The sequence below is a fragment of the Fundulus heteroclitus genome, chromosome 19, assembly GCF_011125445.2.
Source record: "Fundulus heteroclitus isolate FHET01 chromosome 19, MU-UCD_Fhet_4.1, whole genome shotgun sequence".
Lineage (NCBI taxonomy): Eukaryota > Metazoa > Chordata > Actinopteri > Cyprinodontiformes > Fundulidae > Fundulus > Fundulus heteroclitus.
Window position 1 is genome coordinate 25,371,384 of NC_046379.1, and position 142,641 is coordinate 25,514,024.

At 42.1% G+C, this 142,641-nt stretch overlaps 7 protein-coding genes and 1 long non-coding RNA gene across 10 annotated transcripts in view; 5 read left to right on the forward strand and 3 right to left on the reverse strand.

Annotated features, from left to right (window-relative positions):
• Nucleotides 1-5,577: 5,577 nt before the first annotated feature.
• trip11 (thyroid hormone receptor interactor 11) lies at nt 5,578-32,079 on the forward strand. The gene is made up of 21 exons (XM_012872221.3): nt 5,578-6,189; nt 11,604-11,680; nt 13,349-13,459; nt 13,536-13,850; nt 14,938-15,006; nt 15,159-15,324; nt 15,464-15,790; nt 17,197-17,237; nt 17,349-17,447; nt 18,279-18,485; nt 19,789-22,785; nt 22,896-23,036; nt 23,443-23,636; nt 24,242-24,405; nt 24,491-24,594; nt 24,703-24,802; nt 25,716-25,797; nt 27,631-27,745; nt 30,717-30,839; nt 31,502-31,643; nt 31,751-32,079. Exons 1-21 carry the CDS (start codon nt 6,051-6,053, stop codon nt 31,963-31,965), a joined length of 5,928 nt encoding a protein of 1,975 aa, XP_012727675.2. The 5' UTR covers nt 5,578-6,050; the 3' UTR covers nt 31,966-32,079.
• A 2,279-nt stretch (nt 32,080-34,358) lies between these two features.
• fbln5 (fibulin 5) lies at nt 34,359-58,925 on the forward strand. Its single transcript, XM_012872253.3, has 11 exons — nt 34,359-34,744; nt 34,834-34,969; nt 35,046-35,094; nt 38,118-38,396; nt 49,946-50,068; nt 50,974-51,090; nt 52,459-52,575; nt 54,130-54,252; nt 54,498-54,624; nt 54,745-54,940; nt 58,212-58,925. The coding sequence occupies exons 1-11, from the start codon at nt 34,701-34,703 to the stop codon at nt 58,371-58,373; spliced, it is 1,473 nt and encodes a 490-aa protein (XP_012727707.2). The 5' UTR covers nt 34,359-34,700; the 3' UTR covers nt 58,374-58,925.
• Nucleotides 58,926-62,471: 3,546 nt separating this feature from the next.
• On the forward strand, nt 62,472-73,453 carry LOC105932900 (tandem C2 domains nuclear protein). The gene is given in 12 exon segments (XM_021321332.2): nt 62,472-62,985; nt 63,077-63,170; nt 63,173-63,256; nt 64,374-64,522; nt 65,080-65,159; nt 66,165-66,234; nt 67,029-67,129; nt 67,588-67,698; nt 68,933-69,124; nt 70,916-71,030; nt 71,133-71,332; nt 71,763-73,453. Coding segments are annotated over 12 exon segments (1,374 nt in total). The 5' UTR covers nt 62,472-62,918; the 3' UTR covers nt 71,874-73,453.
• A 3,155-nt stretch (nt 73,454-76,608) lies between these two features.
• On the forward strand, nt 76,609-85,021 carry plek2 (pleckstrin 2). The gene is made up of 9 exons (XM_012872211.3): nt 76,609-76,788; nt 76,949-77,113; nt 78,680-78,861; nt 78,972-79,063; nt 80,139-80,326; nt 80,459-80,560; nt 81,762-81,845; nt 82,088-82,166; nt 84,472-85,021. Exons 1-9 carry the CDS (start codon nt 76,735-76,737, stop codon nt 84,597-84,599), a joined length of 1,074 nt encoding a protein of 357 aa, XP_012727665.2. The 5' UTR covers nt 76,609-76,734; the 3' UTR covers nt 84,600-85,021.
• A 2,753-nt stretch (nt 85,022-87,774) lies between these two features.
• On the reverse strand, nt 87,775-91,172 carry si:ch211-10a23.2 (GLECT and Gal-bind_lectin domain-containing protein). The gene is given in 5 exon segments (XM_021321342.2): nt 87,775-88,313; nt 89,462-89,642; nt 90,628-90,713; nt 91,033-91,133; nt 91,136-91,172. Coding segments are annotated over 5 exon segments (534 nt in total). The 5' UTR covers nt 91,158-91,172; the 3' UTR covers nt 87,775-88,169.
• Nucleotides 91,173-91,734: 562 nt separating this feature from the next.
• On the forward strand, nt 91,735-132,503 carry zfyve26 (zinc finger, FYVE domain containing 26). The gene is made up of 43 exons (XM_012872288.3): nt 91,735-91,819; nt 93,860-94,132; nt 94,608-94,683; nt 94,838-94,924; nt 95,024-95,155; nt 96,471-96,810; nt 102,747-102,871; nt 103,051-103,215; nt 103,370-103,458; nt 103,563-103,714; nt 103,841-104,038; nt 104,181-104,783; nt 104,922-105,083; nt 105,866-106,017; nt 106,189-106,432; nt 106,528-106,791; nt 106,903-107,022; nt 107,812-107,988; nt 108,129-108,362; nt 108,445-108,550; nt 110,810-111,666; nt 112,551-112,750; nt 112,993-113,097; nt 113,271-113,393; nt 114,163-114,339; nt 121,438-121,687; nt 121,774-121,872; nt 121,959-122,146; nt 122,487-122,623; nt 122,928-122,956; nt 123,151-123,287; nt 124,207-124,427; nt 125,370-125,517; nt 125,627-125,836; nt 127,573-127,788; nt 127,903-128,100; nt 129,543-129,623; nt 129,724-129,851; nt 129,979-130,153; nt 131,504-131,563; nt 131,691-131,873; nt 131,964-132,014; nt 132,113-132,503. The coding sequence occupies exons 2-43, from the start codon at nt 93,942-93,944 to the stop codon at nt 132,320-132,322; spliced, it is 7,800 nt and encodes a 2,599-aa protein (XP_012727742.2). The 5' UTR covers nt 91,735-91,819; nt 93,860-93,941; the 3' UTR covers nt 132,323-132,503.
• On the reverse strand, nt 122,076-125,702 carry LOC110369126. 2 transcript variants are annotated; one of them, XR_004933369.1, is made up of 3 exons: nt 125,589-125,702; nt 125,309-125,505; nt 122,076-122,161 (listed from the first exon to the last, which is right to left on the reverse strand). It is a non-coding gene; the product is annotated as an uncharacterized LOC110369126 (long non-coding RNA). The 2 variants fall into 2 exon arrangements; XR_002428731.2 differs by lacking the exon at nt 122,076-122,161 and adding an exon at nt 125,125-125,226.
• A 3,711-nt stretch (nt 132,504-136,214) lies between the features above and the next one.
• The window catches only part of rdh12 (retinol dehydrogenase 12), a 9,217-nt gene continuing 2,790 nt past the window's right edge, over nt 136,215-142,641 (reverse strand). For both annotated transcript variants that reach the window (XM_036150617.1, XM_036150619.1), the window contains exons 3-7: nt 142,430-142,585; nt 142,251-142,355; nt 141,429-141,638; nt 138,806-138,995; nt 136,215-137,127 (exon numbers count right to left, since the gene is read on the reverse strand). In XM_036150617.1, coding sequence (XP_036006510.1) covers nt 137,025-137,127; nt 138,806-138,995; nt 141,429-141,638; nt 142,251-142,355; nt 142,430-142,585 — 764 coding nt within the window. In that variant the 3' untranslated portion in view covers nt 136,215-137,024. The remainder of the gene's footprint in view (nt 137,128-138,805; nt 138,996-141,428; nt 141,639-142,250; nt 142,356-142,429; nt 142,586-142,641) is intronic.

Genomic DNA, 142,641 nt, shown 5'->3' on the forward strand with positions numbered 1-142,641 from the left:
TCACGTCCCAACAAGATGTGATAATCTTTCATAAAAACTTTTTATGCAACCAGAGTGAACCACTGACATATAAATAAAAAGTCAAATACCGTGGCTATGCACCTTTTAACCCTAATTCATCGTTCTAGTTCCAGTGCTTTGCAAAAACTTTCAATTTTATTTTATTATTTTATTAGAATTTTGCACGATTGATGCAAAGTACATAATGTATTGCAAAAGTCTGAAGTGGAAGTAAAATGACACGTGGAACCATTTTTGACAAAAAAAACTGAAAAGTGTGGCCTGCATTTGTATTCAGCCCTGCCGAGTTTATTTTTATTTTGTTTGTTTTTTTAGAGCCACCATCTGCTACAATTATATCTACAGGTCTTTTTGAGTGTGCTTTTCCCAGCTTAGAAAATCTAGAGGCTGACATTTTTGCCAGGTTTTTTTTTTTTTGGAAAAAAGCTCAAGCTCTGTAAGTTAATGTTGAACTCTTGCCAAAGGTTCTTTATTGGATGTTAGCCCTTTTTGACTAGGCCATCCCAACAAACTGAATATGCTTCGATCCACATTGTGTGTTTGTAGCCATGGCTCTGTGTTTAGGGTTGTGGTGGTGCAGGTAAGTTAACCTCCGCCCCAGTCTTTTTCTCCATCCATCTTTCCATGGACTCCACCCACTTTCCCTGTCCCTGCTTGAGAAATACATCCTCACAGCCTTACACAGCCTCCACCATGATTTACAGTGGTGATGGTGTGTTCAACTTATGTGTGGGGTTCTCACCAGACAGACTCAGTTCTGCACATTATCAATCTGGGACTGTTCCTATCAAATCCGTTTGGGGAAAGGAGGAGTATGCAGCAGAACTCTCCGAGCTGATTGGACAAAGCGACACTTGGGGCCCGCCTACAAAAGGTTGGTTTTAGCCAATCACGGTATCAATGAGAAACCACAACAACTTACCCTGGTCCCAGCACTTCTTGCTGTTCTTCACCTTGCGCTTGAATTCAGGTGCACTTACTCAGTTTAGTCACACCGTAATGTCAGTGCTTACTTTTAAGGGCCATCTTTAGGGTCTTTTAAGATTGGGAGCTTCAGCCCATTCCTCTTCAAAAAGAGTGCTTTACAGTCTCTGTAAAGACAATTTTTTTTTGGATTAATCGACCACATTATCTGAAGGATATTGAAGAAAAATGGTAACTTTTGACAATAAAAATACCTTTTAAAAATGCATTTAAATAAGATAAAAGGGAGTGTGCCTCGTTTGTCCAGTCTAGTTGGCTGATTTAAGACAATTTTGGTGTCAATCGGCCACATTATTTGAAGGATATTGAAGAAAAATGGTACATTAAAAAAAAAAAAAATGTATAGACAATTATTAGAATTTTATAAAAGTGGGTGGGCCTGTCTAATATAAGGAACGTCCAACAAGACGACTAGTTCACCAGTTTTTTTGTTTCTCAAGAGCGTTGGGTGTCAGAACTTTATCAAGGTCCCTATAAGCGAACCACGTGTGTAGGAGGAGCGAGCAAACAGACCGGTGCACCCCGAAAGTAGCCTGCCTGTAAGCTCTAAGAGGGGGTTACGCCGCCGACCTAAGCCGCGGATAACCAAACTAGCTTCACCGCGGATGCGCGAATAGAGCAAAGTGAACCTACCTGCACCAGCCCAAGACCAGGACACAGTAAAGACAGCAAAGAGAGAAGGTACATTACTAAACCACATTTAAATAAAACAAATATGACAAAAGACTACTGTTAATATTGCACAATCATGTCATGTATGTTACGACAGAAGAACATAACGTTGAAGGTGAGAGCAAGGCCAGGTCCCCTCTTCCTGAAGCACCTGATACCTCGTCTGTCTCCCAGTCTCAGGTCCCTGGTCCATCATCCTCTGCTGCTGCATCCACACCCAGAGGTGTGTACATGTCCTAGTACACAAGAGCAGACCCACACACAGGGTGACCACATGTCCCGTTTTGTGCGGGACAGTGCCGCATTCACTCTTGTCCCAGCGTCCCGCAAACCGAAATATTGTCCCGCCTTTGACGGGATCAGATTTCTGGAATAAGGAACGCAGAGCTGCGCCGGCCGTCAATCAAAATATGCAGCAGCGTCCCACCTCACGAGCAGCTGCGCGCCATGGTGCTCGTAAAATAAAACGAAAAGGATTTGGATGCATACAGAATACTAGGGAAGCTACGTTAAAGTAAAGAAAACGCTGCTACTAAGATTGGGGTAAAGTTATTTTTGGCAACAACAAAAAAAGCCTCCTGTTGGACAAATTTTTACTCCAACCCAAAAAATACCAGCGAGACAGACAAGGTACAACAATCAAGATGAACCTAAATAATATTTAACTTTACCCAAAAGTTTAATCATATTTTTCTAAAAAGCTTTAAAAAGTGTTAACCTTCAAAAGCTAGTAATGTACTCTCTGGTAAACTTAGAATTTTACGACACTTTTTGGAGTTTAATGTCTCATCTATCCATTTTCTATAGCTGCTGTTCTGTGCAACATTGCGAAAGGGGGAGGGGTGGGGGGTGTCGCTGGTGACTGTCTCCAGAGGTCAATGGGGACGCGAGGTACATCCTGGACAGGTTGCTAGTCTATCACGGGACGAACTTTTAACAACTTTATTAAACTTCAAAAAAGTTAATTGATGCTTTTTAGAAACTCGTGAGTCGTGATAATTCATTGTTGTGCAATAAAAGGCAAAGCAGAGATTGATTGATATAATGTCCGATCTGCGTTCGGCTAAAACGTATGACGTCGTCATAATGTTAGGGAACATGTCCCTGTTGTCCTGCATTTGGTTATTTGAGATCTGGTCACCCTTCCCACCTATCGACAGAATTAATTATAGTACATATATGGACATTGAAGTCAAAGTATACACTAATATTGTTGAATATAACTGCAAACTGTTTCAACTTGCAGGAAAAAGGAGGAGAGTGCGTCCCCGGGGGTGGGACTGCCGTCGAGCATTACCTGCTCCATCCCATGGAGAAGAATGCCATCATTACGACCTAGAGGTTGCAAAATATAAAATGAATCAAATTATTTTTGACTATAGCACAGTTGTGCTCAATTTGGAAAACCAGGCCCCCAAATAAATGTATTTGTTTTGTAGCAGTTTGTCCTGGGATGGACCTAAATATCTCTCCTTCCTTTTCTCCAAGACGTTCCCACTCTCTTCCTGTTTTCTCTCTGGTCCTCATTATGCTTGTATCCCAAAGTTTGTTGAGTCGTATAAAGGGTGGAAGGTCACAAGTTACACATACAAGTTTGCTGATTTTGATCCACATGAATCTTGCTGTATTATGAATAGTAGGTGTAACAGACTGAATAAACATCCCCTACATTTGCTGATAATCCCTTGTAATGTGTAAAGAAACAAAATAAACTAATATTCCTTTGCAGTTGCAATTTCTTAGAAAATCTGTCCTTTTAGTTTTATTACATTTATTCAGTGGGGGGAACTTTTTCTTTGTATATTTGTCGGAATAAAATATAGTTCCAGCCAAAAATTGTAAGTCTTTGAATTTTTTTTAATGCGTTCAGAAATACATGTTCAAATATGATCTTTTGGAGATTATCTCTTTCAGTGAAACAAATGAATAATGCGTATAAATATCCCTGTATTAGTCATGGTTCTGCCAAAAGGGGCATTTAAATGAAACCAACCATAATGTGAAATGTGCTGTCGATATGCTAATCTTTAAAGGGATTTTGATGTGGTAGTCCTCGGTGTCCGGGGCTGGGTGCTCGGCCTGGCCCCCGGTCAGGGCCCCGGGCACCCCTGGGCCTCGGGTCTCTGGGGCCCATGGCTGGATGAGCTCGGGCGTTGCTGGCTGCCGGTGGAGCCCACAGGCTCGTCCCCGCGGCTCCCGGGGGCCTTCGGCATTGTGGCTGTTGGGGGTTTCCTGGGGGCCGTCTCTCCTCTTCCCGCAGGTTGGAGGAGGCAGTTCTCCCTGTGTTGGCCCCTCTTGGGCACATTTGCTCTGGGGGTCCCTTTGGGCATCTGGGGTTTTGGTTTCCATGGCGCCTGCCTCTGTGCTCTGGGTGGCTCCTCACAACCAGTGTTGAGCATTTTTCTCATGGATAAACCTTACATACACAAGTGCACTCTCACAGACACCTACATGTGCTTGGATCCAGGTACTTACAGATTCACTTCTATACAGAAAACCCCTATCATTATCTTCAGCTGTGACTTTATACATTTCGTATTAAAAAATACTGTGTATTCTTCAGAGATGATATCACAACATTGCTTGTTTGTACCTGTAATACTTTAGTTTTGCTGTTCTTTTTATATCTCTCTTTGTAGCTGAAGAAGCAGACTCAGAGGATGTTATATTGCTCTTTCCTTTTTCTCTCCTCTTTCTCTTTCACCTTATCTCCCTTTTGGCATTTTGTCTCATCTGTTTCTCTCCTCCCCCCCCCCCTCTTCTACCTTCCTGTTTTAGTGTCCGTTTAACATGAAATAGTCCCAGCATGAATTCTAATAAAGCTTCTTGCTTATATAAATCAAGCGGAGCACTATGGCGAAAACAGTAAAGCGCTGCATGCGAAAGTAACATGGCCAGACAGGACACGCAGAAAAAAGCAAGACGGTGCCAGACCTCATGTGACTGGAGTGTGTCAACAGTTCCTGCAAGACGAAGGCGTTGGTGCCATGGACCGGCCCGCCTTCTCCCCAGGCCTGAATCCGATTGAGCACATGTGGGACATCATGTACAGGAGTTGGTGGATGCGTTAGTTCAGGTCTGGGAGGAGATCCCTCAGGAGACTATCCCCCACCTCATCAGGAACATGCCCAGGCGTTGTAGGGAGGTCATACACGCTAATGAGCCTTTCTTTAAGGACATTACAGCAAAGTTGGATCCACCTGTAGTGTGTTTTTCCACTTTAATGTTGAGTGTGTCTCTGGATCCAGATCTCCATTGGTTAATAAATTTGATTAAAATCGATAATTGTTGTGTGATGTTGTAAGCACATTCAAGTTCATAAAGAACAAAGTATTCTAATAAGCATATTTCATTTATTCAGATCTAGGGTGTTCTATCTATCTATCTATCTATCTATCTATCTATCTATCTATATATATATATATATATATATATATATATATATATATATATATATATATATATATATATGTATGTATATATATTTTTTTATTTATTTAATCATTCATATATATATATATATTTATTTATTTATATACATATATATATATATATATATATATATATATATATATATATATATATAATTTATTTATTTTATTAATATATATTTATTTTACTAGAAATTTCTTGGCAATTAGTTTTTATTCATACATCCTGTTCACGCCTGCTTTATATATATATATATATATATATATATATATATATATATATATATATATATATATATATATATATATATATATATATACATATATATATATTTTTTTTTTATTAATATATATTTATTTTACTAGAAATTTCTTGGCAAATATTTTTTATTCATACATCCTGTTCACGCCTGCTTTACCTACCGTGCGTCCCTTTGTTGGTCCTCCAGTATCCCACAATGCCCCGCTGCTGAGCTCCGTGTCCACGTCAAACCTGTCAGCGGAGCAGAGCTGATAATGGCTGCAGTTGAGCTGGCACTTTTCGGTCTCTAGACTGCCGGGGAGTAGGGGCAGAAAACTCTTAAACCTGTGACCGAAACTGACCGAGGACCACGGCGACTCCAGCAGAGACCGACGTACAAAGGCAGCAGCTGTCTTATTGCGCTAAAATGTCTCGCTCGTCCTCGCCAATTCCTCCAGGCGACCGAGCAGCTGTTGTTAGCCGGGTTTAGCGCTTGCTAAACGGGACGTCTGTCAGGAGAACAGCCGCCGAGTTCCAGACCCCAAACCAGCGGATTTATAACATCGTCAGCGCTAGTTTAGAGTTGGTGGTTTAGCTGAATGTCCGCGCTGACCGGGTGGTGTCTCGGCTCAAACCGTGGCTAGCTCTCCGGCGTCCCTCGGACGGGTTTTGTTGTTGTTTGGCTCGCAGCCCCCCTGAGGATGTCCTCCTGGCTGGGCGGACTGGGCTCTGGCCTCGGCCAGTCTCTGGGACAGGTCGGCGGGAGCCTGTCGACCTTCACCGGCCAGATATCAAACTTCACCAAAGACATGCTGCTGGAAGGCGTGGAGGAGGTCGGAGGTGAGCTTCTCTCCGTGTTTTGGTCTTGGGAGCAGCTGCCTGACGCACCGCAGAGGGTGAAAGATCACAGGCTCTGTGCGTGATAAACAGACGTCTGCTGGGGGTCCAACACTTACAAGTTTGCTGATTTTGATAAAAAAAATCCACATGAATGTTGCTGTATTATGAATAGCAGAACAGACTTCTCAATAAGCATTCCCTAAATTGTTGACAGCCTTTGTAATGTGTAAGAAAAAGAAACAACCCTTAAAATAAACTAATATTCTTTTGCAGTTGCAATTTCCTAGAAAATCTGTCCGTTACGTTTGATTACAAACTAGTATGGGTAAAATCTGATGATGAGATCACCTGCTGTGACTTGCTTTGTAAAAGTCGTTTTGTAATAATATAATATGTTAATATAATAGTAATGATAATGATAATAATTTTAATTTGTAATGCACTTGACATAAAAAACTGCTCAGCAATTAAAAAACATGAAATGTGATACATTCTGGATTCATTACAAATCAACTGAAATATCACAAGCCTTTTATTGTTTTAATATCGCTGATTATTGCTTACAGCTGAAGAAAACTCAAATATCCTATCTCAAAATATTAGAATATCGTGAAAAAGTATACTAGTAGGCTATTCAACTAATCACTTGAATCGTCTAATTAACTGGAAACACTGCAGGGTTTCCTGAGCCTTGAAAAACACTCAGCTTGGTTCAGTAAACTAAATCACAAGTATGGTAGTGGTAAAGAGACGACATAAGATTCTCACAGTAACTGGTGTACTGACCATGGCATTACTGTCCTTGATTGGCCTGCCAATTCCCCTGACCTGAACCCCATAGACAATTTGTGGGGTATTGTGAAGAAGAAGCTGAAAGACACCAGAGCCAACAATGCAAATGAGCTAAAGGCCGCTATTGAAGCATCCTGGGCATCCATAACACCTCAGCAATGCCACAGGCTGATTGCCTCCATGCCATGCCGCATTGATGCAGTAATCTGTGCAAAAGGATTCCCAACCAAGTACTGAGTGCATTAATGGACATTTTCAAATGTTTGAGTTTGTTTTGCTGTTATAATTTTTTTTTTACTTGGTCTAAGGAAATATTCTAATAGTTTGAGATAGGATTCAGCTGTACGCCATAATCAGCGATATTAAAACAATAAAAGGCTTGCGATATTTCAGTTGATTTGTAATGAATCCAGAATGTATGACATTTCATGTTTTTTAATTGCATTACACAAAATAAAGAACTTTATCACAATATTCTAATTTTCTGAGACAGTCCTATAGTATAAATAGTGCAACAACATTTAAACTCATAGGTTCTGCTAAAAAAAATAATGTTTTTAGTGCTTTTTTTAAAAGTCTAAATTGTCTGTGGTTCTCTCCGATGGTCAGGGAGGACATTCCAAGTCCAGGGAGCGGCCGATCACCCATGGTGCTCAGCCTAGTTCTGGGGAGTCAGAGGCGATTTGTTTTTTTTTTTGAAGTGGAGGGGTCGTGTTGTATTGAGAGGTTCTTTTAGGTGTGGAGCATTTCCATAGATGCATTAGTGTGTGAGAACGGAGACCTTGTATTCAATCCTAGCGGAAACAGGAAGCCAGTTTTGTAAGCAGGACGGGGACGTAGTCTTCACCCGCATCGCTTCACGAGGTTGGAGGATAGAGGGGGGGGGGGGGGGGGGGGGGGGGATCTTTTACCGTTCCTGGTTGCACGATCTCCAGATCATCCAGAGTCTCCTCTTACTGTATGTCCTCGTCTGTTTAACTCATCGTTAGATCTGAAGATCTGAGGAATGACATGGTTATGGAAGAAGGTTGGTTTGGTGCCTGGTGAATCCATTTCTGGTTGGTTAGGCCGTATATTTTGGATCATTGTTCTGCGGAAAGACCCAAACTTTGAACCACTTTTAGTTTCTTAATAAAGCTGGCTAGAAACTCATGATGCTACATCCCCTCTAACGACGTTTCCATTCCCACGGTTTCACAGATCCTCCTCGATACTTAACAATAAGCGTGAGGCGCTTCTCCACATATTCAGATTTCATCTGACCTTTTTTTTTAATCTTGTTATGTAAAACCCCTGTTTAGATTTGCGATGGTAGGTCAGAAGAGGCGTAGGTTAGTGTGGTCTAAAGGTTGTCATGGAGACTAAGATGCCGCTGTAGGTTTTCAGTCCCTTTTTAGTTTTATACTTGATCCTTGATGCCGATATTGCGTTTTCTTCCTCTATTTACATTTTTAAAAAGGACCCAATGATAACAGACAGAGACAGACTTTCAAAGGCCAGGTACATCTAGTTAAAACTACATTAAAAGTTGAAAACTTACCCTTGTTGTCGGCACTAAGTCTTAGAACATTACCAGCCGCTCTCTGCCAGAGATGGAGCGGCAATGCATGCGCTTCATGCGATCTAAACGCATGACTCTCTACCCAGAACCTGCTGATGGACTATATATCCCTACTGGCCTTAAGGATGCCTTGGGATTCACCAGAATACAGAGAAAAATGATGCTGTCCGCCCTGACCTGTAACTCCTGCAGCCTAATATGGGAGAACAGACAGAACAAGATGAATGGATGAATTTTTCCCTACTAAATAATTTGTTGCAGCTGCAATAAAATATTTGTTCATTTTAAGAGTTTCTACACATTTTCACCAGGGGGTATCAATAGATGTTAGTTCCAGCCTTCTTGATAAACTTGATTAGTGCTGGTTTATAAATAAGTGCCAGAAAAGGGGGCTCCCTCTTTTAATACCCTGTGTCTGAATCACTAATGCTGAGCTGGCAGGGAAGCTCTGCGTCTGCCTGCTCCAGTTGTGGTTGGTCGGCACAAAAAAGCCTGGCGTCTGTAAGCGTGTGAGGGGAACCGACCCGACTCTGGTCGCAGACAAACAAACGTGTGAAGTAATTGAGGCGGATCTGGACGCAGTCGGGACATGTGAACGGATCTGTGATGCGCTTCGCTGGCAGCCAATGACAAACAGAGGCTGGGACAGGGCAACGGCTGCAAGCCCACATTTTAAAAACTTTATTTGTAACAATACATTATTGAACATAAACACAACAGCGCTGGTGCAATTCAAACTATCATAATAGCATTGGGATAAAAAAAAAAAACAAAACGGAAAAACGATGGAGATTCTCGCATATTTAATACAAAAACACAGGAAATGAAAGTTATTGTAAATCATTTGTTCTTAATGACTTACCTTGGTGTACACACACACACACACACACACACACACACACACACACACACACACACACACACACACACACACACACACACACACAGAAAATCAAAGGTAAATGGTCTAAACTCCCTCCCTGGCTGATTGATTGATTGTTTTTTCTCTACTTAGAGATTAGATGGCAGTAAAACAGGGTTCTAGACATTTTGGTACTTCGTTCTTTTGCTTCTGTTGTTTTGGTTGTTTTATACCAAATTAATTATCCTGCCTATAAAATGGAGCAGTCCTCCACGAGACGATTTATACAGACTGAGACTTTTCAAACCCGCCAGGGGAGCTTAAAGCGATCATTAAAAGTGATGTTCTATAATTGCCTGATACGTTATTATCAGGAAATGCGGTTTGATGCCTCCAGTAAAATATATGCAGCAGCAGGAGGTCAGTCAGTTGATTCGGTTGGATCTGTTGTTAATAAAGTTAATCTGATTCTAACTGGAGTTAGAATGACAGTCAATGGAAACATGTTGAAATTTTAAGTCTTCAGAAAATTATATACAACTAAATAGTAACATTTTCTGATTATTTTTACAAACAATCCACAACTTAGCAAGTGATATTTGGCACCAGTAAAGCCAGTAAAACAAGATCAACCAAATGTTTGGGATACCAGCGAGTCCTGCTAGCTAACCTGCTTCCTCATGTGTCCTGACGCGACTCTGAGCAGGATGGGAAATAATCAAAAACGGTGAAGGAAACGTCAAGCTGGTGTTGCCTCCTGGAGTTTAGATGACGTTGTCTATTCAAGTTGCATCATTCATGTTATGTTTGGCAAATCTGTGTTTGGAAAATAATTTTAGATTAGATCTGCTAATTTTCTTTTAGTGAGGACTTTGCGGCCTTTTTAATTTCTTTCTTGTTGACATCAGAAGGAGAAATTATTGGAAATGAGCAGAAAGGCGAGACAAAGCAGATGATGTCGGTCAGAAGATGTCGTTTGTGCTGCCTGATTGAAGCGTTTCCGCTCAGTCACCCTTCTCTGACATAAACATTAAAATCCATTTTTCAGCTTTATGTCGCCAAGTGGGCGAGTTTTAACCGTTCAGTCTAAAGGCTTCGTGATGCTGTGGGCCACCGTACGACAAAGCTCCACCAATCCCAGCAGCTGATTGGTTGGATGTCAGCCTATTTGATATTTAAAAGCGGACGTGTTGTCAGTCTAAAGCAAACTGATAAAACAGAGGGAGAACTTTGGCCACAGATCTCCAACTCACCACTGCGGTCCAAAACAAAAAGACTCAGCTCTTATCACTGTCGGACACAGATTAACGTTAGCTTTAAAAGAATTAATATTATTTGTAACATCGGCTTGCGTCCTTAAGTGCCTCGCAGAGGCAACTCTACCCAAATGTTTCACATTTTGGGTCGTTATGAGCTCAAACATGTTGCATGTTGATGTTTTATGTGACAGAACAACAAAAAGTAGCACATATTTCTAAAGCGGAATGAAAATTCTTACGCAAATCTCAATAGTTCACCCCCATGGTGACACACGGTAGTCGGAGCATCCTGCCTAAAGACCTGCAGCTGCTCTACAGGCTGTTTACTCAGGAGGGCTGAGAACGAAAATAGCTGCCACACGTTTCAGGTTTTTATTTAGAAATGAAAATGAAAACCACGCACCGCTTTCTTCAACTTAATGATTATGCACCACATCATGCCGGTCTATTAAAACCCCAATAAAATATCCCAGTTTGTTCTTTGGACGTGACAAAATGGGGAAACTGTTCAAAGGCCTGACTATTTTTGCACAGTTTGTGTTGAAATGCTACGTTTGGGGCTGGCGGAGTTTAGTTGCAGCTCTCGGCTCACATTACCACTTTGGCACGTCTGTGATGTCGGCCTGCGCACCAGCAGCGTTTGTCTTCCACGTGGCTCTGATCAAGCAGATTAGGGAGACAAAGCAAAAATGTTTTTTTTGTGTTTTTAAGGTTGAGAATTAGAAATGCAGTCTTTAGTTGAGACGTTCTCTTGGAGAAATAATGTGGATAAATGTGTATAGTAAGAGAATTCCCATTTTTAAATGCCATTCCCTGTGTGTACCTTTCAGTTTGTGCAGCACTGCGCTGACTCAGTCGTCATTTTCCGCTAAAAATGCATATTCTCTTGTTGTGCCTGTGCTAACGGTCTCCTTGGCGCCGTTTTTCCATGTCACCACAGATGCTGCAACAGAATTACACGTGTCCAACTCCAAGCTGGCGGAGGTGGAGGCTGCGTTTGCCGCTCAAAGATCCGAGGTCAGCTCTTTCTTTCTTTTCTTTTTCTTTTTTTTTATCCTCGTCACCTTCTGTGAAAACAGCTTTTCTTGTTACTGTAGGAGGAGCTTTAGCCTAGCTTAGAAGAAAGATGACAATGATTTAATGAGCAGGGTTCTCAGTAAGACATACTGATAAAGTCAGGACTCGCACTGCTTTAGCGCAGATAAAGTAGTTCCTGTGCAAATCAAAGGGACCAGACGTGCTTGCCTCTATGTTAACATAAAGGCAACATGGTGATAATTGTCCTGAATGTGTGGGCACTGAGGCTTTAAGGAGATAAATCCATTTAACGCACTGATAACAGATAAAACCAACATTTTCAGTCAAGCGTTGCTGCTCTCTCTGTCCCACATTCACTGTCCTGTTGTTGTAAACGCTGAGGCGAAATCATTAGCTGCCAACTAATGTAACTCCACATGAGCTGCTTTTTTTAACAGCGGCTGCCGGATTACCTGGTAACCAGCTGCTTTGGGAGGTTTAATTGGGATTTGAAACGGAGAAACTTTTTGCCTGGTAGTTTGTCTGAATCAAAGCTCAGAAGCTTGAGTCTCTAAAGGGAGCAAACGAAAATAAAGTACCGCTGATGGCACAGGGACGGACTCTGAGGTGATAATGACGACATTATCACCTGCAGAACAAGAGAAAAGTTGTTCTGCACCCAGATATGGTGAGTGGTTGAAGTTGATTTAAGGGTTTCTGTGGTTCACTTGAACACAAAAGAGGAATTGGGTACACCACTTTTAATCCATTGTGAATTTTCTTAGTGTCAAAATGTTACATCCAGGCTCATATTTATACGCCCCTATTAGTGCTTGGATAAATATCACTTGCTGAGTTGTAGAATAATCACAGGCTGCCAGCGACTAGGTCCTGGATAGCTCAATGCTCCTCTAATCAGGAACGCTGGAGCGCTTTTGATTTGGTGGATTTCTGCCGCAGACTTCGCTTTCAAGTCTAATTCATACATTTGCCGGGCTCTTGATGTTAGGCTTGTGGGTATTCAGGAAGCCTTTCCACATTGTTTTCATCTGTTTGGGATCTGTGTCTCAGGTTTATGTGATCCGAACTGTCACCTCAGATAACCAAGGAAATCGGGTATAATGTTGATGAGCTAGAAGCTGCTGGAACATCAGCGTCACGGTCCAGAGTGATCGTAATGTGACATTAAGATGAAGCGAAAGCCAGAATTCAGAAGAACTAAAAATAAGTAAAATTTTCTTAAAATTAGTGCATTTGCCCCTGATTTGAGCAGGTAAATAAGATTATCTGCCAATGGAAGGAGTATTTTTACCCCTAAAATAAGATAATTAGATATAATGCACTTGAAATAAGTTGATGGAGATGAGTTGTTCCTATTTTAAGTGCAAAAATCTTATTCCATTGGCAAATTATCTTATTTACCTGCTCAAATAAAGTACATATAGACTAATTTCAAGAAAAAAATACTTATTTTTGTTCTGTTTTTGCATTATGTAAACCTTTGACTAGAACTGAATAAGTGACCAGTTGCCTCTTGGATGTTTTCAGAACAAGTTGTATTGCCCTGTTCCGCGTTGCGTTCTCATATTTACGTCCTTGTACAAATAAACTTCTTGGATATCCTTTAAGCATTTAAGTGAGCCGGTGTGTCTTCCCTGTCTGTTGCAGTGTGACCGGTTGAAAAAGCTTCACGCGGAGCTGGAGGAGAAGCTGGAGGCGTCAGAGATCCAGATTAAACGACAGTCTGAAGAATACAGAACCCTCCTGCAGCAGAGAGATGTGTGTGCATTAAAACGTCGACACGTATCTGCCGCTGTGCCCCGTGGATGCTCATGTCTACATGTGGTTCCCCCAGGTGGAGATCAGCCACCTAAAAGCCCGACAGAGCGGCCTCCAAGAGGAAGTCCAGAAGCTGCAGCTGTCAGCGCAGTCAGCCGCCGCCTCCTCCTCCTCCTCGCCCGCCGTGCTGCCGGTGACCACCGCTTCCCTGACCAGCGCCTCCTCGTCTCCTTCCGCCTTCCTGACCCGTCCCACTGGCTCTCACCACGGCTTTCACAGCGACGACATGGACATCAGCGAGGTTCTTTGGTCACAGCAAGAAATCAACCGGCTGTCCACGGAAGTCACGCGTCTGGAGGCGGAGGTGGTGCACTGGAGGAGGATATCACAGGTGAAGATGAAATAAAACAAAAACGCGCTAAAAACATGGAGCAAAGGGTCAATATCTTAGTGAGTAAAACATGGTCCATCAGAATCATAGTGCTGAGATATTTGGCCAGGTCTCTTTTCCATCCAGATAAGACTTTGGGAGTTTAGGGTTCATTGCTATAGTAATAAAAAGTAATTACCGTTTTCAAATAAATATTAATTACAATGCTGTTATGTGAGATTTTCTTTTCAGTATACATTAGAATGGTCTTAAATCTATTATCAGATCTTGTTTCATTAAAAGACAAGAAGACAAAACCGTTTCTAGTTTTAGTTAGGGCAAAATTATTACAGAAAAGTTAAAATCCTACAATTGAAAATGTTAAGTACAACACAAAGTATTCCTCTTTTAAAAACATACTTTTGACAGTGTCTTTAATTTCATAGTAACAACTATTCAATGATATTTAATTATTCATTACTTTGGTGCTTTAAAATCTGCTTTGAATTAAATTATTAAAATTGGCAGGATGTCATTTCACAGACTAATTGACCTAAATACCATTCTTATATTGCTAAACCAAAAAGAGTAAAGTTTAGTATTGTCAAATTAAATTATTCAAAACAATTTGTAAACTGGATGATCATAATTTAATATGACAAATGAGCAAAACCCGTTTTTTTTTTTTAAGTTTTGGCTCTACAATGATTTACACGTTAATTTGCTACAAAAAAAAATCTCACTATTTTATTAATTTAAAATGATCATATTTTGTAGAGCAGGTACAAAAATAAAAAATATTTTTAGTTTAAAAAAAATTGTGTTAATATTTTGGCCCTCGCGTTGATTTGACTTGACAATTTTGACCCATGTACTGAAAAGTTTGGACACCCCTGTCTTAGGCTGTTCTGCCGTAGTTGTACTGTAGCTCAGAAGGGTCAATCCAGATAAAGCTTCTCAGCCTGTGTGTGTTCTTGGTAGCTAGCATAATTTTTCCTACAGAAAAGACGAAAACGAGGAGGTGGCTCTTGTGTTCTGCAGAATTGAAACCAGTAAACGCCACATTTCTGTTTTTATTAAACCACGTTTCTATCATTCTCTGTTTTAGGCATCAACAACTGCAGGAAATGGTAATGGAGACCAGGGGGAGATTCTCAAACTACAAAGGACTATCAAGGTAGCTGTTGTAGCTTGTTGAATTGCCTGTTTAGATACAGTTTTACAAAGACGATCTACATTTTAAACTCTTAGAACGTGCTAGGCTATGTATTGACACCGCTAAGCATTATTAATGTTAACACTGCACGTTTTTAAACGTCGTTTGTGCAGGAGTTACGGGACGAAATGAGTCGAGAGGTGGATGAGCATCAGCATGAGCTGGCAGCTGTGCAGGACGCCCAGCGACAGAAGCTGGCTGAAATTACACGACGCCACAGGGAGGAGCTTGCAGAGTACGAGGAGAGGATAGAAGAACTGGAGGAGCAGATTCACAGTGGTTAGATTAAAAAAAATAAAAAATTTTATGATGTTTTTTTTTTTCTTTAATTATTATTATCCTTTTGTCAAAAGAACAGTATTGAGTTATTATGACAGCAGAAACAAACGGGACATTTTCTGTAAATGTTTCTCTGCAGGGGGCAGTCAGGTCAGCTCCCCATCAGAGTCCCCCGAACTGCTGGAGCTCCAGAAAAACATCCAGTCCCTGCAGGACGCAGCAGAAGAGCGCGAGAAGCAGCTGGCCGAGCTGTCCGCCAGTCTGGAGGAGGCGCGGAGGAAACAGGCCTCTCTGCAGCTGGAAAGGGACGATGCCCAGGAGGAGAACGCGGGGCTGCTGCAGAACTACTCGCGGCTGCAGGCGTCTGTGGCAGAACTGCAGACACGCGTCCAGGAGCAGGAGGGGAAGGCTCTGCAGAAAACCCAGTTCGAGCAGGAAATTCAAACATTAAGACACAACTTGGCAGGTGGGCTTTATATGTGCTGGCTAATGTGCCATGAAAAGATCCGTTGTGCCGACTTTGGTTTGTTTGAATGCCAGGGCAGTCAAAAGTAGCCGGTCAACGGCGGCAAATCGCCGTCTATAGCAGCTCCTGCCGCCGCCTACTTTTCCCCGATTATACATCCCAAAAGTCAGCTTAGCATCTGTCTCCTCTGAGAGCAACATTAACGAGTGATTGGGTTCCTGGTTCCAACCGAGATGCTACTTTTCTGATCAAAAACAGACCGGTGTTATGCTGAAAAGTGCAATAAAACCGTGAGAGCCGACGTGAGTTTTGAAACTGCAAAGCTTTTTAAGCGGAAGATCAAACGTGCACAGCACCGCGTTCATAGACCAGTGTGATGCATTCACGAGCGTCAGAGAGCTATGGTGCATTCAGGAGCATGGGACATTTCAAACTTACAAGGAAAGAGGCATAAAACAGAATAGAACTTAACTCATACAGTAATGTATTTACCCAGAAACAATGTGGGCTTTCTTACAATACTGAATGCTCTATAATTGTATTTCTGATATTTTTTGATTATGCACATCTGTTAGCTTTTTATTCTGAAAAATCTATAATATTACATATAATAAAATATAATATTACAGCAGCAAATTATCAAAGTTTTTCAGGGGATGCATTTTGTGTTCGTCTCTAGAATCCTCGTCGATGATACGATATCATGTGTGATGAGTGCAAGTGAAATTAAACTGAGATAAGAGATTTCGAAAGAGCAATATGACTGAAATAAATTCAACATGTAAATTCAATTTCAAATTCCAACCCTGTATTTTTATCATAAAAATTCGACTTGGTTTGTGAAGAAATGTTACGATCGTTTTTAGAACAGAACTGTGAATAATAATAATAATAATAAGATGAATAGACCTCACCTAATCTGATTTGTTTTATGTGGTGCTAGTAATTCAAATTAAACTAATTTTATGCAAATGGCGATTACCTTACCTTGTTAAAACATGATGATAACATCATTTGAAAAAATAATGTTATAATAATAATAATAATAAAAAAAAAACAAAGGTTGTTTTTGAAGAATTGATCATTCACTACTTTTTTTTGCCTTTTATTCAATTTAAAACATGCACTCTGACTCTGTTCTTTAAATAATCACCTGTCTTGAAAGCTTCCAAAATACATCAGGGAGACTATTTTTCAAAATTCTCCCCTCCAGGGCTCAGGCACCGGCATAAGTGCACCCTCCTACCTGATAGTGTGTGGCCTGCTACTGTTAAAAAGTTTGACTGCCCTGGAATGCGGTTTTGATTAATGTATTGTAATAAATTACAGTAGTACAAATGAGCAAGTATCTTTCAGTAGCGCCTTCATCTGCACTTTTCAACGTACAAAAATTTCCGTTTTTACAGCTGCTGAAAAAGAAGTGCAGAGACTCAAGAACCTTTCAGAGGCAAGTATGAACACAATCAATAAGTTTGTAAATGCTTTCTAATCCTTTTTAGTGTTACATTTACTAAATACTTACTGCTTGTTCACTTTCTGTCATCTTTTTAACTTTTAGGCAGAGCCGAAAGAAGAGGTCGAGCACGCAGACATCTTAGAACTGAACACCATTATTGGGACATTAAGGCAAGAAAAGGACGTCCTAGAACAAGAAAAGGTTGGTTCTTCCTCATCTTCTGTCTGTCAGAGTCTGTGTAAACGCTTAATTGTTATTATGGACTGTTAGGAGTTTTTAAAAGAACAGCGAGCTTAAAAACTGTCCAGTTTGAAAGATTATGAATACTGTATTAAGTTACCAATAAGAATAACATCCCAGCTGTAAAGTACGAGGGTGGCAGCATCATGTTGTGCTTCAGAAGGATGACTGGTGGGTTTTCAAAATAGGTGGCAAGAACATTTTGTGGAAAGATTGAAGCAGCGTCTCAAGCCATCAACCAGGAAGTTGAAGCTCGGGCCGACATGGGTCTTCCCAAAATCAACGAAGAACATAATCAATCAGGTTATTTATAAAATGGCTCAAAGATAACAAGGTCAATGTGTTGGAATGGACATCACAAAGCACTGATTTCAGGGTCAAAGGTTTTTCAAACGGACCAAAATTCCAGCAAAGTATTGTTGAAGGTTTGTGAAAGGATACCCAGAATGCTACAGGTAAAATGCAACAAATACTAAACCTCTGAATTTGACAAAAGTCATTAAACAAATGCTCTCGCTCCTTATTCTGGCATTAAGCTAAAAAAATAAGTTCTATAATCCGACTGACCTAAAACCAAATTATATAGTCTGAGTTTGTGTCGACTGTGAGAAAAATGTTTGTCCTTTTAGGGTGTATGTAAAAATCAGATTTCAGCTGTTTAGCTGTTTTGGACTTACTCACTCCAAGTGTCTTCATATTAATTATTGGATGTTAAACTCAGTCTAAGCAGCTGTGGACTATTGGAGCATTTAATACTTTTTGTTTTTTCATGAATGTTTTTTCTCTTCAAAGCTTGAGCTGCAACAGAGACTGAGCCAAGCAGAGGAGGAAGTGTCTAGCAGTAAGGCATCATTAATGGAGTCTGAAGCTGAGATCCTGGACGATCTGAAGGCAGAGCTGGAGAGGAGAGAGAAGGCACTGAGAACCACTGAGGAGGAGCGGGACACCCTCATGGCTGAGCTGGAGGAGCTGGACCGACAGAACCAGGAAGCAACGCAGGTCTGCTGGGCTCTGCTTTTATCCTCATTATCCAGCTGTTTGACTTTTTATTCTGCCTTCATTTCAGCCAAATGCATTTGGGATGCTATAGTTGATGCATCCTAAATAGTCAGATTTTTAGTCATTCAAAGCTTTATTGGTCTTTTTCAGTGCACATTTTTTTTTTCGGTGTAAAAAAAACCCATCATTTCACATTGGATATGATTATCCAATGTGAAATGATATGATATATACATGCTAATATATTTAAAATGTGCACTAAATAAACCAGTGTAACTTTACCAACAAATCTTGCCAAACAAATCAAATGTATTAAAAAAAATGGTCAATCAGTACACAGACTTGGGCAAATGTATTTGCTCCCCTGGGAAGGATGTGTTTAATATATTTAAATAAATGTAGCTTTTCTAGCCGCAGCTTAATCTGATACTGAAAATAAAAAAATAAATATAAATCTAAACTCTGTTTATTTATTCAAGCCGGAGAATTAAAAGATTTTATGGAAGAATTGTCCGATCATTGCGACTCCTGACAGCTCGTTTAGAATAAATGCGATATACATGTTTTAAAATTTAGACTTTTTAATTGTGATCGACGTGACTAGGAACCTGTGATTAGTAATCCAAGACTTGAGACATCGCTTTTTAAGGAGCACACGACCATGAAAATACAAAGAAAAATCTGGTATACCCCGGTAGTAATTTTAGAAAGGGTGGCCAATCATTATTCATAGAATAACGATCCAAAACATGTGAAACTTCAAACACAATGCCCCCCGTCTTCCACGTGCGTCTCCGTCCCCCTGACGAGAGCGTAGGACCCAGAACTCTGGACGACCTGGAGGGATGGTCAAAGATCTGAATTTTCAATAAGGTCCAACTTTGTGAAATCTTCTTGAATTTTCGCTTTGAGATTAGCTTCTGCATTAAGAGAAGAATTTCTAAAATGCTTCTTTTTTTTTTTTACACATCTCTACAAGGAGGAGCCATGTATTCGTCCCAGTCTCTATACTAAGCAGCATTAAAGTCTTGGTATAAAATATATTTTTTAAAACTAATGTAGCAAAAGTAACAACTCGTCTCCATCATCTTATTTCAAGTTCAGTATATCTAATTATCTTATTTTAGGGGTAAAAATACTCATTCCATTGGCAGATAATCTTATTTACCTGCTCAAATCAAGCGCAAATACATTCATTTCAAGAAAATTTCACTTACTTTTAGTTCCCTTTTTGCAGTGTGGATAAATCGTTTTAGTTCATGCATGAAGTTTTAAACAAAAATCTTTTCTACAATCATTTCAGCATTTAATCACCGCCAAGGAGCAGCTCTCCGTACAGCTGAAAGAAGCCGAGGCCGAGCTGAGCAGAACGACTGCGGAGCTCAACTCCGCCGAGGAGCAGAGGAGGGGGCTGGAGCGAGAGCTGGAGGCCCAAAAGGAGAAGATGAGCCAAAGCGCGTTCACCCTCAACGACCTGCACATGGGCAACCAGCAGCTGGAGCAGACGGCCAAGGAGCTGCGGGACTCGCTGGCACGGGCACACGAGCAGAGCCGGGGGCAACGGTGGGAGGCGGCCGAGCTGAAGAAGACCCTGCAGGAGCGAGAGGAGCAGTTAGCCGCTGCTAAAACGGAGGTGGAGCGAGGAGGAGAGAGACGGGCCGAGGAGGAGCTGGCGGGGAAGGAGCGGGAGCTGGCGCAGCTCAGGAGAGAAATGGATGAAACGAGGAGCTCCTTTGAAAAGACGGCGTCTGAGGATTACGAGAGGAAGATGGAGAACAGGAAGCTGAAGGAGGAGCACCAGGAGGCGTTGAGGAAGGTGGAGGAGCTCGGCCAGCAGCTGAGGGAAAACCAGGCTGCTCTCAACAGGGCGGCAAGGGAGAAGGAGACTCGCATGGAGGCCCTGAAGCTGGAGAAGAATCAGCTGGAAGCGGAGCTGTCTCAGGCAGAGAGGACGCTCTCGGAGCAGGCCAAGCAGTACCAGCAGACCGTAGAGGAGCTGACCCGAGCCAGGTCGCTGGACGCCTCCGCTTTACAGACCGAGCACGAGTCTGCCATCAAGCTGAACCAGGAGAAAGATCTGGAGATCGGGAAACTGAGGCGAGACATGGAGCAGCTGGCTGCGGACCACAGGGACACCAACGAGATGCTCTCCATCACGGTCGCCGGGCAGAAGCAGCTGACGGACCTGCTGCAGGAGAAGGACGTCTTCGTGGAAACCCTGAAGGAGAACGCTGCCGATTTACAGAGGGAGCTGGACAGCCGCGTGTCGGCCGTGACCAAAGAGGCGGAAACCCTCCGCCAGGCGCTGGAGGAAAAGGACAGGCAGCTGGGCGGGATGAAGGAGGAGAACAGCCACCTGAAGGAGGAGATCGATCGGCTGAAGGATCAGCAGAGCAGACCCCCGCCTCTGGCCGAGCCCAAGACTCTGGACATCATCACGGAGCTGGAGACCGAGATCACCCAGCTCAAGTCCTCCAAGAACGCTTTGGAAGAAGACGTGCGCTCCCTGGCGAGAAGCTCCGAGGAGCTGCAGGCTTCTCTGCAGGCCCAGCAGAGCGAGCTGGACCGGGCCCGCATGCTCCACCAGCAGGCCGCGCTCAATCACGACCGCCTCGTTAACGCCAAAGACGAGGAAATAGCCCGCCTCCAGCAACACGTGGATCTGCTCAGCGAGGGCCAGGGCCTCCCTCCAGCGTTACAGGGAGACGTCATCCTGCAGGAGGACAAGACGCGCTCTCTCAACCAGGAGAGCGGCAACGAGAAGCACGACCTGTCCAAGGTGGAGCTGGAGGAGCTGGTCCGCGGCATCCAGGAGAAGGAGACCGAGATCAGCCAGCTGAACGAGAAGAACCTCTCCCTCACCAGGCAGCTGGACCAGCTGGCGGCGTCTCGCGACGAGGTGGGCAAACTCTCCCAGGTGATCCGGCAGAAGGACCTGGAAATCCAGGCGCTGCACGCCCGGGCGGCGACGGGCCACAGCCAGGACGTCCTGTACCTGCAGCAGCAGCTGCAGGCGCTCGCCGCCGAGAGGGAGCAGATGTTGGCCGTCCTCAACGAGAAGACGAGGGAGAACAGCCAGCTGCGCTCTGACCACCACCGCCTGGTGGACATGGTGGCCGCCAAGGAAGCCGCCTTGGCGAAGCTCCAGCAGGAGAACCAGCGGCTCTCCAGCCTGAGCGACCCCTCGGGGAGCCAGGAGATGTTCAAGGAGACCATCCAGAACCTGTCCCGCATCATCAGGGAGAAGGACATAGAGATCGACGCCCTGACCCAGAAGTGCCAGACCCTGGTGACCGTCCTGCAGTCCACGGGAGGCGAGCCCGGCGCGCCCTGCGGGGGGGGCGTCAGCAGCAACCAGTTCGAGGAGCTGCTCCAGGAGCGGGACACGCTGAAGCAGCAGGTGAAGAAGATGGAGGAGTGGAAGCAGCAGGTGATCACCACGGTGAAGAACATGCAGCACGAGTCGGCGCAGCTGCACGAGGAGCTGATGGAGCTGCAGAGCCAGGTCTCTGCCGACAGCGACTGCAGCTCCAAGCTGTCGGTGGACTACGCCCGGCTCATCCACAGCTACGAGCAGAAGGAGAAGAGGCTGGGGGGTCTGAGCCTGGAGCTGGCGCAGGTCCAGCAGACCATCAGTCAGCTCAGCAGCACCAAGGATGTGCTGCTGGGTAAGCTGGACAGCGTGGCGCAGACCCCAGAGGCGGCGGCCGGCGCCCAGTTTGCCGGCCCCCCTCCAACGGCCGAGCCCCAAAGCCAGCGGAGCGCCTCCCCCGCGCACGACGGCGACCTGCAGGGAGGAGCCGAGGCGCTGCGAGCTCAGCTGGCGGAGAAGGAGAACCTGATCAGGACCCTCCAGGAAAACAACCACCGGCTGGCCAACGCGGCGTCCGCCTCGGAGAGCGAGCAGCGGAGCCAGGCCGAGGAGGCGCGTCAGGTCCGAGAGAGGCTGGAGGCGCTGCAGCGGTCGCTGAGGGAGAAGGACCTGCTCATAAAGACCAAGGGCGACCAGCTGGGCCAGGTGAGCGAGGCGCTGCGCAACCGCGAAAACGACAACGAGGTGCTGAAGCAGGCCGTGACCAACCTGAAGGAGCGCGCGCTCATCCTGGAGATGGACGCGAAGAAGCTGAAGGAGGAGAACGAGCTGGTGGCCGCGCGCTCTCGCGAGAAGGAGTCCGAGTTCAGGGCTCTGCAGGAGACGAACATGCAAGTGTCACTGCTGCTCAGAGAAAAGGAGTTTGAGCTGAGCTCCGTGAGCGAGAAGGCGGCCACCCTGGAGCGGATGCTGAAGGACAAAGAGCTGGTGAGTCCGTTACGCAGCGGCGTCGTCTATTTCACTTAACGTGAACAATTCATGAAGACAATGTGTCCACGAGTGGCGTAATGGTTCACTGCTGTTGATTTCTGTCACAGGGTAAATCCGGGGAACTGAATCAACTCCTGAACGAGCTGAAGTCCATGCAGGAGAAGGCGGTGATGTTCCAGCAGGAGAGAGATCAGATGATGATGGCGCTTAAGCAGAAGCAGATGGAAACCGCTGCACTGCAGTCTGAGGTAGGAGGAAGACAAGCGTTCAGAGATTTAGCTTTAATGCAAGTGCTGCTCAGAGCCTGACGTTTTGTCACATTCTTTATTTTTTTTTTTTTTTAGAGATGCATCCATCAGGTTTTGTGGCTAATTTCCCATCTCAGGTTTTGGTAAAACTTTAACCTGCCAATGGAGATCTTGTCAAATTCAGATCTGTTAGAACTAGTTTGAGAAGATGTAAGAACAGGGTTTCAAATATGTTTTGCTTCCCTGAGCGGTCAGAGATAGACAGAGCAGTCATCTAAAACGGGATTTTACAAAAGTATATTCAAAAATCTTCTTCAAAAATACTTTTTGCAACAAAAAAACTATTCAAACTGGTACATTTGCGGTGACGTTTCTGGATAACTTGAAGAGTTTTTTGTGTTCGCAGCTGCAGCACACGAGGGACAAAGGGCAACGTCTCAACCTGGAGCTGGAGAGGCTGCGCAATCACCTGTTGGAGATCGAAGATTCGTACACGAGAGAAGCTGTCGCTGCAGAGGACCGGGAGTCTGAGCTGCGCAGGCGGGTGTCGCTGCTCGATGAGAAACTAGCCACATCCTCAAATGCTGTGGAAAGTGCCAGGTTTGCATGAACTAAAACGATTTATCCACACTGCCAAAAGGGAACTAAAAGTAAGTAAAATCTTCTTGAAATGAATGTATTTGCGCTTGATTTGAGCAGGTAAATAAGATTATCTGCCAATGGAATGAGTATTTTTACCCCTAAAATAAGATAATTAGATATACTGAACTTGAAATAAGATGATGGAGACGAGTTGTTCCTATTTTAAGTGCAAAAATCTTATTCGATTGGCAAATAGTCTTGTTTACCTGATCAAATCAAGGGCAAATACATTAATTTCAAGAAGATTTTACTTACTTTTAGTTCTATTTTTGCAGTGCAATGATTTATCATTCAGGTAATACAGTTTTAGATGTATACATTTTTACCTCCACTATGTACAATTCTTTACTTATATACATAGCTTATATAACCATACATATGTGAAAAATGTACTGGTGGATCAGTAATTAGAGAAAAAACTACTTTAACATGTAGTTAAGGTTCAATTGATGTTAAATTTCTTAAAACCTTTTAGCTAGAATCCTTTATTCCTTCAAGCACGCTCTGGATCACGTTTTTTTTTTTTTTTAAATTAAGCATGTGTCTCCTGCTCCTCTCTCCAGCCAACAGGCCAGCATGCAGGTGGATTCTCTGCAGGAACAGCTGAGCAACGTGGTGAAGCAGAGAGACGACGCGCTGGCACAACTCCGCACCTCTCAGGAACAAGTCAGACAGTACGCAGTGTCGCTCTCCAACCTGCAGATGGTGCTAGAGCAATTCCAGCAAGGCAAGCTAAAAAGCAGCAGCAGCTTCTATGTTTGATTTAATCTGACATGTCTGCTGTATTAATAATTTTTCTCGTTGCATTTCAGAGGAGAAAGCCATGTACTCGGCAGAACTCGAAAAGCACAAGAAGGAGAAGGACGAGTGGAGAAGGAAAGCTCTCCTCCTCGAAGACCAAGCATCTGCCCTGCAGGTAAATCAGCGAACAGGAAAGGCAAGAGCTTAGGTCTGTTCCTGTAGCGCCGTGTTCCTGATCACTTGCAGTGAAATGTTTCCAATTTACCCATTTTACTTCTCGCAGCTGAATTTGGACGAAGCCAACGCTGCTCTGGATTCAGCGTCTCGTCTCACAGATCAGATCGATCAGAAAGAAGAGCAAATCGAAGAGCTGAAGAAGCAAGGTGAGATGCCGTGGATTTTCTCCACTTCATTTCAATGTTTTTCCAGCTGGCTATAAATTACTATTGAATAAAATGACTCTAGGTTAACCCTGATCCAACACCAATTTATACCGCAATGATGTTCCCTTGCCGTTCGTGCATAAGTTGTTAACCATTTTCATTCTTTTTCTTCTTGGTATTTATGTATATTGAGAGTTTATACAGATTGTGTTGTAAATCTTACATTTATTGTAAGATTTACTTACTCTGAATATTTTAAATTGCCCCAGTTTGTGTTAATTGTAGCTCTGAACCCTGTCGGTAACACCCAATCAAACCTCTCGTGTTAAAGCACAGAATAAATTCTCCTCTAAAGTATAAATTTGGATGCGATTGGATGCCTTTGTTGTAAGCTGACTTGCTGAGTGAATGCATTTTCTGCGTCACTCTTATCAGGTCTCCCATGACATCAGAGCAAATTCTCAGACAGTTTGACAGTTTTTTTTTTTTTCTGTCCAGTCTCAGGCTGTATTTGTTCAGTCCTGAAACAAACCTTTATCTTTACTAATCTATATATATGCTAACTTTGGCATATCTGGAAAACATAACTTTAGATTCCTTCATGGCAGCCATCTTTGTCCACATTTAACACTTTCGTGTGCGTTTTGTTGATGAGAAATCTAATACTAAAAAAAAAAAAGTAAGCATGAAAAATTAGCATTGCATTCATTATCCAAAGATTAGATGTTCTGAGTTAGTTTTTTTCGTTTGCCAGCATAGATGTATATAAATATAACCCTAAAGCAAGTAGCTCTACCTGTTTTCTGCTAAATGTGACCTTAACATGCTGCGTTATCAGTATTTTTCATTGAAATGTGGTAACTGAATCTAACTTAGTTTCTTGTGGAATGACCTCGCTGTCTTTGTGTTGCAGTGGATGTGAGGCAGGAGATGTTGGAGGAGGCACAAAAGAAACTCATGCAGCTTCTGAACAGCACAGAAGGAAAGATAGACAAGTAAGTTCAGGCTTTATCTTACGTCTACTCGTGAACACCTTTTAAATAAGGCTTTTGAAACTATGTCGGCATGCTTTTGATCAGAAACGTCATCTAAATTATTGTTTATTTTCATTCTTTTTTCCCCACACATAAAGTCCCAGCGAATCTTTTTATACATTTGTCTATATAAACACATAGTATTGGATATATTGCACATATAGATAATCTAAATCAAAAAGGAGACTTTATAAAAAATAATCTGTAGAAGTGAGGCCACAAAAGTTATTCAATATAGTTGCTGTGACCATTACCTGGTGAAGTGCTGATCAGAAAGTTTTGAAAGAAAAAAGGGAGTTTTGATCTCCAGTTTTTGAAGATCTTCTATGAAGCTGCAGGTATCGATTTTGGCCTTTTCAGATTTCTCTTTAAAGGGTAACTCACCCCCAAATCAACTTTTTTCATGCTAATAAAATGCTAATAAAATGACATGGCAAGGCAAGTGCATTTAAAAAACACTTTTCAGTAACACAACGGTTCAAAGTAGTTGTCTTATACTCATGTCTACATACCCTGGTTATTATTTTGACAAATTACTGCATATTTGTTGAAATCCTGTTTTTCTGTCTAAAACGGTCAGTGTGGCGCCCTCCTAAGGTTCAACGAGTGGCTTGCATGGAATTTCAAATCAGTATTGCTATTGGTTCAAAGGTTTTTGTGACATCATTTGGAGAAACTGATGTGTCAGCAGCATTTCCATCTCGTACGCCTGTAGTGAGTTTTGCGGTCCTATCGATTTTTCAGGTTAGCAATTTATTAGCTTATCATTCAGTTAGCTTATTTAGCTTTTTCTAATAGCCATGACCACACCAGCCCTCACTCCTCGTACCTTTCCTGGTTCGCCAGGCACCGCCTCCTCTCTCCATATTTTTCAAAGTACGAGATTGGGCTGAGTAAGGCTCTGGTACGGGGGTGAGTTACACTTTAAGAATTGTAAAATAAGATGGGATAAGAACAACATGGCAGAATGTCATTTTCTACCCTCACTGCCATGAGCAATAATTAGTTATATATGTTATGGGCAGAGGGGACTCCATAACAATGTGTTTAAGAGAGCTGTCACTGTAATATAAGGTGTTACTACTATTTAAAAGCAAAGGAAAGGTGATTATGGAGATGACATCTTATATTTTTTTTAAACATAACATTTTAATTTAAATAAAACTTTTTTTGTTAGCAATTTATTAGCAATTGGTGCAGTTAGCAAGAATCAGTGCGTGTATTTTCTAGAGAATCTAGATCCATACCTTAACATTGAGACCTTCACCATGCTACCAACATCCACAGAGGGAAGTAGAAAGCTCTCAAGGATAAAAACAGACCATTTTGGCTGTTTTTCTACCGTTTAGCCTTATTGCAACCTTAGTAAAGCCCAGAATGGCTTTACTAATTTGAGTCTGTTTCAGTCAATAACAGCTTCCACACTGAAGAGTGTTGTCGTCAACTCCCCCTGGTAGCTCTTGCATATGGTGCCTTCACTGATAAAAAAAAAAAAAAAAAAAAGATTTGATTTTTGAGTCTCTCACCAGCCGGTCACCAGTCAGGGCCGGGGGAAGATCGTCTGATAGTTTCTGAACTCATTTCCATCAGGGACTTAGTTTAACTTTCATGTGTAAGGGCGGACCGTTTCTTTCAACTTGATAAAAACTTCATGAGAAATGAAGAATTAAAATACCCTGCTGTTCTTCTGTTCAGGTAGTGCGTGTGTTTAATGCAGCTGCATCACATAGTTGAAATGTCTAAGCTTGGAACGTGTCCTTACCCTGGCTGCGGTGTGTGTGGCTCTGTCTGCAGGGTTCTGATGCGTAACCTGTTTCTGGGCTACTTCCACACACCTAAACCTAAACGTGCTGATGTACTCCGGCTCATGGGAAGTGTGTTGGGACTGAGCCGAGAACAAGTCGATCAGGTCAGAGACCCATTTTCTTCCTTTTGTTCCTGTTTGGTTTCATCATTTTGACCTGATTGACAGCTGTTTTTTTTTTTTTTTTTTTTTTTTTTTTTTTACGTTTCAAGTATTGAGAAACCTTATTTTGACATCTTGAGAGAAAAAAAATATTGACAAAATATTGACAATATGAAAGCTTAACATTAAAAACAAAGTTTTATGGTTGCTCATATCTCATATATCTCATATATCTTTTATATCATGCCTCTGGTTTCTCCAGATTGTTGAAAATAGGAGGCATTATCAGACACTCTTATTTTTTCTTGTTTCTGTAGCTGTTTTTAAAAGAAGCTTGTGCCGTAGCGCCATAACTCTGCAGTAGGACTGCTGATAGCCGGTGGTCAATGCCTGGCTTGGTTTGCAGTATGAGCAATAAATGCATGATAAAATGTTGGCCTGATGTAAAGCCAAATCAACCTTTATATGTATGTTAAAGACAGATTTCTCTGTTCAACCTGCAATATTACAAAAACAGAATAGAGAGAAATTTAATATAGATGTAACATTGCTTATTATGATAAATTGTTGAACATGTTCTAGGGAAATGTAGAAATAAATACATAACTTGCACCTATAAGTCATAAAATGTATTCTTACTGAAACTAAATAATTAACCATCATACTTATTGTATAATGGTGTAGAAGTAAATATGTTTAAAAAACAGTAGATTCCAAAGTTTATGGTTGTGATCAATATTTGTCCACAGCATATTACTGCTCTACCGTTAAAATTAGTAACAATGGAGATTTGTTTAAACGACACGGATCTGCAGTACATAATATGATTGTGTGTGTTTCATTAGCCCAGGAAAACTATTTAGAACATCTGGAGCACTCACTAACTGCATTAATAAGAAACAAATGAAAGTAAGTGGAAGCGCGTTCATACAGAGGAGCCAAGCATGGCTCCTTTTTTGGGTCAAGTTAGGAGTCCGATGACAGAAATAAAACAGTTCTGATCTTTATTGGTGCGAATGTTTTATTGTTTATGAACTTCCCCTTAAATCCCACATTTCACCAAACCAGGTTTATTTCTGCCTGGTTGGTAGACATCTCAAGCCAAACAACTTAGGTTAGCTCTAGAAAAACGACCAGAAACGAGAAACAGGGTTAACTTTGTGTAGCCAGAACAATACCAGGATTATTTATCTAATTGAATAAATCTTTTGGAAGCAGAAATGTTTGGCTTTGATTAAAACCTAATCACCTTCATATGAAAGCCTCCCAACCCTCGCGGGTAGAACTTTAAAACGTGGACTCATGTCAGACCTCCTTAATGTCAGACATTTCGTTATAAAGTCAAGCATTTTCGATGAAACTACACGTGTAATTTAACATTGCTGTAGCACAATGTTGGCCAACTCATGACAGGTCTGTCCCAAATTCTTATTGGGGGGTTAATTTTACTGTTTTACATCCCCGCCCTCAGGTTGCACTGACCAGAATGAGAGTATTGCATTATCTTGTTCCCCAGAGCCAGTTTAGTCAGCTGAAAAAGACGCTGCCCAGCAATTATTTTTAGCTCCAGCAGCCCCCTGAACATCGTCGGAGCTGAAAAAGAAAGTATTGTCCTTTCCAGATCCTTTTGGCTTGGCTGCTCAATGGGAGTCCATCCAGCGACTGCAAAGAGCATTACCCAACACCCGTACAGGCAAACGCATTCAGAGTAATGGGCAAGAATGATTTCAGTTCCTTAGAGCCATTTTTATTACCTTTAAGGTCCCTGTATGCCCCCCCCCTCTCATCTCCTGGCAATACTATTAAAAGTTTCCACTTTACAAAAGCCAAGAGTCCAGTTAAACCAGAAGACTTAGAAGAATCTGTTTCAGTGGTGCCGCAGTTGCCTTTCAGGTCTCTATTAATGTTAATGTAGTGATCCATGCAGCCAATTATTGCATAGAGAATTAGCTTTAAAATGTACAGGCTGTGGAGGAATGTTAATAGAAAATATGGAAGTTCAATATTTGGAGCATTTGTAACGAGCACAGAGGACCTATAAATAAGTCTAGTAGTCTTCTGGGTCCACAGAATAGGTTTCCAGAAAGTGCTAGGAAGATAAAAGGAAACCAAGGACAAATACATCTAAAATTACCGACAACTAAAATATAAAAGTCTAGCTTTCAGAAAACGGGCTGGCATCCAGGATCCGAAGAGGTCCATGGTAACTCTGCAGGGGCTGCAAGATATCCGCAGCTCAGCTTAGAGAATCTATTGACCAATCAGATGTTGGCCATGGTCTTCACAACTCTGGCTTTTTAGAGGAGCAGCAGAAAGAAGGGACGGGTCATGTCTACGGGTCGTTTCCATAATGCAGGGGGAAAAAGGGGCTCGGGTCAGATGACGCCTACGTTGAAGCGTTTGGCCTAAATGTAAAATTTGTGGTTGGATAATCCCGGCTCTGCACATCATCCCGAACACAACATTTTCTAAGTGGAACATGGTGTTGGTTTGTGGATGAAGCTAAATATAGGCAAAGCCTGTTGGAGGCATCAGAAGACTTCGGACTGGGGTTAAAATTCGCCTTCCGGCAGGACGATGGCCCTAAATGCACACCTAGAGCTACAACCACATGGTTTAAATCAAAGTACATTCAGGTGTTAGAATGACCCAATCAAAACCCAACTTTAAAATGACACTCACCAATCCGATCTGACGGAACTTGAGAAGTTTTTCAAAGAACGACGTGCATCAAAATGTCAGTTTCTAGATGTACAAAGCTGGTGGAGACAAGAAGCTGCGGCTGAAGTCAAAGGGGTCCTTTAACGTAAAAGCCCAGGGGGCTGAAGAGGACTGCACCCCAACAGCACTTTCCACGCACTTTGTTGAACAGTAGCTAACTTTCCTGCGAAGGTCTTGATGACGGTTATGAACGTTTCTTCTTCTTCAGATTCCCGTCTAATTTCTTTTGCTCTTCCCGACCTCCCGTCTGCAGATGTTGGAGGACGATGGACGCCACGGTGTCACCGGATGGGTATCGAGCTGGCTCGGAGGCAGAGGGGCTCAGAGTGTCCCCAACACGCCGCAAAGGCCCACCAGTGGGCAGGGGCTGAATTCAGTAAGTTCAAACCGAGCTGGGGCCCTAATGCACAGCATGTATGTGTGGACCAGAGCAGAAGAAATGAGAAGGTGCAAAGAAGAGTCGGTGCTCCTCAGCTTATTTAGGATTCAAACTAACAGTGACTACAACCAAATGATATATAAATAACATATAAAGCCCATGTTTTAGATTTAACTAGCCTTAAGCTCTGTTATGAAGGAAAAAAATGGTTGTAAATACATTATATTGCCAAAACTATTTTATCAAAATTATTCCCAATTGTAGTCCATCAGAGCAACCTATACCTGCAGAAATGTTTTTAGAAGTAGCCTGCATGCCTGGTGCTGGATTTTATACACTCCTGGTCATAAAATAATGAAAAAGCCTGAATTTGATCATTTGGAGGGGTAATACTTTTGCCAGTATATGCAACAAATTAAGTTTGTGTCCTTTTTGATACGTCTGCACTACCTCAACAGACAGGCTTGCATTAACGGAACTGTACAGAAAGGTTGGCAGATTTTTAACGTGGCTTTTGTTCTGATTAGCGTTCCTTTAGAGACGGTTCTATCCCGAGGAAGCTCTAAATTTTACTCCCAGGAATGCTTTCCGTGTCATTTAGTCGGTAAGCGAGCTCATTCACTCAAACGCCGCTCACGCTATCTCCCTTGTGGCTGCAGTCTTTCTCTGAGATGTTCGTCAAGTTCCTGGAGATGGAGTCGACCCCCTCCCTTCCAGCGCCGAGGCTTCCAGTCCACGACATCAAGCCTCTGAGCGCCCCGCCTCCCGGGAGGACCAGCGGGTCTCCTTCAGGCACCGCGGGTACGTCGTCAGTCCAGGAAACCACAGTTTCTATCAATGTGTTCACGAGGACGCTCAGTCTCACTGACCTGATCAAATACCGCAAAGTTAATGTGTTCCTTTCGTAGGAGCTGCGACCGGCATGAGGCGCGCTGGTGAATCCAATCCCTTCCTGGCTCCTCGCTCCGCCGCGGTGCCGCTGGTGGCCGGTTCTGGCTCCGCTGGCTCCGGAGGTCACCTGCTGATGAAGCCCATCAGCAACGCTCTGCCCACCTTCACCCCTGTGCCCGTCTCCGCTGAGGCCAGTGGTGGAGCCGTGCTCAAAGACTTGTTAAAGCAGTGATGAGGCCCGCTACACATGTCTTAATTTATCCAACTTGAGTTCAGCACTAAAACTCTGAGATAGTAGAGCCTCTCGGCTCCCTGTGACTGCTCGATTTTTCTCTTTTTTTTTTTTTCTTTTTTTTTTTTTAGTTTGAGCAATAATGAACGATCAGACAATACGTCAAAGCTTAAAGTAATGTCTGGGAGGACTTGGAAACTTAGGGATTTTTAAAGTTAGAATTGGCTCTATGCAAGAGACTATCTATAAAGGTGTGTTTATTTCTCATTACTTTTTGTTTTATTTAGTCTGAACACACAAAATGACTTCCCATGCCAAAAGGAATGAATGAAAACACCTTAAACGTGTGAAATCCCAATGATTCCGAACAAAAGTGACCTCATAAACGCGCCATGTGCAGTGCAAAGCGTCTGTTTGCAAGAGGAAACATGTCCGTCACTTTTTCATCCCTCGATCTGCATTTAACAGCGAGTGTTTTCTTGTTCTCTGAGTATTAACTCTTCTCAACAATTCATTAAAGTTTCCCTCTGATCCAGGACTAAGCTAAAGGCTCTGGCAGCAGCACTACATAGAGATTTATGTGGGTCAGTACATCTGTTGAAACCATAAGGATTTTCTTTTTTTCCCTCCTTTCCTGCTGGAAGATCTTGTGTTTTCCAGACGGCCAGACTCTGATATGCAATAGGCATAATTATGGCTGCTGACTGTGGTTTATCCAAGGGTTTAGGCCGCTCCTTATGTTCACGTACAGCACTATTATGGAGTTGCATATATGTAAATGGGGATGGTAGGTTCCACTTTTGTTTTGTTCTGGTTATAGGCACGAAGGAAGTTTTGCAAGTCAAGTGCCTGCATTTTTGAAAATTTGATAGTTGTATAATCAGAAGTATAAATGGTTAATATAAATATATATTTACAAAATGTAATAAAAAAAAAAAAAGAAACCTGCACATTTCTCAAGTTTTATGTAATCGGATCGGAGGAGGCCGGTGTGCGACGCTGCCGCTCCAACATTTTTTTTGTACAGGCATCAATCAGCCACTGCAGAAGGAATGTTACAGGGCGAGCCCAGGTGTGTCGATGAAATGTAAAAAAAAAACTGTAAATCCTGACTGGAAAGAATGTTTTTTTGTGGATGTGAAAATCTGAAACTGAGAGCAAAGGATCTGGTTTACCTTGAATGATCTTCTGCTGAAGCCGGTACCCGTGACCTAATTTGGATCTGACATTAAATAAAGGGGCCACTGGTCACCCAGCTATTTCTGAGAGTGTTTTTTATGCAGACAGCCGCAGTGTGCGTTTAGACGTGACCTGTGTACCGACACAAATGGCGGCAAGGATTAACCGTTCACCCTAGAGTTACGACTAGGTCCTGTCCCCCGGATCCGCATCCAGCGGAGCTTGTTTGGGATCTGGTGGAACGAGTGATTCCCATCACGGATGTGCAGCCCCGCAAATCTGCAGCAAAATCTCAGGAATGCTTCTGACGTCGTTGGATGAAGAATTATGGCGGTCCTAAAAGCGAAGGGGGTCCGCTCTGTAATGGCGAGGGTATCGGCGGCGTAGTTCGTCTTTCTCATCACTGAGGGAAAAGTCTAGCAGGCCTTGGTTCCTCCCTGCTGTGCGCAGCAACAGGTGGGGGTCAGCCGGTCGGCTCCGTTCCATACAGCTGCAGAAAACTCCAGCTTCTTCAGCACTTTACGACATTTTAATGACTAATCCGGTATAAAAACGATATAGTGGAACATTTTATTTTTTTTTTTTGCAGTTTTGAAGCCACACATTTAAAAAGTTTGATGTACCTGTATCCCAGTAACAGACCGATGCCTACCTGTTAACTCAAACTAAGAACATGTTCTCATTGGTCTGCATTTTAGTTGAAGTTTAAGCGATGTACAATCTTTTAAACTGCCTATTTGAAAATAATCAGTGAATATTTAAAAGTAGCCCCTTACCTCATAGAAGGGCTGTAATCTTTGAGAGATATTACATGCACTCCCTTCCTGATCATCTTTTCTTTCTGTGATCGAGGTGTTTATTACGCCTCTCAATCAAATGAAAGGAGCTTGATCCACTTGGGAAGTCATTAAAAAAAATGACTTCAAAGGACAAGCAGAGCTGCAACGCTGGGTTCGTGGTTGCGTGTCAAGTGCTGTTGCCCCCCAAAGTGCGCCTTGCTTCGCTTATGCCTCGGCTCTGAGCTGCATATGATCCAGATGTGGACGTCAGCGTGTTGCACTGGCTGTGTAGTGGTGTCATTGAACTCGTGGCGGGGAGGGGGGGGGCACCCACAGTGTGTGCTTTATGTGTTTGGGCTCCCGGACGGCACCGCTGTGGTCGTGGGAGGGGGGGGGTGCGCTGTCTCTGCGCGCTCTCGCTGGAGGGGGCTGGATCTCCTGATTGGATCCAGCTGTTCCTGCAAGAGCTCCGTGTGGGCCGTCACATCTGCATTGCTAAACAATCAGCAAAGCCGAGCGATCCGAGCAAGGAAGCGGGACGTTTTGGTTTTTTGTTTTGTCGTTTTTTTTTTTCTTTCGGCCGAGGAACTCCTGCAAGAGTTGGTCAATGTGCCGAAGCTCCAGCTCGATCGCACGGTGGTTAATGAAAACCTGCTGTCGGCTTCTGCGTCAGGACGCATAGTTGGAGGCGAGAGGAGAGAACCCCGCTGGGATTCGGGTCTACGGGTCGTCGGAATCTTTCCTTTGATAGGGAGTTTACTAGAAACCATTAAAGCAATGGCTCTGGGAACGCGTCCCCTCGGGTTTTCTTCTTCTGCGAGGTTCGTACGTCACCGTACCCCCTTCCTAATTCAGATCAAACTCTTGCGCGTCGGGCTCCGTTGATGCGTTTCTCTGCTCCTATGAACAGGCTATGCTTCTGTCGAGCTCCCGCGTCTTCGGCCGGCTGTCCTCCACGAGGCTTGGCGGCACTAAAGCTCCCTCTTTGCAGGATGTTGGCTGCTTTGGTATTTGCTCTGCTTTGCATCCAGTCTGCACACGGACAGGTAACCCCACACCTTCGCTTCGTTTAATGATCCGGCTCTGACACAGACACTCAAGCTCCAATTGATCTCTCCTCAGCGCTGCCCGTACGGCTTTGAGTATAGCCCCAGTTTAGGACGATGCGCAGGTAAGTCACTTCATTTAAAGAAATGCAACGCAAGAGTTGGCTGTCCACACTCATTTCTAAGGTTTTCCCCTGTTATAACCACAGACTAACATGTTTTACTGGTATTTTTCTGATAGTCCAACTCTAGCCCAAATTAGTGCATGATTATTTGAAATTTATTCAAACAAAACAATCTGAAAAGTGCGGTGTGCATTTGTGTTCAGCCTTTCTGACTCCATGCTTTGTCGAACAGCCGCAAGCCTTTTGGCTCACGCACCTGCTGCATGTCTGCAGACGGATTTTTGCTGCCCATTTGTCTATGCAAAAAAAAAAAAATAAAAAAAAAAATTACTCTCAGAACGGATTTTTTTGAAGTCATGTCACACATTCACAATCAGATTTAAGGTCTGGACCATGACTGGGCCACTAACGTATGAATATGCTTGATGTAAAACCATTCCATTGTGTTTCAGGCTGTTGTCCCTTTATAAAGCGAACCTCCACCCCGGTCTGCAGCTTTTATTCCTCTTCCATGAACTCTCCCCTGTTTTCCTGTCTCTAAGAAACGTTTCCCCACAGCATGATACTGCCACCACTGTGCATAACCGTGCATGGATGGTGTGTTCCAAAGGATGTGCGGCGTCAGTTTTGCTCATCAACCAAAAACAAATGATGTCTTATGCGATTTAAGCTAGTTTGACATTAAAACATGTAAAAGCATCCAGTTAAAATTTTAACTCAAGGCCTAGAAAACCATATTAATCAAAATAAACAAAAACATATTGATAAATAAATGCAATGAAATGCTGGAATGAGGTAATAACTAGCTACAAGGAACGAGTTTGCTTAAGATGAGTTGATAATTCTCAGGGAAGGAGCCTAATTGAGCCAAGGCAGTCTGGCTTTGATGCTGCACGGTCTTCTTCCAGAAGGAAGGCATGAAAGGAGATGGTCAGTCTGTGAGAAGGATAGGTTGCACATGGTTCATCAGGCTTTGCATCTTCAGCGGCCGATGGAGATGTCGCTGGTGGATGGAAAGCTACAGTGCTTTGAAAAAGTATTCACACCCTCGGCGTTTTCTTGCCTCACAACCTGAGGTTAAAATGGATTGTTTGAGAGTTTGGCCCATTTCATTTACAGAACATATTTACAACCTTCAAGATGTATTTTTGTGTTGTGAAACAAAAAAAAAAAAAAAAAAAAAAAAAAATTGGAGAAAATGACAGAAAACTTTGTTCTTTTAGTTAACCCCCCCTGGAAGTAATTTTGGATCAGCCTTTATGAGCTCGTCACATATTGCCTCCCGGGTTTTTGCCAATTACTCGAGGCGAAACGGCTCCAGCTTCTTCATGTTGGAAGGTTTTCGCTTCTAAACTGTGAGCTTTAAAGGCCAACCACAGACTCTCAATTGGATTGAGGTCTGGACTTTTGTCATTCCAACACATTTAAACGTTTCTCCTTAAACCATTCCAGTGTGCTTCGGGTCATTGTCCTGCAGGAAGGTGAACCTCTGTCTCTGTCCCAAATCACAGGCAGGTGGACACAGGTTCACACCAAGAATATCCCTGTATTTAGCACCGTCCATCTTTCCCCGGACTTGAATCAGTTTCCAAGTCCCAGCTGCTGAAAAACACTTCCTCCATACATTTGTGGAGTCACCCATGTGCCTTTTGGCCAACTCAAATCGTGCCTTCTTATTTTAAACACTAATTAATGGCTTTTTTTCTGGCCACTTTTCCATAAAGCCCAGCTCTATGGAGTCTACAGCTTATTGTGGTCCTATGGACAGATCCTCCAGTCTCAGCTGTGGAGCTCTGCTGCTCCTTCAGGGTGACCTTTGGTCTCTGTGCCTCTCTGATTAATGCCCTCCTCTCCTGGTCTGTGGGTTCTGGTGGGCGGCCCTCTCTTGGCAGGTTTGTTGTGGTACCATGTGCTTTCTATTTGAAGATGATGGAGCTTCGGAGGAACATTAAAGATTTGAATCTTTTTTTCTTTTCTTTTTAAATCCTACTCTAACTTCTTAACGACTTTGTCCCTGACTTGTTTGAAGAGCACCTGATTCCTCATGGAGTGATGCCTGTACCTTGGTGCTGCAGCATACCTTTTAGAAAATGTATGTTTATACTGACAATTAGATTACACGCGGGTGGACTTTATTTCCCTAATTATGGGCCTTTTGAAGCTAATTGGTTGCACCAGAACTTTTTAGAGGCTTCATAGCAAAGGGGGTGGATACATATGCACATGCCAGTTTCAGTTTTTCATATTTTAAATTCCTACATATATTGTCTGATTTTACTTCAACGACTTAAGGTATTTTATTTAGATCCATCACATAAAAGAGGAAAAACATTGAAATTACAGATTGGAATGTAACAAAATATCTTGCCAACTGTTCTGCTTCCTTTTTTTGTTCAGCCCTGAGCAGGCAGGCCTACCGTACGTCGTTTACGTCCCACAGATGTAAACGGAAGCAAGGGTTGAGAGTCCAAGTCCAGCTACCCTGACTTTCCTCATTATGTGAAGGCATATGTGGGCCTTTCTCACAATTGTGTGGTTGTGAATCTTTGGTTAATTTGATCTAAAACGCATTTCGTCTGGAAGAAAGAAGAAGTTGGTTCTCCAGGAGTTGGAAAACCCGTGTTTGCTATGAATCTTTCACTGCTCTGCCATTCTATGGCTCTCTAAAAGATGTCTTTCCTCCTACCAAATTTGCAGGGTGCCCAACTAATTGTCTTCTGCAAACAGATTCTCCCACCTGAGCAGCAGCTCTGCAGCTCCTCTCATGGGCCTCTGTGCTTTTCAGAGATTTATGAAGTTTTCCCTCCCCTTCACAAGTATGCCACTCTGTGTTGGCCTGTCACATGATATCCCATTAAAGGGAATTCAGGTTTGTGGTCGTAACATGAAATAACGTTGAAAAGCTGAAGGGCAACGAAGACTGTTGCTAGGATCAGCAGCCTAATACAAAACTGGGTGGGCCACCACCTGACAGACGTTCCAGCAGCAGGAATGTCCTAACATCGCTCTTCTCTGCGTTCCAGATGTGAACGAGTGCAGCTGGCCCCAACCTTGCCAAGGAGAGATGCTCTGCGTCAACCGGATCGGAGGCTATCAGTGCCTCTCGAGTGACTATTACGACCAGCCTTACAGACGGGTGGGCTCCGTCCAGCCTGAGCCCAGTTACCCGGACCCCTCTGACAGGATCTCGGACGCCTTCGTCCCGGCTCCAGCGAGACGCGTGGAGCCCAGTTACCCCATAGTGGGCAACACTGCGCTGTGCACCTTGGGGTACGCTCCTGCGGCGGATGGCACCTGTAACGGTGAGTGACAGACAGCAGCTCTGCTAAGTTCAGTGGGCGAAGAAGCATCGCACAGGCTAAATGTAAATTCATACTGAGACTCTTTATCGGCCTTTCATGAAGATGATTTTTGCCGCTCTTTGCTCAGTGGTCAGACGCTTTATCCTCCTAAATAACTATTGTAGGGTCATTCCATGAAAACTGTCAAGTTTGGGTCCATAACATTCAAAGAGGAATAGGAGGCATAATAAAACTGTCAATAATACTTTAAGTGTCTGAAGGCATTAATTCAAGTTTAGTTGCTTGCATGAGGTAAAGTTAAATTAAATAATAAATATACATTTTGCACATTTATAACTTTTTGTGTTAAACTGCAATCATTTTCTCATGTCCGCTCTGACCATTTTTCTCATTCATGTAATGTAAAACTTAAAATATATCAAATAAATCTCAAACATTTATTGTTGTTATGGTAAGACATACTTTCCTCTTATTAGGAAATGTGTTAATTATATTAAAAAGGCATATTTTTTTATTAAAATAGCATGATTTTTCTGTGTCCATCAATTTCATATTCCACCCCGTCACACCAATGTAATTCATCCCCAAAATGAAATACACTTCCTGGAAGTGACTTTACTAACAGGAAGTGACATCATTCATGAGTTTGAAGAAGAGAAGTCCAAACAATAGTGAGTTCTGATTTTTCTTTTCTGAACATTTTTGGTACATTTTTCCTTCAAAATCCTTTCGTTAAGCATAGCATATCCACCCCGTCACACACAAAAAGTGGGGAAAACTATTTGGTAATCAAATTTTGAAATCATATTTGTGTTAATAACTCATTTTTCATTGTACTTCCACGCTAATTGCAGTGTTACCATTTAGCATATCCAGAAATCCAGCCATATTGCTATAGATTTTCCACCCCGTCACATTCCACCCTGTCACACTAAAGCCTGTGACAGGGTGGAATCATTGTGATGGGTGGCACTGTTCTTCATATTGAATTAGTATAAAATATATAAATCTTTCTACACTTCCCTCCCCCAGCATCAAATTAAACATTTATTTTGAGGAGCAGTTCTTAAAATAAAACAGTGGTTATTTATGTCAGTGTCTGTCATTAATTGTGGCCTGAATCAAATTTGAGCAACTATGAAACTGAAATTGTGCAGTTCTTAAATTTGTCCATTCCACCCCGTCACAGTGTTCCTCTCTGTCACACTATATTCCACCCCGTCACAGTGTGATTTTTTTTATTTTTTAAAGACAAAGGGAAATATAGTGGTCAAAGCAATTATACACATAGTTTATATTTGCAATAATGTACATAATATGTAAGTTTTGTTGTAGAATTTTAAGTCAGACTTTACATTTTACCAAAGAATGTATGATCACTTGCATATTATTGATGCTGTACATAAAATAAAAATATAAAAAAAACGCATTTTAATCTAACTATTGGTATTTTTGAACAAAAAGACACTTTCTGAAGTGAATAACATTTTGTTTGTATTATTTTTATCTAAAATTATTGTAGAATTTGTTAACCTTTGTCCTGTGACGGGGTGGAAAAATAAACTCTGATCTCTGGATATAATGTGCTAAAATACTTTAAGAAAATGGTGTCTGAGCTTGAAAAATATGTTTTATTGCAAGTGTTACATGTTCTATAGGCTATGAAACTAAAAAAAAAAAAAAAAGGTTGTGATCAAAAAACTCATAATTCAAAGGTCCAATCTTAACACTTTCCAAGCATCACCAAACCCTGCTTTAGATTGATGGAAGGCGTGCCCACAACATGTTAACTTGTTACTGTGCAATCACGAAGGACTGGAAGCATGCATTATTTGGCAAAATATCAAATTTGTTTCATGCAGACTCTCTGCAAGCCACAATGCTTGTCCATCTGGATCGTCCCTAACTGCTTTTTCAGCTGCACAAGACATACGTTTGTGGTGGCCGAGACGCTGGAGCTCCCAGAAAATGATGGGGGAACTGTAATGATGGAAAAGACGCAGGGGGAAAAAAAGGGGGGGGGGGGGGTTAATTGCAATTGAAATCGTCATCACGGTATTCAGGAATAGCATTGCAATTGCATGTTTTCCTGATGTCGTGCAACCATGCGCTGCTCCTCTACCTGACATGCAGCTCCATCTCTACATAGAGTTCCTTTAGAAAGTCATGTGTCCACGATTATCTGAGATGGCATAAAACAAATGCAGCCGTTTCATCTCCTCGGCAGTTTTAGATTCTGGAAATATCTTTTATCAAATCCTCAACCATCCATGACTGCCTCTACTCAGCCTGAAGGTCACCCTGTTTTCTTCTGCTCAGGTGTCAGTTTTGGTCCTAGTTCAGGTTCGTCTGTATAAAACCAATTTCTTTCCGCTGATCTCTTGCAGAGATCATGTTTCTGTCCATTTGCATTTCGTTTTATTTTCTATTTTTGTAACATTACTCTATTCTTTTCCTTTTTGTTGCCCTTTTGAGTCCAAACTAAATTTTTTAGACACCACTGACTGGGTACATCTTTTCTTTTTTGCCACACTCCATGTTCACTTACCCTCTTCTAGGAGCTTGGTAATCCTTTCCATGTTTTAATTGGCCGCTCCATTTTTAGGGACCAGGAGCAACCGCTCAAAAATGCCTGCAAGCACTCTCTGTTACCTGAAGAGTCATTTGCTTTTTCTGGCTTCACTCTGGCTTTCTCTCATCATCCAAAAACAAACATGTTTGCATGCAAGATCAACTAGTGTTTACTCTGAGGTGCGAGTGTGTGGTTAGCTGAAGTTGCCCTGTGAAGAGATGGTGACCTGTGCAGAATGCACCCCCCCCCCCCCTCACATCTTTCGGCCATTAAATAACAGAGATGGATGAACGACTGAATGATTGATTTAAACAGCGATTATAGCAGACATGAAAGTGCTGTACATTATTCAAATATGAACATCATCACAATCCCAAGATTTACCCATTGCAAAAATGTCACTTTAAATTCATAAAAGAAATAAACCCATGCATAAGATAATGAATGGAGGGGGAAAAAAAGCTAATGCCTTCATCAAACTCCAGGTAAATGTCAGGCTAAATAAATGGGTCTTAATTTGCTGTTTAATGTAATGTGTTGTGAAAAGACAAAACAATAGAGAAAGCAGGCGCTGCCACGACCTTAAAGATTGATTTCCTTCAGTCATCTATGCATTTTATTCAGGAAAAAGGAATGCATTTTATTTTGTTCAGACGGAGCAAGAATCCAAATCAATGTTTGAAGATCAGATACAATCTCAGGTGCCTGACCGTTGGCCGTTTCAGCTTTGAGGACTAACTTTTTATCGTGAATTCTGGACTTGACAGAATGCTAGGGTGAAGGTAGCAAACCTGTAACGTCTGGACCAAAAAGCCCATATTCAAGCTGGACACGGTGAGTTCACTGTAGAGTTGGAGGTGACGACTTACCCAAAAATATTTGGTAAAAGGACTTGGGCCTAGAGTGGAGCATGGAATAGAGAGAGATTAGCCATCAGTCCCAAAAACACACAAAAAAAGATATGAACGAGTCAATAACCTAGTCTACGCATTCTGTATGACTGCATGATTTTCTAAGAGAAACTTTGCATTACAGTGTTTCTAAACTGAAAGAAGCAAATGCATCAAGGGTTTCTTCATTTCTTCTTGGCAAAAAAAGGTCTCCGTTTGGCAATTTTCCTTCCCTGAATGACGCAATACCGTGTGATGAATTTTAAATATCAGTCCAGGGTTAGGTCGGAATGCAACGTTACTCCCGAGCTGAGAACACTGGACTTGGTGGACGTCCAAAAGGAGGCAATTGCTTGGCTGATGTCAGAGTGTGTTTCGGGCAGGGCTATTGTTATTTTCTTTCTGTTGTATTTTAATTTAAAAAGTAATCAAGTGGTCAGTCTCTTGTCCAAGTTAGTCGGTTGATTCATTTAGATAACTTGGCACACTGTTGTAGTTTAAATACAGCTGAATATCATCTGCATAAAAAACAGTAACAGATTATATTAAAAGATTGATTTATACCTGCTTATGGAAGTATATAAAATCATAATAATAGGCCGAATATTGAGCCTCAGCTGACCCCACAGGTTACAGAAGATTTCTTTGAGGAGTGCTCTGAAACTTTTACAGCAGAACTTCTATCCTGTAAGTGGGAGAATAACACAATTAAACAAAGTAAAACAATTGACTGAACATGCTCCAAGAGAAGGGAATCTTAATTTAAAGTTTGTTTATTGAGAGGGTTTATTTATCAAATGAGTTCAGTAGCAATGGTGAACCAGAGTACAGACTGACTGCTTTCGTGAAACATGATTCAGTTACTTCTAAACCAGGGATCCGGTCCTTACTGTAAGGGCGGAAAATAAATAGCACTAGACAATTTAAATACTGCAAACTGCATTTGTTAATCCACACCCTATCAGTTTGCCTTGGAGGAGATGTGTTGGTCAGAGGCGCCGTTGTATGGCAGCCTCTCTTCTGTCAGTCTGCCCCAGGGCAGCTGTGGCTACTAACATAGCTCATCACCGTCAGGGTGTGAATGTGTGCGTAAATGACTGACTGGGGTCGTCGGACTAGTTAAAGTACTGTACAAGTACAAGCCATTTAACATTTCTGTGAGATTTTAAACGGAAGAGTAGTCCAAAAGTTGTTGGTTTGATCCCAGCATCCTCCTGTCTTATGTTGATGTGCCCCTGGGCAAGATGTTTTAAGTTCTGATTTGCATATTGGTGGAGCGTGATTGGACAAATGTGGTGTGAGGTGTAAAGGTGTGAGATGCTTTGAGTGGTTAGTGGGACTAGAAAAGTGAAATGTGACTTTACTCCATATACCATTTAAATCAGGTTATAAAGTAAGTAAAAAACAACAACAACAACCATTGAAATTACCACAATTTCTAAATTTATAATAAGCATAACTGAATTTTTCAAGTTCACTATCGCAACTATTGTCACAGAAGCCAAACAAAGCACAATGCGGCAGCTGTACACCAAAAAATACATTTTGCATTAGTGCATCCTGCAAAGATCACTTCACTATAAAATGCACAATCCTGATATGGATAAAAAATGAACTGAAGTACAACTGCAAAACACATTTAAGTCGTCTTAAGCTGCTATCATGTCTGGTGAAATTACATAATGGAAGTAGAAAGGAGAAAAACAGTTGTCATCAAAAAGATAAACATTGCAAAAATATTTCATTACCATTGGTTGAAAAAAAAAACCCTAACTTGTAAGACCTTGTATGGTATAATTTCTCTCTGCAGTATAGTCAGAGAAAGCTGTGTAAAATAGCCCCCTTAAAATGCATTGGGGCTGTTTTTTTTCTTCTTCTTCTGTCATTTAGGATAAATCATCCACGACCTTGAAATGAGGTGGAAATATATACATAGAGTGCAGTTGTTTTTCCTTCTAAAAGAGACCATTAGAGCTGAGCTCATGCACAAATATGGGCTGCTTCTCGTTGAATTTCAGATGGCTTGCCAGAGAATTCATTCACAACCTTGTTTGGGTAAACCACTCTGCCAGAGTGCCAAAAAGTGAGGTCATGTTCCACCAAAGCTGCCCCCAGGCCGGGCTCGGAGAACAAGCGTGACTCTGTGGGGGCCACACGCTCCTGAAGGCTGACATGTGAGTGTTGGTGTGTGCTGATGTAATGGGCTGCTGATTGATGATGCTGCGAGGCAGAAATCACACACTCTGCTGCGACTTCCTGCCTGAACCTGTAACAAAAGCATGGCTTTGACTTTTACTGACACACTTCCATGGGTTTCACAAATGGCACCGCTCTGCAGGAGAAAAACTGAACTTATTTTAGGGTTTTGCAAAGTGTTCACATCAAATTTTTTTCTCTCACATTTTCTCACAATACAACTAAAAACATCAATGTGTTTTTAAGGGGTTTTATGTGATAGAGTAGCGCAAAGTAGCGTTCACTTCTGAAAGACATGGTTTCAACTTTTTTTTTCATAAAATAAAAACAAAATGAGAAAATTGTGGAACGTATTTGTGTTCAGCCCCACCCGAATCACCTTTTACCACATCTACAGCTACAAGTCTTTGAGGTAATGTCTCTACACTGCAAAAATAGACCTAAAAATAAGACATTTTTTCTTGAAATTAAAGTATTTTTCCTTGATTTGAGCAGGTAAATAGGACTATTTGCCAATGGAATAAGATTTTTGCACTTAAAATAGGAACAATTCATCTCTGTTTTCTTATTTCAAGTGCAGTTTATCTAATTATCTTATTTTAGGGGTAAAAATGCTCATTCCATTGGGAAATAGTCTTATTTACCTGCTCAAATCAAGGGCAAATACATTCATTTCAAGAAAATTTTACTTATTTTTAGTTCTCTTTTTGTAGTGTACCAGCTTTGGACAGCTGAACTCAAACTTTTGCCAATCTTTTATCTATTAATTTGGAATGTTTTAGCTAAATTATCTAAGCTCAGCCAGATTGTATAGAGAGCATCTGTGAATATCAAAGGTTCAAGTCTCGCCACAGATTCCTAATTAGATATAGGTCTAGCTTTTGACTGGGCTGGTCCAACACATGAGTTTAATTTAACCTAAACCTTTCTATTGTAGCTCTATGTTTAGATCAGGCTTAGGTCAGGGTTTCCCTCACGATGGCTCCGTGTTTACATCCGTCTTCCCGTTAACTCTGACCAGCTTCTTTGTCGCTGCTGAAGAAAAGCATCCCCACAGCATGATGTCTCCACCACCGTGTTCCACCATGGGAATGGTGTTTTCAGGGTAATGTGGAGTTTTGGTTTTCCACCATACGCAGCCTTTTGCATAAAAGGTCAAAAGACTGGGCTTTTTACGGTTTTCTAATTTCTCCCTGCCACTCTTGCTGAGACCAGGTGCGTAGCGTGCTCAACTAATAGTTATTTTCTTTATTCGGTTCAGGTGGTTTGTCGGATCGTTCCAATTTTGGATAATGGATTCGATTGCACCTTGAGATTCTCAAAGCTTGTGATTTTGTTATTAAAAGGCAAGGCAAGGCAAATTTATTTATATAGCACAATTCAGTACAAGACAATGCAAAGTGCTTTACATGATTAACATATAGCTAAATAAAACAGAATAAAAGCAAGTAGGAATAAAATGTAGATAGAAAAAAGAACAAAAAAGTGGTGATTCAGTTAACTAGAACAGTTGAAGGCAATCTTAAACAAATGTGTTTTTAATCTTGATTTAAAGGAACTCAGGCTTTCCGCACCTTTACAATTTTCTGGAAGTTTGTCCCAGATAAGTGGAGCATAGGAACTAAATGCTGCTTCTCCTTGTTTAGTTCTGGTTCTGGTTCTGCAGAGTAGACTAGAGCCAGAAGACCTTAGTGGTCTGGAGGGTTGATACACTGATATCAATTCTGTGATGTATTTAGGTGCTAAGCCATTCATGGATTTATAGACTAACAGAAGGATTTTAAAGTCTATTCTCTGAGATACAGGGAGCCAGTGTAAGGACTTTAGAACTGGGGTTATGTGCTCTACTTTCTTAGTCTTAGTGAGGACGCGGGCAAAACTAACCATGGGAAGACTGAATGGAGGTGGAAGAGGGGAAAGCATGTGGAGCTGGTAGGCGAATGCTGAGGTAAGGAGGTGTAACTAGGTCCCATTGAGGTGGCCCTACATCAGAAGAGCCACTAAAAACATCCCAGAAGCTGCTGAACGTGGTTCAAGAAGGCTGTGGCTCAAGTGGGGGCGGGGGGGGGCGGGGGGGACCCATTGACCGTACAAGCTACTCAGACACCCAATTTTCCCAGGATGCACCACTGAAGGTGTGCCTGAGTTGCACTATAGGTGTACTATGTTAGGGACCCTGCTATAAAATCCCTCACAGATTCCCCCATGATCTGTCCGCTGTTGGTTTTCCTGAGCCCTTCACAGAACCGCTGCCTTTATGCACGGATTAAATTACGCGCGGGAGGACTCCCCTTAATTAGTAGGGGACTTCTGAAGGTAATTGATGTCTCTGGGTTTTATTAAATGGTATCAGAGTGAAAGATAAAAATACAGCGACAAAGTCTGAATACAGACTTCTTTGTAAGAAAAATTGAAAACCATGTATCCCTTTCCCTCCACATCGCAATGATGCGCTGTCCCTGTGACAGAAAATGCAGAGAGGTTAGTGGGGTAGGAATACATTTGCTTCACAATATATATCTCTTTCTGTTGTGGTCATCGAAGCCAGAAAATCCCACATAATCATCTTGGATTACCCGGTCATAGACATTTGTTACCCACGAGAGGTGTAACATTAGTTTGAGCATGTCCCAGCTAAACTACAGGCCATTTCCTGCTTGAAGCGCTATAATTCCTGTGTATATCTCTGGGGTCATATTTAAAGGAATATAAAGCCTGGCTGGAAGCTGCTCCTCAGTGAGCCGCAGCAGCAGCGGTGGAGCAGCGTCTGCAGATGCAGGACGATGCGGCTTAGATCACTGTCAGAGCTGGACGTCGTTTCCAAGGGTCAACGTCGGAGCTATGCGCCGTAAATTTCAGCTTCGACGTCCTGGATTCCTCGTTTCTCCGTGGACCTGACCGTACGGCTCAGTGCAAAGTCATAATTACGGTCGGCTGTTTTGAGGAGGAGTTTATTATAACGTTGGTTCTTTACAATCCTTTTCCTGTTTGGCTGTGTTTTGGTTAAAAACTTAAAATCTTGCTTAGAGTTGCCGAACTCTTAGTTGCAATGTGATAATTTTGAAGCACGGCTGCTGATGGATTGTTAGTATATAGACAAGTGGATAACCACTTCTGGATGAAACAAAGGACTATTCAGATCAGGAGATCTTGCGCTCTAAGAAAGAAACTATTGAAATCAAAGGTACTTGATACTGTGGTACACCTGAAAAGGTATTTATCTGTCCACGTAGCTTTAAATACTGATTACTTCTGATGTTTTCTGTGTATTTTGAGCATGAAACAGCATCTCTAATACGTCTTTGTACCAGGAGCAGCTGTCTTGGTGCATTTTCACGCACACAGAGGGTTAACATTTCCCCCTGTTTCAGCAGAAGTGGAAACATTTTTCCTCCTGTGGGTATTTTTTTTTTTTTTTTCTATACGTGACCAATCTCCGGGCATTTCGAACGAATCCCTTTTGGCACGACTTTCTCTGCAGCCGGTGCCAGTTGTCAGCAGCTACCCCGGACGTCTTGTTGAGCAGCCCACGAAACGGGCCTATATAAGGAGGCGATCTGAAACACTCGCAGGTGCTGCGTGTGTGAGATGACTACGCGCGTTGTGCACATGGAGGCCTTTTCGGAGAGGGCTTCAGTCTGACTGCTAGCAGGTGCTGCGGTCCAGGTCGGCCAAACGCTCTTGTCCTGCGCCGCTCCCCGCCCCTTTGTGCGAGGATGCCAGTGACCCAAACAGGCAGAAAGGACGCTGGTCCCACTTAAGACGTTATCACCTATGAAAACAGCCTGTCCAAACAAAAGAAGTAAAGGCACCCACCCACTTTCACTGCTGGTTTCCTAGAGATAGGTGACTTCACAGTCTGAGAACCAGAAACAGAGGCCAGATAAAAAAAAAAAAAAAAAAAAATGTTTTCCCTCATATGCTTGCGAGGAAATGTTCATTATAATGCATGGTGTGAGCTGCTCCAGAGGCGTCGGGGGACTTCAGATCACTTATCTCGAGCAGAAACCATTGAAAGCCGTTGGCTTGTTCAAGTACTAGGTGTTTATAAAAGCATTTTTTTAAACATGGGGTGGTGAAAAACCTGATCGCCGTAAAGATTTTATCTTATTTTTTAATGGAAGACTGCTGATACCATCGACATGGCGGCATGGGAAAAAGCGTGTCTCCTGGACATGAAATCCTGAAGAGCAGAGGTGCCAAACTACTAGACTGCTTCCTGAGAACAAAAGATGTCATTTTTCTGTTCCCAGAGAAGGCGCTTAAAGTAAAAATCAACGAGCGTGATCCCACCTTACCAGCTCACACCGGAGAGATGAGAGAGGACGGGAGGCAGGCCTCATCTGGGAGGCTGTCGGTGGGTTAGAGCTGCTCAGCAGCGCCGCAGACGTTAAAAGGAAAACCTCTACTGCTGGTTCTAAGGCTTTCTAACAGAATTTTGCTCTGTATTATAACAAGGTGCTCGGGTTTAGGTAAAGCTCAACATATAACCAACTCCTTATGACGGGTTTTCAATGCAGTGCCTTGTATAACATATTCATACCCCTTGAAATTGTTCATTTAATGGCTTTAAACTTTTTATGTATTGCATAAGAGGAGTAAAAGGAATATCTAGATGGACTTGCTTTTATACAAACCAAATTAGCATTTGTGTTCATGCCATTATCCTGCTGGAAGTATCCATTAGAAGGTGCTGTTCAAAACAAATGATCACCTGTCTATCTAAATGGCGCAGCAGAAATTAAGACTCATTGAAGCAGGGAACAATTTATTTTCTAATTTGTATGAACTTGTATGAATTATAGCCTTGGTTTCCTGTTCTTAGGATACAGGAGGGACACATTGTGTGGTTCTGCTTTTGCAGCTTTTTTTTTTCTTTTTTTTTGGGTGGGGGGGGGGGGGGGTGTAAGAGAATATTAGTAAATAGAACAAATAATGAAGACCAATGGATACCAGACTTGTCAGGCTTGAAGTTGTTTGCATTAACGTTAGAGGAGCGGCCAAAAGGGCCATGGTTACTCTGGAGGAGCTGCAGAGATCCAGAGGTCAAGGGAGAGAAATCTGCTGACGTGTTCATTATTAATCATCCACAGCACAAATCTCACCCACTATGGGAGTATCGGTGGCGAGAAGAAAACCACTGCTGACAGAAAGTTACAAAAACGTCCCGTCTGCGGTTTGCCACAACACGGGAAGGTGCTCTGGTCCACAGGACTGAACCTGCTGTGAGGCAGAAGAATAACACATTATCTCATCCTTTACCTACTATCCTTTAACGAGGACATGGGGAATCCTGGGAGAAAACCTGTTGGAAGCTGGACAATAAATGGTAAATGGTAAATGGACTGAACTTATATAGCGGCACTCGAATGGAGGTTCTGCTTCTACTGAGACAACAACCCTGAACTTACGGCCTGAACTACACCGGAATGAGTTTTGATCAAATCATGTCCATGTGTTGTGTCAAAGCATTTGACCCGGCGAAGCTGTGTGCAGTTGCACGCCACACTTTATAGATTATTAGAAGAAGACAAAAAAAAATCATATTTAATTTTCCTTCGACAGTACAGCTACATACTGCACTCCTTTGTTAGTCGGTCACATAAACTTCTCCTACAAGACATTCACACATGTGGTTGTAATAGGTAAAAAAAATAATAAAATGTTTGATGGGTATGCACACGTTTGCAATATATTGTAATTTCACTTAATTAACGACGGAAATGTCTGGGAATGCTCGCTAATGGTCCGAAAATGAGTTCTTAGCGTTATTCTTACACGGATGAGCTTGATTTGCTGGTAAAACTATTTCCAGTCTTCTTTTGTGTTTCTGCCCCGCTGCTAAAACTCTATTTTTAACAGCTGCATTTTCCTGCTTCTCTCCATTTCAGACATTGACGAATGTGAGACCAACTCTCATCACTGTAACCCCACCCAGGTGTGCATCAACACAGCCGGTGGCTACACCTGCTCCTGCACAGAAGGTTACTGGCTAGTAGCTGGACAGTGTCAGGGTGAGAGAGCCGCTTCTGATGATGATGATGTTTTTTTTGTTTTTTTTGTCTAACGTTTTATGGCATGATTTTTACAAATGCAAGTGAAAAAAAAAAAAAAAAATCTTAGGGTCAAACATTCACCTCCTACATGTGCCAAAACAGTGTTACAACGTTTTAAATGTTCAATAAATGCCAGACAACAATACATGTTTTTTGGGGAGCTGAGAAAAAATGTTTAGCAGTGGCGGGTTTTGATATGTGCAACAGGATGAGGACTTTAAAAAAAAAAAGCCTTTCTATCACTTTTGTAGTCTTTTGTGTTGCATTTTATGCTTGCATGTACCTTCACTGAGGAGTTGGCGCCCCCTACTGTGTTGAGTAGGTACATCCTCTTTGCTGCTGCTGATGACAGGCTGTCTGATTGGGGCTGGACAGCATTCCACCTTGGAGAGAATTTCCTGGATTTGATTGGTTTTCAGGATGCGTGGCGTTGTCGATAAAAGTCACGACACGAGAAGCGCCCTCCTAATATGAGGCCGACGTTTTTCTCTGCAAGCTTTAGTGTTACTTTTTGTTTCTTTCAAGAAATCCTGAATGCAACCATTATGGCAAATATCTGGGCTGATTATCTACTGTAATGCTGTAAAACATGCATCAATGGACACATCCAACATTACTCATGTGAGCAGAGACCAGTTAAAACCACGAGTCAATTTTTTCTGAGAGTTGTCCTCATTCTAGAAATGCTGCATCTTTTTTTTAAATTCCCCTCAAAGAAATCTACTTATCTAGAAATGATGTTAAAGACCTCAGCGTTCTGCATGTTCTGACAAGTAAAGCTGCTGCGTGTTCAGCCCGCATATGTTTCATGTTTCACAACTAGCCTCTTCTCTCTCTCTCTCTCTCTCTCTCCTTTCTACCAGATATCGATGAGTGCCGTTACGGCTACTGCCAACAGCTGTGTGCCAACGTCGCTGGCTCCTATTCCTGCTCGTGTAACCCCGGCTTCCTCCTTAACTCAGACAGCCGGACCTGTCAGGGTACGCCAATTCACGAGAACATGAAGCCAGAACGAAAAAGCAGACACGCAAGCTTTCCAAACACAAATAAATGTAAAATTTAACTGTAGAAAAGGTCGTACCTGGTTATCCACTGTAGCCAGCCAGGTTAAAATCAAATCAAAAGTTTATTTGTCCATCAATAATGTGAAGTATTTTGTACAATTCAACTGAAAACAAATAAATCCATCACAGAGGAAAAACAAAACTAGATGCACAAGGGTCCACGCCCTTAAAATAACCCTGGAAAACCTAAGATTAACATACCCCAACAAGTGATATTTTAATATTAAAATAAACACTTTTTGATTTTAATACCAGCATTCAATCTTCTTTGGTCTACCAACATCCCATATCTGGATTTATAAACTCTAAATCCAACAAATCTGGAGAACCTCTGTACATTAATCTGTATATATCACATCTTACATGGGCCTGTCACCACGGTAACTTATGCTGGAAATTATTTGTAATTGGAGATAAAGGTGGGCCACGCCCTCTTCTTCCTCACCTCTTTTTTTTCTTTTCCTCCAGTCGTTACATCGTCGTTCACCAGAATATTTCAGTGACGTGTCTCTGCAGAACTGATCCTTATGTACCAGAAATAGACTGATAACTTTGATCCTGTGTAATGCTGACAGTTAGGAAATAATAACAATGGTGTTTGTTGAATACAAGTAGAGCTGCACAATACTGTATATGAAACCAGAGTGGTCACTGCAATATCACAGTCACAAAGGACACGTTTAATGTGTATTGGTTGTGGTGAGGAGGTTGGTAGGGGGACATCTTGTAACGGTAAAGAAAGAGAAGAGATATGTGCGGGTTAATCATAATCAAACTCATCATCCCAAGTTTAATGATTGATATCACAAATACATCTATTCCTGATTTGTCTCTGTTCATTTAGATTCCTAATGACATCGGTTTTAAAATAAGGAATGAACTACAACCCATTTTGACTTGAACATCGCCACCTGCTGGATTGATTTTTATTTTATTTTTTTAGATAATTTAGTGGAATAATGACTTAGGTCAGCCACAAAGATGTCAGATAGATTCATGCTTTAATAATACAGCTACAATATTGCTTGTTTTCATGCCATTTGTGATTTGTCCCTTCTTGAAGCTCCGCCTGTTTTACCTGAACATGCAACACATGCAGAGTCTGTAATCCTGGGAGGACTTGCAGAGCTGACAACCAGCTCTGTAGTTTCACTTAAACCCGATCCTCAGCTCGATCTCTTCAAGGAGACCCAGACTGACTGAACCTGCTTCAGATTAAGCCGCTGTGTGCTCGCCAGGCTGTTTCAACACTTTCATATTCCTGTATTTTTTTCCCCCCACTAGACGTGGATGAATGTGAAGAAGAGCCCTGCAGTCACGGCTGTTTCAACACCTACGGCTCTTTTATGTGTAACTGTAACGAGGGATTCGAGCTGGCGTCCGACGGCACTACCTGCATTGGTGAGGATATTTCCACTGTCCCTCTTGTGGAGTGAAATGTTTTACCTCTGATCAGTCTCCCAGTACTCACTACACATTTGAATGCTTCTTTATTGATCATGACAGTGCTGATCTAATGAGTCAGATTCAAATTTAACACTCTTTCCATCTGATCATGCGCAATTACAGCCAGTGCAGATGCACAGATTATAAACCCTAGTCTCAAGTCTTTTGCAACCTTTTCTTTTACTGTACCCATCGTAGCATCAACTCTAACCTGAGGTTCTGTCCCTACCATATAAAGTGTTATCAGGGTGAAGGGGCAGTGTTTTTTTTTTTTATCATCCATAATGTTGTGCATTAGGGCCAGAAAGTAACATTTTGTCCTCACCAGACCAGAGCACCTTCTTTTTCTGGTTCGTGTCCTTAACCCTACATGGCTTCTGCAATTAGGTTCTCTCTCTTTAAAAAAAATCCCTTTCTTCCTGTTGCTCTTCCATTAAACCCAGATCACCTAATAGTTCTCAGATAAACAAATTCTCCCACCTGAAGCGTGTTGCTCTGCAGCTCCTCCAGAGTTACCATGGTACTCTTGGCTGCTTCTCTAAATGAACGCACTCTTTTGCTGGCATCTGAGGCCTTCACAGAACAGCTTCATTTATACTGAGATGAAATTAGATGCAGATGGATTCAATCTTCTAACCAAGTGATCTTTGAAGACAACTGTGAGACAACTCAAAGACTATAAATGCTTTTCCGAGCCTTAAGGCACACTACTGAGTTCAGAGTTTCCCTTTGCGTTCTACTTGCCTGTGATTGCTTAATGGAGTAGGAGGAGGAGAACTGGAAAAACGCCTTTCAGATGCATCAAAGCCAGTATCCTCTGAAACTTTAAAGGGCACATACCATGCAAAATCCACTTTTCCATAACCCTTTAAAGCCTGATACAGCTAATTGTGAGGAAACCTAAAAAAACTAAACATTCGCATTTAAAAAAAAAAAGAAAAAATCTTTTTTTGGTGCTTTAAAATGTTTTTAATTTTTGTTGTATCGTAATTGATATGTTAGATACATTTTGAGCTACCGTGTTACATATATTTTGTTGTGTACTTGGAGTCTCTGGTGCAGAAAAAATTGAATTTAGTCCGTCCCGGAGCTGCAAAGATATCTTTATATTCAGTTTGGGGCATATTTTTCAAGCCGTTCAGTTTTCTGCTATGCCTTTTGAACAATTATCTCACAGTTTTAGCTGCAGAACTACGTTTTTTTTTTTTTGGTCCAAGCTAATGGATGCCGAAGCTCAAATGCTGAAATGCCTCCTTTAGATTTAAAAGGATGGCACCAAAGCAAGTTGCTCTCAGATGCACCTCTGCACACGGGTAGAAAGAGGGAACGTGGGGGTAAATTAACGGAGAATTTAGACCAAAGCATTGCGGTTCCACTTTATATAGAGCACAACTGGATGATTTCAATGCGGAAAGGAAGGCATTAAATAGCATGATATGTCCCCCTTAAAGCTGTCTTTGTGTTAGGTGACATTTCATATGTTTGAATTACACCTTGTATTTCATTTAGACCTGGATGAGTGCAGGTTCTCGGACTTTCTGTGCCAGTACAGATGTGTGAACGCCCCTGGCTCTTTCTCCTGCATCTGTCCACCCGGATATTATTTACAAGACGACAGCAGGACCTGTGAAGGTAAGGTTCGCTGCAGAGGACTGTCACTCGAACGCATCTCGCTGTTTTCTCCGCAACAGAAACAAGTAGCATTGCTTTGTTATGATGCAAAATCACTTCCCTTAAATATGCGTTTTTTTTTAACATAGAGCTGAGGAAAAGTCCGTACTGTCCTAAATGATATCGTCTTGTTAATGCCTTTATGCTGTGGTTCTGATCATGTGGATATTTCACTGACTTTGATTGTTGTGTGCTTGATTTCAAAGACACCAATGAATGTGACACTGGTAACAACACCTGTACAACAGAACAAGTGTGTTTCAATTTCCAGGGAGGCTATACATGCCTGAATCCTTTACAGTGTGCACCTCCTTACGTCATCGTTAGCGACAAGTGAGTTATCCGTCACCCTGTTATCCCACCATCACATAAGACAGTCCGGAGCTGGCTTATTTTTGCAGAATCTAACCTTTTTTTATTTTTTCCAAACCTCCTCTGTCCGCTAACCTGCAGCCAATGCATGTGTTCAGCTGAGAACCCTGCCTGCAGGGACTTGCCTTTCACCATTCTGTACCGACACATGGACTTGTTGTCGGGGCGCGCCGTGCCTGCAGATATCTTCCAGATGCAGGCCACCACGCGTTACCCCGGCGCCTTCTACATCTTCCAGATAAAGTCGGGCAACGACGGACGAGAGTTTTACATGAGGGTGAGCGCTCGGGAGTCCGTGAATGGAAGATCTGGTGGCGAGAGGGCAGCCAGAATGAGTTAACGTGCGCTAAGAGAGAAAATCCACTTTTTTTTTTAGCCCATAACCCTTTAAAGCCTGATACAGGTAATTGTGAGGAAATAAAAAAAAAAAAAAAAAACATTCGCATTTAAAGAAATAAGAAAAAATCTTTTTTGGTTGCTTTTAAAAAATTTTTCATTTTCGTTGTATCGTAATTGATATGCTGGATACATTTACAGTTACCGAGTTACATATATTTTGTTGTGTACTTGGAGTCTCTGGTGCAGAAAAAAATTGAATTAAGTCCGTCCGGAGCTGCAAAGATATCTTTATATTCTGTTTGGGGCATATTTTTCAATAAAACGCTGAAAAAAAAATTAAAGCAAAACGCTGCCGCCTGTAGGCGGCCAAACAGAGTTCCAAGAAATGGCGGGAATGAGCCAAAACCAAACTGAATCTTTTACATTCAGTATCAAAATGGGACTTGATAAAGCGCTATACAAGTACACACAAGTACAACTATACAAGTCTGTTTTTAAACTGTATTAACTGTTAATAATTAATGGTGAAAGTTGCAGCTGGAATCAGTCTTTGACTTGTCTTGTATAATAAAATATGATGAATGATGATCACAAAGACCGGGGCCGTGAAAAAGACTTCCAAATATGCTAAAGCTGACCTTTGACAATAAATCACAAAAACCTCTGTTTTAGCTTTTAGGCTTTAGATATACCTAAAGCTGAGAAATCTTGGGTAAACGTCATTTCTACAGTAGTCTTTTTCATTTCGTCGCAGTTTGAAGCTCATCCATCCTTCCAACCGTCCGCTTATCCGTGCAGGGTCGTGGGGGGGCTGGAGCCTATCTCCAGCGGTCACTGGGGCGAGAGACGGCGTACACCCTGGACCGGTCAAATTATTATTTATACCTTCAGAAAGAAATTTCAAGCTCTGAGATATAACGTTGGGTCTTTATAATCATTTCTATTTTGCTATGTTTTGGTTGAAAAGTACTTAAAGCTTCTATGCTGTGTAGAGTTTAAGTGATCTGGGTACCGAAGAAAGCGTTCAGGTCGCACACATAAGTCTTGAGGGTCAGGCTGGGTTCAATCAGTTTTAAAATAAGCTACACTGCAAAAAGGGAACTTAAAGTAAGTAAACTTTTCTTGAAATTACTATATTTTCCTTGATTCGAACAGCTGAATAAGACTTTTTGCCAATGGAATGAGTATTTTTATCCGTGAAATAAGATAATTAGATATTCTCCACTTGAAATAAGACGATGGAGATGAATTGTTCTTATTTTAAGTGCAAATATCTTATTCCATTGGCAAATAGTCTTATTCACCTGCTTAAATCAAGGAAAAATTCAAAAAAAAAATGCAAGACATTTTTACTTATTTTGAGTTCCCTTTTTGCAGTGTAAGCACTTTGTTTTGGTCTTTTACATATGGTATGCAGTTGAAGTGAAATAATACTAATAAAGCAACAAGTTGCTTCTCCTCTATGATAAAACGCTGCTTGTGCTTTAACAGCTTATGGAAAAGAGGCACAGCTTGTTCAAGATGGGAGAGTGTGGAAAACATGGAGCACCTCAGTGCTAGCAGTGTTTCGCCAGCAGATGGAGGAAGATGCCGGTATTCACAAAGATTCTCAGAGAGTTCCTACCTTGGCCTAAAGATTCCTACCTAGGAGACTTAGCTCAAGGGTGATTCAGATCGCTGCTGACGCTCTGAGTGAGGAGACGAGACATTTTTATCTTAGTGAGGAGGCGTGGTTGACCTCATTGTTAGGTGTGACGATTAAAAAAAAACCATGTGCTCCTAGTAATAAAAAGGGAGAATAATTAGGAAGTGTGTGACATGATCATGAAACTTAGCTAAATTAATTGTCACACGCCATCAACATGTTTGAATGCAACTTATTTACATCCCCCATCATTGTTTCGATTTGCTTATTTATTTATTTTACTAATTTATCTATTTGATATAATGTGCTCTCACCTGTCAGCATTTTACTGGGATATAAATGATTTGGCAAAACGGACGACATAAAATGGAGAGAAAAAGGGTGGAAAAAAACCCGGACTTGACAGCATCGCATCTGTCCGCACAGCTCCGGGAGGAGAATAGAGGAGTCTTGAAAGTTAAATAGGCGAGCAAACTTCTAGGTGATCATTTAGGCTACTGATGTCATCATGCAATACAGAAGACACTTTCTCACCTCTTTTATATATATATTCTTTGTAAATTTCTCCACTTTTTATTCATAATTATTCAATTTTTTCCCCATTATTTATTTATTTATTTATTTATCATCAATATAATTACAGTACTCGTGTCATGCCATTAGCCCGCTGAGGCGCTGAAGCTAATTAATTTCCCTCTATGGGGATGATAAAGTTTATCTTGTCTACATATTAATAATTTTATGATTGTTAAAGAGGTTTATGTGCTCATTTCCTCCACTGTTTAGGCAGTGGATCAGCCAATCAGCTCTCTCTGTTTCCACCCTCTTCCTGCTTCAGACACTCTTAGGCTCCTCAAAGTCCTTCTCACTACTCCTTGCATTTTTTTTTCATTAGGAGTTCTTTTAAGGCCTATAAGAGACTTTGTGAATAACTTTTATCTTACCAACGTCAAATTCTAAGAAAAATCTTAGAATTTGGGAAATTAAGATTTTTCTTAAAATGACGCCACAAGGAGGGACTTCTACTCTTAGGAATCTTTGTGAATCTCTCAGCGCTTCACTTTGTTTTGTTCTTAAATTGCTACTGAGAAACATGGCGGGATTTTACATTTAATATTCCTTGTAAATGACAATAACTAGCTTTGTGAAGCCGAAGAAAAGGAATGCAAGCTTTTCAAAGTTTTTTTTTAAACTTCTATACAACATTATTCCTATAAAAATCTGAAAAGTGTGGCATGCATTTGTGTTCAGCCTCCCTGAATTGATATATTGCTGACATGACATCTTTTGGTACGGTTATTTTTTTATGAGTACGTGTCATTCATTGGACATCTACAGCCTATATAACTTTCGATCACATAAAATCCCATTTAAAAATACATTTAGGTTTGATGGTGCTGTGTGACAAACGGGGCTCATATTATGAATACTTGTTCTTGGAGTTCCGGTTAGTAAACCAAGAGACAATGCAAAGGTGAACCACTGAAGACTGTCAGACTTCACTGTTTCCTGTGCATCATTCCTCACATTCCTCTTCTCTTTCTCATCCTTTGTTCACTTACAGCAAACCAGTAACGTGAGCGCCACCCTTGTCCTGACGCGGCCAATCAAAGGCCCAAAGCAGTTGGTGCTGGACTTGGAGATGGTCACGGTGAACAACGTCATCAACTTCCGAGGCAGCTCCATCATCAGGCTGACGATATTCGTGTCGGAGCATCAGTTCTGAGGAACCTCGCTGCAACAAGACAGTCATGCATCACATGCAGCTGCACTCACATGTAACTTGTGTAATTCTTTTTTTTTTTGAGAGTACTCTTTTGCTTTGTTACCGTCCCGCCATCATCAGTCAGAACACATCCGACACAGACTCTGCCTAGATCAGCGGATGGGAAGGCATCCCTACGCTCGGATGCCCTCGGGTTTCCGGGATTCCGGGCTTTTACGGCTGTGGACACAGAGGAATATTTATAGTCTACGATTTCATACATCCTCTCCTCTGATAGTATGGCTCCGGTTACTAATTGAGGGCTGGTGTTTTATGCTTGAGCGTCCGTCTCTTGGCATTGAAGCTGTGAAAGTGACCGTAAATGCCGTCACTTCATTGTGAGTGCAGTCTGATCGTTACTGTAAACAAGAAAAGCAGGTTACCGGAACAGAGGAGTAAGCTACCTGTGCCAAGGGGGGGGGGGAAGTGTTTGAGATTATGTAATAAGCAGTCATTAAATAAAATATAGAGCACAGATTCTTTTAGAGCAATAAATGACTTCATCACATCGACCGTCTGTGGATCCTGGACTCTGTTTTCTAAAAAGTTTGTGTAAAATATAATACGTCCACCTCAGGACTTTAGTTGTTTCATCGGCTCATAATCCTACTTTTGTGACATTAGCATAACAAATACTGCCAAAAGGTATTCACCTAGTTGAACCTGCTAAATTATAGCTCCGGTTAAAGGTTTACATAAACATAACGTATTTGAACATACAACTTTAAAGAATTTTAAAAGGTTTTTCTTTAATCCACACAGGCTCTGAATTTTAAATATGGCCTTAAAACGCAAACACGCGCCCCCGCTTATAATTAGATGAATGTTTCTCGGCAAGTTACGCATGTTTTTGATGTGAGCATCAACAAGCTTCTTGATTGGGTATCTGGCTGACTTTATTTAACTGCTTGATTTCCTGGCGTGGCCACGCCCTGTTGTGTCCACGTTTCAGCCAGCTGACCTAAAACGTTCCCCGCCGTTAAAAGGAAAGCCGGTGGGATGTTCAGGAACAATGAGGGAAAAGAACAAAAAAAAATCAAGGCTCAGGCCTATCACATCCTGCAAGCTTCCTGAACACGAATGTCCACAGCGAAGTTAGTGTATCATCACTATTTGAACTCCACAGAAAGCTGCAGCTGAGGTGTGGCGTTCAATCTGAAGAACCCTGCATGTCAAACATGGTGGTTGTAGTAAGGTCCAGTGAATCTGGTTTGAAGCCAGTGGAATTGGTGCGTTGCATGGTTGGAGTCATAAAGCAGCGCTGCTTCCAAATTCTTCCACTAAATCTCCCGTTTCCAGCAAGTAGGTTCAAACTTGGACACCACTGGGTGTTCCAGTTCAGTTCAATTCAATGTTAGTTAATGCATCAGGGAAGTTGACCTCTGTACTGTGTGCTCAGGTGGTTCCTCTCCTCCTTGGTCTAGAGGACTCCGCACAACAAACAGAGTTTTGGTTTTCGTCTCAGTCCGTCGATGGTGAATGTGGCTCTAGCGTGAAGCACTTTGGGTGGATGGTACGTCAGAAAACCGCTATTTAAGGTTATAAATTGACCATTTATGGCTGGATTTCTGTCATCCCAGCGATGACCAACATCCCAACATATTACTCTTACTCTGTTGACAAAATGATGGGACTAATTGTGACGTTCTCCGTGGGACTCCTGCCGCTCTCCTTTGCAGTATGTCCATTATATCATTGTTAATTGCACGAGAACATTTCTTCCACTTTTTACTACACAACCCTTCAGCTTGATTGAAAAATGAGATTACAAAGTATTAGGAAACAAAATAAGATACATTCAGAGACATCAGTCCCTTCAGAGCAATAAGCAGCCTATCAGAAGTCCCGTCTCTGGAATATGACGTGATCAAATGTTATAATTAGAAAGCAGGAGTCATTCCTGCGGGTAAAGTGGGCTGCAGTGCACTGTAAGCGTTTTGACCACCAATCAGTGGTGATGTGGTTGCTAGTGGGTTATAATGGAGACAGCATCGGGTCTGGTATTGGCACAGCCTGTCATATTCAGACTGATCTTGTAATTAAATGTTAGAACATTGTACATAAATACTTCCAGCATCAGTATGACTTAAAGGTACATTTGGCGGTAATATGCGGGATTTTTAAAGAGCAGCAAATCTTTTGTTAGATAAAGATAATAAGAGGAGGCAACAACTCTTATCAGAGAAGGTTCACCCCCACCCCCCGTCTCGCCTGCAGAGCCGGCCCAAAGAATAGGCAAGTTATGGGGCTGGCCAGCAGCGGATCCCAATTTGTAGTTGAGTTTGCAAAGAACGAGCCGACATTTCAATTCCACTGGAGTGTCTGTGGACAGCAGCTAACAAAAATAAGGTTAAATTCCTTCACATTTTGATTTGTTTGGGATTTAAAAGCACAGATGGGTGTACAAGCTTTAGCTCATGTTCACAGAAATCCTTTCCGCTGCTCACCTCTGTGGTTCATTTCATGCGCGTTGTAACGCCAAACAAAATCGATCGATGGAACATTTTCCGTTCATGCTTTTAAGCACAACTAACAAAATCGATCTGTCCCTCACGACTCCACTGAGTCCATATAGAAATGCTCTGCTACAGCTTCTACATAGGTAAGGTGTGGATATAACTTTGTCCCAACAGCTTTGATAACGGCTATTTATCTGCTCATTTGTAGATCCTATTTGCAGGATCAATTGTAACACTTAAACACACCATGAATTTAAGTGTCGGGTCATTTGTAAACCATGACACGGATGCTAAAGGCATGCTGATGGTTTTTTGGAAGCCGGGGTTATGGCTCACCACTCAGAGAGGTGAGAGTTTTCCAAGAAGCCTCTGGGGAAAAAAAGAGAGAGAGAGAGAAAGTTAATTAATTGCACCCATAACAGATTTCCTATTTCTCTTCATGTCCAATCATTGGAGAATGGGTATGTGTGTTTAACTGGGCTGTCTAATTCACAGCTTAGATTTGGGGAGAGCAAAATGCCGATTCAGCTTTTTAAAGGAGTTTCAACAATATTTAATTATCTTTTGTTCAGAATCTTAACCACTGGGTCAGATCATAAATAGACAGTTCTACCCTCAATGGGGATCTTTCAAAGCACATTTGTTTACACAAATTTTATGTTTTAGTTATAAAAAAACAACAACAACAAAAAAAAAACGGATTAGGAGTATTATTGGCTTTGGAACCTGTCTGAATTTAAAGAAGCGTGGAAATAAAAATCGGGAGGAAACAAAACCAAAGATTGTTTGGCCAAGTTTCTGCCGGTGGACACACTGCTGACATGTCATCCGAGAAGGAGGAGACAACGATGACAGATCTGATCGCTCAGAGATAGTAAAGAGAGTGAGAAAATAAAAATCAAAACAGAAAGTATTGCTGTTCGGGGAAGGAAGCACATACCAGTGACCGTCCGGGAAACGGAGAGATTCAGAGCAAGCCAGGAGGGAGGGACGGAGAGAGAGAGAGAGAGAGAAGAGAGAGAGAGAGAGAGAGAGAGAGAGAAACCTAAACCACAGACCTGAGACCAGAGGCATTCTCCTCCTCACTGCCAGCGGAGAGCAAAGAGACTTGGAGCTCTGATCAGTGAACGAACGACGAGGGGTGAGTTTCTGTTTTTAAGCATTTTCTCTGTTAAGTTCCTGGTTAAATATTTGCTACTTCTAGGAAGAGTCGTCTATGTGGCAGCACTCAGAAATTTTCCACTTTGCTCTGAGGGGCACCTCCAGATGGGGGCCGCTGTTAATCCCGGGGCCACAAAAAGTCAGGAGTCTTTCTGCTGTTGTCCTAAAGCATGATGGGGGCTGAGGCCAGCAGTGAATGATGGACATTTAAAAGTGGCTCTGTAATGGACATAAATAAATGACTAAATAAATCTTTAGTGATCAAGTTTGTCCTCCAAAAACAGTGTTATGATGAATTAGGTTTTATGAATTTTGTTGTTATGTTGTTATTATATTTAAAAAAAAACGTTTCAGTGACTCAAGCTTCAGTTAATGTGAGAGTTGGAACATTTAAATGAACAATCTTGGCTGCTTATTTAAGAAGAAACAGGACAAAAAGGCAATACTTATTCAACCTTTTAAGCACTGAGAATGTGTGTCAAACTTTAAGACACCTGAAAATAATGTCTCTGTTTTCTTTTGGTGCCCTCCAGCAACATTTCATACATTCCTTACCTAAGTTTGAGGCTTGACTTTCCGGCATGGCAGGCCAGAGCAATCAGAAAGCCTTGCGGCTGCTTAGGGCCCCCTGCTGGCCTGTGTGCCTCATGAGTGCCTGAATACATGCAGGACAGGTGTATATGGAAGGAAAACATTAAATATTTGAAAGTCATTTTAGCAGGGTTGTATTTTAATGCTTATTTATTAATTTCTGTAGAAGGTCATATTACAACCATGCTTAGCTCAAACCAAAGGCTTCAAATGGCTTCTTTCAACCCCAGTGTTTGCTGTCTAACCTTCAGCCTTCATGTACAATTTCAGGCTCCATACAGACCCCGGTACTACCATGGAGTTCTTCAAAGACTGCTGCAAGAACCTCTCGCAGAGGAACAAGAAGGAACAGGAGACCCAAGGTAAGGTGATGGCCTGCACCGCAGCAGAACCATCCTCTTGTTTTTAGCTGAGTTCCCATCTGACGGACTGATTTGTCTTAATGTTTCTAAGTAATTAAACTGAAGGGGCCTCCCATGGAGAGAATGGTCACTGAGGACGTGCCGAATAAAAGGATTTGGGGCAAGCAGCCTCCAAGCAGCAGCGAGATCCCGTTTGTCGTGCCCCCCTTGACGCCCTCCTACGTTCAACCCCCAGACCGGCAGCGCTCCCTTCTACAGCCTGGACTGCCAGGTATGTAGGCCTATTTGTGACGGCCATTAAAGCTGCAGACGGAATCGTTGCATGTGAACGGTGTGATGTGAGACGATGATTACTTAAAGCTGGGCGGTGGCTTTGCCCCATCACAGTTACTGCCCAACAAAAGCACAATTATTACAAAGTTGACATTTTAACCTGTTTTTATCATATATTAGCAGTTAGCTTATTTAGGGTTTCTAGCACCACTGTCCTTATTCTCTTCTGTGTGTATTCCCTTGATAATATACGTTATTTTTTTCAACTTTGAGATTTCCAGAAGGCCGCCATCATTTCCATATCCCACATGTTCCATGACAGAGCCTTCCTGTTAGCCGCACGGAAATCGCTCTCTCTTTGGTTCTTCAGCAGCCTGAATTCATTTCAGCCTTGTCGTAGGATAAAGTTTCCTTTTAAAAAGCTGGTTACATCGCTGTCCTTCCTCCAACTTTCTTTTAAGCACCCCACTGATTTGGAAAACCAGCTAATTTTGTCTCTTGTTCTCTCAGCGACAGCGTCTACGCGGAAGAATGTTGTTATTAGCGCGACCTGTTAGCGACATTACCTATGGTGCATTTCCTTATCGAGAAAAGATTTTATAGCATCCAAATTTCTTGGCTTCTTTACTTTTAATCTAGTCTATTTTTAAAACTAGAAGTTGATAAACGATGGCCTTTGCTAGCCCGTGGCCTTTGCTAGCCCGTGGCATTTGCTAGCCTGTGGCCTTTGCTAGCCTGTGGCATTTGCTAGCCTGTGGCCTTTGCTAGCCTGTGGCCTTTGCTAGTTATCTTAAACATGACTAGGGTTTGATTCCAAATCACGGCACAACGATGTCCCGTTACTAAAGCCGGAGGACGGAGTCGGCTGATCTTAAGTCAAAGCAAAGGGAATATCAGCGTGTTGGCAGAGAAAACTCAGAAACCTCTCTGCTTTGTAGGAAAATAAGAAGGTCAAAACCCTGTTGCCAAGTTCCAGCAAACCTTCCAGAGGATCTGCTGCTGTAGCGGCACAAAACACTCCACTATGTTCAGTGGTTTCATTTCTCCGCCACGACAACTCGAACCTTCAATCCATGGTTAACTTTTTTTGTTTAAATCTTGCAACCTGTCTGCAGGCTCAGCCAGGACCATATTTGCAGAGAGCAAAAAGCTGAGCTGATAGGCAACAGTTTCATCCCGTACAACCCTGAGTCCATCTTTCATCAGCACAGCATGTACATCTCCGACCGGCGAGATGCACCTAAGAACAACCTTCTAACCCCAGGTACCAGCTACCCGTTGTTCCAAGCACCTGAAGCTTGATTCTTCCGCTAAGGTTGAAAGGATCGACCCTAAAATAGAGCGGCAACTTGTTTTATGATGTACTACTATAGTATTTAGGCCCTTTAAACTTTTATCACTTAATGGAGTCTTTTATATAATTGAGCAAAATCAAACATAGAATTTAATTTAATGTTTTTGCACATTTCATGTGACATTGTGTTATGACTGGCAATAAAAGCAGCCATTAAACTGTAACTTGCACCTAGTGTCCTGTTGGAGAAAAATGTATCAAAAATTAAAAATAAGGCTACATTCGTAGTAGCATGAACGACCATGCCCCCCCAAAAAAATCAAATTTCAGCAAAAAATCGGAAATCAGTGTGACATATGGTGACAATTTTTTTTATTATTATTTTGAACTTTAACCCTCCAAAAATACTGTTTAATATGTTTTCCTTTTACATCCACCATTCAAATTTTCACATTATGTAACAATTTTGGTTCATAACAATGGCTCTAAGATTGAAATCCAACCAATTTACTGTTTTAACCCCCCAGGTTGGACTCCAAAGTCGGGTAAAGAGCAGCGACGGAGCAGCTCAACGCTTGATCTGGCCAGCCCTTCAGGTCGCACTCATGTAAGTTTTTTTTTTAAATCACTTTTTGCACCCTTTTTTTCCCCCTCAAACTTTTATAAAATGAGATTGAATATTGTTGCAAAGTTCACAAAGCTCTTCAGGACAATAAAAACAACAATATTTCAAGCAAGTTTAATAATGTGGACAAATGTTTGGGGGTATTTTAACTCTGAAACAGGAAAATTAACTGGGTGATTAGCCTTGTAATTTATAATAATTTGTAATAATTAATAAATACAAAAAAAAATGAAATATGCATGATTATATCAATAGGTAGTATAACAAAATTCGAGCCAGAAAAGCTAAACATGCTCAGTTTGTTTCTCTTTTTCAAGTAATGGCTCTAAATGGACAAGTAACTTCAGCGGTTTCCAAACTTTTTGCCATGAGGACCACAATCTTTAAGTTGAAACCACGTGTGAGCCACAAAGACTCAACGGCCAAGGCAGCTTTGAGTTAAGGTTCTTTGTAGTACAAAACTAAGATGAATGCAGAAACCTGGTTAATGACTGAGAGATCATTTGTGTGGTGCCTATTTTTTTTAAACCGTCTGTTAAAATGTCACCCTAAAAGATAGAAAAGCATCCATCTGCATCAACCGCCCGCCCTGGTAGACCAGATTTACTTCATGTTAGATTTGCGGTTGTGGGGGCTCAGCAATATCCTGCTGCTAGTCCCCCGGGCCGCACTTTGAACACCACTGAATTACTTAAATATGTCTATATTACAATCAGCCATTTGTACACAGATGTTTTTCCCCTGCTCATGTTATAATATTATGCTTTGATTTGATTTATCCTGTCAAAGTTTTGGATCCAGACGACCAACTGATTCTGAGGCCGAATGTTTCCTTTTGTCTTGATTTCATTACCTGTGGTTGGCATTAACATCAGGACATGTTTTAAATTAGCCTGTGCCTATCCAGTGTATTGATGACTTTGCATTCGTTTAGTTAAAAACACTTCGGTTTCACATTGCCCTAACTGTATTTGGTCTCTGATGCAGCGGATCGACTCCATATCCAGCACCATCAGCAGCACCTCCTCTACAAGGGACCCAATGGGAAGCAGCCTGGGTAACTACTTTATTTAGGCCGCTCTTTCTTTACCTGCAAACATGACCTTATTCTCACTGCCACTCTGACACAATAACTCTGATTTCCTCTAATGTTAAAGTCTAAAATCAGGAGTCCTGTTTAAAGATTGTTAATAGTGTCCCATTGTGTTTACATTTAAAGCCAGCTTGACTTGCTCTGAAAAATAAAAATTCACCTGGAATCTCTAAATACTTTTTTTTTTAAGTCCATGGGGTTCTAATTAAAGCATGGAACAAGATATGGTATCTTGGTTTGGTTTGGCAATTATAAACATTGTTTTTTTTGTTTTGTTTTTTACAAATATACAAAATTGTGCACATTAATTCTTAAATCCACACTTCACGTTGCATTATAACGAGATCTAAACCCATAGGGGAGAAACTGAATACTTCCATCTTTCCTCTCCCATGAGGAGTGAAGCATCCCCAGAGCAGCAGAGCAATGGCTCGACCTCTAAACAGCCTTCCAAAAATAAGTGATTTTTTTCATCACCACATGTTATAAGAGATAAGATAAGATAGTCTTTATTGATCTCACAATGGAGAAATTCACTCGTCACATCGGCTCATACAAGAAGGTGCAGAGTAGGGAAGGTGCATTCAGTTATATACAGTGAATCTTCATATATACAATAGTAGTATAATAGTGATGAAAAATCACTCATCAATCAGTCTTATTTGTAAAATATTTTGCAAACCTTGCTCCAGCGTTACAGTGCCAGCCTGAAATGATAACGGAACGATTCTGGATGTTGGTTTCCTTTTCATTTCCAGAATCTGTCGCTTTGTCTGGGGACGAGCAGGAACTGGGGAAGGTCTGTGTCCGGATAAGATATCAGCAGGATGTGGAGCAGGTGTGGATCACCCTGGTTCAGGTAAGGTTACACGCAGGGAGGATTTGAGTGCCTCTGTACTCAAAGCTCCACTGTTCACTCCTGTGGCTTTCCTCACTGGACCCTTTGTGTATCTACAATGAAGGCCCCTGTTAGCTTCACTCCGTGCTCTATTAAGTTTGGCTGGGACAATTTAGAGCAAAAGTTTTTTTTTTAAGGAATGGCTTAGATTAATGTTAAGAAAAACGGTCTTGAAGGAAGTGGTTGTGCACTTCGAGCGCAACACCTTGTGGTGTATCTACGGTTTTTAAAGCTCGGATGGGGCCAAATTCCTCTTAAAACAGGGGCTAAACAAAGATGAAAGGCACACCTGATTCCAAACTGTGATTGGGGTTCGACATTTTGTGGGAATTAGTTTCTTTCTTAGTTGGTTTATTGTGTTTAAAAGCACTTCAGCCTTGTAATATAACTTCTTTTTTTTTTCCTGTTGTTTTGATCAGTGTTCAGACCTCAGCGTCCATCCAAAAGAAGAACAGAAGATTGGCTTCAAAGGCATCATCACCGTCCCAAAACCCATACAGTTCAAGAGCTCACTCAAAGAGTATCGTCAGGTACTGATTATACAAAACGTAGCATGTTCGTTAAAACAGCAGCTCGACGTGTTGCATTTCCTTAGCATAAAAGATTCATGCTCCTTAAACTTTATCCTTTTGGTTATGTTCCCACCACAAACCTTTGAGTATCTTACTGGGACTTTATATGATGGAGTAACAAAAAAGTAACACATTTGGAGAACTATAATATGTGAAGTCAGGGGTACTGTGGAGGAGCTGGAGAGATCCACAGCTCAAGTGTGGGATGCTATTGCAAGGACCATTTTTTTGTCAAGGACATAGATCTGTTATGTTATGAAGAGTGAAAAGAGAAAGCCTTTGAAAAAACTTTAAAAAGTCCTGTTTGCAGTCTGTTACAAGTCATGAAGGGGACACAGCAAAGGCATGCAAACTGGTGCTCAGGTCAGATAAGACCAACACTGAATGTTTTAGCCTGCATGTAAGATCAGTCTGAATGCACCATCTCCACGGTGACACATGGTGGTGGCAGCATCATGCTGTGGGCAACGAGCAGGAAGCGGTTCAGAGTTGGTAGGAAGATGGATGGAGCTAAATAGAGGAATAAACCTTACGGTTGGATCAGAAATTCACCTGCTCACCAGGACAATGACTCTAGAAGACTCGGCAAAGTACTGGAATGGTTTCAAAAAATGTTCTCCATTCAGTCTGACTGAGCCTGAGCACATTTCTAAAGAACAATGGGCAAAGTGCCTGTGCAAATTCTCAGTTACCCGGGTCTTCGCAACAGCAAATAGGCTTAAATCGGAGGCGCCCGCTCAAGTGCGAGGCGCCAGAACCGACAAAGGATTGACAAAGACTCCTGGAAACATTTTCAGAAAACAAAAGTCCGGTTGCCTCAGATTTAAGCCTGTTTGCTTTAACAATGGGCAAAACTTTCAGTAGCAAGATGTGCAAAGCTAGTAGAGACCCACCGTAATAGACTTCCACCTGTTGCAGCCAATAATGCTTCTGCAAACTTTTTTCTCACGCGGGGTCTGAATGCAAATATATATTAATGTCATTTTCTTTTTACTGTACAATTGTGCACCACTTTGTGTTGGTCTATTTTTTAATACCCACCAGCTTAATATTCTGACTCCGATAATACGGTAAAGTTTGTTACAAAGCTGCGAAACCTGGAGAAAGTTCAAACCGTACAACTGCTTTAGCGAGGCAGCTGTTCCAGACGAGAAAAATCCGCCTGATCTTCAGCCGTTCTGCTTGCTTTCAGGATGCCACCTTCATGGAGACCTTCGTGTTTGCGCTGCGTCTGAAGCAGCTGCAGGGCAGCAACCTGATGCTGCGGCTGCAGACGCACAACCCCAGGACACGTGTTGTGGCCGATTGTCTCCTCTCCCTCCGTCAGCTCGGTTCTCAGGAGTCGGAGCACTGGCTCGACCTCAAACAGCCTTCCAAATCCCCGGTATGGCTTTGCTTTGTTTTAGTGTCATTGTGGGTGCTTTTTGATGCTTGTAATATAAAGATCTTAACTTTTACAATCAGTTTCAAAAGATTTGCACAATTTCTCTGCCTACCCCCCCTTATTAATCCGCTTTAAATGCTTTGACAGGGTAAGCTGTTTGTTCTGACTGGTAGAATATTGTTGCAGTGACGTTGGAGACATGGCTTTTATTGAATTTTTTATTTATTGCATCCAACCATTTTAAATTTGTGGATTTTCCTGACATATGGTTCAAAAGGAGACACATCTCAGACACTTACGGCCTTTGTTTGAGCTACATCAAACACAGATAAGTTCCCGGCTATTTCTTATCAAACCGTTCTTATGCCGGCATAAGCACCGTAAAGTTGTTTGGGGTGATTGCCAAGTCCCAAATGAAACAGAAGCAGATTCATTCGGGGAGGAAAATTGCGGAGCCGGCTTTACTGGAGAGAAGAAACCAGAGTTCAGACACTGTAATTTAAAGGGATGAGAAGTAGGTCAAATCCTCAAACCATTTTTCCAACATTGAGTGGTTTTGCTGATAAATGGGAGCATGTCTGGCCAGCGGCAGTTTTTATTTTTTTATTTTTTTGTGGTTAGGAGATCAGACGGTGAATCATCAGCAGGTTCTCAGCAGGACAATTTGATTCACTCTGCAAGTACCCATCTGCTGGACACAAAAGAGGACAAATTGTTTAAATCACTGCCACAACGAAAGCTTTTAGAGGCCGCGACTGATCATTACCGAGTACTGCACAAAAGCGGGGAAGAAAAAGTAAAATTTCTGCAAGCAACATCTTCACTACATGTGTGGATGTTTTTTTTTTCTGAGAAATCCAACTTAATTAGTCTCGTATGCAAGGAGTATATTTTTCAGGGACTGACTTTAAAAGAAAAAGTCGCACTTAGTGGCTCTTGGTGAGAAGCAAGGAACTCGTAGCATCAGATAAAAGAAAAAGAGCAAAGTCACATTTTGTACGGTTGGAAGTGGTCGAGTATAAACTCTTCTCTATCTCGCTCTCGATCTCGCCTAAGAGTTTTGAAATGCCAAAGCAAACACAGTTTCCTACATCCAGCATCTGGTCCTCTTATGTCATCGCTTTTAACACATTGCTGACTTTGAGTCGCCTTCACTCAATAACAGCATCCACACCGACGAGTGTTTGTTGTCATCACAACCTGGTACCACCGAGCATTTTGGATTTGTTACTCAAAAAAGATGGAGACTTTAGGGTTTCTAAAGAGAGACTATTTTTAATGCAAAGACCTAAGCATGTTGCATAAGCACCCACTAAAGTCAGAAGCAGCCTTAAAGCGCTTAGTCAACAAAATATTGACCTTTTAGCCAGCCTTCAGCTCCTTATTGAATATCGTACGAGTTAGCTGGCATTAGCTGGGTAATTAGTTAGCCAGGCAGCAGCCAGCATCTTAACAACTCTCTGCTCTTACTTTTAAAACATATACCCTAATAAGAATGAGGTGGGACACTCCTATAGTTGGCTTTCTTGTAAGTAAAGGATGCACGTAGCAGCGTTCGTTCAGCCAGCTGACTGGCAGTGTCCAGCAATTAGTTAAGTTTAAGCTATTTTATAGGGATTATTAGTCAACATGTTTGTAAGGTTGAAGCTACTAAAGGCCCAGCTTGACATCAAAATGTAAAATAATCAGTTTATCTTAATTTAAAAAACAACAATAATCTAAGACCTCAGGTCAATGAAGTGAAATGCACTGTTAAAAGTATGCTAAGAAAGAAATCCTGTGCTCCTACAGGCGTGTCACTCGGAGCTGCATCTCAGCACCGTCTTTCAGCCAGTCAGTGGACGCATCCAGGTGAAGGTCCTCGCAGCCCAAAACCTGCCTCTGTCGTCCTCTCCTCTCTCCCAGGGTAAGTGCGCCCGTATTTTTAATGTTCGTCAAGTGAAACCGCTGACGAGGAGACTCCTGGTTTGTTCACTGATCTTTTTTTTTTTTTTCACCTCCTCCAAAGTATTTTACGTCAAAGCTGAGATGCAGCAGCTGGGGCAGGGGGGCGTCGTGATGAAGACCCAAAAACAGAAAGCCTCAAGAGGACAATGTCGGTGGGAGGAGACCTTCTCCTTCCTGTTGGCGTCCCTGGAGCGCGCCTGCACACTGACCGTCAGGCTCTACAGCCGCACCTCTGTCAGGACGAAACGATGTCTTGGACAAGTAGGTCTATAAAAAAAAAATCTTTAATGAAGTCCTTTGCTTAACTCATGAGGTTCTTTAGTGCTTTTTAGTGAGCTTTCTTCCCAGCCAAAGATCCAGTCAGCCTTTAGCTTTTATGTGTCCTTTAGCTTCTCATTTTTCAGATTTTTAATTCTAAAAAGTTTTTCAACCATGTGCTTTTTTTCTTTCCCTATCACAGCGGTGTGTTACTTTGTATCATCCATCACATAACATCCCAACAGAAGGCTTAAAAGGCCCCTTGGTTGTAAAAGTGACAAAATGAGAAAAAGTTCAGCTCTCATGAATACTGTTCAGTTCCGATGCAACCCCTGAGATTGACTCTGTCAAAGAAATATGGAGAAAGTTCTATTGCGTGTCCTTTTGATTGTTATGAACTAAGGACTGACCTCCTTCTCTCTGTCTGGATCAGGTTCGGCTGGGCTTTGACAGTCCTCTCCCAGGAGCCGTGGATCAGTGGAAGGACACGATGGCTCACCCAGAGAAAGTGGTGACGGCATGGCATCGGCTGAGTCCTCCCTAAACCTGCCGCCTCCCGACTGCTGCGGCTTTCATTTCAGAAACGGCGGACGGCACCAGTCCAGCTAGCTCTAGCTGGTTTTCTTTTCCCGGTCGACCGGCCCCACTACTGTACGCAGAGTCGATGTCTACGGACCAGACTGTACACTGCTGTTAACAACCTGGAAGAGGGTCCAATTGTTCAAGGATATGCTGTAAATAGAGATTTTTGCACAGTGTAAGCACCGAAGATAAAAAGGAGAGACAATCCTGGGAAAGAACGTTGAACATTTTCTATGGAAGATCACTTTTTAGGTCACTTCACTGCTTCTAGTGAGAACTTTGTCCCAGTTCAGTTAGATCTGCGTTTACAAGTGGGGGGGGGGGGGACTCTTCAATTTCTGCTAAGCTATGAGATCCGGATAATGAAGATCTGCATTTTTACTGTTGTGTGAAATTTTTCTGTTTAAAATATTTTGAACAATTGTTGCTTGCTGTCAACAGCGGTTTCCGTTTTGGAGAATCTGGGAAGGAGTTCTGATGGGAGAGCGGAGCTGATTAAAGCTCAGATCATGGAAAAGAAGGAAGAGAAAATAGCCTGAATATCCAAATGCCCAAAACACAACACAAGTGTGAATGTGTTACCGGCATGGAAGTTTCAATATTTGGGTTGTTTTTAGATGGTGACATTTACAGTGCCTTGCAAAAGTATTCACACCTCTTGAACGTACCAACGTTTGGATCACGTTACAAGTACAAACTTTAATGAGCTACTATGTGACAGACTTACACAAAGGAAATGCAACCTGGTTTTCAATCACAATCTAAAAAGTGTGGCTTGCATTTTTCAGCACTCTGAATCGTCTTGTTACTGAAAAGTGCTTTTTATATGAACTTGCTTTGCCCACTTTGCAGAACCACATTTTGCTGCAATTACAGTTGCAGGCATTCAGGGGTGCGTCTGGAACAGGTTTGCACATCCAGAGACTGTAAGGTGTTTGACCTTTTTTCCTTTTCAAAGCAGCTCAAGTACACTGAGATTGTACAGAGAGCATCTGTGTGCATCACCTTTCAGCTCCTGTCTCAAATTCTTAATTGGATTTATTTATTTGACTGGGCTATTCTAATACACCACTAGGCTTTAATATACATTTTTCCATTGCAGCTCTGGCTGTATGTTTAGGCGAACCTGCACATAATGTTTGCTTTGCACCACACACGGTGTTCTGCGTCCTGGTAGCTTGCATGGGATTTTATTTATTATTAAGTGGGCTGAATATAAATGCTTGCCAAACTATTCAGACGTTTACTTGGGAAATTCTTCTTTTACTTGCACTTCAAAACGACGCACCGCATGGTGTTGCTCTACCCCGTGAAATCCCAATAAAATGCGTTGACGTTTGTAGCTGTAACGTGACAAAAACATGAAAAGTCTAAGCGGCATGGAAACTTTTACAAGACGGTGTACATTTCACTTTTTCTTGCCTGTCTGTTTTGGAGCCGACTCACAGCTGCTCAACGCAGGTCAGCCATAAGCTACTGATTCTGATGCTACCTTCTGTTTGTGTTTAGATGTCATTTTTCTCATAAAGCACTTTATGTTTATTCTTGTCTTTTAATGGAGTTATTTAAAAAATGTTGTAAACGGAGGTTTTGTCTGCAAATGTGATGCGTAACCATTCAAACTACCGATCTGGTTGACTTAAAATGGGATCACAACACATATGAAATTGTTGATGATATTCAAAATGACGGGTGGGCTAACAACTTCACTTTTCTTTTAAGACGCAGCTGAGTTCACTGCCGTTCACGGCAAACTTTACTTTCTGTATGGCAGCAGTGGCTTCAGAGAATAGTTGTTCCTTGTAGAAGAAATCTCGTGCAGCACTGTTTGTCGTCTGGAACGGGAAGGTCCCCCGTTCAGTCCCATAAAGCTTCGGACTGAGCGCCTTGTTCCGTGTAACCAGCTGTGGACTCGCAAAGACACACCCTGAGAACAATAAGCATGTAGACTCTGAAAACAGAGGCCTCCGGCTGTATGCGTGTGACCAGGACAACCGGGCGCCCCACGTGGGGCCGACCTGCGTCAGAGGCCTCCGTATCCCTGCGTGCCAAAACGCCGTCTTTAATTTGAAGATGTTCTGTTTGATTAATGGTTAATGTAACACATTGAGAAGAACAGACACACCTTAACATATGAGCAGCAGGCCGCCGCCTCAGAGAGCCGTGTTTGACTCTCAAGAAAGCGTTCGTCCGTATCGAAGCAGGATTTTCTGTTTTTCGGAGAGATTGTTTCCTCTGTGTGTTTAACTGATTCTTTTGGCCGCTTGCCAGTGAGAGCCAGCAGCTTATTTCCTGTTTCCTCATTGCTGCAGGCTTGTGTTTACAGGTTTCCTCACCTGGGAGATGGGAAAACTTAACAGGAGTCTTTAAACAGAGAGGAGGGATCTTCGGTAAACCTCCAGGAGGTTTTCATCAAGATGAGCTTTACCGGAAAAGCTTGTTAAAACTGAAAGCAAGATAAACTGCTAAATGTTTGCAGAAACATAAATAATGTTGCAATAAAAAGAAGATATATATATATGTAAAAAAATATAAAAGCAAGAACAAACGTTTTTGAGTACTCCCGGATATTTGATTGATAAAATCATCCATGGTCTGTAAGATAAAAAAAAGTCTGCTATAAAAACAGATGTGGAGAAAAAAATACTGAAATCTAATGGAAAAAAGAAAATAGATTTGGAAACCAGATCGAATAGAATGTTATGTTGGAAAATTTATATTTTTCAGTAGATGAAACTATTTCTCTCGTAGGAGAGAAATGCAACTAACCTGACAGTCATGTTATCGGACTGTGGGAGGAATCCAGAGAGAAAAGCCAGAGGCCAGGATTTGAACCCTGCACCTTCTTGCTGCAAGGCAACACTGCTACCAAAATGCACCGCTGTGCATCCCTGATGAAATGCAGTGAGTCTGTTTCCATTTCATAGCAACAAGTTTTAAAATATTCCAGCTTTTGTAGCAGCTTTTTTTTTTTTAATTTTTGCTTAAAAAAGGCCTCCATGCAGAAACCGGGCAAAGACAACCTTGAACACATGCAAAGAAACAAAAAAAAACCCCCAAAAATTTTAAAAAACAGAGAGCAACAACACCAGCAACAAGAACGTGGAACTAAATAGTTGCTATTAAGGGAGAAAACTACAGGGCAACACAGCTACTGTGTTATATGTGTGTGTGTGAACATGCAAAATAAATGGTGCAGGTCTTAAATGAATTGCGCTCAGTGATGGATGCAGAGGGCCACTGCCACAGGAAATAAAGAACAGGGTCAGCAGCTGCCAACGTTGGCCATGCAAAGGACACAGGAGACATGGAAGAAGGTGCTCTGGTCAGATGACATCAGGAACTGAACATTTTGGGCTAGATGTAGAATATTGTGTGGTAGAACTGAATAAAGGGCTTCACTGTAAGAAGGTCCAGAAGCTGCAAAAGACTTCAGAGCGGAGTGGAAGTTCACCTTCCAGCAGGACGATGACCCTGAACATGCAGCCGGCCTGAAATGTGCTGCAGAACATCCAAGCTTTTTCATGTGTTTAAATGGGCCAGTCTAAGTCCAGACTGAAATCCAGTCAAGATCTGCAAGACTAGAAAAGTTACTGTTTCACAGACGCTCTCCAGCCAACCGGACTGAGCGGGAACTATTTTGCAACAATGAATAAAAACTCAGTCTCTCTGTGCCAAGAAGGTAGAGACACACCCCATAAGATCGTCACGGAAAGCCCCAATGAAATGTAGGGATGTTTGTAGGTAGAAAAGTGACTAAATGTGAAATGTGTAATGGTTTGGGCCCTTTTTCAAGGCACTAGACCAGGGGTCAGCAACCTTTGCAACCTGCAGAGCTGTTTTTGCCCTCGGTCCATCTAAACAAATTTTGTTTAGAGCCACAAAAGTTGCACATGTTTTTGAAACAAGAGCTTGTTTTTATAGTATACTACAATAAATTTGTTTAATTTTTTTTTAATTAAACATCAAATTTTTATCATTTAAACAACAATTTAGGTTTAATGCATTTTCTTCAATTGGAAGAAAATGTCACCACCATATCTACCTTTTTATTAAACTTCTTAAAAGAAACGTAACGGTTTGCGGCTGAATTCAGCTTCGCCGACCTCAGTTTAATTTTTCCACCCCGCATCTGGTTTCATTTCTTAAACGATTCAAAACTGCAATAACAGCTGAACGTATATGTTGAAATGTAATTATTGCTTCTGCTTTAACTCAGTTTTTGATCCTGAGTGTGAGGTGTCCAGTATTTCCAAAAAGTCATCAGTGTAGCTGTTGGGACATATAAACAGCAGTTCAGCAACGTCTCCCTCCTCGTTCGGGCCTGTTCATGCTTTTATGGGAACCCCCAAAAAAAAAAAAAAACATGATGCCACAACCACAGTAGACATTATTTTCTCCAGTCGTCTCATTAACTGGATGTCCTTGCTGTCCCATCAGGGTCCAGCTGCCACAGAGAACGACAGCTGCTGTTCCTGCATCCACGCTGGAGGAAACTCTTTCATTGGCCAGCAGCATGTTCCTGTTTGGGCTCTTTCGTTTCAAGGACCCCTGAATTCCTCGCATACCAGAAGGGATTGAGAATCAAGTTGTTATGGAGTGAGTGCCAGCTGATCATCCCGTCCAGTCCTGGCTTTCTGAAGGAGATAGTGCGCCATCGGGTGTAAATGAGCGGTAATTGCTCCCTTTCACAGCAGAGGTTAGGGTTTAAGAGAAGAGGGGTGTGTAAGGGTGTGCGCAGTGTGACGCATTCATCCTCAGCATAAAAACCTGAGCAGGCAAGAGGAGGCAAATCACACTTTTTAAGGAACACACTCAAGAACATGGACACAGACGAGAAAGTTCCCATTCTAAGAGAGGGCTTCCTGGTAAAGAGGGTAACGTTTCATTATATTCTTATTCTTATTATTATTATTACTATTATTATTATTATTATTATCAGCATCGTTAAACCTGATCTAAAATGTAGATTTTGACTTAATGTTGTTTTTTTCAGTGAATACATCCTTTTGAACAGTTTTGCTCGTGTGTACACAGGGCCACATTGTTCACAACTGGAAGGCCCGCTGGTTCGTTCTGACCCCTGATAAGCTGCTGTACTACAAATACGAAGGAGGCAAACGGGACTCGTGTCAGAGGGGCAAAATCCTGCTGAAGGACTCCGTGATAACATGTCCTTTCCTGGAGTATGAAAACCGGCCGGTGAGTTATTCGGAAACACAAACACCCCCCCATATTTTGGAATGTTTTTAAAAGGAAAATACTAAAGGAATTATGGAACAAAGCCAGATATCCATGGCATCAAAGATAGTTGGAGAAAGCATGAAAATCACGGTTCTCTTCTGTCTGTGACATGGATGAGTTACATTTTCCATTGCTTGGTTTTCTTTTATTTAGGATTTGCATCGGTAGGAAGCACGTTGAACTCTTAAAAGAACTGCTGAGAGGAAAACAACCCAGTTTGGGTTATTCTGTTAATCCGTCTTTTATCCAGCCCTGATCTGAGTCCAGTCCACGACTTTCTTGCAGAGGTCTGCACTTCACATTGCAGCCCTGAATGACAAAAAGAAAAATGTAATGCAGCATTAAAATTTATCAGATTATAGAAGAAATAATGGCAATGACCTCATAATGTGTGATGGACATATTGAATTTGGATAACAAAATTTATACTTGATGTATAACACTGTTTTTTAAAAATAATGTTAATATATGAAAACGTTATTCATCATATGAATCCTGAGGTTCAAAGTCCTTTGAAATAGATGTCAGAGATAGTGCCTGAGTGACCGTAATTTACTCTGACAACAGCATCAAGTAACAGAGAGCGCCCCCCCCCTCCGCCACCTGTTGCTGCCCACTGCTGTCAAGTTGGCTTATAAAAAAGACTAATGCAGCTTTTTTCATACATTTGCTGTTGTGAAAAACCTTATTTCTTTGTATGAAAACTAAAAGAGCTTCAACCGTACCTCCCAGCAAGCTATAAACCTGCAAGTTAAAAACAGAGCACACAGATTCAGCCTGGCTACTTCAGCTGATAGCCTGACAAACAGCGGAAATGAATGATTTTCTGATTTATAAGATATAAATACCTCTAAATTTAGCCACCAAATGTACTGCTTTGATTTTTGTCTCCAAAATAAAAGTACAAAACCTGTGAAGGTTATAGATCACATGGTTATAATATATACAGTAATGTTATTTCAGTAGCTACTGCGTTTTTAAATAAATTATTAGATCATGTTAGACATTTTTATTTTAAATCTTTGTGTTGATGCCATGAAGGTTATCATAACTTAAGGTTATCAAAGCATTACAATGTCACACCTAATTATTGGTTGTCTATACCAACTTTGTGAACAACTCTTTGTTCAAAAAGTTAATGCTAAGCAAAGCTAGCCTAGCACTAACTTGTGCTGACTGATTGTATCACATAATCTTATTTCTTATTTCATCCCACGGAAGAGGATCAGAGAAGTTATAATATATATATATATATATATATATATATATATATATATATATATATATATATATATATATATATATATATATATATATATACATATATACATATTTTGTGAGTGAATAAGTGGCCCCACCTGCTGCTCCTCCACACCTTTAATAATAAGAACACTTATTGCCACGGGGTTGTTGTTTTGTCCAAACCTGACCTCCGTCGTCTGCCAACCTTTAAAGAACAGCTCGTGATCTGGTCTTGCTGTGTTTTTTTTTTTTCTTTTCCTTTTTCTTATTCTCCCCCACTAGCTTGTGTTCAAACTCCAGACCAAGCACGGGGTGGATCACTTTTTGGAGGCTTGCTCCAGAGAGGGGCGAGATGAGTGGGCCGGTGACATCACAGCCGCAGTCAACAAGCTACAGGCGACTGATGGTGGCACGCTGATCCAGAAAGATCCCGCTGAATCCTGCTTACACAACATCAATCTGAGGTGAACCTTGTTGATACACATTAGCTTCCCACACACTTGTTTTCACTGTCTTATGCTGTTTGTTTGAGGTCTTGTCCTCTGAAGCCCTGTTACTTCGCTCTCTTTGCCAGTAAAGTGTTGGACTCCATGTATGATGTCCACAGTGGGATGAAGTTGAGCAACCATGTGGAGCAGGGGAGCACATACAGCAACTGCTTTTCAGGTGAATCATTATTCCTTTGCAAGCTATAAAACCTGGTCTGAGATCACAGGCTGGAAGGCTTGTTTTCTCATACTGTGGTGTCTGTGGGGTGCATTGCAGTGCCTTTTTTTTCAACACCTTTACCCGCCAGAAGAAGATCTCGGGTTTGAATGATTGGGGCTTTTCTGTGGGGAATTTGCGTGGTCTCTTGCGCATGCCATGGTCCTGTACTCTGACTTCTGCCTGTAGTCTGAAAACATGCAGCTTAGAATAATTGGCTGCTCTAAATTGACAATTCTGCCTGCAAGCCTTCACAGATCCAGCGGCGGGGGAAGATGCATGTTTTTTCCTACACTGCCAATAGCATTTTTAAGTGCAGTTTAGGTACAGACTAGCTGTACCAACTGATGAACAAAATGGAAAAAGTGAATCCAGGAAAAGCAGAATCTTGTTTTTTTGGCACCTATTTGTCATCGTTTTACAACAATATTTATCGTTTCTTCTCTCATTTTGTTGAATTTGCTTCTCCCCTTTTGCTCGTTTACTTGTCTTCCTTGCATATTTTTTCTCTCCAGACTTTTGGTCCAGACTGCATCTAATTGCGGTTGTACTTTCTCTTGCGAAGACGTTTTTAATCTTGGGGCCTTTGGGTCGCTCCCATCTTGGTTCCCAACCCAAATCCTGACAATAAATCCAAAGAAACGCCATTAAATGGACAGAAAATACATCGTTCTGTCCAAACAACATGTAAATGTGGTTAGAAAGTAAGAGATGAAAATAAAGTCCACATAAAGATGTGTGTTTTTCCTCTTATTGTGTTTTTGCATTTTTAAGGGTCTTCTCTGCAAATGCTCCCTCTTCGTTTTTTCCATGGATGTATTTGATCCATGTCTGCATTATATGTTCATTTTAAGCAGGTGTCCTACTAAAAACGTTTTTTAGGCTTAATTTGGACAGGGTAAAATAAGTCCAACTTTGAATGCTTCTTTTAGGGGCTAAATAGACAAAAAGGACTGACCGACCATAAATGGCCACAATAGGGGATGGAAACCCAGTGTTTGGAAGGATCTTTTCCTAATGTATGATGTCCTTGCAGGTTCAGCTGTGGTGGACTGGCTGGTGTTCAGTCAGCTCGCTCTGACCCGTGTGGAGGCTGTCACCTTGGCCTCCGCTTTGCTGGAAGAGGGCTTCCTGCGGACCGTCGGCCTGAGGAGCGTGGAGGCCCTTCGCACCGCCGCCCTCAGCCAGCAGTTCATAGACGACTCCACTGCCCTCTACGGCTTTGTATGTTGCTTTGAGTTTCAGCGTCCTGGCGCCTCGTCGCCGCTTCATTTCGATTTAGTTCCCTACGCCGAGGCATGGGGAATCTATTTGGACCGTGACTTCATTTTGCGACACGTTTGTGCTCCCTCCCAGTCTGATAGCTTAAAGAAGAGAGGCAGCGTGAAGTCAGAGAGGTCGATGTCTGCTGTGGAGCTGAGTGGTAAAGTCATAAAAAGAGGATATCTGCTGAAACAGGTAAAATATTCTTCAAACTCAAAAAAAGTCCCGCGTTAAAATGCTGAAATATTATTTACACTAAATGTTGGATAAGTTAAAAGAAAAGTTGTAGAACTGGACTCTGTTGTCACTTCTTGGTAGGTTGATAAATGTGTCTTCACTGCGCGACCAGTTTTTATGCAGTCGCTCAAACTTCCATGTTTAAGTTAGAAAAACTAAGAAACTGGTCCTTGTGAAGTAGGAAATCAAAATGTTGTAGGTTGTCACCAACTCAGAAAATCAGCTCAAAATCCAATATGGCTGCTTTGCAAGTGTACACAGTTTATTTGTTGTTTTGCCTGTTTGTACCTTTAAAAATCATTTGCAGACACAATAATATACAACCTCTTCCTTTAGTGGACATGTTGGTTTGAAAGCAAAAAATTAAGGTTTATATGCTAAGGTTATCAGCTTGTTTTGGCTAATAGTAGTTAGCCTTGAGCATATTCAGACCCATTCCAAAGATTTGACTATTGTTGAAAAGTGAAACATATTAAATAGATTAATTCCCCACAGATGGAGGTTTTCCAGCATTTTCTCTGCTAATTATAATGATTGCTCCAAGGCTGTCGTTTTCAAAAGTTACTTTTAATCTGACAAACGAGGCTCATTGAAGACCGTACTCAGATTGATGAAACATGACTGTGGATGATCCAGTCCAGCTGTTTTTTTTAAAGCTTTGTCTAGAAGAACTGAGTTTGCTGCCATTCCAAGATCCAGCTTCTGAGTTGAATGAAACGCATGTTGCTGGTTCACGTTGTCCGCTTCACTTGACACTGGGGGGTTCTAGAAAGCTTTTCCTCTCTTTTTCCTGACACTGGCTGTTTGGAACCTATTCCTTCAACATTTCAGGTCATTTACTTCATCTTTGCTGCGGAAATACCATTAAACCTAGCCCAGGGTACTCCATGTATCATTTTAAGAACTATGATTTTAGAGAGAGCAACTAAAATATTTTTTATTTCTTAAAGGTAAAACAGCAACAATACCCCCAATGAAGGCTTTATCTGAATGTAACAACAACTTGCTCGTTTCCTGTTGTGGAAAGCTCTCTAAGCCACGTTGTTAAAGGCTAATGTGATTTTCAGTTCAGCGTGAAGTTGTGACACGATGACCTTTGCCTCTCTGAGACGTCTTCAGCAGGTCATGTTTGAACTTCTGCTTAATCTTTAACCTGCAGGGACACAAAAGGAAAAACTGGAAGGTGCGACTGTTTGTGCTCCGTTCGGAGCCTGATTTCCTGCATTATTATGACCCCACCAAGGTGAGTTACCGCAATGCTGTGAAAGGTAACATGAAGCTAAGCTATATCAGTGAATTGAACTGAAACCTGAATATGTAAGCTAAACAAGGTGGGCCCAACCCCAAACACATCAGCTGTGTGTGTTTTTGTTATCATCTGTGTAAGCTTTGAGTCTGAAGCCGGTATTACTCACTATGAACTCATCATCGCCATCATCCTCCTCTCTCTGACTCAGTCTTATCCGTTCTTGTGTGATTTATCAGGATGACATCAGCCCTGTTGGCGGCTTCTCTCTGCGAGGGTGTCTGATATCCTCTCTGGATGACAACGGAGTTCCTTCAGGTGGGTTAACACAGACTTCATTGGGGAAAAAAACTCCAGTAGCTTTACCTAAACTTTTGTCCATTGATGGGCAATAATAAATTAAAGGATTTGATTTAATCCCTGCGCTGTTTAACTGTGATCATGCCTACAGCAGTTTATGCTATACTAATCTTTGGGATTGGCAACAGTGAGGAACAAAAGTCCGACCACGGTCCTGTACTATGTGCTCATAGTGAAATACACCCTGTCATAAACCATTATTTTGGTATTCGATTTGGTATTCGATTTAGTATTCTCACGATTAATCCAGTAAACGACAGAAAATTCACGCATTCCACAGAGTTTTCACATGTTTGCTTACGTTTGTTTTATGAGTAATAGAAATAAATGAAAAAACGCTAATTAGCAAATAATTCTATTTGTTTTTGAAAAAATGTTCTAGGATCAAAATGCTAATAACCCTTTCTGGTTGACTTAACAGCAATACATTCCAGCTGCCTCTGTAGTGAAAATAATAGTAAAACCAAAAATTCATAAAGTTTCACTTGCATATTGCATTCTGGATTTTTTTCCCCAATTAAAGAGCATAATTCTACTCATATAAAACTGAACCCTTCTAGTGTACTTCAGGGCTAAGTTAACTCTTTTAGCTTTTTTTTTTTTTAGTCCACATATGGACAATAAAAACAATTAAAAATTCATCAAAAAGATAAACATCTAATTTAAATTCAGGCATAGTAAATACTTAATAAAGTATTTTTTCCAAACCATTTTTACCTATGTTTAATAGAATAGAAATACCCTTACCTGAATTTCTCCCACAATGGAGAAATTCAGATGTGAAAGTGATAAAAACAGGTAGACAAGATTGACACAAGATTATTCAATATGAAAAAAATCCATCCGTCACTAAAGTAAATGTTGTCATGTCGAAACAGGTGGATTTGGACACATTTTTAGACAGAAAAATTATGTCAAAATGATTTGATTGACAAGGAGCCAGCACAGAACACGCCACTGAGGGTGAGTGTTGGTTATTTTTTAGGTGTCCGCCAGAAAACCTGGGTGTCAGTCAAAATAGGGAACGAAGGCCCCCAAACACAGATTCAGCGTAGTGATGTGAGACACAATCTAAAATCTGCTGGGATATAAACAACCCAGTTTGTGTCGTTGTATTTTACATTTTTTTTTCTTACCCAGTCACGGGTCAAATAGATTTAACATAACTGGGTTGGGGGATGTGTTTGCCTCAGCTTGTTTGGCTAAGTTCCCATGCCACATAATGGGTTGATAAACAGTGATAAACATCCAATATTTAGGCTAGCAAAGAGTGGTTTCACCCCTATCACCTGGATGTCTAGACAAGAAAGGGAAGGAAAGGAATGTCTGATTATTATCGTCCATCAATGTTCAACACAAAGACAGAGAAAAAAATAACCATAAAGGTAAGGTGTAAAGGCAAATTAGAGTGACTGGTTAACCTGATATAAAAGTTTTTTTAACAGGGGGAGGAAGCTGGGTTGAATCCGTATATGCATAGGAAGAATGTTCAGACTCCCACAGAAAGACTCCCACTGGGATTTAAACCCTGGACCCCCCGGATGCGTTGCAAAAGTACAAACAAGCGCCTCACTGTGTGGCCCTGAATGCTCATTTTCATTTATGTTGACAAAAAGAAAATAATTTGAACAAGAAAAGTTGAACTCAACACAAGAGCCTGTACAAATCTCTAGCTGTCTAAATTAACTTTATAACCCTAAGTTAAAATGCTAAACAAAGCTAACAGTAGCTAACCTGCTATTCTGCTTAGCAGGAGATCAGCTAATGGTTCCCTGAATGAACAAACCTGTTCTCTAGTGTGAACTAAAGTCATTAACACAACAGACTGACATTAATATTATTATGTAGCATCTTTTTACCATCTAATAATTTTTTCCTCCTTTCAAAGAAGTCCAATGAAGTCTGATCAGGTGGTTATGTAATAGCCATAATGGTGGTTTGTGAAGAACCTGGAGGCTCTTTCTGGCTTATTTGACAGAACGAAAAGCCATTTTATTTCTTAAAACTACCAAACCTCTTTCCCAAAAGCATAATTCCAGCATTCAGGTTGAGCAATGACGCAGCAAAGGGACTTTCCCTCACGTTATTAATGACTGTCGGGCGCTCTGGTAACTGCCTCATAGACTATTGCTAATAGCCGCCCCATAGGCCTCTGATCCGAGCATCTGTGCTTGCTGTTTCCTTTCAGTGTGTCTTATTTCAGATTTTATCTATGAGGAAGCACATTGCCGTTTCATTGATGCAATTGTCTCCCCTTACACAGGTGTAAAGGGCAACATTCAAGGTAACTTGTTTAAAATCATCACCAAGTCCAACACTCATTACTTCATCCAGGCGCCGACTCACCAGGAGAAGATGGACTGGATAGATGCGATCAGAGAGCAGACGTAGAAGGAACTGGAAGCTCTAACAAATCAGCAAGGAGGAACATTTTTCTTGTTCTATGAATGCACTCTCATGATAAGGTTTCCAGATGCTTTGGAGGAAGTCATCTTTCTATTCATTTGTGTTTGAACTATTAAATCTTGTGGCGTTGTGTGAATCGTTTTAGTTTTTCAGCAGAAGCTCCAGAAGCCCATCAGTTGTAGCAATTTATCTACCATTATATTTGCCTAATTGTATTTGTCTGTTAACAGTGTATTTTAATTTTAGCACTTGTACAATGTTTTTTTAAATATCTATATTTTTTTCAACTTTATTCTCTGGACATTTTAAAATAAAGAAGCTCTGTTATTTATTGAACTAACACTTTGTTCTGTCGTTCATGTTGGAAATTGTATCTAAATCATTTTCTGGGGGGAATAGAAGAATGAATAAAAAAAAAACTAGTAAATCAAGTTTTTGGTCTGATTCCCCCTTATGTTCATATTGCTCACACAACAGCATACTCACAGGCAGGGCAGGATGTACTGGAAAGCAAATTTAGATTTATTATAGATACTCATAGACAAAAGAGGGGTGTGTAAAGAGAAATGAACACAACATGAATGGGAAACTTTTGTGAAATAAAGGAGCAAAGGAAAGCAGATGTAAACAGCAAATTACACAACATAATATAAAGTATGGTATGAAAAATCAGATGGAAAAATAATTTCTCTTGTGTCTAAATAGCTTGCATAATTCCACTGGGGTTGAAAGAAGCATAAAAACATCTGACAAGCTCCTTTTGCAACCTTTCTCGTGGTTTACCAAACATGGCCCTGCCCTTACATGTTGCAAATCACTGGGGAAAATCAGACTCCACCGGCTTTAGCGAGAAAAAAAAAAAAGTTAGAAGACCAAAACTAAATAAATTCAAGTTGCAAATTGGTCGACAGCAAAATCTGATTAAAATCATGTTAGTAAAATATATTTACTGTACGAAAAGAAGCCCCCCCCCCCTCACATTTAACCATTTAACCACATTTAATTTGTTTTTAGGCTCAACATTATTTTTATCCCAGAAATGTTTTCTTCAAAGTGACAGTTTTACTTAGATTTTTTAGTATGGGCTTTTAAACAGGACGACTTGTATCCTTCCACATGCTTCTCACCATAACTTGCTCCCGTTTTGTCCCATTTCTCCTGAAAGAACTGCTGTGAGCGAGTCAGGTTGGAGGGCCACCTTCCTCACGCACACACCTCTTCAGCCCTGCTCCCTGAGGTCAGAGATTTGTGACAGCCACTTCAAAACATGGAGAAATTCTCTCTCTCTATATATATGTCCAAAAACGCATTATTAGAAACACTTATAAACTGAGAGGACGACTTGTTTTTGTTGGTTTGTATGATCATCAGAGACATGCAATTGCTTTGTGCTGTATGCTGAGCAGTTCTTAGATAGTCCACCTTGACTCTGACATTTTATGCGGCGCTTTTTCCAGCACTAAAGACTCTGTCAGCCAGAAGGAATTGCATAACAAGCAGGGACTAGAAAGGAATCGGCAAATATTTGTTGCGATCGTCAAACTCGTGCCTTGAGGCGCTCCCAGCAATCACCGACAGACAGACACTCCCGCTCAGCAAGCCGGGTCCAGCCTTTATCTGAGTGACTCAAAACGGAGCCGGTGTGTGTTTAGTCTGGCTCCGGTTGTATCATAAGTGGCACAACGCCCTGAGTCACATCTCGGATTGGATGGCAGCTCCAAAACACTTCCTTATGCGCAAAGGGCACCGGAACAACAGATAACGGCAAAATTGATTTTATTACAGTGACTTCAATACGGTAATATGAAACATTCAAGTAAAAGGTGCCAAAAGAAAGAAAAGTTAATCGAACAAATTCATGAATTCTTTTACAAAGTCGAAGATGATAAATTTGCAACTCTGTATACAGTTGTGCTCAAAATAACAGCGGTCCAACATCACTAACCAGATCCATCACTGTGTAGTCGTAGCTACTGGAAATGTCTCGTTAGGTGAAAAAAGAATAATAGATTTACTGGAAATCCCCAGAGTGAATGCTGGGAAATAATCAAAGGGTGGAGTTAGATCAGGCAGGTGGTTCCACATTCGGTTCTTATTTGAGGACTGAGTGCTGGTTATAGTCCGTTCATCTCTGAGAAGCTGAGTAAAATAGGTCGTCCAAGGCATGGCTCATAATAACAGCGTACCTGGATGAAAGAGTTAGAAAGGGGAAAGACGATGACCCAAAAACACAGCAGTAACCGAGCAGCATATTGGTTCCAGACAGAGTCCCCGGCCTGATCCCTGGACCTTCATCCAACGGAAACATTGTGGGGTGCCAGTAAACAAGCGGGTCATTGCTTGACTCAATGCGACACACGTGTGAACCCGTTCTCAGAAACTGTGGTTTATACGGTAAATGCTGGAGGTAGTAAAGGAAAAAAGGCAGACAAGGATATATAGTTGAACAGCCAAATCTTCCCTTTTCTCATTATTCTGTAGACTGATGATGAAATTTGACGCATTTGGTTTGGAACAATAAAAAAATTACCGTCCCTGATGCATGTATGCGCGGAATGATAAGCTGCTGTAAGCATTTTAAGATTTACTCACTTAAAAACGCATGGCCATTATTTTGAATGCAACTGTGTGTGACCTAATTAATCGTGTATAAACCGAGAGAAAGAAAACATACAGTGCTGTGTCTTTAAGGGCATGCACTAATATAGGCTACTTATGTCGTTTTACACTATCACACCTGTTGCAGTATTTAAGTGGGCACAAAATGACAATCTGACAATGAAGCTTTTCAGCTTAAGAAACATTCAATGTTTCAATGTGAGCGCTTTCAAGGATTAGTCCCAGAAATGACAGGTTCACTACAAAAATAGACCTAAAAATAAGTAAAATGTTCTTAAAATGTGGGTTTTTGTGCTTGATTTGAGCAGGTAAATGATATTATCTGCCAATGAAATTAGTATTTTGACCCCTAAAATAAGATAATTAGACATCCTGCACTTGAAATAAGACAATGGAGATGAGTTGTTCCTATTTTAAGTGTAAAAATCTCATTCTATCGGCAGATCATCTTATTTACCTGCTCAAATCAAGGACAGATACACTTATTTTAAGAAAATGTTACTTATTTTTAGTTCCGTTTTTGCAGTGTTTCTGAAACGTCTTTTTTTATAAAGGATGAAGACTAATGCAAAGCTTTTTTTTTTCCTTTTAACTCACTTTTTTTTGTGTGTGGCTTCAGAAGCCTGGAGATTTCTCATTCAAAAGCGTAGATCTTGCTCGTTACAATTCATGACAACACAAAACGACATTCCTCGTTGGATTTAAGACGTGCGACGACTGCTACATTCAGTCAGCATCTTCAAGTCCCCAGTCAGGTAACCTCAGCGAAGGCACTTAGGATTACGAGGCTGGTGCAACTTTTGTTGGCGAACTAAAACACCGAAACGTCCCGATGATGGTGATTTGAAAAGAAGTTTAATCTAATGGTGGGGGGGGGGTGTGGCGTCCCCGAGGGGGGGGCCCTCAGTTCAGCTTTCCGCCGGCGAGAGGCTGGTGTTAGGCAACCTTGGTGAGCTGGAGGTCCCCGTAGACTCTTAAGGCGGTGAGGGAGGCGAGCTTGGAGAGCCGGTGGGTGAAGCCGCACAGGGGCTGGCCGTCCACTAAGATGCGAAACTGCTGGTGTTCACAGACGATCTCCATCTACCAAATTAAAGCACATGTAGAACCTGTTATTCTAGTGAAGGGACGACGTAGGATTTGGCTAACAGAGGGGGTAAAAATTAAAGTCCATTTAATGAATAAAGCTTAATATCCTGCTCCTCCTTTCAATGAAAGCTTTTAAACTACACGGCACTGGTCTAAACACTAAAAGAACACTTTTAGATATGTGTGGCAGCTTATTGGAATAAAACAATAACAACAGACTGAACTATTTAATCAAATCCCCTTGACCAAATCATAGTTTTTTTTCACTAATTCAAAGAGTGTGCTCAAGAAAACCATTCTATAAATTTTAGAGGCTCATATCTTGCAAGAAGCAAGACCTGACACAAAGATACGGAGCCTGGCAAACGCCTTCATCCACCTTGAATCTTTTCCCAGTTTACAGCCAACAACCAGGGAATCTGTAATACATAATTGTGAAGCGGAAGAAAAAGGGTGAGTGCTTTTCGAAACGTTTTTCCGAAAAGAAAATCTGAAAAGTGCGGCGTGCATTTATATTAAGCTCTGCCAAATCAATGTTTTTTTTTTTTTTTCAGAAACACCTTTCGTCTGCATTGTTTTTCTGCCTCTAACAGGTTTCCTTGAAGGATTGGCCTGTTTTTAGTCCTGCTCCTCTTCCGGTCAACTTAAACCAGCTTTCCTGTCTCTGCTAAAGAACATCATCCCCGCACTATGATACTAGCATCACCGATTTTTTTACAGAGGGGCTGTTGTGTTCAGACTCAGAGTGGAAGTATTGCTTTTCTACCACGCATGGTGTTTTCCATGTAGCCCCCAAAAAGGGATGAAATGAATGCTTACTGCTAACTTTATGCTGGTCTCTCAGATAAAATCCCAATCAAATATCTTAAGGTTTGTGGTTGTAATGGGAAAAAAGTAAAGGGATGTACAAGGCTCTGTCTATATAGCACTGGGGAAAGGATGCCAATGACTTATTGTCATGGCAGCAGCATCCACAGCTGCATTTAATGCAGGTTTAAATGCTGAATGTACAAAATTAAAGCGGCCACCAAGTCTCTGAGGACATCATCAAAGAGAAATGATTCTTTCTTGAAACACTTTCTGAGGAGATTTTTAGGGCCAATACAAAAACAGCCCCCCCTTGGTTTTCTTTTAATAAATACCTTGAAGGCTTCTCCAGGTGCAAAGGGAAAGAAGGAGAGGGTATTTTCACAAGGGCCCCACTTCCCAGCCAAGCGGGCGTTACGCTGGACAGCCTTATCCAAGAAGCTGACCTTCAGTTGCAGACCCACGTCCCCCTCTGCGTCCTCATCCTGAGGCTTGCAGGACAGGGTCACCTCGATGCTGCGTCAGACACACACACACACACACACACACACCACCGATGAGGTTACAGGAGGATACACAGCTTAACTGTAAAAGAACGAGACCATAGATTTCTCTTTCCAAGAGTTAACAATGGAGCAATGACACCTGCTGGGCATTTTTAGAAATGCCGTGATAGTATTTTATGAAATGTTTGAAATAATCCTGATGAGTATCATTGATTTTCGCCAGTGTTAAGGGAGATAATGGCCAATAAGGAAAGATCTGTAGGTCGACACTGACAAAAAATAGTAAAACATTTCAAATTAAGAATTTACATTAGCCTAAATTAAGAGGTCATTTGCTGTCCTATCATAATAAATCAATACATCACGAATGTTATGAAGTAACTTGTTTGACCTACAGCAATTTGTTTGGTTTTATTTATTTATTTTCGGCTTTTATAACAGAACAGCTTTTACGTGCCACTGTAACATTTAATGCTTTTGCCAACATATTTGCTCATCAATAGAACCACGCATTTGACACATAAATCTCAGAGTATATGAAGTTGTTAAAGATAAGAAGATGCTTAGGTACTGTAAGGTTTTGTTGTATTCAGTACGTGGCAATTACGTTCAATAAGGGTAATCCTTTTTATATGTATTTTTTTTTTAATTTTCACACAAATAGTTCCTGCAACCAACCAGACAGACGTTATTATCCGCTGAATATCCACGCTGATTAAGACTTCATGGGACTTGCATTTCTCCCACGCACACTCACAGACTAACCCTAATTAGGAAACCCCATGGCGTTGCATTTTCCCAAAAAAAGGGACTAGCTGGGTAATTGGCATTCAGTCATGCGCTGAAAATGTTGGACTTCCTGTATGCCAGGGCAAATTTGGTGTGCAGGGGCAACAGCCTATAGGCTACTGAAGATTTGACAGGTTTTCATGTTTATTTTTATTTTTTCATGAAATAGGATCCAGTTAAACAAGCACAGATGTGTATGCACTAACCTCTTTGGCTTTTTATCAATAATTCCCATGACAACCAGCTTCATTGAGGGCCGCATCCCACCTTTAATCTCTCCGACGTACTCCCCCTGAGGAACAATAGAAATATGTATTGATAAGATTCACTCAGGATGAGGCCCGCACCACCACACACGAGTCCTCAGTACATTTTCTCCAGTAAGAAGATGCAAGAGGCCTGAATGCAGCTCCATCAGTCTGCGGCCAGATGATGCCTTCATTTGCGATCAGGTGCACTTTGTAGCACCCGCAGGAACAATAGATTCTTTGATCCAGGTTAGAAACAATTTGTGACTCAACCGACCAGTTAGATCTTCTGAATTGTGCTAATAATTCAGTTGTACTGCTGCGCATGCCGCGCAGTACAAGAAATAAAAGGATGGTACTTACATTTTCTTTCTTGTCCTGGTCATCCATTCCACTCAGGGCGTGATGCGGTGTGGAAGCTGGGGCGGCGATACCAACCGAGAATCGACTGGCTCTGCCTCCAGCTGGCAAATCCCACCTGTTGCCATGGAGACTAGCTCCTCTTTTGGTGGTGATGCTGGAGGACAGACACGGAGTAGACGCTTCGTTAGCCGCCTGAGACGATACGTCAGCGAGTCCTCCATATTGTGAGTGGCAGGTTTACCAGTTGCAAATTGGTATTGTGCATAAAAAAAAACCCAACAACACGGTGTAGGTTCTACTATTTTTCACAAGTCGGTTTATGCACAGTAATATATGTTATTTTTAGAACTATTAATGGTAGTTATAAGGATCAAACAATTAACGAGCTCGCAAATCTAAACAACAGCGTTTATAAAACAAAGGCACCTAAACTTACGCTCTGAAAAATCAGTACCAGAGACCTCTTGACTTATTTTTTACCTATAATAACCGAACTATATGCCATTTAATTTTTTTTGTCTTAAAAAAATCATTATTTCAGGGAATGACGATGCGAAACATTTGTTTTATTAGTACGAGTTACCAAGCAGTAGAGTTAAGGATGCTGTAATTTTCGAAGACACTTGAAGGCAGCAGTAACGCCCACCTCCTGCCAACCTTTGACCAACCAGCGGCGGAGAATCAGCTGATGTTTGTCACGTGACCTCCGCTATGCCGCTAGCATAGCACCTTGAGTCAAGACTGTGCTTCGTATACAAAATAAGCCGGTGTTTCCTCAAAGAAATGAGTAAGTCGTTGAATTTTTGTTCCCCGTAAAACTTCCAAATATATTAAATGTGGATACTGAGGTACGTAAGTAAGGTCGCGTAAGTTGTTTTAAGTTAAGACAGCAACACGAAAAGCTCGGGGTGGGTTAGCTGTCAAATTAAAAAGAAGAGGAATGGCAACTGCGAGAAGGACCACCCTTTGAAAGTGTAATTAATAACCTAAAGCTTCGCTTTTTAAACAGACGAACTGCATTTTGTGTCTTTTGTCATGTCCACGTTGAGGTCTGCTGGTATTGATAAACTCTCACTTTTGTGGGATGCAGAGTTTGGATTAAAAATAGATCATAAGAATGTTGTTTTTATTTTATTTTATTGGTCACGTTTAAACACCAATACCGAGGCAAACTGACCAAGATGTTGCTGGAAGTTGAAATAACATGATCTGAACTTGTGCACAAATGTGTCAAAAGTCGTCAACTTAAATAATTTTTCATCTCGTTTCACTTTTATCTGATCATGAGCGAGATTCAGTTACGCTTGAAATTTGAGTCAAGATTTTACATTTTGCTTGAGAGCGTGCAAAGGCATTTAAAAAAAAAAAACAACCTCAGAAGTTGTTGGATTGTAGAGATAAAGTACGTCTCTAGTAGCAAACAAAAACAAATTACTGATGTCTTAACTAGATTTTTGCCTAATTTAAATATACAGACTGCTTCCTTAAAGTCATTTTCTGAGTGCTTTGCAGAAGGATTAATACCGCTTCAACTTTTCCCATTTTTGTCATGCTACAACAATTTTGGAAGGACTTCACGGTCTTTTGGCGAAGGTCAGATGCTGACCTCGTTAATGGTAGTTAATGGTAGTCGTTTTCTTGAGCAGGGGAAGTTAAGCAGGTCAGAGGTGATGGGATGAAAACCTGTTTGAGGCTGCAATAGACTTCAAACAGACAGGAAGAGCTGGTTAAAATCAATCCATATTAGTAGGTCAGAATGGCTCAGTCAAAGCCTAAAAATAAATCCTGTTCAAAATCTGTTGGAAGACTTGACAACTACTGTTAATGGACACTTTGCATCCAATCTGACTGAGCTTGACCTATTTTATAGAAAATAATTGGGCAAAAAAAATCCGATCTCTAGATGTGCAGTTGCAATAGATCAGGGGTCACCAACATGGAGCCCACGGCCACCAGTTAGCTCCCAGGACCATATGTGGTGCCCTCAAGCCGGTTCAGAAAAATAGCACAACTCTCCAGTGAGCTGCATGTAAAATGTTTTATTCAGTATCTCTTTTTCTCAAAAAGACTCAAAATGCAAGTGCAAAATGCAAGTGCATACCAAAACTTTTCAGATATTCAATTGTTAAAAATATCAGCAACATAATCAATCCTTTTCTTCCCATTGCACAATAATGCTCTACTTGGTGTTTTTCTTTGTATTTAACCTTTATTTAACCAGGGAGAAACCCGTGGATTTCAGGACCTCTTTCATGTGGGCGACATGGCCAAGAAAGGCAGCAGCACATGTCGTTGTGGACAAAATTAGACAGACAACAACAAACCTTAAAATGCATAAAATGTGAATCATTTAACAATTTAAAGTGCAAAACTCATGATTACGGTAACAGCAAAAAACTGTAATGATTTAAGATGTGAAACACAGGCACTGCCCAAAGGATTTCTGCTGGTGTTGGTCTGTCACATACATTTTGTGATTATAATGAGTCAGAATGTGAAAAGGTTTGTGCTAGACTATTTTTTTTTTTTTTTTTTTTTTTTTTTGCAAGGCACTTTTATACACATACTTTAAAACCCCCGCCTGTTTTCATAGTTTTATGGAATTATCTAGGACCTATTTGTGTATGATCGTGTGAAGTATGATTTTTGCCATCAAAATTTTTAATTGAGAAACCACTTCAATTGCTTTATTTAGTTTTTGTTTTTTGTTTAAATTTCATTTATCACTTATAAATATCCATTTTCTATTCTTCTTAAACTCTAATTTATGAAGTCATTAAATAAAGCGGCTTTGATTTATTTTTTATTTTTTATTTTTTTGCCCCAGGTGACCAAAGCTCAGGGGTGCTCCTTGGTGTGACTCCCCAGCTGTGATTTCGGAGCGGCGGCCAGTCTCAACCGGTGTCACCATGTATCCCTTTGGCCGCGAAGCTGAGGCCTCTCTCCACGACCTCTTCGACTACTTCAAGAAGTGCCTGCAGCACGGAGAGTGGCAGCTGGCCAGCGCCTGCGTCCCACAGCTGGCGAAAGCACCAGGAGGACTTTCAGAGAAAGTGCGAGAGATAATCAAAGCTATTATCTGCAATCCCTACAGTTTAAAGTGAGTCACATGATAACTTGATGGGGGGGACGCTACATATAAGGTTTGGCCTAGATGTTCACAGACACTGTGTGAAGAGACATAATCTTTTCCTTAAATCTGAACAAAGTTTTTCTATTTTAGGCCAGTCGGGATCACCAGAATCATTTATTTTTCAATAAATACCAGAGTAGTGAGAGATTTTTAGATTGTTATTGGTAGGACGTCAAAGCACGGACAACAATGGGTCCTCCTAATAGAAAATTATTTTAAAGAATTCTCTCTTGTCTTTCATACAGCAAATATAAATAGTTTTGTTAGTCCTAGCTGGCCTGAAACAGGGATTGTTTTGTCTAAATTTAATGTAAGCGGATAAAAAGGTCATGTTTCTCATCATGCTGTGTAATAAAATATCTGGTTTCAACTGTGTATATGTCAGAAAATCAGCCCTGATGTCCTTTTTGCTGAACTCTGTAAATGTTTTTTTTTTTTTTAGATGGGCTTCTGTTGGCAGTCCACACAAACTGGCTTGGTTTTGGCTTTATGTCTTGGAGAAATGGACTGAAGATCAGGTAAATGTGGGAAACTACATAAACTAAAACACTTTTTTTGTGCCTTTGTTCTTAATCTAGAATGCTTCTTGTCCTTTAACAAACTAATATCATTAGGGTTAAAATCAACGTTAAAACATACCCACACCTCCGTTTTGGTATTTTTCTTTCTCAGGTTGCTCCTCACATCAAACGCGAGCTGGAGTTTCTGCTCCTCCTGGAGGAACTGGGGTCTCAGGGCATACCGGAGACTGATCTTCAGGTTTTCTTCTTAGATCCTGGCTGTAACTGTGCAAAATTAAAAGAAATAAATCAAAGATCTAAAACACCACATACAAATCTGTGTATTTTTTTTTGACAGGAATTGCATCAGGCTTTCTTGGCATCCCAGTCTGATCAAAGGACGTCCCTTGCTGTTGTTGAGTCTTGTCTTCAGACCCTGCTGGAGAAGAAGAAACCAAGACTTGCCCACACCTTAGCATATTTCTTAGAGGTAAAGTCAAACTTCAGGGTTTTCGTTTTCAGCCAGACAGTAGATTAGTCAACTGTTGGAAATTTGTACCACTGGATTTTGTATCAACAGTGAATAGTTAACGTCTAAACCACAAAATGAATGCAAGATTTTCATTTTTGATTAGTGGAGTTTGGCTTTAGGTACTAAAATGGAACATGAAACATTTTAGGAGATTTTTATCTACAGTTTTCACTTAAACCCACACCTAATGTTAAACCAGAAAAACTGCCAATGTATAGGGATAGACCACAGATTCATGTTCATGATTGTAAAGTGAAAGGAAAAGGATACATGGGTCCATTCTTTTCAAAAGAAGCTCTGAAAAATGTGGCATACATTTGCACTGAGCACCTTTTTTAATCTGATACCACTAAATTAAAAACTGTAGGGTCACGTACACTAAATAGTAGTCCTGGAAGGGGCATCAAAACGCTTGAGACTGCACTGGAGGTTTGCCTTTCATTAGGACAAGGCTCCACACAGCCAGAGCTACGATGGACCGGCTTAGATTAAAGCAAATTCTTTGATGAAATGGCCCAGTCAAAGTCCAGAAAAAAAACACCAAATTGAGACACGGCAATATTGACTTTCATAGATGCTGTCCTTCCAATCTGACTGCGCTTGAGCTGTTTTGCAAAGAGGAATGGACAAGATGGGCAAAGATGGTTAAGACGTACCCTAAGAAAAAAACCTACAGCTGCTGCTGCAGACCACCCTGCATTTCATACTCCTACTCCATGTTTTGTTTTATCACTCCATTGAAATGCACTGAAGTTTGTGGTGCTAACATGCAAAGTTTAAGGAGCCGGAGTGCTATTGCAAATAGTCAATGGCTTGTACTTGTATAGTGCTTTAACTAGTCAGATGACCCCAAAGTGCTTCTTCCCACTACATTCATGCGCCCATTCACACCCTGACGGTGGTGAGCCATGTTAGCAGTCACAGCTGCCCTGGGGCAGACTGACAGAGGCGAGGCTGCCATACACCGGCGCCACTGGGCCCTCTGACCACCGCCAGCAGAACATTCTGGGAAAGTGTTTTGCTCAAGGACACAACAGCTGAGACGGTCAGAGGAGGGGATTGAACCGGCAACCTTTTTTTTTTTTTTTTTTTTGGCAGGGCACTGCATTTTTGACTTCCCTACCTGCCTTCTACAGAGGGCAGCTTGTGGTTGCCCCAGTGACTGAACGGTGTTTGGGTTTAGTTGCTGGTAAACAAGCCCGACCACCACCCTGCTTAACAGTACGAAGTGTAGAATAAGGACTACTTAGTCATTCCTTACTGTCTCCTACAGGATCAGTCGAACCCCGAAGGCCACACTCTGCAGCACGTATTCATCCAACACTTGATGAGGAAGCTTGGAAAGCCGGAAACAAGCCCAGAGAAGGTGGAGCAGTGGGCGAAGGACGTTTACTCCGTGCTGGCTCTCGTGCCGTGGCGCTCTAGCAGAAGCGCGCCGCAGCTGGAGGCGCTGTGCGAAGCGCTGTGGTCAGCCAGAGGCGGTCCTCTGAAGGAGGAGAGGATTCTCAGCTGCTTGCTTCGACCTCGGTGTCACACTCTCGTTACGGTGTACTCCTCCACCGCTGTGAGGCTGCAGAGAGACCACCTGCTGAGAAACGCACCCGAGACTCAAGGTAGGATTGCAGGAACGTAGCCGTTTATAACGTCCACAAGCATTAAAACGAGAAGTCCTGTTTGAAAGGTGATGCATAATTACACCGAATGATAATACAATTATTGACCGGCCTCATGGCAAAGCTTGAGGATTGAAAGCGTAAAAGGTTTACCAACCGCACATTGATAGATTAATTAATTATCCAGCGTATTCCTGTAATCAGCCTTAAATTTGAAAAGACAAACTGCCTTCAACTTATTTTTTTCTTATACCCACTAATGTTCTGCTAACTAACAGCAGATGACCCTGTCGTGTAGAAAAAGAAAAACCCAAAAGAATTGACTTGATTAAATTAGACTTTCTGCAGCTCAGCAGGATATTCTGACCAGATCATGACTCCCGATGTTTATGATTACCATACTTCGCTCAGATCCCATGATTTTTGCTCTGGTGACTCCCATTCTTGCTTTATTTGTAAATATCATTTTAAACTAAATTCACTTCTTAGATAAGAAGGGGTAAGACAACTGACCTCTTACCAAATCCAGTAGAATGCGTCCGGTATAGTTGAAGTAAGCCAAACACTGTAATCCTGCCTTTATAAACCTTAAAGGCATACTATGCAACATTTTTCAGTTAATTAATGTGCTCCATACCGTTTTGGATGATTAAATGAGTCATTTCAGGTCGAACAAAGGTTTTCTCGGCCGCCCTGGTGGTCTGTGGGGGAAATACCGCACTTGCAATTGCAAGAGCTCTCGGCCCGCACTCACAGAAGTCTCGCTTTACGGCGAGAACTCCGTGTGTTTTTTCCCTGCCATTCACTATATGCACGCGCGAAAGCAACAACAAAGAACCGCGTGTTAACGTCAAATAAACATGCAAGCAAATCGAGTTTTATTATTATTATTTTTTTATTTATTTATTTTTTTATGTTGGCGAGATGCTACCGCGGCGGCGGCGAGGCTGCGGCTTGGCGATGCAGCGGCGGTAGCGTCTCGCCAACATAAAAAAAAAAAAATAGTAATAATAATAATAATAAAGCTGGCGGCGGCGGCCAAGATAGCGCTGCAGGAAACCCTGATGTTCATACTTTCACTGTGTTAGTCATTGTTTGTACTGCCGTTTTTTCCACTTTTCGTTGCGTTCGCCTGTCTGCTAAGCTCAAAACAACCGCGCCTGGCTTGACGGAGAAACCAGAACAGCTGAGCATCTTTATGACAGTGCACTTTTACTTTCACCCTCTGGGGGGAGCCTCGCTGGAAAATCAACCCCGGTTGCATAGTATACCTTTAAATGTGATGTTATCGATAGATACGGTGCTTTGCAAAAGTCTAAAATCTAGAACTTTTTCCACCCAGAAACTTTAATGGATTTTGTTTGGATTTTATGCAATAAACCAACAAAGTAGTGGATAATTTTGAAGTGGAAAGAAGAGGAGACAAAAGTTTCCAAACTTTACTCGTGATTACTCCTGCTCACAGACAGCAGGAGTAATCACGAGAGTTGTTTTCTCACTGCTTGTTTACTGCGACGCGGGTGTAAAGGGAACACTAGCACTTAAAAATAAGCAACATCTGTCTAATTTTGTCCATCTCTTTTATATGTCCAATTCTATGATGTCTGCGCCGCTGGCGGGGAACAGAATGACTAATCACTCATTCTGGATTCAGACTCTGAGAAACGTTGAACAATTGAAGTGAGCCTGAATATATGAATATGTCATTTATTGATTTTTAAAAAGAAATGTATTTTATTTTATCATTTCATTCAATTTAACCAACCCGATCAAAAAAAATGGCACTCTCTCAGATTCAAAGAAATTTCCAACTGAATGGGAGAATATAGACAAAGTTTCATTTATTTGTGCATATAACAACAAAAAAATAATATAGAGCTTCAATCAAAACTAAAACACAGATTGGATTAATGCAAACTGCTGTGTAGGCCTGACTGAGGGAATATTGATTTCATCCTTTTCCTCTTTTTAATCACACTTCTGCTTTTGCAGCTAAAAGCGTTACTACATTTAAACAAAAACCGGCAGCTACAGCTGTCTTTTGTTCCTTCTTTCTTCTTATGTTGTTCCGTGGTCTGTTTTTAAAATCGGATGCATGTCACTGTTTGCCTCAAAGTTGCTCATTTTAAACGCAGGCCTGTGATACAGTAGTGCTATAAAGATGCAAACTCTTCATAGCGTTGCGTCTGACAATGAGAATAAATCAAGTTTATAAGAGATGATCGCTAAAATCCATAGCTGAATATCTTAAGGCGTTCAGGCGCAGTTCCTGTCAGCTTGAATTGTTCTGGAGATCTGCTGGTCTGTAGTCTAACCACATGGTTGTACTTCATGCCTTCCTCACATCCAGTGGCTGTGAACAAAATCATTGTGTTCTTGCATTCTGAGCTGGTTTATATGTCAGCAGCCCGAACATCTGTTCCCATTTGGATGAAGGAGAATTTATTTTATAGACCAGCAGAAGTGGAAGTCTGGCCAGCCAGACTGAACACGGGGCGTAAGTCAGTCTAAGGCTCCGTTCCCTCCGGCCCAAAACAGAGCGGACCAATCACAGCGCGGGAGGCGGGACTTTGCGATGCATCACTGGCAGCAGCGTAATTACCCATAATGCAGCAGCGCTTTTATGCTACCGTAAAAGTTCAGATGCATACAGAGATTTTTGTTGCTCGGTGCCTTGGAAGATTTTTAAAAAAAAAAGGATATGCGAGAACATCGTGTAACCTCAGATTTTTTTTTTTTTAGATAAAAGCAGCAGAAAATTGTTCACTGGGGAATTTGCTCCATGGCATGACATGTTTCACGGACTACAAATTTGGAAAAAAAAACAAAAAAAACAGCGTGTCGCTAGGCGGATTTTGTGTCACATCCGTAGATATCTGATTGGTTCTAACTGGTTGATGCTGACCCTGTTAGTCCCACCTTTTGAAATGGGGCTCTACCAGCTCCTTACCAGACTGATATATGGTGTAAGTCAGTCTGGCTGGCCAGGCTAGTGAAGTGGGAGGAAAACGATGCCTGCTTCACCATTGGGATTGCATATTCAGAGGGATGCACACTGCCACACTATGCAGTTTGAATGAAGGCCAAAAGTCAAACTTTGATCCGATCTGACCATAGGATGTTGTTCCATATGTTTGTCATGTGCCCTAGATGGCTTGTGACACTTTCTAAATGGATTCTTTCAAAATTCATTTTTCTTGGCATTTTTCCATAGCCTGTCTGGTGAGTTCCTTGATCTTTTGTTCAGTAATGTTCTGTAAATATCTGTGAGGCCTCCGTAGAGTTCAGTGCCAATTCACAACAAATCCATCAAAGCATTTTACAAGAAAATAAGTTCAAGTATGTTCTCTATTCAATCCATTCATATAGTGAGATTCCAAGTCGACTGTAAAACAGGCAACACTTGGACCTCAGATCTTCCGGGAACCTGGTCAGAGTTGATGAGAGGATAGATGGAGTAAAATACAGGGTAAGCCTTATGGGGCATTCCGACCAACCGCGGTGAATACGAAATTTCCAGCTTCACCGCGCGTGTGTTCACCTCTGTACATTTCGCATGTGGTGAAGTCTGGCTTCACCATAAGTCACGACATCATCAAATAAGAGGAGCTTCAATCCTCTTGTCTGCTCAACTGAACATGGCGGACCGGGATTTCACCAAGTGACTCACGGTGCTGCGTTTAATGGTGAAAACCGAACAACGGTACCGGCGTCCCTGCTATGGCGCTCAGACAGGAGCAGCAGAGCAGAGCAAGAGGTCGACAGAGATTACCGGACCCACCCACTGAAGCGCCGGCTGGTCGGTCCAGTTCTGGAGCTATGAGAGGAGGATGATTGATGAGTGACTTAACAGTTCCTTTAAGGGCTAAATTAAAACTGCTTGCATAGAGATAATATGTCAATCCACCGTTCACGCCACGGACACAGCGGTCGGTCAGATCCCACCATTAATGAAAATTGGTTAGAAGCTGCAATAAACGTCTGACTGTGGCAGAGGTTCACCTTCCAGCAGGACAGCAACCAAAAGTGAGCAGCCAGCTTTCTAGCTCAAGAACTGCATGTTCAGTCAAAGTCCAGACCTAAATCTAATGGATCATGTGTTGTTGAACTTGAAGTTTAGTCCTGATGTTAGCTACGAATGGACGTTTATCACATCATTTTTAATGATGGTGAAATGTTATTTCTTTGCCATGAACAATAAACTAAGATTAGTAATTCCTGAAAACCCGCTATTTTCACTATTTCCTCCACTGTTGCTTTCATGAGAGCATTAGTAAATTGAAAATATTAATTGTGGCTACTATGGGCAGTTTAGTGCTAGGAATCCCACTTTGTTTTGCCATTGGTGTCCTGAAGATGCCTATTTAAAGGTATACTATGCAACCGGGGTTGATTTTCCAGCGAGGCTCCCCCCAGAGGGCGAAAGTAAAAGTGCACTGTCGTAAAGATGCTCAGCTGTTCTGGTTTCTCCGTCAAGCCAGGCGCGGTTGTTTTGAGCTTAGCAGACAGGCGAACGCAACGAAAAGTGGAAAAAACGGCAGTACAAACAATGACTAACACAGTGAAGGTATGAACATCAGGGTTTCCCGCAGCGCTATCTTGGCAAGGCGGCCGTGGTGGCCGCCTCGCCAGTTTTATTATTATTATTATTATTATTATTATTATTATTATTATTATTATTTTATTTTATTTTTTTATTTTTATTATTATTATTTTTTTATTTTTATTTTATTTTTTTATGTTGGCGAGCCGCTACCGCCACCGCCTCGCCAAGCCGCAGCCGCCGCCACCGCCTCGCCGCGGCCGCCGCGGTAGCGTCTCGCCAACATAAAAAAATAAATAAAATAAATAAATAATAATAATAATAATAATAAAACTCGATATGCTTGCATGTTTATTTGACGTTAACACGCGGTTCTTTGTTGTTGCTTTCGCGCGTGCATATAGTGAATGGCAGGGCAAAAACACATGGAGTTCTCGCGGTAAAGCGAGACTTCTGTGTGTGCGGGCCGTGAGCTCCTGCAATTGCAAGTGCGGTATTTCCCCCACAGACCCCCAGGGCGGCCGAGAAAACCTTTGTTCGACCTGAAATGACTCATTTAATCATCCAAAACGGTATGGAACACATTAATTAACTGAAAAATGTTGCATAGTATGCCTTTAAAATGGGTACGTTTTGTATTGTGTTTGTGGGTCTTTAACAGCAGTTACATGCTGTCACAGCCACACAGTTACCCAAAAAACACTGAAAAAAGGTTGTAAGTACTTTATTGCATTCACTTTTAGTGTTATCACAAATGGCAAAAAAATAATTGTGATAAAATGTAAAGTTCATGTCTGCCACCACTAATGTTAACAGTGGGTTTCATTTTGGGACGACAGCAGAGAAAACAAGAGCGTGATTTTTATTCTTCTTTAACGTGTCCAGGTGTGTCTTGCTGCACAGAAAGCATCAACTTGTTTGTGTTGTACCTGAATGAATGGGTTCATAAAACATGCATATTGATATGACTATCGTTTGTGTGTAAATGCTGCCTGTTTATTTGTGGAACAAGGTGGTTTTCACATTTACAAGGCAGCATTTCTATGGGCTGCAGACATATGAGATAGCTAGAAAATCTACTAAATGACAAGCTTTAGTTCCATTTGGACTTGTTGTTATCACTCAGCAATACTTATCTATTCATATTTACCCTCTTAAGAAAAAGAAAGTGCTCTGAGATATATTTTAGTGCCGGTCAAAAGAACGGTGGCCAATGAGGAATCTGAGGAAAACTTCATCCCTTTGATTAAACTGAAAGATTTAGCTTTTGTTGAGTTGTGTCCCCGACAGCACATAAAAGAATATAATCATGATCTTTATTTCTCCAAAAGTAAAAAAAAAAAAATTATAGTCTCATTTTAATTTAGTTTCTTTGGTCTATCCCCTGTTTTAGTGGACCTGCCTGAAGCCGAGAAGCTTACCCTCAGCTTGTGTTGCCATAATGATCGACCTGCCGCTTGGAAGGCCATCTTTTTTGAGTGCCTTAGTAGCGGGAAGCATTTCCTTGAGCAGGTTTTGGTAAGTAAACCCTTGAAAAAAGAGCTGCTGATAATTCGGTGCCCATAGATAAATAAATCAAGAATGGGGTTATCGTCAGTTTTATTATTTATCTGAGGTGATGATGGTAATGTTAAGTCGGTTATGGGATGCATGTGATGCAATGCAGTCTTTTAATGAGGGAGCTTTTTGTCCTGAAGGTTACTGGGCTTGACCTGATGAAACACGAGGAGTTCAGTAGGCTGAAGGATTTACTGCAGCGGGAGTTTAGGCCGCTGTCTCGTCTGCTGCTGCTGCTGGGATGGAATCATTGTCGCAGCCTCAGCTCTGCTCAAACGCTGGTAAACATCCTGCACCACCAACAGGTAAAAGCCAGCTCTCTGAACAAAATGAACTAGGAGTAGCAGTGTGAACAACCTTTTTAAAATGGGGCCACTTTTTTTTATCATTTTATTTTACTTTGAAACACATTTCCACGCAAACTTTCCCTCTCGGGTGTTTTTGTTTTCTGTTTTTCAGAGTTCAGCCAATGACACTGTTCTTCAGGACTTCTGTAATCTTCTGTCCTCCCAACTTGGAGTTCTGGAGTGGTGCAAAAACAACAACCCGTGAGCACTTTCTTCTTCTTTTTTTTTTTTTTTTTTACATAATTGCTATTTTTAAGGTAAATCTAGGTTGGTACTACGTTTGTGTTTGGGGTCCGTGTGTGCAGAGGGATATCCATGGAGGCCCTGCAAGCACAGATACAGACTCTGGACAATCACTCAGCTCTTTACATTCTGCACTCGTTGACTCCTTTGGCCGAGTATGAAGAACACCGGATATTAGAGCTGCTACAACAACTGCCCAAGTCACCTCAAACAGGTTTACTTTGTACATTTTCCTAAATTGGTCATATTGAGCCTCTGGAGTTGAACCCAAACGAATTGCAGATTTTGACGGTGTCGGATATGAAAGTGTTCCTTTGGTTCCTTGTTTGCCTTCTTGCAGAAAGCGCAGTCATTCAAAGTGGCAACGTGCAGACGAACATTCACTTGTTCAAGGGCTTCTGTGCCATGAAGTATGCAATCTATGCGCTCTGTGTTAACTTTCACAAATACTCAAATTGTGCCGAGTGTGAGTCCATGCAGCTTCACAAACCCACGGAAGCGGACACGGGCACAAAGAGAAGTTCAGCTTCCTCAGAAGGTAGGAAACTAGTGGATTGCGTAATGAATACACATTTAGTTTGTTTTTGACAGTTTTTATTTATGCTATTTCTAACTTTGAGAAGTTTGCTTTTGACTAGAATAATCTTTAATTGTGCTGAAAGTCTGTTCCTCTTTCCCAGGTCGCCACTATATGTTTCAGCACTACTTGTCAGAGTGTCAGCTGTACCTGGAGGCCGTACCAGCCATGTTCCGCCTGGAGCTCCTGGAGAATATCTTCTCCCTCCTCTTTCTGTCCACCTCTGACTTTCTCCAGGACGTACAAAAAGACTCGAACCCGAACCCAAACCCAGGACTAGATCCACAGTCAGAATGCTTGTCGACAGCAGATGAAAGTGTGGAGGCGGGGAAATCCAGTTCAGATGAGACTGAGCACAGAAGCCAGGACCACCAGAAACCTCGCTCGCGTTCAGCAACAGCTCACGGTGGGCACCTGGACCTGGGCCACTTCCTTCAAGGCTGCAGGGGGTTTCTGGTGGATTTTACTGCAATGGAGGGGTTTTTAAAGCTGCTGAAGGAAGGGTTGGAGGGCATGTGTGTGGTGGGTCAGCAGGAGGGGCAGGAAGCGGGAAGAGCGCTGCCTCGAGAGGCCGAAGCGGTGGCCAATCTTGGCTGCTCCGTCACGGCCGAGACATTTGGAACCCGCCTCCAGAGGTTGTCTAAACGCACCGCAGAGGCCCAGTGGAGGCTGCAGATCATCACCAGCAATCAGACCACTGCAGACGGTGAGCCAGAACCATTCCGCTCGTAGTTGTCTGTGTAGTTTTCCATACAAATTCACAGAGTGGCTCATTTTCATCACCCAACCAATGTACCTGATTTTTAGCTAATCGTGAAACCATTAATGGTTAATATTCTTGCAGGCTCAGAAAGTCCCATGCAGATGTCAACATATCGTTCTTCTTTTACTCCTCCGGGATCCAGCAAAAGGTCAAGTTTGAGGAAGAGGAGGAGGCCAGCGAGGCATTCTGCCGAGAGACAGACCTCCATAGAGAAACATGGAGATGTCAGCACGAGTGCATCAGGTACATCAGCGTAGATAGCTTTTTAAGATCTAATGTTTTGCATACCCGTGTCTTACTAGGTCTCAAGATTTGGTGAGGTAAACCTTTAGTTACCAAAACTAAATTATTATAAAAATGAGATCAGATTAGTTCCGGTAAGGTCTATGCCACCCAAACACATCACACTGTTCAATGCAACAGTCAAAAAGCAAAAGGTAACTCTGGAGGAGCTACAGAGGTCTATAGCTCAAGTGTGAGAATCTATTGGTAGGACAACTATTGGACTTAATGAAAGAGTGGCTAGGATAAAGGCATTGTTAAAGATGTCTGAACACGTCACCATGTTCTGACCGTGAAGTACGGTAGTGGCAGTGTTATGCTGTGGGTGTGCTCATCTTCAGTAGGGACACAGAAGCTGGTCAGAGCTTTACCTTCAGGGCAACCCCTGAAGGTAAAGCTTAGAGGCTGCAAAACAAATCCCAGCAACATTTTTTTTAAATTTCCATTTGCTTGGTCTGAAAGATAAAATCCTAATAAGTTCATGGAAGTTTATGGTTGCAACTTCACAAGATGTAAAAGAGTTTAGGGTGTTTGAATGCTTTATCAGCCACTTTACTAGTTACTGCTGCCAAATGTGCTTGAAAAGGCAATTTCTTGGGCGCTTGTGTTTTTTGTTTAAAAAAAAAAAAAGAAGCAAATTGCCTAAATGTTATAATAAAACTGCCAGGACAGGCCTTTTGTTTGACGCCATGAGTGTGAAATTAGCAGAGACTTATTGTAGTTTGTCATCTCTACAATGCCAGATGGTGCTGGAGGGCCAGTGGGAGGTTGTGCGGAGCTGGAGCTTTGCTCATGTGGAGGCCCTCACAGCTGGCTGGTTCCTGCCATGTTGTCTCCTCCAGAATCTCTGCTGATGTCCTGCATCCGCCGGGGAAACTTCATGCAGGCACATCAGGTCTCAATTAATCCCTCAAGCAATTTATTGAGTATTTCAACTTTTTCATGATGTTAGAAAGTTTGTCACTGCTGCTACTGTAACGGGTAGTTAGGAAAATAAAAGCATCTGCATGGTGGCGTCCGGCCATTTCTCTTTCCGGCAAGTGAATTTCTCTTTGATGCTCCCTAGGTGTGTTTGGTTTTTGACCTGGAGGGGGCTGCCTGTTTTGGAGAGCTGGCCTTCATGGAGCGCTACAAAGAGGTTCTGGTGGAGTTGGGGCAAGTGGAGCAGAAGATAGAAAGTCAGTCCATGTCTTCTTCGTCATCTTCCTCCGAGGGCTTGGGGTTGGCAACTGTCCCGGGCGCAGGGAGGAGTCGGCTGGGCAGCAGTGGCCGGTCAACACTGCAGGCCATCGGTAGTGCGGCTGCAGCAGGTTAGACATTCATTGGACGGTTTTCGATATGTTTTAAATGCAAGTGTTGCTCTTGACTGAATTTGTAAAATCTGTGTGTTGTTGTTTCCCTGCAGGAGTTGCTTTCTATTCCATCTCAGACATCGCAGACCGTCTCCTCAGCACCCCTGCTCATCCGCTGCCCTCCCTCGAGGAAGGTTACTGGATGAGCCTTTGCTCTTCTGATGCTTCCAGCCTTTTGCACACGCTGCTCCAGGAGCTCAGCCCAGCAGCCATGGCTGCGTTCGATCTTGCTTGCTGCCACTGTCAGCTCTGGAAGACGTCTCGGCAGCTGCTGGACACTGCAGAGCGCAGGCTCACCAGCAGCTTTGAAGCTCGCGGTATGAAGCCTGGACTTTAGAGTGCTGATTATGTAATATAGTAGTGCAGCGATATAATTATTTAAATCAGTCTGTGTGTTTTTCATCCTTAATCTTTCTGTGCTTCCTAAGGAATAAGATTTGACCGTAAAGTGCCTCATCCTGAGGGCATCCGTGGATTCCCCATGGTCTTACAGCAGATCAGCAAGATCCTGAATCATTCAGCCACTCATAAGGCTTCTGTCAAAACAGGTGATTAAAAACATTAAAAACATTAAAAACATTGGTGCAGTAAGACTGCGGTCTAACTGGTTACTCTGAAGCTTTTAGACGTTCTGTGGAATTGTCTTTGCTACATTTAATCCTCGTATTCTAACAATAGATGCCTAATAACCAGGCATTCTTTTACTCCGGTCATTCTATTGAGTACCTGCCTTGCAGTTCTCCGTAGATATGTAGTAAAATACCCTGCCACTGATAAATAACTCTTTAGCAACACGTAGTTTCACATCAGATACTGTAGCATACATAGTTTTATATACATTTAAGTCAGACTCCCATGCACATATGCACCGCTGCTACAGAAGATATGTACTACACAAATGTTGCAACAATGATCCAATAATAATGTTCATCTCATAATACGCCATGCGGACTCTTTGTCTGCTCCAATAAAGATCCACTCAGCTCACGAGTGTCTGGTTTGGCTCCAACTGATGGATGCCTGACTTATTTTCTTATTGATTCAGCTAATAATTCATTGAACATTTGGGTGCTATTGAGAAAAGAGACGTTGATGGAGACCTCACATCACACGTAACATAAGCTGCCCTGGCGCAAGAAGGGACATTTCAAAAGCCATATTCAGAAGACATGACATAATTTGCTGCTTTTTGTCACCTTTTGATCCACACACCACATGTATTTTTCAGTACTCTAACAAACATGGCAAGGTAGAAATCTGTGTGAAAGCACCATTAATAAAAATGTTCTAAATATATACAGAACTTATTGTTTCTAAACGTCTGTTTTTGTTTCCAGATGCTGTCGGGGAAGACCAAGGGGTTTGCGCTCCGTTTGGTTGCAGCATCCAGGAAGTGCTGCTCAGTTGCCACCCCACACTGACTGAGGAGAGCATTGCGGCGCAGATCAGTCTGACTCAACGTCTGGAGGGCCCGCTGCACATTCTGAGTACTGCTATAGAGGGGATACAGCTAGGTAGGTTGCTGTCAACTAAACATACAGTGGAGAAAAAAAATAAACTTGTCATCTGCTGTTTATGCTTTTGGTCTGATGTGTGTAATGTCAGGCTTGATTTACATTGAGCTGTGTTGTCCCTGACGGTATGTCCTAAATAGAGGGCAGTGCGGACAGCGCCGTTTTGACACTGCTGGTTGAACAGGCCAGTCTGAAGCAGTCGGAGCTGGACGCGCACCCCGTGCGATGCAGCATGAAGCAGCTCCTTCGCTCTCTGGACCAGCTCTGCCCCTTCGAGCCAGACAGCGACCTGGCCAAGCCGGATTACATGCGCAGTTTCTTCGACTACGTCAACACACTGGCCTCTGTGTTGGTGCGTAGCCTCTCTTCAGAAGGTAAGATTATTCGTCTCCTCCTTCGGCCAGCTGGATCGATTGCTGTTTCTTCTTTTACACCAGCCTATGCTTCTTGTTTTAGACCAAGGCAGTCAAGTGAAGCTGGGTAATCCACTCCTGGTGTTGCTTCAAACCCCGTTTCAACTTGTCTCCCACCTGCTGTTTGACAGACAGGTCTCTCCTGACAGGTACACACACAGAGGACCCAAACCACTATATTTTGCTCACAGTAGCGCTTATCCTGGCATTTAAGTTCAACTTGGATACCCCCAAAAAGTGTCAGTAAAGCATCACAGACTTGTTATCAGCGTATCAACCATCCAGACCACTAAGGTCTTCTGACTCCAGCCTACTCTGCATACCTAGAACCAGAACTAAACACGGAGAAGCAGCATTCAGTTCCTATGCTCCAATTATCTGGAACAAACTTCCAGAAAACTGTAAAAGTGCGGAAAGCCTGAGTTCTTTTAAATCAAGATTAAAAACACATTTGTTTAAAATTGCCTTCAACTGTCCTAGTTAACTGAATCACCACTTTTTTGTTCTATTTTCTATCTATATTTTATTCCTACTTGCTTTTATTCTGTTTTATTTTGCTATATTTTAATCATGTAAAGCACTTTGCATTGTCTTTGTACTGAATTGTGCTATATAAATAAATTTGCCTTGCCTTGCCTAAAGCGTTCAATTAGGTTACATTTGTTCTGGTCAAATGTAACTCTTTGGTCTGGAAGTCGTCCATATTGGATGATAAATGCAGACTGTAAAACAGTGAGAGTTCTAACATTCAAGCTTTTGGAGATTTTATATGTAAATTCAAGTACAGTGTTTTGCAAAAGTATTCATTCAACTCATGAACTTTTCAATTCGATAATTCCCCTTTATCCTCAAGGGGCTATGTAAATGCACAGGGAAGCAGCACAGAAACAATCTCTAAAACCACATATATTGACATGCACAGAAAAGATGAGACGAGGATCACCGTGTGATCAGTCAGTAGTTATTTAGTAAAAATACAGCTGCAACGGGAATTAAATATTTACACGCAATATATGAACTGCATACACTGCTTTTGAAACAAAAGGGTCCCTCCTCTGTGTAATGCAACCTGGGCATCAAAGCTGGTGTTTGGAGGGAAGGCACCGTAAGTTGGATGGGAAGAGTCTTTAATAATTCTGTGTGCTATGCTGCATGTTTGCTGGTCTCAGAAATAAGTTTCTCACAGGTAGAGCGTACAGGGACGGGCCATCGGTGGTGCCAAAGGTAGATATTACAACCATGACCTTTTAGTGAGTTTGTTTGGATTTAATGTGATGGATCAACACGCTGCTTAATTGTGAAGATGAAGGTAAAGGATTTTTTTTTTCAGAACTGTCACTTCTTGCTGCAAGTACAGCTAAAAGTATTTCAGGTTACGCTTTACATATCTTTAAAATGATTTGTTTTCCCCACATTCCCTTCTGCAAAATAACTCAGGTTCACTCAGATCACATGGTGAGCATTTCTGAAGAGATATTTTAAGCCTCATCACAGATTATAACTTTAGATAGATTCACTTTGACTGGGTCCTTCTAATATGAATATGCTTTGATCTAAACCCTTCCATTGTAGTTTTGCAGCATGTTGGTCATAGTGCTGGTGCAACATGGACCTCCGCCCGAGTCTCCAGTCAAATCTATTTTCTTTTAGATTTGTCCTGTATTTAGCCCCATCCATCTTTACATCATCATTGACCATCTTCCCTCTGCATGCTAAAGAAAAGCATCCCTGCCTACAAAGCCCAGATTTGAGGAGTTTACAACTAATAGTTCTTGGGTCAAAAGATTCTCTCACCTGAGCTGGCTGTCCTTGCAGCTCCCCCATAGTCAGCATAGACCTTCCTAGCTGCTTGTCTGATTATTGCTTTCCTTGCCCAGCATCATGTTAGGTGGGCGGCCATGACTTTAAAGGTATCCATTTGCGCCGTACCCGTTCCATTTTTGCGTGACGGATTGACCCTTCCTCTGTGAAATGTCAAAGCGTGTGATGTGGTTTTATAACCTAATCCTGCTTTCAACCTCGGATCCATCCATGACCTCTCAGGTGTGTTCCTTGAGCTTCGTGATGCTGTTGCTCTCCAACAAACCTCTCTGCCCTTCACAGAGCGGCTGATTTATAGAGATTATATTACATCACACGTTGACTCTGTTTACTAACTGTGAACTTATAAAGGCACTTAGCTGCACTGTATGTGTTAAAGGTTATCAGAGTAAAGAACGCCCTAGGTTATATTTGTAAAAACATGTTATTTTGCGTTGGTCCTTCTCTTCAAATCCCTGTAAAATGCATTGGCGCTTGTGGTTGTAACGTGGCAAAAAAATGTGGAAAACACAAAGGAGTATGAAAACCTTTGCTAGTCACTCCATATTTAAAGCTTGTATGTTGTTTTTCCTGTCCTCGATCCACAGAGTTCTGTCGGTGCTGCAGCAAGAGGGTCTGCGGCTGAGCGTCCAGCAGGTCATCGTTCAGCGATGCTGCGAGGCTCTGCCCGTGTGGAGCTCGTGTCCAGATGAGGAAGAAGACTCCAGCCGGGCCAGGAAAGCCGACGGGGCCTTCAGCGTCGACAATTTATTTCTGCTGCTTCGAACGCACGCTCCAGCTTACAAGGCGGCGCTGGGAATCCCCGAACCTCCGTCCGATGGCAGCTCCGAGTCTGAGGCCTCAGCAGACGACCCATCCTCTTCGCCCATTCACCTCTCCTCATCTCCACCATCTCAGTCATCATCCTCTTCATCGTCTTCCACCTCGTCTTCCTCAAATACGTTTCTCCTCACTGCATCGGCCCTGTCTTTCCTAAAGTCTCGCTCCCCTCTTCTGGCCACGCTGGCGTGTTTAAGTGCCTGCAAAGGAGAAGCTACCCGCGCAAAATCCTCCGGGTTATCCGCGTATTTCCGCAGCGGCCGGAAGGAGGTTTCCCTCGACCGTGAGCAGATATCTCGAGAAGCCGATGGCCTCCTTAAGCAATTCCCTATTCTGAGGGCTTACCTTCAGACCATGGTGGAGCCTGTGCTAGGGACCTCGTTAGGCGACGGGGAGGAGAGCTCTGCCGGGCTCGGGGCAGCCATCTGCGGGAAACCAGTGGCCAGTCTCCTGTTGTCAGGGCCTCAGGATGAGGTGACTCAGGCTCTGGCTGCCGACGCCTTTAAAGATGCTCTCGTGTCCAAAGACCTGGACCGAGCCCTGAGCCTGCTGGAGCTGTATGGACAGGGAGGCAGCCAGGAGAGGGAGCTAAGGGATCACTTACTAGTCTGCGCTTCTTTAGAAGGTGAGAACTCAGCATGTCAACAAATACAAATATTGCATAATGCTGTTTTTCTTTTTTTTTTTTAGAAAACTGATAAAAAAAAGTTACACATTTACAACATAATTGTATTAGTTTATATTATCCGGCTTTACAGAGATGCACCAAGCACTCTTCCTGGCTAGTACAGTTTTGTTTTTGTATTTTTCTTTCTTTTAGGGCTGATCTACCAAGTGTGATTCTGACCATTTTTCAAAAGTATATTTATGTTTCTTGTCTCTAATAATAATGTATAAATGGGAAGGCATGTCTGCAACAAAGCATATTATTGCTATGTTTATCTTATTTTATTTTAATTCAAAACGTGCATCTAAGTATAGCCTGTTGATTTATATGTTCTATATTGGGATGCTTTTAATAATTTGGAAACTTATTAAACTTATTAAACTAATTTTTTTCTGATTCCAATTGATTTCAGAAGCTCTAGTTTTAATTAGGGTGGGGCTGGTTGCAGTGCAGTGTGAGTGGCACATTTGCTCTGCAAAGGAGGGAAATGGGATATTCCTACTGTCGCACAACAGCTTTTTGTTGAATAAACGACACGATGGGCAGAATCTGATTTAGACAGAAAATGTACAGGCTGTGACAATTATTTTTTGGATTCATATTTTAAGCTAAGAACATTTGAAGTTTTTAGTTGTTTCTCAGACTATACATAACACTAGACTGTATATTAGCCCAAGGAAATGTTGGTCAAATTTCAATTTTTTTGATTTCTTTTAAATGTATAGAAATAAATTATTCTTTTTATTTGCCAATGCTAAATCTCCCTCAGTTAAATGGCATGAAAACCAGACACTCCCAGTGGGTCAGAAATGCTTTTCCTTTCTCTCTCCGTTCCCATTCAGATGAAGCCGAAGGCTTTGATCAGCTGTTCCGGGTGCTGGACGCCAACCTGCGAGCTCGTGTTGCCCTTCAAACCCTGGAACGGTGGCCTCTGTCAGCCTGTCTGGAGCTGATTGAGTTCTGCCTAGATGACCCTAACACACAAAGCTCACTGAAAACAGACCTTGAGCTGAAGAAGAAGGAATTAAGCATCTACCGCTGGGTAATGTTACACTGAATTGCATCATTTTACCTCAAATATCAAGCTATAGAACAAAAAACCTGTCCATGTAATCCTGCCTACAGTATTTCTGTGTTGCCTCTCAAGTCAGTACTTGCTTTAAATACTGGGGTTTGCTTTGCCGCTGGGACGTTTCACATGCTCTGCATCCTGCCATCCTCCATTACCCACATTCATTTTAAAGCGTGACTTTAAAGCTGTTACCTTGTCTTGTGCTGTCACAGATGATGAATTTGCGGCCTTCCTTGCCTTGGAAAACTTGGCAGGAGTTGAGGAGGGAGTCCGCAGCAAACCCAGAGTCAATGTTGTCTATGATCCTGGAGGCAAAGGTTCGTACAGCCAACCTGAATCAGTTCAAGGATCAAATTAATGCACTGTCTGTAAGATTCTAGACAGAAAATAAATCCTATTAAAAAATATAATAAACCTCAGGGCTGAAAATACACGTTTTAAAGTTTTCAAAAGTAATAAAATGAGCATGTTTTTGTTTCTTTTTGTGCAGGAATTTTCTCTTTGTAAGCAGTGGGTAGAGCTTTATCCCGTCTCTGAGCAGCAGAAGCTGCAGCTGCAGACTGAACATTTGCTCTATCTGCTGGAAACGGAACAGACAGACGATGCGTTTGAGGTCTGGACTGCTCTGCTTGTTGAATGATTACAGTAAAATTGGTTTTAGACCAGAAAAGTCATTGCTCAGAGGTTTGTCTGGGATCACTAATTTGATCATTAAATTAGCAGTTCATATTACCATTCCCATAGTTTGGTTTTAAGGTGTCAATTTATTTTCTCTTTGTTCGAGAATAGTTTTCAGATACTTTTGGGTTATCAATAGATGATTGAACTGTCTGGAAATGGAGATCATCTTTAAACAATCTTTGTTGGGAAAGGAGAAACCTTGTGGTGTATATGCAGCATTTTACAGTGTACTGTGCTGGTCAGAAGATTTCACACAATACGACAATCTTCTTCATGAGGTTTTTTTTTTTTTTTAAATGTTTGTTTTCTATGAGACAGATAATTGTTTTTAAGATTGAAAGAATCTAAATGTCGCTTAAGTCACACAACAAAGCTGGTTTTGGCCCCTGGAATGACCTTCCTAAAGCCCTGACCTGAATCTTGTTGAAACTGTAGTCACCAAATATTACTGCCAGTGTTCACATTTCAGACAGTATGTATAATTTTCCCCCTGTGTGGATATTAGACATAATCCACAATAAATCCTGTCTGAGGGCCCAGTTCTCTATAATAATCCCATCCTGGGAAAAGAACAGTGCAAATGCCTCATTAAAAGGTCAAACTTAATACAACATTCATGCTGTTGTAAACTTCTGACCAGAACTCTATGTACTTCTTTTAACTGTGCCTTCTCTTGAAATGTATCTAATTTGTTGCTTCAGCTACTTCAAAGCATCTCAGATGTTGCTGTTGGCCTTGAGGTTTGCGAGCGCGCCTTGGATCGCCGCCCTGGATTGGCTGCCTGCCACTTCCTGGCTGACTACCTCACCATTCATTTCCAGAGACGGGTGTCTCCAGCCCGTCGTCGGCACATCCATGCCCTTCATCTGGGCTCTAAGGTTAGTGGGTGTCAGGAACTTGCTGACTCTAAAGGTGGACATATAGAAAGTTGAGATACAACCTTTAACTGTTTATTAAAACCATCTTTTAACAATTAAACAGATTTTGATGTTATTTCAAATTTTGTATTTTGTACCCTTTTACCAGAGATGGCAAACGGGTGCAAAACATGTCAAAGCAAAATCCAATACTTAATTTTTATTTTTTTAAATACAGCGATTAATTTTAGTACACTTGGTGTAACTTATCCCAGAATCAACTGGGTCTGAGAGTGTTACTTTAATGTTACTGTGGAGATTTATTTTTATTTTTATGTGAACTTGTTAAGTTCTTCCATATTTGTCCTAAAACTGTCTTAGTGCATCAAGTCAGACTCGGGGGTTAGAATCATGAGTATATGGAGCATCGATCGATAGGGTTTCGTGTTTGTTACTGCTTTAAGCATTAGCCCATGTTAGCAATGATGTCGCTAACATTTACCACTCAGAAACGGCACCCATTCTGTTCTCCACTGCCTCGACAGCCCCGGCTTCAGGCTTCACTGAGTCAGCACCTTGAGCCAGCTGATGGCTCAGCCCCGCTGGGCTCCTTCAAGTTCCAGTGACAAGAGGGGTGAAAAATCTCTCTCAATTCAAAAAGCTTTTGAATTGAGAAAGCTTCCGGGATATGAAGCGAAACGTCTTCAAACTTAAAAAAAAGTCCAGTTGTTTTTTGTTTTTTACTTTTTTGGAAAAACCACCAGATGTCACCCATGTCACTCCATGTTTCTGACAACAGCTTAGAGCCCCACTTTACGCCCACCGATCATCCCCATACTTAAGCTAGCTTTATAGTCGATGCCTGAACAGGGTGCCAGGGTCAAAAGTGAATCGTGCCGTCCCCGCCCGCGGGCCCAACATGCTGTTGCGGCGCAAGATTGTATAACTCTGAATTTTTGTAACTGTGCGGCCCGTGTTCAATTGAGGGAATTCAAAGGAGCCCTAGCAGAGCAAGTTCCCCTGTACTGACGTCAATTGGCCCAGAAGTTTCAAGCAGCACAACTTTATTAAATGCTATGTTGTTACTGCTTATTCTGTGACTGAAAACAGCATACACATATCATTACCATACTTTTATGGATGAGTTTATTGGCCAAGTTTGTGGGAACAAACAAGGATTTTGATTTCTGTTTCCATCACTTCAACTATAAATGAAGTCTAAAACAACAGTTCACAGTACGTAAAGCAATCAGCTTTATCTATTAAAGCAAAATGATTTTATACACCTTTCATCAAAAGGATCAATATGGGCTTTACAGGCAGGCTGTATTCCCCATCTTCATGTCCTCCCGTATGCAGCGGGTGGTCATACCGTCTTCTTCTACGTCTCTAACCCTTTGTTTATTTCTGTTTAGCTGTCACAAACACACCAACTATTCTTCCTGATTGTTTACGATCCTGTGCACGGCCATTTTGGGTGTGTGACTTAAATTGTTTCTTCTCTTGTTTACTGCATCTCCGCTGGCTATGTTAAATACTGCCCCCCTGTGATTTGGGAGAATACTGCACCTACATCCGTGTCAAGTCATAAACAGTCTACAGCGCTCCTATGGGCTCGGGGCTCGTCCTCACAGACCTGTGTGACCCCAAAACGCGCAAGTAGGACTCAGCCTTTAGCCGTTTCTGTTGGAACCGCCCAGTTTGGTGGCATTTTCCAAGTGTGTCTGGGAGCAGGGTGATGTCTTTACATCTGTGTCAGTTACACTTTTAGTTAAATAATTGTTTTTACCCAGTACACACCAGCTGTTAATACTTGGGACTATACCCTTTTGGCTATAAGGAAGCACTTAATTTTCCTCCATAAGATTTAAAAAGATTGAGGTTGATCTGGCCAGGTGAAAGTTTTGTTTAAAATCTACAGGTATTTGAAAGAGTTTGTGACGTTGTGCACTCTAACAGGGTTCCCACGGGAAACTGGCCCTCTGCATCACTAATCCCCCGCCATTTGTAACAGTAGACATGAGGTGCTTTTCCACGTATTCTTACCTTGTTCCATGGCAAACCTACCTGGAGGATTTTTTGCAGAAAACTCTGTTTATCTCATCTAACCAAAGCACACAGTTCCAGGTAAAGTCCCAGTAGAGTCTGACAGATGTAAAGTTAAAGGTTGTTTCTTGTTTTTTCCTTCCTTTTACAACCGTTTGGCATGTAGATGGCATCAAAGAGATTTTTTTTTTAATTCTCTCTCCCTATTCTTCTCACTGTGTGTGGGTCACAAGATGAAATCCTTGTCCTGCCCTGTGGCTAGAGAAAACGTCCATCTGTGTCATCTCGTATTTATAGCCCAAGGAAACAGTCATGCATTACTAATGATAGATTCCTAAAAACTCTTAGCAATTTAAACAAAATAAGTACAAATCTACAAAAAATGCTTAAGTAAAATTTTTTTTTTGTTGTTGCTGCAATTAAAGATGGCTTTATTTGACACATCTTTACCAGTGTGTAACACTTCTGTCTGGGCCTGTGTATCCGTGACTGTTTGCTGACAGTATAGGAAATATGACTCGCTCTTAAACTGAGAAGGCTCTTGTGTTTCTTAGTACTTTGTTACATAATTTTTCTTCAGCTGTCGGAAAAAACTCCCCAAACGAGACTCGACACACCCAGTTCTCCAAGAATAAAAGTGTCATAAATTAAGAAAACAAGTTTAACTAGTCTGTTCCTAATGTTTTATAACTTAAAAGGAATCAGGAAAGCTTTTCCAGGTAGTCTCCAACAAAACTGTTCCTATATATATATATATATATATATATATATATATATATATATATATATATATATATATATATATATATACTATTAGGAACTGTTCCTGTTCCTAATAGCAGTAATAATATTAAATTCTCAAAATCTCAAAGTGCTACAATAGCAGGGGGTTAAAAAGTACAATAAAAACAAAAACATAAAACACCAGAAAAGCAAAATTGAAATCCTTAGTATTGAAAGGCCGTTTGAAATAAGAATGTCTTTAGGTGCTTTTTGAACACCTCCACAGTTTGTGGGGTCCTCAGGGAGGGCATGCCATCTACATGTGGCGACTGCCTGGAAGGCCCTGTCTCCCATAGTGGAGAGTTTAGTCCTGGGTTGGTGCAGGCAGTAGGTAGAGGTGGAGGAACGGAGGTTTTCGTGGGGCCGTGTGCGAGTTGAGGAGATCACTGAGGAAGGCAGGGGTAGTTCCATGTATGCACTGATGGGTGAGGAGACAGATTTTGTAATGGATTCTGTGTTGAATGGGCAGCCAGTGGAGTGATTTCAGGACCGGAGTGATATGATCGTATTTGCACCTCCTCGTCAGGGCCCAGGCAGCGCAATTTTGGATATGCTGGAGCTTTTACAGGCTACTGCACATGATCCCGACAAGGAGGGCATTGCAGTAGTCCAACCTGGAGGGGATAAAAGCATGGATCCACTTCTCAGCATCTGATTGGAGAGGGACGAAGTTTGGCAATGTTTTTGAGATGGAGGAAGAAGACCTTACAGAGGTGGCGGGATATGGGTGTCAAATGTGAGATTTGAGTCAGGTTTGACTTCAAGGTTTGTGACAGAGGTAGATAGAGGGATGTGATGACCAAGAATTAGTATATTGTTGAGGAAGGAGGACTGGGTTTCATGTGGGGGGCCGATCAGAATGGCTTCGGTTTTGCTGCTGTTTAATTGAAGGAAGTTGTCAGACATCCATGTTCTTATCTCCTCCAGACAAACCTGGAGCAGAGCTGAGGGGAGTGTGGAGTCCATTTTTATGTATAATTGTGTATCGTCTGCATAGCAGTGGAATGAATCTTTGTGTTTATGGATGACCGAGGGGTAGTGGGTAGATGGTGAAAAGGGTCGAACCTAGGACAGACCCATGTGGCACTCCACAGCTAACTGTGTGGGATGATGAATGGGAGCAGCCGACAAGTCAAGTAGGAGGAGGAAAGATGGTGAGCCCTGGTCTGCCGTCATAAGTAGGTCATTCATGACTCGGACCAGGGCTGTCTCTGTGCTGCTCGAAAAAAAACACACTGAAATTTTTCATATAGCTTATGGATGTGAAGATGATCACGGAGTTGGGCTGCAACAGCTTTCTCCAGGACTATGGACAAAAACGGCAGGTTTGGTGTGGGTCTGTAAAGCTCTGTTGTGTACCAGGGGGCTGACATGGAAAAAGTGACTGTTTTTGTTTTGATTGGTGCATGTGACTCAAGAGTATTGTAAAGTCTGGAGTTATAATGGTCAACAGAGCCTTTCACTGATGTGAACTGTGTGAGCAGTGAGACTTGTTGTAGGTCTTGGTTTAAGAGGGTAGTGTCTATTGCTTTTATGTTTCTGAGCCGAATTTGACATAGGGCTGGACGATAATTCAATAACGATATACATCGATCTATAGACGTATATCGATGATAGAAAGAAGGGTCAATAAGAAGGTCAATAGAAAACCAGTTTTCCATCCTTTTGCATTCTAGCTTTTCATGTCTGTTAATACTACAGATACTAGATTCTCCCAACCAATCACAAAAACAGACCCAGACTTACAGTTTTGGTAAAAAGTTGGTTGAATAAAAGATTTATGTTGGAATTCAGTGTTCTTTATTTAAAACAGGTCATTAAGCAACAGCATAAAATGGTCAGGGCTGTACTTAAAATAAAAAAAAGTTTTGAATTTTTTGATAATTATCGATATTAATCAATATGATTTCTATTTTATCGATATGCTATTTTGGGGGAGTCAACATGAAGGTTAAGATCTCCCATAACGAGTGTATTATGGGTTGTTGCACAGAGTGATGTGAGTAGATCTTGTTGCTCAGTGATAAATCCAGGTTGTGGTTTGGGGGGGGGGGGGGCGATAGATGAGGAGTATTGTAATTATTTCTTTACGAGATCTGCATTTGAATAAAAGAACCCTTAAATGTGGTCATCTCTGGCAGTGGGTGGTAATTAGGTCTTGGCGATGAATAACAGCAAGACCACCACCACGGCCAGTGGTTCTCGCCTTCTCCAACTATGTGTATCCTGTGGGGAAGGCTTTGTTTAGAGCAGGGATGGGTAACTTCCATGATAAAGAGGGCCACATTTTATTCAGCACGACCATTGGAGGGCCACATGATCACGCACTTCAAATAATTGGAAATGAAAGACGCTACAAATGATTCTCAATAAGAACAAATTTTATATGAATTTATATCTGTATGTTTACTGCACCAACATACAACTATTTTCTGCATATAAATGCATTTTAATGTGTCCTTAAGCAAAAGACAAACCATTTGCTTTAAAAAAAAAAGTGCAAAAAGGAATTTGAACTCCATCATATCAAAGAACAAAAAGTTTGCTTAAAAAACTGATTGCAAATAGTTTCTGTGTATAAAATAAATGCATTTTAACATGTCCTTCATAAGCAACAAAGACAAAAGATTTGCTTAAAAAGTGCAAAAGGAATTTGAACTCATTCATAACAAAGAACAAAAAAGTTAAAAAAAAAAAACTGATTGCAAATAGCTCTACAGCAGCTCTGGCAGCTCCAGTGTACTTCTCATATTTAACCTTACGCAAGGTGTTGTAATGTCGACTTAAGTTGTAATCTTTCAGGGCTGATAATGTCTCCAAGCAAACTAGACACGTTGGTTTTTCTTCGGATTCGGTGAAGAGGTACTCTTCTTTAACCTGACAACAGCCAGATGCATGTATCGCTCCGCCTAGCTCCACTCACATACATCTGGGACACGGCCATAGGGATTGCCTTTACTGAAGGCTGGGCCTTATCAAAACTCCTTGCATATGATTGGATAAGCCACTTGTCTGTCATCTTTATCGACGTGCTATTTCAACCACTCACACCGAAGCTAACCCGTGACGCTGACGAGACCGACGCCGGAAAAAAAAAACTTTTTTTTTTTTTTTATGTGATTGCGGCTCTAGTGCAGGGTTTCCCGCAGCGCTATCTTGGCGAGGCGGCCGCGGAAAACGTTTCCCCCCCCCCCCCCCCCCCTCCGCTCGGCGGAAAACGTGTCGTCCACCCCCCCCCCCCCCGCTCCCGGTCCGTGGAGACAAAGTCATCCACCCCCCCCCGCGAGTCGGTCCGCCTCGCATAAGCAAATTCCTGCGGGAAACACTGTAGTGGCAAGCGTTTTATTGACAGTGAGCTGACAGGAAGAGGGGGGAAGACGGGCGGCAAAGCGCCGCGGGTCGGAGTCGATCCCGGGCCGACCGCGTTGAGGACTAAAGGCCTCCCAATATGGTTAGCGCTAACCGCTAACCGCTCTGGGGCGCGTCCGCGTACGCGCCCCGGAAAACAAAACTTGCCAAATCCGGTCGGGAGAAGGGCGAAAACATGGTTTCCACCAACAAAAGCCTTCAGAGGCGTTCTCTGATGTTCTTTTAATGAAACAATATCAGATAGATTGGACAACACAGAAGAAATAGCAGCATCAATGCTAACGCTAGCTTCCTCGATGCGAGCCGCCATTGTTGTTGGAATCTCACGGTGGCTTCTCCACTACGTCACATCCAGGAAACACCCGCCCTGCGTCCTGATTGGCCAGACCAAAAATTTGGTTGGGGAAACCATTTTCAATGAGCGATGTCCCAGATGTATGTGAGTGGAGCTAGGCGGAGCGATACATGCAGCTGGCTGTTGTCAGGTTAACTCTTCTTCCCATTTTGTCTGAAAAACGCGGGTCTCTGCCCCTCCCGACAAGTCGGAGCAGAATTAAAATCGGCTCATAATCCTGATGAACTGACTGCACAGATGAAGTTCGAAGGTGTTCTTTCTTGGCTAGACACATCTTAAAACTACTTCTTCTGATGAATTAAAATCAATAGGTGAGTAAACTAGTCATCTCCTTACTGCTCTTTACTCCCCCTTGTGGCGACTGTTTAGCCTTGCAGCACACATCCCCGCCCATCGAGCAATGCCCCAGGCTTCTTAAAAAGTCCCATCCTTCAAATAGGGTCCTTTTCCCGTGAGAGTAAAGCCTCGCGAACGTGAAATCCCCCATGTTGAAATGCGAGGTGGGCTTTTGAAAAACCCAGTTGCTTTTTTTGTTAAGTTTAGTTCAATATGTTTTTTACCTCCAGGTGCTGATGACTCTCCCACCAGCTGCCAGGCAGGACTACTTCCCTCTGCTTTCAGAACCCCTGCTAATGCTCGAGCAGCTGCTGATGAATCTGAAGGTGGAGTGGGCCGAGGTGGCGGTGCAAACGCTGCAGAGCCTGCTGGTTGGTCAGGAGGCCGGCTTCAGCGGAGAGGACATAGATAAGCTGCTGGCGGACTACGGCTACAAGGCCCTGGACTTCTCGTGTGCCCCCAGGGAGAGGTCTCGTTCAGGTCGGTGCTGCAGGTTTCTAACTGTGAGTGAAGGCAGAGTTCACCGTCTATGTAAGCAAGAAAATAAGAATCCCATCGTTTTCCAGACTCTGTCATCAGCCTTCAGGACGTGCTGACGCAGTGCCCTGCTCAAGAGCTCAGCTCTCAGTCCTTCACCCGGATTGAAACTCCAGCTTCTTCCGCAAGTGAGACAAGTGCACGTCCTTAGAGATGATAACCTGGTAGGCGTTTGCTGTTTTCTTCACGTTTACTTCCCTCTGGTGGATTGCAGACAGCACCCCAACACACACCTCGTCTGCAAACAGCTCAGAGAGGGAAAAGGATCGAGGCTCGTCAGAGCGACGCCGACGCTCATCCGCCAAGTTCCAGCCTCCAGATCAGCCCCCGGCTCGGAAGGACTGGGTCCCGGACACCAAGCACAACACGTGCATGGTCTGCCAGCGGGAGAGGTTCACTATGGTTAGTGTCCACATCCTAAGAGGGTTACAATGAAGAAAAACTAAGTTTTAAATGTGAAAAAAAGTTAGTTGTCAATTGGGTCAAATAGGTTTTATTGTATTTTCATGCCATGAAATTGTGGGACAAGATGGAAAAGGTGTCTTTGACTGAACCGTACTTTAAAAAAGGAGTTTTAGTTTGTAATAACACATTTTGCATAATATTGTCTTTACCCATCATTTAAATGTTACTGATTCTTTGCAATCTTTTGTGTTAATTAGAAGCAAGAATTCTAAACGCCACTAAAAGGAAAAGTTTAACTTGAATGTTTGCGCTGTCTCTGTCCCCCGTTTGCCTTTAGTTCAACAGACGGCATCACTGCCGGAGATGCGGCCGCCTGGTATGCAGCGCGTGTTCAGAGCGGAAGATGCTGCTGGACGGGTGTCCAGGAGAGGAAGTCAGAGTCTGTGACCAGTGCTACGTTTACTTTCACCCAGAGTGCGTTCCTTTTTGTAACGAGTTGATCATTTATTTCCTAAACGGCTGAGTGCCGTAATCTAAATGGCAACAGAAAAAAAATGGTTTCTATCTTTATAGATTTGTGTTATTTTAAAATGTATTTGTTGAAACCTCATACAAAATTGCTTTTGAAGTCCAACTTTTTAACAGATAAACCACAAAGTCCCACTAAGAAAATCAAAGTAGTATCGCCTCAGATCAGAACTGCTGCAAGGAAGCTGATTAGTTTAAAAGCACTCCGTGTTCAAATCTACCTTGTTCCCCCTCTTGTTTTTGTTTACAGTTCTGATGATGAATCTGAGTCTGCTGAAGGTAAGTTAACCCTCTATAACTTTTATTTATATATATATATATATATATATATATATATATATATATATATATATATATATATATATATATATATATATATATATATATATATGAAAATAAAAGCAGCATTTATCATTCAGTGAAGGCTCAGTTGCAGGAATCTGCTTGACGAGTAGCTCTGTGTCTTGGTGCAGTTATTGGAAGCCCGATGGTCCAAGAGGACGCTCTGGATGGGATGCTGCGTCTGCCTGAAGTGGTCCATCGACAGTTCCGCCTGAGCACAGACCCTGCTCACAACCAGCTGCTGCGGAGCGAGTTCTACTATGAGCAGGTCTGAGTTTGCACAGATAACTTTGCTTTGTTCGTCCACGGCGACATGCAGAAATGATGTGTCACAACCAGAATCATTAATGTTGTTTATTGGGCTTTTAGGTGCGTATTTGTGAAGTGCAAGGAAAGTTTTATATATGGTTTTCAACATTTTGCAGTAATGTTTGATGCGCCGTTGTAATCACACATTTACGTCCATTGTTACTTTTCCATCTCACGCAACGTGTCCCAGATGATTCCTTTTTCAAAGCCCCTCATGATTTGCAGAGTGCATGACTAATACTTTTGGCAGCTCCTCTGATGAATGCTCTCCTTACCTGGTTGATCAGCTTAGGTGGGTGGCCATGTTTTGGTAGGTTTCCTTTTCAGCCCCACTCTCCCCATTTCCAGATGAGGGATTAAACAGCGCTTCTTTAGACATTCAAAGCTTGGGATATTGTCTAAGAGCGTAACGCTGCTTTAGGCTTCTCTACAACATTTTACATGACCTACTCTGAGGTGTCTTCAACGGTCTTCATGATGCTGCTTTTGCACTAATGCTCCACCTCTGGTGGCAATCGGTTGCATTCGATTTATTTTAGGCATGTCAGAGTAAAAGGAGCTGAATAGAAGTGGATGCCACACTTTTTTTGATTTGTCTTTGTAAAGCATTTTTTTGTCTTCCATTAAACCCCAATAAAACTCATTGCAGTTTGTAGTTGTGACGGACAAAAATATTTCAATTGTGTTAATTCTCTATGCCTTTTCCCTCTAAGTTCAATTGTATTCCCATATTGGTCTTGACGAACGCATTCTTTGGTCAAAATGACTTGTTTGACATAAGTTTATCATCCTTAAAGCTCTGATTCAGAACTTTCTGAGTGTCGCTGACCTATCCAGAAGGTTCACATGAAACACTGTTTCTCTGCTAACACCTCCAGGCTCCCAGCGCGCACCTCTGCGTGTCCATCCTGTCTCTGCACAGCGACCAAGCCGCCTGCGGTCACCAGCTCATCAACCACTGCCGCTCCCTGTCCTGTAAGCTGACCAACCCGGAGGTGGACGCCTGCCTGCTCACCGACATCATGCAGCAGCTGCTCTTCAGCGCCAAGCTGATGTTTGTTAAAGTCGGTCAAAGCCACAACCTCGCTTTATGCGACAGGTAGGACGCAACCTTCGGTCATCATGATGGGAGCAGTTCCACGGGTGTCTGGGATTTCAGAGAAACACAGATGTTTGAGATGAAAGTTTAGTAGCACTACTAGGGCTCCTTTTATTGAAAGTAGGCTGACAGGAAAGGGGGGCTGAGAGAAAGGCCTGCAGGCCTGTGCTGCATGTCTGGATCAACTGGGCTGAGGACGCCACTAATTTGTGTATATGTGTTTTATAAAGCTTTGGAGAAACCAGATATTTTTTGTAGCCTTCAGGAAGATTTTGTCATAATTCTTTTAGAATATCTGAGCTCTCTTGATGTTAGAGGTCATTTAAATTGGTTATTCTCCAACCAGATCACATATCTGTCTGGTATCATTGTCGAGTTGGAACAGCCAGCTGTGTCCAAAGAACATGCACGTAGTTGTTCTTCTTTGTCTTTATTATTCAACCCGTCCAGAAATTGTCAGTTTTCCTGTAAAGAAGGTTGTTTCTCCACCGTTTCTCCACACAGCTGCAGCCCGCCGGCAATCTTAAAATTCAATGATAGCAGCGTTGAGCAGGGGAGGAGGTGCCAGCAGGCACACGCGAGTTATTGACTCAGCTAACAACCAATCAGAGCCAGACATTCCTCCTGGCTCTGATTGGTTGTTTCTGACCGGGAGCGGCATATTTCTGCCAGTGGCAATGGGACCGCTGGGAAGAGCCAGAGGAGCTTGATTCTGTGTAGATTACAGAAATATCACAATAAATTCCACCTTGTGAACCAGATCAGTGTTTTTTCCCCGAAGCTGTATCGTCATTTCACCCTGAAAAAGAACAGTTTAAATGCGTCTTTAGAAAATCCAAATTAATAACCATCATGTCAGTGTCTGTGTGTTAAATCCTTACCATCACTGTGTCTATGAATGTCTGTTTTAACGTTTTGCTTCTTTATTCTTCATCTCCACAGTTACATCAGCAAAGTAGACGTGCTGAAGATTTTGGTGACGGCCAATTACAAATACATTCCTTCTCTGGATGACATCCTGGAGACGACCGCCGTCACACGTCTGCGCAATCAGCTGCTGGAGGCGGAATACTACCAGCTAGCGGTGGAGGTATGGGACGATTTCACTTAGTTTTTGGGTTTTCATTTTAGAACGGCATTTGTGAAAAGTGACCAGCTTACCCGTTATGAGGCCTCTGGTTGTTTGGCTGCGTTTCTAGGTGTCGACAAAGAGCGGCCTCGACCCCGGTGGCGTGTGGCAGGCGTGGGCTCTGGCTTCTCTGAAGGCGGGAAACCTTTCAGGAGCGAGGGAGAAGTTTGCCCGCTGCCTGAAGGCTCCGGTGGACCGGAACCAGCTCAGTCCGGGCACCCCTCTGTTGCAGGAGATCGTCCATCACCTTGAGACCACCGTACGGCCCTCCTACTCCCCGGTGAGAAGCTTTTTCTGCTGATGGTGGCAGTCTTGTGCTGTCAAAACGGAACATTGTATTTGAAATTAAAAAGGACATTGATCAAAAGAATAACTATTTACTGTACATGCTAATAAGTGTTTTTTAATCACCGTATAACAACTCAGTTAAACTTGTGGAATTTTGATCTGGTCGGTTCATTGGCAGACGCATCATTAATGAAATGAAATTAACAACAGGAGCACTAAAGCGCAAAAAGAGATGACTTTAATAATAGGAATGGTTCTGCAGGTGGAGATATTATTTCCCTCCTCATTTTCCCCCACGTCTTTCCAGTAGTTTTGCAGAATGGCTCGTCATTTTTCTCAGTCTCAAGAACATGGGGGAGATTCCAGGAGACAGGCAGTTACTCTAGGAGACCTGGACAGGATGCCTGAGGTCCTTAACCCATGAGTAGGACATGTATCTGCTCTTTTGTGCAAAGAGGAGCAGGATGAGTTCTGCCAGAGTCACACTAAGTGACCTCCAGCGGACCACTGGCATGAATCTCTCTGACCAAACCATTAGAAACAGACTCAGGGTGGCCTGAGGGCCAGACGTCCTCCAGTAGGCTCTGTCCTCACTGCTCGACACCTTGGAGCTCAACAGGCATTAGCCAGAGAACACACTAGAGTTAACAGGTTCAGAGATGGTGCCCTGTTCTCTTCCCATATGAGAGCCGATTCCCTCTAAACTCGTGACAGACATAAAATGATCTGGGCTGAACGTTGTGCTTCCTGCAGCGTTGTCCAGCATGATGGGTTCAGATGATAGGTCCATGGAGGGACACAGACCTGTAGAGGATAAAGGAGGCTCCCTGACTGGTGTCAGCCATCAGGAGGAAGTCCTCAGACTTGTTAGAGCCTTCACTGGTGCAGTGGTCCTGGGCTCCTCCTGCTCCCTGATGATGCCCAGTTTCATGTGGCCAGAGAACGCAGGCCGTTCCTGGAGGATGAAGGCATTGATGCCGCTGACTGGCCTCCAGGCTCCCCTGACCTAGATCCAGCAGAACATCTCTGGGACGCCATGTTTAGGTCCAGCTGACGCCACCAGGTAGCTCCTCAGACCGTCAGTGACGTCCTGGTCAGGATCTGGGAGGAGATCCTCCAGGACACCGTCCATCACCTCCTAAGGAGCATGGCTGACGTCAGCATGCATAGAAGCAGGTGGGGACATAGAAACTACTGAAGACTGTTTTGAGTTGCTGCAAAGACATTTCAGCAAAATTCTAAAAAGGATTAGGTTGTTGGATTCATTTCATCCCCAAAATGTGCACAGCCTGTGGTACGATTGTTCTTGCTGTCCACATAAAAACAGGCCGGGATGCTATAACCTTGGTCACACAAAGTGCCAAGCCAGCGGTAGAGGTACAACAGACGGCAGGAATTGTTTCATCAGGGACTCCAGATACTGATCCTCTAAAAAGCCTTTATCAAGACCTAAATCAGGTGCTTAGAACCGGACTGGGAAATCTTTAGCGTTGATGTCAGTTTTGGTTTTAGGTAGCCAGTATTTGCTAGGAGGTGAACAGCTCGTTTTCTTGGCCTAGGTTGTACAAGAACTTCTAGACAGGAAGTAAGATATGATGTGTGATATCTTCAGTCTCTCTATACAATTTAAACAGATTTTTAGATCAAAGCTAAATCAATAAAGATCTTCTGTTTTTTTTTTTGTTTTTTTACACGTGTTAAAATGCAACCCTCTGTCTCCTTCCTCAGTCTTATGGTGAAGACATTTTGGCTTCCCTTCGAGAGCTGGAGGACATGCTGAACGAGGTGAGTCCAGCGGAGCGCCAGGAAGAACTGACTCCGAACAGCTACCTCTTCCAGGAGTGTCTCTATTACCTGAAGACATACGGCCCTCACCTTGCTGTCATCAGCTTCTATGTGCGCCACGGCTGTGAGACGGAGGCCCTCACTTTCCTTCTAAGCAAAGTGAGGCCCTTTTTGTTTACGGATTGCCTTTAACTGGTTTCCTCGCGTTGCAGAATCAGACGGCGATTTGGATTTTGAGTTTGATCTCTGTGTTTGCGCTCTTCCGGGGCTCAGGAGTGTCCCGAGGAGGTGTTTCTAGAGGGCGTGTTGCAGCCCTGCCTGGAGCGAGGACTTTTCAGCAAGCTGCAGGGCATCATGGTAAAACTGGACCCCAGCCTGGAGTCCTGCAGCCGCTACCTGATCGCTTCGTGCCAGTTCCTGCAGCGGAAGGGATACTATAACTGTCTGTACCAGCTGCAGAAGTTCATGACGGTAGGAGCTGGTCTGCTATTTGCATTTTTGACTTATTGTTCCTAAAGCTTATCTGGTGGCTTAAATACTTTAGAGTAAACCCATAAGCACAGTCACAGTGGGCATGTTTATGACTTCTTCTCTTAGTACTTCACCAGAATCAGAGATTCCTGGAGAGGTGCCACTATTCAGTATTTTGCAGAATGTTATTGTTTCGCGTTACCTTTTCTTCAGTGAAAAGCATTTGATGTACCCCCTCAGTTGTTTTTTTATTGGATTTAAGTGGGGAGTTCAGGCTGGCCACGGCCACAGAAGGTTAACGTTGTTGGTCAGGAACCAAGATGGCGCTTAATGGTTGGGTTGCTGTCTTGTTGAAATGCCAGTTTAAAGACCATTTCCTGTCTAAAGTATTTTAGTGTCTTTGAACTGAACTAAATAGTTCTGACAGCACATTATGAGAGACAATAATGGCTGAACCACCAGGCTTTAGTGTAATTTGGCTACATTTTAGAGTTCTGGGGCTGTCTGACATACTGTCCCTGGTCCCTCGACCCAAAAAGAACGTGCCGCCTACAGCAGTCCCAAAAACGTTTTTGGACCATTTCTCTCTGGTTCAGTAAAGTTTTCTTTGACGAATTGTAACCTCTGCAGCCCATGCCCCCCCCCCCCCCCCCCCCCCACAATGGCTCTATGTATGGTTTATGTTTGTTTTCTCCTCTCCAGTCAAAGTTCTGAATAAAAAAACACAGTTGAATGTTGTCCATAACGACCCAAATGGACTACATCCATCACTTCCAGTACTTGCTGCACCTGCTAGTAAATGATCACGAAGAAACATAATTTCATCAGAAACAGTGATGCATGTGGTTAACGATGATGGACTGCTTTTCTTTCCAACTCTAATCTGACTGAGATCCCAAGGAAGCAATGAGCCCAGCTTCCATTATTAGTGTTTACAAAGCGGGTAGACCCGGCCCAAAGATTTGCAGCTGTAGTTGCAGTGATGGGTTGATTTACTATTAACTCAACAGGCAGACAGGTTGCTTTGGGGGGCCTCAATAACGATGCAGATTTTTAAATATTTTTTTTTGTAAATATTTTGGAAACTGTGCAGGTCTTTCCTTCCATTTCACAACTCTTTCCTACCTTTTGGTTGTCACAGGACAAAATCTAGTTCAATGGGTATGAAGGCCTTGCAAAAGATAAGGATCCTTCCACAAGGCACTGTGTGATGTGCAAAAGTCTTTGCTTGTGCAATCTAATGTGGACAAAAACCTTCAAAAATAGTTCAGACAATGCACAAATTTACCTGAATTTTTCTGATCATTCTTCAGCATGATGATCTAGCTGGATTCCTCTTTTTTTCACTGCAGTCTAGGACCAAGATGTAAACTGTGAGGGGAAACAAACTTAGATTGTACAGTTATTAACTTTGACGTTAAGAGCAATTTCCTTCTGTGCAGGACCACGTCCGCGCTGCCATGACCTGCATACGGTTCTTCACACATGGAGCGAGCTCATACCTACAGCTGGGAGAGCAGCAGGTATTTCTTTCTTGCCTTTTTTTTTTTTTTTTTCCATTTTCCGCTGATTCATTTTTTTCAACTTGAGCTCGTCGCTGACTCTTAAGTGGACTTTGTGCAGCGCTGGTTGGCCAGAGCCAAAGAGCACCTGAAGACGTACCTGCAGGAGCAGCAAGGACGAGGCGCGGGGAGGAGAAAACCTTCGGTCACCTCTTTTAGAAAGATGATGTCGTCCAGCGACGTGTCCAGGTTATTCAAGAAGATCCTCATATCAGTTACATGGTTGCAGTTTAACATGAGTTTGGTACACTATGGCATTTTTGCCTTCCAGCTTTCTGGACATTTTGAAACATGGCGATGTCTGAACTTTTCGTAGGCACATGAATACAATCGAGCTGCAGCTGGAGGTGACTCGCTTCCTGCATCGCTGTGAGGCGGCGACGTCCTCCGACGCCCCGCAGGCCAGCACATCTGCCACCAAGTCGCCCGCATCCAGTTCACCCCCGACGCTGTTTGGCGGAAGCCCTATGAAGATTGAGGTCGCCTGCAAGGTGAGACCGGCTGTGACGCAAAGCTTCTGAGCTTAATAGCTCCTATTCTAACGGGAAAGAAATAGGCTCATTAAAATCCACAGGAACAGAAGTTTCCTGTACTAAATACGATGCCTTGCAAAGGTAGTCACTCCTTAACATATACGGGGTTTTTTTTTTTTTAAATCACGTCTCATCTACAAACCTTTTGTGTTTTTCTGACACCCTGAGTCAAAACTTTGTGGAACCACATGTTGCTGCAAGTCTTTTTGAGGTATTTTTTCTAACAGCTATGCACATCCAGAGAAAAAACAACAAGTGTTGCTCAACTTTGACTGGATGTTTTTAATCAAACATTCAATCCTTTGACTGCGTCGTTAGCCTCATTGTCCAGCTAGCAGATAAATCTCCTCCCCAGTCTCTTAAGGGTTTGCCGCCTCCAAAGGCTTTTCTTCCAGGATTGCCCTGTAGCTCCATCCATCTTCCATTCCTCTGTCCTGCTTGAAAGAGCTTTGCGCTTTCAAGTTCCCACGACTTTCTCTCTGTCCTGTCCGTTGTGTTTCTTGTTCCTTTTACGATGTTTTCTTATGAACGTTCTCTAACAAATCTCCGAGGCCTTCGAAGGACAGCTGGATTCACATTGAGATTAAATTAAATGATTTAAGTGACTTCTGAAGGCAACCGGGAGCGCTAGAGTAAAAAAGTATTCAACTCATTTTCCTTCCATATAACAGTTATGTAACTTGAAAATGACCTCATGTCTGGATAATTTTCACCTAAACTAGTGCACTCTCACAAACTCCCACAGGTGCTGGGTCCCAGTTATTAAATGTTCACTTATATACAGAAAGGCTATAATTTATTTATTTATTTTCTTTTACTTTCTTTTTTAGGTATCACATTACACATGTCAGCTTAAATAATAATACATATGATTTAGCAATGGTATCAAGGTGTTACTCGAGTGTATCTGTTGCTTTATGTCTGTTGGTTGTGCTGTTCTTTTTGTGTCTCTTTCCAGGTGATGGAGCAGACAGAGGACGTTTTATCATTCTCTTCCTTCTATCTCTTCTTTCTTTCACCCCTTCTTTCTTTTTTTTTTCTCTTCTTGTTTTTCTTTTACTCTCCTACTTTCCCATTGTAGTGTCCATATAATTTGAAATTCTCCCTGCAGGAATCACAATAAAGCTATTTACACGCACAAATCAAGCGGAGCATTATGGCGAAAGCTGTTTGCTCCACTTGTGAAAGTAAAATCTGTCTAGCTCTATTTGGCATTAAGATATCAATTCTTATTGCCACATTGCCAGACAGGACACTGGAAAGAAAAAAAAAAAAAATGACGTCATGTTTTTGCTTGTTGTGTCGCAGGTGATGCTTGGAGGAAAAAACATAGAGGAAGGCTTCGGCATTGCTTACAGAGTCATACAGGTGTGTTTAAGTAAGAGCTGAGTCGTGGCCTCATTTTCATGGAGAGGTCAGGATTTGCTTTGTATCTTTTTGTGTTTTGAAATTTGTATTCCATGTCCGGATCTTTCTTTCTCCCCTGTCCTCGCAGGACTTTCAGCTGGAGGCCCAGGCCGTGTACATCAGGGCCGGCCACCGCCTGGTCCGACAGCGGCAGTATGGAGCTGTGAAGCAGCTCCTCAAATGCGTGGGCGAGTCAGGCAGCGCCACCAAGAGCGACTGCGACGCTCTCATCCTCAGCTGCGTCTCCGTAGCAGATAAGGGACCTGCTGATGTAAGTAGCTGAAATGAAAGGAAGCTTCAGGACAAACTGTGCCATGTTGCGTGTCTGGACTCGCAGATTCTAATCAATGTTGTGGTTTAGGCCAAGGAACTGGAAAGCCTCATTATGGAGATAAAGAGCACAGAGACCAAGGTAGACTCATACTGACTGCTTCTCTTGCGTACATTCCTAGCAAACACAGCTTTTTCCAAATATGTTGAAATATTCTTGCCGTTAACTTTTGTCTGCAGATCAAAGCCTACCTGACGTGCAGTAAGCTGAGGCCAGCGTACCTGCTGGCGGTGAAGCTGGAGCCCAGCCGGGCGGGCCCGCTGGTCCAGGACGTCCTGCAAGCGGCTGAAGGAGCCCAGGACTCTGTGATGCAGAACATCTGTCGCCAGTGGCTCTCTGAACACAGCAAGTCCCCTGTGCAGCGTCAGAGCCGGCCCACTGCAAGGTAAAGGCACAGCCGGAGCAGCGAGCGAGAACTCTGACTGGACTTGAAGAAAAAAAAAAAAAGAGCTACACAAGAAGTTCAAGAATGAAATTTGAAATTATTGGACACTCAAAGGATTTGCACACTATGTATTTGAAACACAGCGACAGTGCCCTCCCATCTGCTTGTTTAAATCTCCCAAAAGTCAAAAACTAGCTGCATATGCATCATTTTTTTGCCTTAAAAGCATTCTCCACCGGCACCTTGTCACTACCAACCACAACTGTGAGGAACCTACACAAGGGTTCCTGTATGCTGCTATCGTAGCGGCTAATGCAGTCCTCAGCTGCTGGTGTGCACCAGAGATGAGAAGTGTGTTGGAAAACCTCCACACTGTGACAGCTGACCTGACACCACTTGAGCAAATTCGTCAGCTTCCTGCAGAACCACAAAAGAATGTTTCTGATTTAGTGCAGCAAGCAAGTACTTTCATTTGAAATAACTGTGGAGTTCCCTTATAACCAAAGAGGACACATCTGTGCATCATTTTACTTCCTAAAACCATGCAACTGATTTATGTCCTTTTTTCCTTTGAGTTTATGCAAAATTGTAGCATTACTTAATCAAATATGAAAACAAAAGTAACCAAATTGTACTCCTCAAAAATGTGAGCTAATGAGTTAGTGAGCAAATGCTCGACCGGTGTTAAAATCTGTTGACGGTCGAGCCTTTTGTCCCTCTGGTAGCGTCCCTTCCTCACTAAAGCTGTGAATCACCGTTGTGCTTTATGCCCATTGTGGAAAAACATCATTACTTCTCATCAGTACGGTGAACAAAAAGGAGCACGATGATGATATTTGACTGTAAAGCACACTGCTTTGTGTTGTTGTGTTTGTTTACTACCTCAGCCTAAAGGGAAAAATGAAAACTTTCCGAAACTGACTGGAGGTCCTCTAAAAATGTCTAACCTTGTTTTGTTTTCCACTTTTGTCCGTAATATCTCTGTTTTTTTTCCCCCACTTATAACATCATGTTCTTTTTTTTTTAAATGTTACAGACCTAACAACTCAAATGGCTTTTTGTTTGTTCTTTTGCTGTTGCCATCCCAATGTTGTAGTTTACTTGTCAGCCAACGTGTGGGAGCCAATTTTTTAATGAATGTTCCTTTTTTTAAAAGAATGGTGCAGGGTTATTGAAGCAAGCTTCTGTTAAAAGGTTAAAATGGAGGTCTATATCTTACCTGCAGCAGATCACTCGCATCATCCAGATTAGTTGGTTTAAAGCTAACAGCTAACCTAATCTTCCTGTGACAGGGAGAGGGGGGGTGTAAGTAAATTGTACTTTTTTATTTACCTTGCCTTAATGGTAACTTCAACCAGAAATCCTTAAGTTCTTTTTGCTTTCAGTTTGTTTCATACAGGAAAATTTCTTGTGATGCACCGTCTCCGATTCCATTTTCCTCGAAAATTATGACGAGCTTCTCTGTAAATAACCACCCAATGCAAAGATTGGGTGGTAAAGGTTTCTAAAATTATGTTTGCGCAAGCTTTGACGTTTTTGGGATTGGGGTTCTTCAAAGAGGTAGTTCACATTTTCTAAGGTTTAATAATGGCTCGGTTATCTGCAGCAGACACGGGTCGCATTGCTGTGACTTTGGAGAAAACTAAACCAGCGATGGAAGGCTAACAGCTAGCCAGACGAGTGCTAATTCAGTGCTAACTGCAGCTTCAAACAACTCAAAACTGAAAATGCCAGCACAACATTAGGGGAAATAAAATGTCTACATCGTCACGAGACTGTTTTTAAGTTGTGTTTTTTTACTACTTTACCCTTAGGTTTGTTAAGTCTGCTAGCTGAAACAATCTGCTGCATTAGCCTGCAGCCTAAGGTAGCTTAACCTTGGTGTAGTAACACAGAAGGTGTTTGGCTGAGAAAGGACAAACAAAACTTAGCATCTTGTGAAAATGTGGACTTCACAGAACCTTGCTTTAAAGAACGTGAACTAACCCCCTTGAGTTAGACCTTAGCTTCAGTTTTCGTTACCAGCTAATCTGGATTTATGCTAAACGCTGATGTTATCTACTGCGGGTAAGATATTGGCTGCTTTCAACAGAACCCCACTTGAAAAATCCCAAACGATCTCTCTAAAAGGAGATTTAATATTAAATAATGAAAAATATTTCAGGGCATTTATTGTGTTGCAGGACATTTTTAATTGAACGTTTAAATTTCAGGTGGGATGCAGGAAGGGATCCACTTTGCTTGTAAGATCAATAACTTCGCTTATTTCATTGTCCTTATGTGAGACAGGGTCAGTGTCTGTGTATCAAATATATTCATAGCATTTAGAACATAAAACAGATAACGTCATAAAACCTTACTTTTATCCAGTATTCCTGACGTTGCCTTGCCAAGTATGACTGTCATGGTTACAGTACATTTGTCACACGTTCAAAAAGTAACAATGTTTTGCCTCTTTGCCTTGTGTCTCTCTGCTGCACTAACAAGGTGACGATGACAGATCGTTGTAATGTAAATATCGGTGAACTAATGAAACCATTTCAGGACTGAAATGCACTCTAGCCCTACTTTACTCTGACTGTTGTGTCCCATCACTGCCGCACTTTATACGTGTAAAAAAAAAAAAAAAAAAAATCTCTTGGGAAAACTCGTGAAATAATGTAATCCAGTATCTGCATTAAAAACGCAGGGACTAATGATTTTTAAATATGCTGTTTGTCAAATGTAAAATAAAAATTATTGATGAATAGAATATTGTTGATCTTTATTTCTGGTGTTTGGTTTTGTTTAAAAGAGGATTTAAATATGCCCCTAATAAAAACGTTACTTAACTGGAAGAATTTTAGTTAGTGTAATTTGTTTAATGTGTCATCAGATTATGTTTCCATGGAGAGAATTTCTGTTTTTAAGAAAAAAACAATTAAAGAAATACATTACTGAATGAAGTAGGGGGTATGGGTTTTGCCACCTAGGCACCGGGTCTATGGGTCTGGCTTCCAACTCACCTGATGGGTGGGCTGGAAGCAGTGGGAGCTGGCTCTTGGTGGACTAGGGGTGTGTTAGAGTTGGGTCTGGGGATAAGGAATTTTGAATTATGCCCAGTTGGACATTGGGGTTTAGAGGCTGGGTGTTCTTGGCGGGGCCAACTGAACCCTGGGGGTCTTAGCTGCTCCGGTGTTTGGGTTGATTAGCTGGCCCAAATTCTCTCAGCCTGCTCCTCTGATCTCTTTGGGGGCCTCTCTGGGGTCCCTAGCTACGGTTGCCACTGTGGTGGTGAGTACGGGGCAACAGACCCATCCTGCACCTTGGTTTCTATACACTATATGTCATGTAGCAGTGGAGTATCCCCTAATTTTTATGCATTTTAAACAAACGTGTTCATTCATAGCAATGTTTCACATTACACAAACTCTGCCACCATCACACGGGAGTGGTCCTAGTTGGGTGGCGTTATCTGTGTGGGTGCATGGACCATATGTGTGAGTGGTGGGTTCCCGTCAGGGGTACGTTGCGGACGTGTTGCGCCGGCTGTGAGACGCAGGGACTAAGCCGCTCTTAGTTGCGGAGTGTTTCAGGCGTTCTATCGCTCTCACCGTTCTACTTACTTTTTACCTCCTGGTGGCAAAAATGCACACACAGACGCTCCAGATGATTGAAGGTCACAGAAATGCAGATTCCAGCAACGTGGCCTATGGATGTTGACACGTGATTCAGTGCTGAATGAATTTGGTTCTTACATAATCAGGACACCATCTAGAGATATCCTCTTTGTGGAGCAAAACTTCTCTGGCACATGTAAGCAACCAGCTTCTCTATATGAAATGCCTGAAAACCCGAGACAGGACACGTCTTAAAAAAAAAACGGAAAAAAACCGCGAAAAAAACCCACAAGGACCTTCATTGTAATGTTTCTGTTTATTTACATAAAATGTAAACATTCAACTCTTACTATGAATGTCGTTTTAGTAAAAGGCATGTTTGACTTGTAGAAAACACAGAATGTAAACTCTTGGCAACTATGCACGTGAATGCTGCGAATGAAAATGCGAGGAGAGAGAATTGTTCGAAACCTGAACCGATGCCTCCTGCAGAAATGTGCCAAAAGGGACGATTTAAGAAGAGAACAAGAATGCTGCAGCGGCATGACTCTACCTCTGAAAATACAAGAACGGAACATAATGCATGTATGCAATTCGCTTCTTAAATATGGCTCACTCTAATAAATGGTAGAATATAATCCCTGCGTTTTTAGTTTTTTTTTTTTTTTTAAAGAAAGCTGGCACAAGAGTTGAACTGTAAATTCTGAAGAAATGAACAACATGAACTCTAAACGAAAGAGATGCTGGTCTTTTACCCTGCATTGTCACCTAATTGTATGCCACGGCATTACAAAAAGATCAAGTGTGTTTTCAAATTTTTGCCACATGCTGTATTCACATTGTGTTATGAAAATAGAGCCCTAAAATCTGAACTGCTGATACAGGTGACTGGTTCTAGCTTAACGAGCCCTAGCAGAGCACCGAAGTACCAAAGTTATTGTATCTTATTACACGAAAAAAAAAAAAAAAAAACCTTCACATTATTTCACTTCATATAGATTGCACCAGAACCCCCCCCCCAAACCCCAAAAAGGAAACTAATGAACAAGAACAGAAGTGTGAGGGACTCCAAGGAAGCCTGAGAAATGTGAGCGTAACAAAGGGGACTCAGTCCCAGTCGATGCCAAGAAGTTCACAGCTGACGTCCCACAGTTTGCTGGCCGTCCCCTCGCTTCTCCCCTGGGGAGCCACGAAGGCGGGGGCGCAGTCACTGAAACCAAAGGAAGAGGAGCAGACCGATTATTATGTAAGCGCTAATAACAGCATGGGTCTCCACTAGGTGTGTTTATTCAGACTCCACACAGACTAAGAGCTGAAACCGCCGTAACCCTCACTGATCTGAGCAGTGTTGCTAACGGGGATTAAAAAGGACTTTTTTGTCCACATTTTAGCTGAGACCCATTTTTAATTTTATGTACTTTCTTGATTCTATATGTTTTTTTTCTTTTACTTCTTACATAAACACTACATTTTGTGTTAATCCTAAACCTTCATGACTGGCACCGAATACGGGTAACAAAAGGAGCATTTGATCTGATGCGGTTTCATTATGATACGCATGTTTCATTTTGTAGTAGGGCATCAGGAAAACTCAAGAAGTGTAAAAAAAACTGAGTCGTCCAACATTGACCGTGTTCTATGCAGCAGGCCGCCATATTGGATGCTGAACTGGGGGCAGCCCCCAGGTTGTTAAAATATTATGGCTGGCGTTTTATTTTCTGCGAGGAATATGGTTATTCTGACTTGAAAGCAAAAATCAAACGCATTGTTATCTCTTACATACAAACCAGTCCAATTTGGTTATTCACAGATCACCCTCAGCCTGCAAACTGGCCACCTTAACAAACAGCCCAACTAGTTAACTGAACCAGTGGGGCTCCAGTGTATGAATACAAACAGTGAAGGAGGTTTAAAGATGGAGGTTGTACAGCGCAATGTCTTCCTCTGGTTTATTGAATACATCAAAGATCCAAACTAGCTGTTCATTTCTGCTCCTTTGACTGTGCTATATATATGCGCAGGAGCCATATCAGCTATTGAACCTGGGTTGGTTTAGGCATCTCAGACTTTCCGAGTCAGAATTGTGGTTGGTGTAGTTTTAGCAACCCGGTTATTGACACTTCCTGGTGTGAGTCAGAAACACCATTGTCCCCGACATACAAAACAGAGCAATTTGGTTCTGTGTGCAGAGCCAATTGTCACTCTTATTTATATCATCTTTAGAAACTACTCTGTAGAGGTTTATTAACGGTATTCAAAATGATTACGATGTTTGCAATAAATCTCTAAAAAATAAATAAATCTTAATATCACAGGGATTTTATCAATTTATTCCTACGTTTAATGACTTCTGCAGTCTGAAAATCATTCATCCCCCTGAACAGAATTCCTCAGACATGCCTGATGCAACCAGTCACGTGCGGTCGGGTGTACTTGGAACAGAACACGTCCTCAAGCTGCGAACGTGTTAGTCACTGATGCAACACAACACCTGCAGATGTCTTTGGAGTCCATGCACGTTGTCATCTGCGCCATTTAATGATTGACACTGATGCAATATATTAAGCCAGGTTTTAAGTTTCTACAATAATATAATTAAGAACCACTAAAACGTAAAATAGTGAGAGTCACTGGATTTAGAATAAAAGGCTGTGCTTGTCTGCTGTTCTGATGCACGGTTGAGAAGGCAGGTTTTCTCTATTTTTAGTTTATCACCAGACACTGGGGAAAGAAGCTCCATTCTTTAATAATACAGGAGTAGAGAACAAATTACTGAATGGCGTTTATAGCATTATGTCCACATTTTTCTGCAGCCGCTTCCCTTTGTAGATTAATAATTCAGAATGGGACAGAATTCTATCGCAGAAGTTTCGTTTTGTTTCTCTTACCTAAAGTGTTTCCCAGAGACTGAGTGCAGCTCCTCGGCCACAGCACAGTATATGCTGGTCTGTGCTCCCTCCTGCGGAGTTTTCAGGAACACGGAGAAGACGGTGAACAGTATCATCATGAGGGTCGAGTGTCTGGTCAGGTCTGAGTTCACCGTGCCCGGGTGCACCGAGTTCACCGTCACATTGGTACCTGTGAAAGAAAAAACACGGTTTAGCAGAGATTCTTTTTTTCCTGTAGAAAGTCACATTCGAGGACCTGAAAATGAAAGTTATTTGGGCCTCGTTTTTATACTTAGTTTTATTAAAACATTTTTTCCATTTGTGAAGGGAAACATTCATTCTGTGAATGTTATAAAGCATTCACAGAATTGAGGCCTCCAGCTGTTGATGCCGTTTATGCAGGTATTTGCCTCCAAATACATCTGCAATATTTTTGCGATCACAATTATTCAGGTGTTACAATACTGAGTGACTTGATGTGAAAGAAATATTTAACTTATATGGAACAGTCTTTCCTCCATAGAAATAAACACGAGAAGCTTTCGATTTCATCAAACCTATTGGGGGTTCCCCAAGGGTCCATCCTGAGTCCTCTCCTGTTCAATATCTACATGCTCCCATCAGCTCAGATCATCAAAACAACATAATCAGTTACCATAACTACGCAGACGACACACAGCTCTACATCACCATGTCAACAGGTGACTATGAACCAGTTCAAGCACTGAGAAAATGCCTAGAAGAAATCAATGCCTGGATGTACTGAAGTAATAATCTTTGGACCAATAGAGGAGGGATCAAAAGTTCGCACACAGCTTCAGCTAGGAACCACTGATCAGGCCCAAAATCTGGGTGTAGTGATGGAATCTGGCCTGAAAAGCATCTAAAGACGATTACAAAGTTGGCCTCTACCACCAGAGAAACATTTCCAGGATTAAAGGACTAACATCTCAGCAGGACTTAAAAAAACTAATCCATGCGTTTATCTTTGGTAGAATTAATTACTGCAACAGTGTTTTCACAGGTCTGCCTAAAAAGTGGATCATATAGCTGCAGCTGATCCAGAACGCTGCTGCCAGCGTCCTCACTAAGACTAAGAAAGTAGAGCACATAACCCCAGTTCTAAAGTCCTTACACTGGCTCCCTGTATCTCAGAGAATAGACTTTAAAATCCTTCTGTTAGTCTATAAATACCTGAATGGCTTAGCACCTAAATACATCACAGACTTGTTATCAGCGTATCAACCCTCCAGACCACTCAGGTCTTCTGGCTCCAGCCTGCTCTGCATACCCAGAACCAGAACCAAACACAGAGAAGCAGCATTTAGTTCCTATGCTCCACTTATCTGGAACAAACTCCCAGAATACTATAAAAGTGCTGAAGCCCTGAGTTCCTTTAAATCAAGGTTAATAGATTTGTTTAGAGCTGCCTTTAAATGTTAATGTTGAAGTTTGTATTCCAACTTTACTTCTATTTGGACCTGCTGCTACTATTCCACTGCAATGTACTTTACTTTTGTCTCTGTAGTGCTCTTTTTGTTCATGGACAGAACTTTGAATCGTCTTTTTACTGAAAAGTGTTTTATAAATACCATAGACTTGCCTTTAGCAGTTACTTTTAACATCAGTTTTAGAAGGTCACTTTGCTTTGAACCTCAGCTGCTTTGTCGTTTTGTTTTCTTCCATTTAAGCTTCAACTATTGAATAAGTTTCAACCACATTTCTTAAACATGTTTTTTTTTTTAATATTGCTATTCTATTTTTCTTAATCTTATGATTAAGTATTTCTGCTTCAGTTCACCATGTTCAAGAGTTCAGTTTATAGCATTCACACAGCATTATCATAGTAAATGCTGTGCTCTCTACTTTGTATCTATTAAAGGGAACAGATCATGCTTTTCAGTTCCTCCTCTTCACATTTAAATCATTCAGTTGTAGTTTATATAAAAGTGGAACTGCAATGCTTTGATCTGAATTTGTTATCATTTTATCTCCACATTCCCCCTTTTTACCTCTGTTCAGAGGCGCATCAGAGAGCAACTCGTTTTGGTGTCGTCTCTTTAAATCTTTAAAATCACCCACAGGTCGCAGAGCGATCCACTTCACCTCGCTCGGCCATTTTTGTAGTATGCTGAAGGATGGTGTAGTAAACAACCCAATATTTTGACTTATACACTTGTAGCTTCGGCATCCTTCAGCTTGGACTACAAAATCGCTCCGAGAAATAAAAATGGGGGATTTGTGAGATTGGTAAGCTGGAAGTCCATGACATTGTTTAGCAGCTCCACAGCCAATACTGCAATGTAATTGTAATAGACTTAATATAAAAACAGAACGGCTTGAAAAATATGACCCAAAGAAGACATCTACACAGCTCCTGGACAGACTAAATGAAATTTTCTGCACTACAACAGACTCCAAGCATACAACAATTTCAATTTAAGGATTTTACAAATGTTACCTTAAACAAAATATATGAAACAGTATTTTCGTATTTGTCACTTTGTTGTATGCATTAAGTATCCCTTTTCTCTGTTCCTTTTCTTCTCTGTCTCTAAGAGCAGATCATCTGTCCATTTTCCCATGTGTGTGTGTGTTGTTGTTTTTTTGACAGTTTGTGTACCTTTTAGCCTGCGGGCCAGTTCTCTGGCAAACAGCACATTTGCCAGTTTGCTCTGGCAGTATGCTAATCCGCTGTTGTAGCTGCCTTGGCTGTGAAGGTCGTGGAAACGGATCCAGCCAAAGTTGTGTGCCAGCGACGAGACCACCACAATGCGGGCTGGTGCGCTGCGCTTAAGCAGTCCGATCAGGAGGTACGTCAACAGGAAGTGACCTGGAAAAATACAAGATCCATAATAACAATGTCATTTTTTCCTCAGTACTAACAAACAGTTTGACTGTTAAAGTACTGCTTTGAGGAAATTGCTCACAGCTTTTTAAGTCTTTGTGCAACGTTGTGCTATATAGGTATGTGAACATTTTATAAGCATCAAACGAAAGTCTAAAAGTGAAAAGTTGTACATTTCTCAGACTCAATCAAGAACCATGTGTAGGTTAATCAAAAATACAAAACTAGAATTTGATAAAACCAACAGTTGTTTGGTAATAAAAAAAGAGAATTTTAATCAGGTAACTGGGTTAATGTGTCATAACCTTAATCGAAAGAACGGCAAATGACTAGAAATATCTCCATCAGAGCTTTGTGGCCAATATTCAAACTCAGTTTTTAAAAGCTTTGACTAGGCCATATCCCACAAGAACAGCTTCTATACTGAAGAATGTTGTTATCAGCAGTACCTGGCATGGTGATTTCACAGATCAGAAAAAGCTTACAATTTTGAGTTTCTGACTCGCCAATCACCAGTCAGGGCAGCTGAAGCTGAAAACAGTCGATTTCTTGGTGCGTCTCTGCAATGGACAGCAACACATTTCTGTTTGGACCTACCTAAATGATTGACTCCAATATGCATCTCAAAGCCATCGATGGTTTTCGTGTAGGGGCACATCATCACTCCGGCGTTGTTGATAAGTATATGGAGATGGTTGACCTCTGGACAAAAACATCACGTTGAATGACGGCAATTCCCACTTGCATGTGGGTTTTGAGACTGCTGCTTCCCTCACCTCTCAGGAATTTCTGTGCGAATGCTCTTATAGAGCAGGTGTCTGCCAGATCGAGCTCTCGCACTTCCACTTTGGCCTCCGAATATGTGGCTCGTATGCTGGCAGCGGCCTCCTCGCCCTTTTCAACATCTCGGCACGCCATAATCACCCGAGCACCTGAGATGTTAAGAAGAAAATGAGATACACTGAACTAGGGATGTAACAATACATGA

Excerpts from the sequence above, each read along its gene's own strand:
- trip11 (XM_012872221.3), top strand. The coding sequence starts at position 6,051 with ATGTCCTCCTGGCTGGGCGGACTGGGCTCTGGCCTCGGCCAGTCTCTG. Across the intron at positions 24,406-24,490 it reads GCTAGAGCAATTCCAGCAAG|AGGAGAAAGCCATGTACTCG; the intron begins GCAAGCTAAAAA and ends GTTGCATTTCAG. Across the intron at positions 24,595-24,702 it reads ACCAAGCATCTGCCCTGCAG|CTGAATTTGGACGAAGCCAA; the intron begins GTAAATCAGCGA and ends TACTTCTCGCAG.
- fbln5 (XM_012872253.3), top strand. The coding sequence starts at position 34,701 with ATGGCTCTGGGAACGCGTCCCCTCGGGTTTTCTTCTTCTGCGAG. Across the intron at positions 52,576-54,129 it reads CGACGGCACTACCTGCATTG|ACCTGGATGAGTGCAGGTTC; the intron begins GTGAGGATATTT and ends TATTTCATTTAG. Across the intron at positions 54,625-54,744 it reads TACGTCATCGTTAGCGACAA|CCAATGCATGTGTTCAGCTG; the intron begins GTGAGTTATCCG and ends GCTAACCTGCAG.
- plek2 (XM_012872211.3), top strand. The coding sequence starts at position 76,735 with ATGGACACAGACGAGAAAGTTCCCATTCTAAGAGAGGGCTTCCTGGTA. Across the intron at positions 78,862-78,971 it reads TTACACAACATCAATCTGAG|TAAAGTGTTGGACTCCATGT; the intron begins GTGAACCTTGTT and ends TCTCTTTGCCAG. Across the intron at positions 79,064-80,138 it reads ATACAGCAACTGCTTTTCAG|GTTCAGCTGTGGTGGACTGG; the intron begins GTGAATCATTAT and ends ATGTCCTTGCAG.
- zfyve26 (XM_012872288.3), top strand. The coding sequence starts at position 93,942 with ATGTATCCCTTTGGCCGCGAAGCTGAGGCCTCTCTCCACGACCTCTTC. Across the intron at positions 113,394-114,162 it reads AGACAGACGATGCGTTTGAG|CTACTTCAAAGCATCTCAGA; the intron begins GTCTGGACTGCT and ends TTGTTGCTTCAG. Across the intron at positions 124,428-125,369 it reads AACCTCGCTTTATGCGACAG|TTACATCAGCAAAGTAGACG; the intron begins GTAGGACGCAAC and ends TCATCTCCACAG.